This window comes from Callospermophilus lateralis, chromosome 17 (genome assembly GCF_048772815.1).
Source record: "Callospermophilus lateralis isolate mCalLat2 chromosome 17, mCalLat2.hap1, whole genome shotgun sequence".
NCBI lineage: Eukaryota > Metazoa > Chordata > Mammalia > Rodentia > Sciuridae > Callospermophilus > Callospermophilus lateralis.
In genome coordinates, this window is record NC_135321.1 from 48,782,402 (window position 1) to 48,926,580 (window position 144,179).

The 144,179-nt window shown below is 38.4% G+C and overlaps 4 protein-coding genes and 1 pseudogene across 9 annotated transcripts in view; 3 read left to right on the forward strand and 2 right to left on the reverse strand.

The window, feature by feature from the left end:
• The first annotated feature begins 827 nt into the window (after positions 1-827).
• Positions 828-29,192, forward strand: Clul1 (clusterin like 1). Its single transcript, XM_076837251.2, has 8 exons — positions 828-856; positions 5,351-5,469; positions 6,532-6,680; positions 11,958-12,125; positions 14,399-14,831; positions 18,715-18,852; positions 24,970-25,184; positions 29,004-29,192. Exons 2-8 carry the CDS (start codon positions 5,364-5,366, stop codon positions 29,190-29,192), a joined length of 1,398 nt encoding a protein of 465 aa, XP_076693366.2. The 5' UTR covers positions 828-856; positions 5,351-5,363.
• Positions 29,193-35,338: 6,146 nt separating this feature from the next.
• Tyms (thymidylate synthetase) lies at positions 35,339-48,090 on the forward strand. Its single transcript, XM_076836971.2, has 8 exons — positions 35,339-35,426; positions 37,972-38,555; positions 40,580-40,653; positions 41,924-42,098; positions 44,700-44,801; positions 45,539-45,714; positions 46,093-46,164; positions 47,536-48,090. Exons 2-8 carry the CDS (start codon positions 38,351-38,353, stop codon positions 47,671-47,673), a joined length of 942 nt encoding a protein of 313 aa, XP_076693086.2. The 5' UTR covers positions 35,339-35,426; positions 37,972-38,350; the 3' UTR covers positions 47,674-48,090.
• Positions 47,306-81,749, reverse strand: Enosf1 (enolase superfamily member 1). 3 transcript variants are annotated; one of them, XM_076836968.2, is made up of 16 exons: positions 81,631-81,749; positions 77,628-77,736; positions 69,342-69,457; positions 66,865-66,951; positions 66,448-66,474; positions 64,580-64,652; positions 64,423-64,461; positions 63,838-63,920; positions 61,864-61,898; positions 59,340-59,427; positions 57,552-57,686; positions 53,552-53,593; positions 52,655-52,784; positions 52,264-52,363; positions 49,597-49,678; positions 47,306-49,075 (listed from the first exon to the last, which is right to left on the reverse strand). In XM_076836968.2, exons 1-16 carry the CDS (start codon positions 81,712-81,714, stop codon positions 48,974-48,976), a joined length of 1,332 nt encoding a protein of 443 aa, XP_076693083.1. In that variant the 5' UTR covers positions 81,715-81,749; the 3' UTR covers positions 47,306-48,973. The 3 variants fall into 3 exon arrangements, with proteins under 3 accessions (XP_076693083.1, XP_076693084.1, XP_076693085.1); XM_076836969.2 differs by lacking the exon at positions 53,552-53,593; XM_076836970.2 differs by lacking the exons at positions 64,423-64,461; positions 64,580-64,652; positions 69,342-69,457.
• A 3,892-nt stretch (positions 81,750-85,641) lies between these two features.
• Positions 85,642-85,845, forward strand: LOC143383049 (small nucleolar RNA U3; annotated as a pseudogene).
• Positions 85,846-93,568: 7,723 nt separating this feature from the next.
• Positions 93,569-144,179, reverse strand: part of Yes1 (YES proto-oncogene 1, Src family tyrosine kinase) — a 73,040-nt gene continuing 22,429 nt past the window's right edge. For all 4 annotated transcript variants that reach the window (XM_076836545.2, XM_076836546.2, XM_076836544.2 and 1 more), the window contains exons 2-12: positions 119,166-119,438; positions 115,118-115,217; positions 112,089-112,187; positions 110,719-110,822; positions 110,484-110,633; positions 108,581-108,736; positions 108,224-108,403; positions 105,357-105,433; positions 103,247-103,400; positions 101,780-101,911; positions 93,569-97,077 (exon numbers count right to left, since the gene is read on the reverse strand). In XM_076836545.2, the coding sequence (XP_076692660.1) occupies positions 96,869-97,077; positions 101,780-101,911; positions 103,247-103,400; positions 105,357-105,433; positions 108,224-108,403; positions 108,581-108,736; positions 110,484-110,633; positions 110,719-110,822; positions 112,089-112,187; positions 115,118-115,217; positions 119,166-119,430 (1,626 nt within the window). In that variant the 5' untranslated portion in view covers positions 119,431-119,438 and the 3' untranslated portion in view covers positions 93,569-96,868. The remainder of the gene's footprint in view (positions 97,078-101,779; positions 101,912-103,246; positions 103,401-105,356; positions 105,434-108,223; positions 108,404-108,580; positions 108,737-110,483; positions 110,634-110,718; positions 110,823-112,088; positions 112,188-115,117; positions 115,218-119,165; positions 119,439-144,179) is intronic.

Sequence of the window (144,179 nt, forward strand, 5' to 3'; positions counted from 1 at the left end):
TGGCCACCCATCCTAACGTAGCCCCTCCCCTTGTAAGTTACCTGCTACCACATTATTCCCATTTTATTTGCTTTATAACAGAGTTCATCTTCTAATACTTCCTTGCTGTGGGCTTCTTTGTTACAATGCAACACAAGCACTTACAAAGCAGAGGCCGCCTTATCCTCAGCATGTGGGACATAATAGATGCCCAGTGCACATTTGCTGAATAAATTATTCCAAGAACCTATTCTTGCTGAAAGCAAGAGAAGCACTATGCTGGGTGTCACAAAAATTTAAGACATTTGATATTTATAGTCATGCTAATCAATAATTAGATTTGTGTAGTGCTGGTCTAAACATAAATTCTGGTTTCATGATGATGCTAAATGGGATACAATTTCCTCATATTGTATTCAAACTTGAATTTAGAAGTTTGTTGTTGGTGTTATTGTTGTTTTGTTTTGTTTTGTTTTGTTTTAGTCTTTGCAGTACTGGGGATTGTCTAGCATGCACTCTACCACTGAACTACATCCCTGGACACTTTTTTCCTGAATTTTATTTTGAGAAAAGGTGTGGCTAAATTGCTGAGGCTGCCCTTGAATTTGTGATCTTCCTGCTTCGGCCTCACAAGTAGCTAGGATTACAGGTGTGTGGCACAGCAACTGGTTTTTATGAAGGCGTTTTGTTTTGTTTTGTACTGGAGATTGAATCCAGGGGTGCTTTACTGGCTGCATCCATCCCCAACCCTTTTTTTTTTTTTTTTTTTTTTTGAGACAGGGACTTGCTAAGTTGCTTAGGATCTAGCTAAATTGCTGAGGCTGGGCTAAAACTTGTGGTCCTCCTGCCTCAGCCTCCCAAGTCAATGGGATAACAGGCATGAACCACCATACCCTACTTCATGAAAGATTTTGAAGTCTGAATTCAATGTTTACTTTTGCTACTTGATTACTATGAGCTTAAAATAACATTTTTAGTTTAGTGTGAATTTTTAAAAGAGGTTATTGTTATACTTTCCACTTACGTTGTACTCTATGGCTCAATGAAACATTTATGCTTGTTTTGACCTACTCAGCAACTCTATATACTGTGCAACTCTAGCTGTAATTTTTCATTTCGCAGATTGCTTCGAATCACTTATTTCTTATTACTCTGCAACCACACTGCTACTTGGGGAGAATACATGAATAATAATCACAGAACTTGAAAGCTGGGAAAAACAGTAGAAAATATTTCTACCAACACTCTCCTTTTTATTTTTTAATTTAATTTAATTCAATTTTTTTGGCATCAGGGATTGGACCCAGAGGCATTTAACTACTGAGCCACATCCCCAGCCCTTTTTAAAATATTTTATATAGAGACAAGGTCTTGCTGAGTTGCTTAGGGCCTTACTAAATTGCTGAGGCTGGCTTTTGAACTTGTGATCCTCCTACCTCAGCCTCCTGAGCCACTGGGATCACAGGTATGCACCACTGCGCCCTACCTAACACTCTCATTTTTAGATGAAGACTCCAAAATTCAAAAGCACAGGGTCATGAGACAATTGAGTGGCAGAGATTTTGATAGAATTTGATCTCTTAAAGCACTAATCTTTGTACTATCCCAGTGGTCCTTTCTATCAAGAGTAAGGGGAGGAATCAATCTTTTAATCTTCCAGAAGTCTCTACCTCCTGGATGTTCACCATCTTAACATTGCCATACTGAAGACCAACCTTCCAACACATGGATCCTTGGATGAATAAACCACATCAAAACCTCAGCAGGTATAAATCAGAGATGACATTGACAAATTCATTATGGCCACAATTCTGCCCAAGCCTGAACTCAAGATAATAAACTAACATGTTGAAGTCCATCCCTGAGATTCCTCTATCAATTTCTCCGCTGATACCACATGCATCCTCTTGCTATCTTTCTCTTTTAAAATATTTTTTTAGTTGTAGATGGAAACAATACCTTTATTTTATTTATTTATGTTTATGTGCTGCTGAGGACAGAACCCAGTGCCTCACACATGCTAGGTGAGAGCTCTACTGCTGAGCCACAACCCCAGCGCCCCCTCTTCCTATCCTTCTTAATTAAGATGACCTTGCTTTAGGTCTCCTCAATTGCCAACCATCTGTAATATTTTATAAGCCACTTAAATCTTGAGCATACTAAGGTCATAATTATTAAAGCAACCAATTCACATGAAGTATTCCTTAATCTTAAGGACAAAATGGCAGCTGTGAAAACAGATGATGTAATTTGAGGAAGAACCTTCATGGAAGTTTAAAGATATTTCAAAAGTAATTAGTATTAGTAATGAAGTTTTCTCAGAAATTACACATAAAGAGGAAACATGAATTAAAGAAAAAATCTGCTACTCAATTTCTTAAACATCCGGTTCCATTTTCAACAAAATCTGGACTCCTTGAAAAGGCATGTGCAGATGCCAGCCATGACTTCAAATGGCCCCAAAAGCAGAGAGCAGCAAATTAATGAGCGAAGGGTGTGTAGAATCAGAGCAGAGCCGCACAGTTTCCTAGGACTGATTCTTCCAGAACTGTGCTTCTTTTTTTCCTGAGAAAAATACCCAACATGGGGCTGGGGATATTACTGCATACAAGGTAAGCTCATTTGGTAGAGTGCTTACCTTGTATGCACTAAGGCCCTGGGTTCAATCCCCAGTACCATTAAGAAAAAAAAAGAATATATAACATGTTACCTCCTCTACTGGCCAACCAGTCATCACCCAGGATGTGACATGTCTTTTTGTAAGTGTGGATTGTAGTTGCTCAAAAGTGAAATTGTGCTGTTAAAAATAATAATAGGGGGCTGGGGTTGTGGCTCAGCCGTAGAGCACTCGCCTAGTGCATGCAGGGCCCTGGGTTTAATCCTCAGCACCCCATGAAAATAAATAAATAAAACAAAGGTATTGTGTCCAACTATACCTAAAAAGTATATATTTAAAATAATAATAATAATAATAATCCCAGGCAGCTTGGGAGACGAGGCAGGAGGATCGTGAGTTCAAAGCCAGCCTCAGCAAAAGTGAGGCACTAAGCAACTCAGTGAGACCCTGTCTCTAAACAAAATACAAAATAGGGCTGGGGATGTAGCTCAGTGGTTGAGTGCCCCTGAGTTCAATCCCTAGTACCCAAAATAATAACTCAAGTTTTGCTTTGAGTTGATGTTTTCTAACAGAGAGGTGAGATTTCCTACTAAAACATAATTAGTAGTTAATCAAGAGCTAAAATGGGGTGTGGGTCCTCTAATTGCTCAGTCCCTGTGCCCAAGCAAAACTCCAGGTTACATGTTGCCCAGAGACAAGGACCAAACTCTGAGGGCCTTCGTAGACCAAGCAGGTAGACCAATTCAGAATGGTCTATCTCTTTAGAAAAGTACTGAGCACATAGTAACTACTGACTGGCTGAGATGAGTTCTCAAACTTTCATGGGGGGTGGGGGCGGTAGCCGGGAGGTAGAGGGTGGGGTGGGCAAGACCATCTTGCAATTTCATCAGCCAGAGACACCATGGCTCTAGGTTCTAGAGCTGGCCCTGGTAGCTACCAGATCTCCAAACTGTTTTCAAATGAATTACTAGGAGCCACATTTTCAATTCAGCTAATCAATTAGCAAATTGTAGTGAACCTGAAATACTCATCTATTGAATTATTTGTGAATTAGGTTTTTATCACATTATATAGTTAGAAGTGATACCATCATTTGTTTTTATCACTTCTTATAGCAGGGGGAAAAAAGAATACTTACATAATTGTTTGGATTTCTTTATTTTTATTTTTTGGGTGCTGGAGATGGAACCAAGGGCTTCTTGCATGCTAGGCAAGCACAATACGAAGCCATACCAAGTATTCTCATCAAAATAGTTTATCTTAGAGTTTACTTATTTTCATCTTGTTGCTTCTATTTCCAATCTAAGATATTTGTTTTACCTATGTTTATATGAAATTTATACATGTCATGAATTTCAAATTAAAAAGATATTTTTAAGGCTTTAGAGAGTCCTATCCAACTAGAATGTATTTGTGTAAAACTAGGCAGGCCAAGGTCATTGTTCTGACTGTGGGCCCAGTCTGCCCTCTGGTGTTTCTTTTTTAAACCATGCCAAATTTTAAACCAGAGTCTTAATCTCAAAATATTGTTTTAATAGGATTAAGAACTGTGTCATCAAATTAACAGAAGAGAGCCAAATCCCTGACACAGATGAGAATTAAATCAGAGGAAAGTACGGATCCTTCTAGAAACTGGTGGCAACTTCTCTGGGAAAACATTGCAAAGTTCGTGGTAAATATATTTTATTAAGTTTCATCTGGTAAATAGGATATTAATAGAAAAAAAATTAGCTCAAATGACATGTAAAATGTGATAACTGTGTAACTACTACTATACAGCTGTTATTTTATTATAGTACTAAAATGATATTTCAAGTGTTGATTAAATAATGTAAGTTTTTGTTATTGTTTTTAATACAGCAAATACATAGAAAGCAGATCAATACCTCCTTTGGAGGAAGTCAAGATAATCTGTGTTAATTTATAGATTTAACTTTATTAAAGCACACAGTTATTTTAATTTAACTTTTCTTAGTAAAGTTTTAAGTATTTGAATTTGGAATATCTATAACTAATGTACGTCAAGTCAAATCTATTTATTTATTTATTTAGGTACTGGGGATTGAACCCAGGGGCGCTTAACATCTGAACTGCATCCATCCCAGCCCTTTTATTTGGGGTTGGATCTTGCTAATTTGCCCAGAGCCTTGCTACATTGCTGAGGCTGACCTCAAACTTGTGGGCCTCTGTCTTTAACCTCCTGGGTTGCTGGGATCATAGGCATGTGCCACCATGCCCAGAGTCCACTTATATTTAAAAGGAAATTATCTGAGACAAAATCTAAATGTGCACTATTCATATAGCATCACAAGTCTTATAAGAAGCAGGAGAAAAATATGTGAGACTGTTTTTCCTTCATAAAAGAGTAAAGCCTAGTAGTGCTGAGGCAGAAGGATCATAGGACTTAGAATTTCAGTGACATATTATAATTAACTCTGTTTTAAGAGATGTTTACTGATGACAAGAAAATAAAATGGGGCTGTGATACACAGTATCCATTGCCTCAATGTTCAAATACATAATTTATTTATTTAACTGTCACAAAAAGTGTAAACTAAACAGGGACCGCAGGTGGTTGTTTTTTTAACTAATATCTTAACTTTCCCTATGTCCCAGGCATATTAACCTAAGATGTCTAAATTCATAAAGAAAAATTGACAGAAAAAATGCTTTGGAGCCCATGTGTTTTCAATTGATGCCAACAGAAACTAACCTCATAGAAGACACGTGATGCAGTTTATTTTTCCTTTGCAGTAACAGCAGGAACATGAAGCCGCCACTTTTGGTGTTTATTCTGTATCTGTTATGGCTGAAGGATTGTCACTGTGCACCTACTTGGAACGACAAAACTGCCATCGGTGAAAACCTGAAGAGTATGTTTGGTTTCTTATCTGTGCAGTGTCCTGTTTGCATGTTTTCCTATCCTTATGGCATTTATAGAGACTTATAGTGGTTTATAGAGAGACAACGGTATTCACTACATCTCACTGTGAGAAGTTCTCTGGGCACTTAAACCACGACGTCATGATACCAAACATCTGGATAAAAATAGAAAATTCCAATCAAGTCTCTGCAAGCGAGTGTTCCCATATCCAGATGTTTGCTATCCTGTAGATAAAACGTGCCTGCTTTTTGAATGCCTTTTTTTGGTACCATCCAGATGTTCAGTGTCATCTCAGCACTGCTTTAATGAACAGTGAAATACTTTTCTAGCATTTAAAGAATTTAAACCATTAGAGTAATCTGTGTAATTGTTCTTAAACGAGCAAAAGAATGGGTTATAATTACACTCAATCTGGTTGTTTCTGTGCATTGACTTGTGACCTTTCTTAGTGACACAGGTTTGGGGTACTTAACCACTTAGACGAATAAATTAGCTAAAATGGGGCTGATTTGGAGTCTATAATTAAATTCAGAGGCAAGAACAAGCTTCTCAGGAGGCCTCACTGGCTACTGAGAAGAAAGAAAGACAATGAAATTCATACCCACTTAGGGCTTATGAAAGGTGGGAAAGAGATATCCACTAGGTTATGAAGGAATCTTGTTGTATGAGATTCTTTCTGGGTTTGATGACTTCTTGGAAGGTAATTAAAATTGAAAAAGGGAAATCGTTCATTGTGTTTGAAGTCCCCACTTGAGACCTAAATGGAAGGGAAAAAATGGATAAATGAAAATAAGGCCTGCAAAAAATGACAAGAACAAGGTTAAATGAGCTCTGACTTGTTCAGGAGCTTTCAAGTAAGAGACAGAAGGTATTATCCATGTGACAGCTGACAGCTAATTCATTACAATCTGCTTTCAAAATACGAGTCTATAAGAACAATGAAACCTCTATGAAGGAGACATGAAATATTGGTGAACTCATTGTTCAATAATCTAATCAGATCTTTAAAAACAAACAAACAAACGAAAAACTCCTGCAATGCATCTTTCAGGTTCTTCTGAGGCTGGGGAGATAGATGAAGATGGAGAGGTGAAAAAGGCTTTGATCGGTATTAAGCAGATGAAACTCATGATGGAAAGAAGAGAGGAAGAACATACCAAACTAATGACAACCTTGAAGAAATGTAAAGAAGAAAAGCAGGTACCATAATTAAAGAAAAAAACAATCTGTTCTTTTTTTATTTTTTATTGTTTTGGTGCCTTATAATTATACATAATAATGGAATTCATTATGCATTATTTGTACATGAATATAACACTTTTTTTGGTATCAGGGATTGAACCCAAGGATACTTAACTACTGAGTCACATCCCCAGCCCTTTTCATATTTTTATTTAGAGACATGACTCACTAAGTTGCTGAGACTGGCTTTGAACTTGAGATTCTCCTGCCTCAGCCTCCCAGGCTGCTGGGATTACAAGCGTGCGCCACCACACCTGGCTTATTCTTAGACCTTTTTGATTTAGGATATCGAGTCAAAAGTGTTCAAAAATTGGGGGACTAGATCAGTCATCTCCAACATTTTTCATCTGCCATCCCTATAACTAAAAATGTGTTAGCACTCACTACTAAATACGTGCATATTATTTTATTTGTAAACTAGATACATGAATTGCTACCATTAGTATCTCGAGGTACAACATGTATTTTGGGTGAGGTTCATCATCAGATCCAAATTTCAAAATAATCTAGATATTTTGAAAGTCTTAGCTGACTTGCCAAATCTGATTAGCTCATTATAGTTTTACTCTGTCATGTGGCCAACACAGAGCTCACGATGAAGAGCGGTCAGCTCTATCATGCGCTTTTTATGCACTTACACTTACATTATTCATATTCATGTTTTAATAGTCCAGGTCTCCCTCATCCCAAGAATCTTTCCCTCCATTTTGTGAGGGTTAGTTTAGTTACAACTAGATAATAAAATTCATTCGTCCCCACTTGAATCCTCTCAAACAGGGACTCATTACAATTTGTTTCAAAGGAACAGAGAGAGAGCCCTGGCCAGTGTTCCAGAATGTGGAAGAATCCTTTTCCCTGGAAGACCTCACAGTTGACTACGTGCAATGTCTGACATGCGCACTCAAGAGAGCACCAGTGTACATTAAATATTGCATCAGCCAAATCCGTTTTATTTATTTATCTTTTGTGGTGCTGGGGATTGAACCCATGTAAGTCTAGCATTCTACCATTGAGCTTCACCCCCAGTCCCTCATCCATTTTTAAAAATTCAAGTACAGCTTTACTAAATAGCTGTAGTTCACACTCTGTCTTTTACCAATACAGAAAACACATTATATCCAAATGTCTTGAAAGGTATTGAAAATTGTTCATAAGCTACTGTAAAAACTCCATAAATTTCCAAACTATAGGACTGGGGTTGTGGCTCAGGGTAGAGGCCCTGGGTTCGATCCTCAGCACCACATAAAAATAAATAAATTAAACTATGTTAAATAACAATTAACATAACACTCAAAATAATTACATTTTTTTTAAAAAGATTACCTTCCAACATTATCCTTAATCCGAGATGAAATAAAAACTGTAACAAAAATAATGTCAAATTGTGGCAAAATACAAATAATATAAAATTTAAATTTACCATCATAATTTTTTTGGAGGGGTGCAGGGAGTTGAATCCAGGGCCTCATATGTGCTAAGCACATGTTTACCACTAAGCAACCCCATCTTGGTCATTTTTAAGTGTACTGTTCAGCAGTATTTAGTTAAATACATTTAGAATGTTGCTCAATCAACCTCCAGAATTCTTTTCACTTTGCAAAAACCCCAAATCCATGCCTATTAAACAACTACCCAATTCCTTTCCCCATATATGTGTTTGTATACATCTAATACATATACACATACATACACAAACATTTCAGTGTTGGAGATCAAACTTCCTCCATCCATTTTCAAATTAAAAAATACAAGCAGAGTTCTAACATTTCCTGCCTCTACCTCTACACATACACCTATAAAGTTGGGGGCCAATGAATTCCAGCTAAGTGCTCACATCTCTCCCCTCCCGAGCATCCTGGCCTCTGAGAGTCCATTAAGCAACTAGAGCAGAGTCTGACAGGCTGACCCCAAAGCGGTGTGTCAGCCTGTCACCAGGCCAGTTAATGCTCCAGCCACACCTACCGCCTGGAGTCAGGCTGGGTTCCTGGCAGGGAAAGGAGATTGCCTGACCAGCAGCTGCAAACCCTCCTCCCTTTGGCAACAATTAAAAGATTTTGAGGAAATCTAAAATAGCACAACATGGAAGTCCCTCAAGCTGGGTTCTACCCTGGTGGGCTTGTGAGTCTGGCCATCTGGGAATAGTGACGTTCAATGTCATTAACAGAGCTTTTACAAAACACATTATCGCATGGAATGCTTCAAACATCTGGGTAAACCATACTTTCATTTTACAGCTAAGAAAACTGAGGTTGGAGATGTTAATTAACATGTTACTCCAACATTGAAAGGCATGAACGGGGAGAAAGCCAGCAGATGTGTGCAGAGGGGACTTGGTGGCTTTGTGTTTTTCTCACTTGCTGGAGCCTCCTGGCAAGCGAAAGCTGTAGAACTAGGAAGAGAATATTCCAGTGAGGGGTGGATCAAGTAAGCAAAGGTTGGTTTCAATTCTGGCCAGCAACTGGGAGAATTTCTATTTATTCTTAAAAACCTACTTAGGACCCCAAGGCTTATTACATTTGGGCACTCAATTAAAAAGTTAATGGAGCAGAAGGTTTTTAACCCTGAGTCTTTCTCCCTGAACTTATGGTAAACCTAGAAGAAGGATCAATTTAGCCAAATTATGACTTGGTAAATATGGGGTTGGCACACCTAGTCTCCTGGTACTGAGTACCACCCGTCGGGTGACACGACATCATCACAGTCCCATGCCACTCCCTCCCCCATTCATATTGATTGAGAGCTTCTGGAACTTACTAAAATGAGAAAGCCACAAGTGGCCCATACTGATTTGTCCCCTATGTCAGGTTCCTGGGTATTTTGATGAGCTGTGAACTATAAAAATAGAGTTCTAGCAATTGGGGAGGCTGAGGCATAAGGATTGCAAGTTCAAAGCCAGCTTCAGCAACTTAGTGAGGCCCTAAGAAACTCAGCAAGACCCTGTCTCTAAATAAAATACAAGAAAAAAGGACTGGGAATGTGGCTCAGTTGTAGTGCCCTGGGGTTCAATCTCCCGTACAAAAAAAAAAAAAGAAGAAGAAGAAGAAGAATATAGTTCTAAACGTGGACTCTGTCCATGGGTGGAACATTTAGGAGAAATAGAAGGTATAGTAAGACATTCCTAAACCAGAGATCTACTTCATCCAGGGCAACATTTCCTTTTTAAAACTTGGGATGAGTAATTTGGTCAATGGTCTTTGTTATGCTTTTAAATGGGTGAGTGAAAATAAGTCTGAATATAATGAATTGTAAAAATGTGCTGATTGACTTGCTTCTTTATATAATTTAATACAAAAACCTTAAAAAGGAGCACGTACTATTATCCCAATTTGCTAATGAAGAGATTAAAGTTTAGATATATTAAGTAATTTGCCCAGGGATACACGGTAAGTATAGTTCAGAACTGGGAATACTGGGATTTTGGTTTAAGGGGATAATGTGCAGAATATTTAAAATTGGGACTAACTGAGAAAACTCACGAGATATTGTTGCCTGCCGGAGTGAAATAACCATTCTTAAGAAGATGTAGGTTTCCAACATTGTTCTGCAAAGCCCAGGGGCACACACACACAGATTCTGTTTGGGTCACCATGTACATTTGGCAGCCTGGACCCTGCTGGTTTTCCAATGTGGGTGGTAACGAATGCTACCTGGCTGAGCACCAGAACTCTGCAATGAGGCCAACTGAAAAATCCAAGCCAGACAGAGGAAACGTGGAAGACTGTCAGAGCCTGGGTGATTCTTTGGGCTCAATATGCCAGGATAGAGTGTTCCTATTGTGTTAAAATAATGTACAATAATTTTTGTACTGATATTGAACCAGGGGTGCTTAACCACTGAGCCACATCCTTAGCCTTTTTTTTTTTTTTTTTTTTTTTTTTTTTTGAGGCAAGGTCTCACTAAGTTGCTTAGGGCCTCGCTAATTTTTTTTTTTTTTTTTTTTTAAAGAGAGAGAGAGAGAGAGAGAGAGAGAATTTTTCTTAATATTTATTTTTTAGTTCTTGGCGGACACAACATCTTTGTATGTGGTGCTGAGGATCGAACCCGGGCCGCACACATGCCAGGCGAGCGCGCTACCGCTTGAGCCACATCCCCAGCCCCGGGCCTCGCTAATTTACTGAGGCTGGCCTTGAGCTTGTGATCCTCCTGCCTCAGTCTCCTGAGTCACTGGAAATACAGATGTGTACCACTGTGCCTGGCAATAATTTGGTTTTTAAAAATGCAGATGTGTACCACTGTGCCCAGCAATGATTTGGTTTTAAGCACTTTTTTCCTCGTATAGGCATTTTTCACTTAAGGGAAAGGCCTTTAGTTCTATCTTTGTATGGACCGGCCCATTATGCTCTTCATCCCCTTAACTTCATCTAAGGCAAACAGGGGGTCAGTCTTAAAAGCCCACACTCAGAGGGAGGCCAGGGATCTAGGCAGGGGCACAAGAAGAAAGGCCTGATGTGCCATGAAGGCAGCCTTTGGGGACCTCCAGAGACCAGGCTGAGGCTTTCAGGGACAGGTGCCCACTGCACTGGGCTCCTTCCCACTGGATGCAGGACCTGGCCCAAATACAGCCAGCACCACAAGGGGGAGTGCTTGGAATATACAAGAGGAGAATGAACATTCTCAAGAGACAGCTTCTCTGCAATCCGAATGTTAACTCAATGGGAAGATACAAGAACTATACTTTCTTGTAGTGTATGAGAACATGCAACAGTTAAAGGCAATATCAATGAAATAAATAGATATCTCATCATTATGAGCCTTCCACATCCCCCGTAGACTAGACATGCAGGGGACAGGTAAGAGGGTAAGTCACAGTGGCCCCCCCAGATAGGCTCACTTAATCACTGAGTGAGCCTCATTTAGTGTAATGTCCATCCACATAGCAAACACTCGGTAAATCCTGATCGAACACATGAATAACATTCACACAATCTCCAATAAAAACCAATCAGTGCTCTTCTCTTAAACAGAAAGCGCTGCAACAGATCTGTCAGCTGCTAGGGGCCTGAACGAGGAAGGAGTAGTTTAGAATATACACTTTTTTTTTTATCTTTGTTTTATTTATTTATTTTATGTGGTACTGAGGACCAAAGCCAGTGTCTCATGCCTGAGAGGCAAGCACTCAACCACTAAGCTACAACCCCAGCCCCATAACACACATTTCTTAAAGAGTGGAATCAACTGAGGCACACAGAGAATCATGAAATGGAAATAGGACTCATTTCTCGATTTTTTAATTAGGGGGCTGTGAAACTCATGAATGAAGTTCAGGAACATCTGGAGGAAGAAGAAAGGTTATGCCAGGCATCTCTGGCTGATTCCTGGGAGGAATGCAGGACTTGCCTGGACAGTAACTGCATGCGATTCTATTCAACCTGTCAGCCTGGTTGGTCCTCTGTGAAAAATACGGTAAGAGGAAAGGAGAGCTCAAAATGTCAGAGCTCTAAAGGCATCTAGATCCGCTTTTTAAAATACATGTATATTAATATTTAGAATAGAGATGCCCAACTGGTATCAGCCTTTTGTCATCTAGAATCTAACACGAATGCTATGAGCCACCATCTGTGTGTACAGCTTATAAGTTAGAACAACCATTCAGTATTTATCCTTCCTTTTAATGATACCAGAAATACCCTCTTTCAGCCTTGTATTTATTATTCACCAAGTTCCCACTAGACTGTGAGCTCTTTGAGGGCAAGGATCACATATACTGCCTTCATTTGAGCATTGCAGTCATCCAATAAATGTTTGTTGAATCGCGTTCTTAATTATATGACTTCAGTCTCTGATTCAATCTGCTTTCATTTTTCTCCACGAGAGGCCACATATATGAAGACATTCTCTGCCTCCTGAATCTTTTTGAATGCACACATCCTCTTATGTGTAACACATACACACATGTGTATGCATACATACACACACACTTTCATGTCCCCTTTTATCCATATATGTCCTAGGGAACTGGCATGTTTGTGTTTTGCCCCTTTGGCTATCTTTGGGGCAGAGGGAATCATAGAGGGTGGTGACCTGAATAGAATGAGCTTTGTCCTATAAAAGGCTCCAACTGGCCTGAATTTTCCTCCTTCCTCATGAAGTGAGCAGATTGACTAGAATTTCACTCTTCTAGTAGAGCACTCACTAATTAGAGGATGCTCCTGGCTTGGCAGTGCCATACTCAATTACAAAGGAGAACCCCTAGGATAAGGAGTGTGCCAAGCTAATTTGCTTCCACTGTGGATTGCATTTGCTTTATTTTAAAAGCCACTGTCATTGAATAATACACCAGAATATGGTGGGATGAGCCCTGGCTGGAAGCCAGGAGATTTGGGGACCATTTCCACCTGAGCCAGTTGTGTGACCTTATGAATATTTCTCAGGGCTCTCAAGTATTTGTTGTCTTTGTCTTTTTTTTTTTTTTTTTTTTTTTTTTTTTTGCATGGTCCCTCCATGCTGCCCAGGCTGGTCTTAAACTCCTGGGCTCAAGTGATCCTCCTCCCCAGCTTCTTGAGTAGCTGGGATTACAGACATGCACCACCATAACCCAGAATTAAAGTCTTGTTTTTGTGGATGGAGCCAAGTAAACAAAAGCTGGCAGCGTGAAAGGCAGACAGCCCACCCAGATGACTTTCTGGGAAAGTCACAAGTTCTCTAAATATTCCTGGAGAATACTTTGAACAGTAGTGGGTGGTGCTATGGCAGTAATGTTCAATAGCCGATAAAAAAGGAACTTTTTCACTAGCATATAAAGGCAACTCTGGTCTGCCCCGGATTCAGTGTCAGAGATGAAGAAAAGTGTATGGTGGATGCTGGGAAAATCTTCTCCCACTGAATGGTACCCAAAATTCTACAATTAGGGCTTCATTCCTTTGACTATAACCAGGAGGGCTTCCATCATTGCTGATAAGCAACCATCCCTAAATAACCTATTAAGCTGTATCTGGTATCTATAATTCATTGTGGATGTATTGATCTTTTCCTTTCCATTTATGAGGTGAGAAAAAGGAGAGTATAAAGACATTAATAATATTTCATTAAATAATTTTATGTTTTTATTTTTTTGGTACCAGGGATTATACCCAGGGACATTTAATCACTGAGTGAGCCACATCCCCAGCCCTTTTTATATTTTATTTTGAGACAGGATCTTACTATGTTGCTTAAGGCCTTACTAAATTGCTGAGGCCGGCTTTGAACTCATGGTCCTTCTGCCTCAGCCTCCCAAACCGCTGGGATAACAGGCATGTGCCACTGTGCCCAGCTCACTAAAGAATTTAAAAAAAAAAAAAAAAAAAGAATGAAGACAGGTGAAGGACAAGAGCCTTCTTCACCGTTTTCTGACAATTTTGATGGTGCCCTTGAGGCAACAGCAAACCAACTACTGCCAGTGCCTCAAGTTACAACTGCTCTACTGTATTGTGAACTTGACCTTTCTAGACCATCAGTGGGCAAACCTACATCAGACGGAATTTCAGGTCCTATTCTATAGCCAAAGTCAAAGCCAAGGGATAAGAGTGTTGTTAATACATTATTTTAAAGTTGATCGCCTTTTCCTACCTTGCCCAGAATGGTTCTTGATTGGGAATGACTAATTACTATAAACTGACATTCACTTTTGCAATAAGAAACAGTCCAGAAAGAAAATCCATTTTTATGGCCTGTCTGTTCCCCACCCCACCCCACAGGTTGAGCAGTTTTTCAGGAAGATCTATCAGTTTCTGTTCCCTCTCCACGTCGAGGAGCACAGCCACCTCCCCAGCAGTGAACAGCTCACTCAGGAAGACGCCCAAGTGACCCAGATGGAGAAGGCGTTCTTCCAGTTGACTGCGACTGCGGAATCCCTCTTTAACAGGAGTCTTTACGTCTTCAAACAGATGCAGCAAGAGTTTGACCAGGCTTTCCAATCCGATTTCATGTCAGAAACCAACTTAATGGAACCTCACCTTTTTCCAGCTTTATCCAAAGAGCCAACACAAAAAGCAGATCTTGAGCAAAGCTGGGATATTCCCAACTTCTTCCAGCTGTTTTGTAATTTCAGCCGCTCTATTTATGAAAGTCTCCGTGAAACAATTACCCATACTCTGCTGGCAATAGAAGATTCGCCAAAACATGTCGAAGGCAAGTATTAAACCATCACTTTTACTTAGATGTCTATGCTGCAGGCAAATTTTGTTTAGCTTAGAAAATGGTAGACAGTTTTGAGTCACTCTTTAGCATTTCTTAAACTGACAATCTGTAGATAACCAAAGTTTTAGAGCCTCTTAAAAGGAATTTTCAAGTCAAACACTATCTTTCTCCCATCATTATTGAGAACTCTAGTGCTATTTTTCCGTCTTTAGAGCAAATTTTCAAAGCTAAAAGAAGAAAATGCTATTAGGGTGAGAACTTGAAAAACACAGATCCCTCTTTTCTTTGTTTGTTGTTTTCTTGGTACTGGGGATTGAACCCAGGGTGCTCTACCACTGAGCTACATCCTCAGCCTTTTTTATTTTTTTATTTTGAAAAAGTCTTGCTAAGTTGCCCAGGCTGTCCTTGAACTTGCAATCCTCCTGCCTCAGCTTCCCCAGTCGCTGGGGTTATAGATGTGTGCCACTGAGCCTGTCTCCTTCCTTTTTAAACTCTCACTTAAATAGAGACTCATCTCTATTCTATTTGAACATCGTGGATTTTCTTTAAAGTTCCTTTAGGATCTTCACCTCCCATTTTGTAAAGAAGCCTAGTCTCACATGTAACCGGGTCAAATTTAGTGTTTTGTCTTTCCTGAGTCACTACTATAATTCCCGAGATCATAAAATACTTGCCCCAAACTGGAGAAGATGCTCATAGGCAAATCCCAAAATACAGAAATAGAAATTAGATACGAATTGCCTTCTGCGAATACTAACCATGCCCCCATAATATTCCATGTTGGGAAAAAAAATGCTGCTTTATGTTTCAAGGCAGGGGATATCTCCTCCAAGCTTCTATAGAGTAACTTAGACACAGCATTTCAGAAATGAGCATTGCTGTGTGGGCAATCTCCATTTCTCTGGACTTATTTCTTTGAAACCACAGACCTCTCGACTCTGAAATGAAAAATAAAATGGGCTCCTTCTGGCTGACTATTTTTTCATTTGTATCAGTAGTAGCTGGCATCATGTGGATCAGATTCTCAAAGTTGCTATGCATAACATAACAGGCTTCAATAGAGGAGGGGTTTACCCCACACATTTCAGAAACTCAAGCCAGGAAACAAATCATTCAGATTCCATTGTTCCATGAGCAGAAAACAGCTATCATCACTAGAATTGTTGTGGTCTATTTCAGGGTCTGGTGGAGTTTTCTCCTAAGTCAAATGTTTTGTCTGGTGTCCCATTCTGAGTTTCCAAATTCATCCAATATTTAGGAGAAGCATCTGGGCAGTAGATTAAATCTTTCAATGCTGGGGTGCTATCACATATATTTGTCTGATCTTTTAAATAGACATCAATTATCCTGGAATAACCTTCAGAATGTGTTTATTGGAACAAAATGGCAATCCTCCCTTCATATGTGGTATAGCGACCTTACATATGTGCCAGGATTAGGACTGATTCAGACATATCCAGATCTAAGTAATCTCCCCACTACTGCAGCTCCCTCTGACCCCATTGACTTAATAAATGTGGGTCGCCACTATTTGCCTGAGGTTCCTTCTCCTTCACACATCTGGGGACCAGTCCCCACTCTCAGCAACGCCCTCTATGCTGGGCCCTCGGTACCACCTTCACCTCTATGATATACTGGATATCCAGGATCCTCTGTAAATGCAAATGTTAAAAATAAAGTGGCAAACAAAAAAAGCCCATGTTTCACTAGTATACTCTTCTTTCTCCAGTATCCTTTCCCTTGCCAGACAGTATACAGAAAGCTCAGCAGAGGAAGTGTTTTGGTCTCAGATGAGCAAATGTGGATTATCTGTCAAGAAGAGCCAGGCTGTAAGGCATTTGTATGTAGTTTCCATCACTCTATTATACAGGTGGTTGAGAAGGAATAAGTCTGTTGTCTCTAGAAAATCTACCTAATGAGAAGACATTTTGAGCTTTGCTCCTTGGTGATGAGCTAAAAGATGGCTGCCTAAAGAGATCTACTCCTTCATCCCCAGAACCTGTGACTCTGTTGTGTTATAAGGCAAGGTTACAGATGAGGTTAAAATATATACATATATTGCTAATCTGGTTGGGTGCAGTGGCACACAACTGTAATCCCAGTGGCTCTGGAGGATCTCAACATCAAAGCCAGCCTTAGCAAAAGCAAAGTGCTAAGCAACTCAGTGAGACCCTGACTCTAAATGAGATAAAATACAAAATAGGACTAGGGATGTGGCTCAGTGGTTGAGGGCCCTGAGTTCAATACCCAGCACTGCCTGACCACCCCCACCCCCCAAAAAAAGATTGCTAATCTGTTGACTTTTAAATTTTAAATTTGGAGATTATTTTTAATTATGGGTGGATTCAATGTAATCACAAAGCTCCTTAAATGTTGAAGGGGGAGTCAGAAAAGACTTGTAGAGAAAGCAACAGGGGAAATACTTTGTCCTTCTTTGTTGGCTTTGAAAATGGAAGAAGGGGGCCTCAGCAAGGGAATGTAGGTGTCTCTAGAACTGAACATGGTATAAAAATAGATTCTTGCCTAGCGTGGCCACAACAAACTAGCCTTGCTGACACCTTGATGTTAGCCCAGTGAGACCCAGTTCAGCCTTCTGACATAGAGAACTTAAGATAATAAATTTGTGGTAATCTGTTATAGCAGCAAGGAGAAATGAATACATACCTCTTGTCAATTACAATAGTCAAGTCTGACTACTGTGTGTCTGTCAACCATCATGGATGGGCCTTATTGGTCATAATCATCCTAAGAGCCAAAATTAGAAAAATAGCTAAAATTAATTAATAAACAATCATTAAAAGGAGAGAGGAAATAATGTTTAAAACCTGAAATATTTTGATATTTCATGTTATTTTTTAATTGTATTGACTTTATATACATGGTTAATTCTCCTAGGGAAAAAAAACCTTGTTTCTTAAAATTTTAATTATCTGCTTTAGGTATTTTCCTAAATCATAAGCCCACTACTTATAACTATATATTGCAAAAAAAAAAAAAAAAAAGAATAGTAGTAGAATAAAAAACAATGCATACCATCCAGTTTAAGACATTGCCAATATCTTTTGGAATTCCCGTGTACTTCTCAATTATAGCTTCAAATTCTTAAAATAATTATTAAAGGTTTTGTTTGGGTTTGATTTTGATGGTGCTGGAGCTGGAATCCAGGGCTTCAAATATATTAGGCAAGCACTTTACCACTGAATTACATTTCCAGCCTTACAGGATTTTCTTTCTTCCTTTCTTTCTTTTTAACAGAAGTCTAAAGAGACAAGTGGTTTACAAGCACCTAGTTATTTAACCGTATTGATATTAGAAATAAAAATGATAAAAATAAGACACACTGGGGCTGGGGTTGTGGCTCAGTGGTAGAGCGCTCGCATACTAGGCGCTGGGTTCGATCCTTAGCACCACATAAAAATAAATAAATTAAAAAAAAAAAATATATATATATATATAGAGAGAGAGAGAGAGAGAGATAATAATTTTAAATTAATTCAAATGTACAAAGGAGTGAAAATAAAGGCAAGCCACGGTATCCAATCCCATCAAGTCCTTCTTCTAAGAGATATTTATTAACAATCCCTCATGCTGCTTTCTAGAAAATGAAATCACATGCATTCATATGTGTGTGGGTGGGTGTGTGCATGTGCTAATAATAAATTCCTAGTAATCATATTCCTGGATTTGAGGGTGTGTGCAATCTTTAATAGATGTCAAATGGTCCTAGCACATGATTGCAACAATATGTGCCCTTATGTTTGAATATAGAAAAAAGATTTTGAAGCACTGGTAAGAAAAAGCAAGGATATCATCTCCTGTTGTTTAAAGTGCAAACTCTAATGACACCAATGTGTAAATGTTGTGTTCTCTGCAGACTCTGACCAGGGAGGACTGATTTCAAAGATGTTACCTGAGCAGGACAAAGGACCATGTGGAGAACTTGGACAAAATTTTTCTGGATGTTTCAGATTACAAGAAAGATGCCAAAAATGTCAGGATTACTTATCAGAAGGTAAATAATTATTTTTTCCAGAGTTTCAACAGTATTTGGTTAAAATCTCCGTTTCACAAGTTTTCTGGATTGATTTGCTTTCTTTCAGGTTCTTTTCTGCACTCTCATTTCCACCTGGCAGCATTCATTATATGTAGATTTATAAATTGTTATTATTCAAAGTATGTTGATTCACATTTTTACTTTCTTTAATTCTTAACTGTTCCTGTGAGATGATGATGATGATGATGATGATGATGATGATGATTTAGTTGTAGATGGACACAGTAACTTTACTTAGTTTTTTTTTTTTTTTTTTTAATGTGGTGCTTGGGATCAAACTCAGTGCCTCAAATGTGCCAGGCAAGCGCTCTACCGCTGAGCCACAACCCCAGCCCTCCTATGAGACTTTTTATGATTGAAGACCAAGCAAACACTAATATAAGCAAAAGAGAAAAACAATGAGCAAATTAGGTCAACTCTTACCACAAAGAAAAAGAAAATCCACCAATGAAGGAAAACTTCCCATTAAATAAATCAATTTTTAGCCAAGTGAGTTATTATTTATTATTATTTTTTTGAAAGTAGCATTAGCTCTTTCCATTTGGTGGGTTAATTGACCAATTAGTGTTTGTTTATGAATTTTCAGTACTGTTTTACTATTGAACTATATCCTCAGTCTTTCTTTTTTTTCTTTTTGTTTTTTGAGACCACATCTCACTAAGTTGCTAGAACTTGTGATCCTCCCACCTCAGTCTCCCAGGTAGCCAGGATTACTGTGTGCCAGGACTTCTGCCTTTCCTGATGGCCTGACTAATTAGTATTTAAATTGGAAAAGTGGCTCTTTTTTTTTACAGCTCCCAGTAAGCCTTTCCCTCCCAGATTTGGTCAAGAGTGACCTTCCCCAGGCAGGAGATCCTTCCTCCTCCCTTCCTCCCTTCCTCCCTTCCTCCCTCTGTCCTCCTCCTAATGAAGTTACTCCTCTCATCCCAACAGAGCCAGGTCAAAATGTTTCTTACTGAAAAACAAGAAAAGCTTTTGGTTCCTATGCTTTTGCATTTTATCTTGCTAAAGGCCTAAGGAAAAACATTTTAAAAGTGTGGATAATGACTTGTAGAAGGAGGTTGGAAAATATAGTAAGAGCAACACAAATCAGTATCTTCATAAATTATCCTACCCGACTAGCTGGCGACTTTGGATGAGTCAGTTTTGCTATCTAGGACTCAACTGAGTTGTCTTTAAAGAAAAATTACTCTCCAAAGCAATTTCAGAGAAGACGGAATCATAAGTTGCTAAGTGCAAAATAATAGCTCTTGCACCCATCATTTCCACCCAGTCCAGGAGTAATATTTACACCTGTAACAAGAGCAGCTCCTTCCAACCAGCAAAAATTCCTTTATCTCCCATTTGCTTTCTCTCCACAGCCCTCTAACAGTAGTAATGCACCTAATTTAACTGTTTAGAAAAAAGGGAGAATACAATTGTTCTGATCTTGAAAAAGCTAACATAAACTGGGTATGGCAGTGTGTACCTGTAATCCCAGCAGTTCAGGAGGCTGAGGCAGGAGAACTATAAATTCAAAGCCAGCCTAGGCAATTAGCAAGGCCCTAAGCAACTTAGCAAGACCCTGTCTCTAAATAAAATATAAAAAGGGCTGGAGATGTGGCTCAATAGTTAAGCACCCTTGGCTTCAATGCCTGGTACCAAACACAAACACACACACACACACACACACACACACACACACACAACACATAAACCATATTTTGTCAGATACACCATAAGACTATTTTTAGGTTTTAAGATTAAGGATGAGGGCTTTGGTTGTGGCTCAGTGTTAGAATGCTTGCTAGCATGTTTGAGGCACTGAGTTCAATCCTCAGCACCACATAAAAATAAATAAATAAAATAAAGGGACTGTGTCCATCTATAACTAAAAAAAATTTTTTTAAAGATTAAGAATGATTTTTATACTCCTGTCTATATTTTCCAAACTTTATGATAAACATACATGTGTTTTATATTCTATAATATTAAAAATCATTAGACATATCTAAATTTTGTTTGATTTTTTTAACATACTACTACTTTATTTTATTTTTGTGGCACTGGGGATTGAGATCAAGGTCTCACACGTGCTAGGCAAGTGCTCTTACCACTGAGCTACATCCCCAGCCCATTGGTGCTTCTTTTACTTAAACACCCTGCTTTGGCTGGGGGTGTAACTCAGTGGTAGAGCATATGCCTAGCGTGTGAGATGTTTCAATGCCTGGTACCAAACACACACACACACACACACACACACACACACACACACACAAATTCTTATCACCACAAACAAAACAAACCCCACAAAACCAAAATCCAACCCAACTCTCTCAATCACGCTGTCCAAGGTATCTTGTGCTTTATCGATTAATATTCTTTACTAAAGAAACCCGTCTTCAATCTCATCGTGCAAGTTAATTCACTGCGGAACTTCTATACATTTTCATACTGTGCAACTCAAAAGGAGGGAGGTTCCCATTCTAATTTTTGTGTTCAACTAAATAACTAAAAGATGAAAGTAATAGTCTATCAAATATTTGGGTGATTATAATACCCAAATATAGTCAACAACATTCCCTTTCACCCTCTATTTGACTATCACCAGCCTGGATTCTTGTTTCTGAATTCTCTGGTTGGATGGGCTTATGGGAGTTGGAGGGTTGGTTCCCTGGGCTATAGGACGGAGCCAGGATTGTTTTCTCTTCTTCCACTTTGCTCCCTCTCCTCTCCTTCCCACCTCTGCCCTTCTTTTGAAAGCAGCATCCATCTCATCAAGGTATTTGTCTGTTTTTCTATATCCCTCTCAGGCCAAATGTTCTTTCCATGAACACATCTATCCCATCTTAGAATGTATATCAGAAAAATTAACATCTAAAAATCTTTCTTGGTAGAAAAAGTTTGGAAAGCACTGCTTTTCGATGGTTTGACTATCAACTGGATCTTATTCCTCCTAAATTATAGACTGGATGACTCTTTGGGCTGCTGTTTTGTCATTTGGAAAAGGAGAGTAAAACATGTACTTCATTCAGATCTTTTGAGAATTAAATGAGATTTCTGAAGTATCAATAGTTTTTATTATTTAAGTATTTGGGTTTTTCAGTTGCAGGGTTGCATATAAGATGTATACAGAAGAAACAGAAAATGTTATATGTTTTTATAACAGAAAAATATATGTGAATAAATGGATCACTGACAAAAATCATCCCACTCAGGCAGCCCATCTATGTATCATTAACATCTATTTATTTCCTTCTATTCAGCTAAAGGATTTGAGGAATAATCTCTCCCTGCTTGTCACAAGATAATAATAGGAAAAAAATCAGATAATATAAATGTATCTGAGAATCAAAACATACCAATGTTATCCATCTTCCCATTACTATAAAAATGCCTGAGATAAATCTTATAAGGAAAAACAATGTTCATTTTGGCTAGTAGTCCATAATTGATTAGCCCCATTGCTTTGGACCTGTGACAAGATTCCACATCATGATGAAAGTGTATAGAGTGAAATCTATATGTGGCAGGAAGAAGCAAAAGAGAAGAGACCAGGCAGACTCCCAATGATCTAAAGCTCTCTCACAAGACCCCGCCTCTTAAAGTGTCCACCGCCTCTGGGCTGGGAACCAAGCCTTTAACACAAGGGCTTTGTTAATTAGCAATTAGCTAATGGATACTGTATACATCCGGTACTATAGCATAAATGCAATGTAAGTTGATTGTTACAAAGGTAAAATATAAAGAAAGGATAAACTAACATGCTCCCATAGTGTTGAAAACTTATAAAATGCAATGTTATATAAAGAACAATTAAACAAAAACTCACGTGCCTACCACCTAGATTAAAAAATACTTCACTAAAACAGATGAAACCCCACGGTGTCTTCCTCCATATCACATTCTCTTTGAGTATCCTCTCAAAAGAAAGTAGCTATTTTAAATTTGGTATTTATTATTTCTTTGTATGTATGCTCTTATCATGTATTTATTTATATAATTCACATATATGTGTATGCATACACCATACTTAGCCATATTTTTTTTAATTTTTATATTGTCAGCCGGGAGTGGTGGTGCATGCCTGTAATCCCAACAGCTCCAGAGGCTAAGGCAGGAGGATCACAAATTCAAAGCCAGACCCAGCAACTTAGCAAAGTCCTAAGCAACTCAGCAAGACCCTGTCTCTAAATAACACACAAAAAGGGCTGGGGGTGTGGCTCAGTGGTTAAGTGCCCCTGGGTTCAATTCCTGGTATAATATATATATATTATGTTGTCAATATATATATTATGTTGTCAAAGTGTGTGTGTGTGTGTGTGTATTGTGTGTGTGTGTATCTATCTCTCTCTCTCTCTCTCTCTCTCTCTCTCTCTCTATATATATATATATATATATATATATATATATATATACCAGGAATTGAATCCAGTGTTGCTTAACCACTGAGCCACATCTCCAACCCATTTGTTGTGATTTTATTTTGAGATAGAGTCTCACTAAGTCCTTAGGGTTTCACTAAGTTGCTGAGGTTGATCTTGAACTTGCAATCCTCCTGCCTCAGCTCCTTAGCCTCTGGGATTGCAGGCATGTATCACCATGCCCAACTTCAAAACATAATTTTTAAACTTAAAAATATGATTCATATATATATATATATATATATATATATATATATATATATATATATATATATATATATAAAATCTCCCATGTCAAAATTAATGTAATTTCTTATTGAGGGGAACTGCAGAGTGTTAAAGCTAGTTCAAATGAGTATAAGACACTGAAGTATTATAGTCAAGAATAGACAGAATGCTGAAATAAGAATACAAAGTTAGATATAAAACTAGCTAGTACACTAGAGAGCAACCATAGCAATAACTTTTGTAGTTATCTTTTCTATCAGACTGGACATATGTGCTATACAAAAATCATTTGCAACTTTTCAATCCATAATTTACATCTAACTTCATAGAGTCTGGCTCTAATCAACAGTGTATAATAAATCCAATGAAGGATCATTTCCCTTGAGAAATGAGGGATCTGCCGGTGGGCCTCTGAGATAATGCCTCAGTATGACCCTAGAGGGACATGCAGCTGTTCTTGAGCCTTATTCCCAAGTTCTGAATAACTTTCCTTAACAATATAAATGTTATTCTTACTTATTCTCTTACAACTTTTTCACTTGATGTAGTTTGTGAATTTAGCCATGTGAATACACATGGCTCTAGTTCATTAATTCACTGTTATATGTTGGTCTATGTAGTAACATCACAATTTATTTATTCATTCACTAGTTGAAGTACCTTTAAGTTGTTTCAAAGTTTTGTTATTACAAACAACTCTCCTGGGCTAGGGATGTGGCTCAAGCGGTAGCGCGCTCGCCTGGCATGCGAGCGGCCCGGGTTCGATCCTCAGCACCACATACAGACAAAGATGTTGTGTCCGCCAAATACTTTAAAAAAATAAATAAATATTTTAAAAAATTCTAAAAAAAAAACCAAACGACTCTCCTATATTTGATCAAACAGTAATTTTGCCTCTTTAATTGATACTTGATACTTTCTTCTAAGACTAAGTACATAGCTCTAGTTATAATCTCATGTCTGATAAATACAAGATAAGTAAAATATTTTTCCAAACATCACTAGTCATGTTTTCATCATTTACTATACATTTTTGGCCCTAATTTTAAGTGTTTACCATTAGGGGTTCCTTTTTCCTATGCCAATTACTGGTACTGGACTTTCACATCTAAATTTAATACAGTAGTTTCCTTTTAAGGAGATTAAGAGGATGTGCTATGAAGGAGCACAGCAGGATCTTCTTCTGCTTTAATAATATTTCTTTTTCCTTAACATGGGTAGTTAGGAATGTTATATTTACAATATGAAGTTCTGTTTCCAGCCCTGTTTCTATTACATAAAACCATATCATTAACTGGATCCCCTTGGAAACCAACACGGACAATATGAATGGCCACTCATCAGAACTGCAGGCACAAACTAGGAACTCTCTGAGATTTAAGCCCATGTCACTCACCGCCAGGCTCCAGGGACTTTCTCTTTGACCATGTGTCTTCTTTGCTAGACTGTCCCGATGTGGCTGACCTACACATAGAATTGGATAAGGCCCTTAGACTGGTCAATGTGTCCAGTGAGCAATACGACCAGGTTGTCCAGATGATCCAGCATCACTTGGAGGACACCATGTATCTGGTTGAGAAGATGAGCGAGCAGTTTGGTTGGGTGTCTGAACTGGCAAACCAGAGCCTAGGAGCTGAGAACATCTTTAATTCAATAAAGGTAATGGCGAGATCCAGAGCAGGAGAGCAGGTATGGAGATTATGTGTGTGTACTTTGATTCTTCTGTTAGTTTATTTAATAATTATATCTGAATATGAAAACAAGTGGGGGAGAATATTCCTATTTCCATTGTGATTATATTCAGGCTGACTTGATTTAATGAGCTACATTAGAGAACAAGAAATCCTGTACAGAAAATCAATTTAAAACACAAAATACTTTAAATCAATTTAAAATGAAAAATGCTTTCGAATCCAGTGATGGCTAATTCTGCTCATGGTTTTAGGACTAGAACTGATGGAGGTAAACTTGAAGGAAAACTAGACAATGTCATTTTTTTGGAATTTTTTGGCTTTTTTTTTTTTTTTTGACAATGTCATTTTTTAAGGGAGAAGACTTACAGGTAAAGCAATTGAAGTTCAAAATTTGACTTTGAAACAGCATAGGAAAGCATGGGAAAGTTCCTTAACTTTTCTGGCCTCAGTTTTCCCCTTGAAAAATATAAATAATAACAGCCACCTTAAAATGTTTGTCTGAAAATCTAGTAGCACAGTTTCCTTATGCAAATTAAGAATTCTGTAAATTATAGTTCTTATTTGTGTGTGTGTGTGTGTGTGTGTGTGTGTGTGTGTATTTTGGTACAAAGGATTGAATCCAGGAGTATATTACCACTGAATTACATCCCCAGCCCTTTTTATTTTTATTTTTAATTTTGAGACAAGGTCTCACTAAGTTGCTAAGGACCTCGATACATTGCTGAGGCTGACCTGAAACTTTCATCCTTCTACCTCAGCCTCTTGAGTCGCCAGACTTTCAGACATTCACCACCACACCCAGCTAGCCTTATTAGTTTTTGACATAATAATAAACTGCTGAGTTATGAGCTACCTTGAGAATTATGTCTATTTAGTTTAATTTTAGTTTATTTATTGCTGTGCTTGGGAACAGACCTAAGGCCTCTCATATGCCAGACAAGCCCTCTATCACAGAGCAAAACCCCCTGGCCGATAATGACACACACTTTATAAATTTATTTTCACATAGGAAGATACTGTCATCTTAAGTTGCAGCTATACTGACTCCCACATTCAATCAGGAACTCTTTTGTTGCATAAAACAGTGACCTACTTTCTTTCCTCAGACAGGTACCCCCACAACCACACGTTACACGTTAATTACATAAATGCACCATGGTGATTCCTGATGAGGTTTGTATTCAGGGGTTCCTAAAAACACCTGAACAATCAAAGATGCAATATTCTGAGCAGCATGTGATGTTGGCACCCTATCCAGATCCCTGGGCATCTTTTTTACCAGTTTCCACTCTGCTGACTACTTCTCCAAGGGATTTCTTCCCTCTGGGCTACTGAGCTCCATCCATCTCTGCAGGATGGAGTCGGGGGCTAGAGGTCACCTGAAGCCATTTCCTTGCTTAGCTGCCCTCTCTTTTAGTTTGCTCTTCCTCACCCCCTTAACAGTGGTTCCTGAGAGCGTCCCTTTCAATCACTCATGTTAAGATCTCCAGCTCTGCTTCTTGGGAATTTGACCTGCTGCTCTGTCATCCAGCTCTATTTCAACCCACAAAGTTTGGCCCATGCACAGCTTGAAAAATAAGCAAAACAAGCACATTTTTTAAAAATAAATAAATAAATACCCCAAAATATAGGACAGAAAAGAGTAGCATGCAGTGCATTGAATAAGTCATATGCATGTCATAGAACTTTCATTTCCAACGTGTGTGTGAGTGTGCAGATATATGAATATTTACACACAAATGTAGACAGGTGTGTTTTGAGTCATAATGTCAAATGCATTTGTTATTGCAGACCATAGCCAAAGGGTGCTGAAAGCCACTGTTCCTGTTGTTACTGATTCAAATTCTGTGACGCTATTAGGTCACACTCTAGGAGGGCAAAAGAATTCAGTGTGTTTAATTATCCTCACACATATGGACTTTTGGGTCAATGAGAAAAAGCTTGTCATAAAGGATGAAATTTTAAGAAAATCTTTATCAGTGCTTTCAACCTTTAGAAAGCTACAGTTGATGTGTAATTTTTTTCCAGGCATTATTTTCCTTTCTGTACTTTAATTTGCTCCCATTCTAGGGTCTCTTAGTAACAATAGCAGATTTATCTGAAGTTCTTTAGATTGATAACAAAAGTACCTATGTATAAAAACCTCCATATAAAATAAAATTATGGTTTTCAATATATATATCTTTATGATAACCATCACCACTAAAGAGCATTGACTATGTTTGGGGCAATGTTCTAACAATTTTTCCTATATAGTCTGACCATTTTATTCCCCTCAGTGATCATATAAGGTAGTGTCTTAGTACTTTTTTTGTTGCTGTTACAGAATACAGAAACTGGGGTACAGTATGTGCTTAACATGCATGAAGCCCTCAGTTCAATAATTCCCAGCACCATGGGGGACCCAAGCATGAGTGATTTATAAAAATAAAGAGGTTTATTTAGCTCAGTGTTCTGGAGACTGGAAAGTTCAAGATCATGGTGTGAGTCTGCTTAGCTTCTAGCGAGGGCCATGTGCTCCTCCACATGGGAAGGGGACAGGGAAGCAGGTGTGCATGTAAGGAGAGCACATGGATGAGAGACGCCAAGAGGAAGTATGAGGGAGGGGTGCCAGGCTTGCTTTATAACTTCTGCTCTGGTGGTAATCGATCCAGTCCCTCTGGAAATAACTTACTTCCATATGACCTAATCACTTCCACCACTTCTCAATAAAGCTCTGCTGGGAACCAAATTTTAACATCAGTTTGGGTGGGGACAAGCCACATGAAAACCATAGCAGGTAAGTAGTATTATATTCCCAGTGTTTCAGATGAGGCACAAGAGACGAGAAGCAACTGGTACAAGGGTAGCTAGTAAGTGGAAGAACTGGAATGCAAACTCAAGCAGGTCTATCTGGACCCAGTTCTTATTTAATCATGTAAGGGAAAGTGCAAACCCATAAAATAGCAAGCATTGAAGTGAAAAACATTCGGGCCCTGGTTGTAGATACAGGTGTATTTACTTTAAGGTTATTTATTAAACTAGACATAAAGGCTTTATACAGTTTTATGAATATTATATTCACTAAAAAAGAAGGGGAAAATCTTATGCAAGCCATTTCTTTATAAACTTAAAAACTTATAGTCACTGACTTCAACCTAGCCTCAATTTTTTTTTTGCTTTAATTCTTCTGATAAAGAGTATTTATTGAAAAACATTTTCAAAATAGTTCTCTTCAGATGACAACAAGTTGCATGTCAGTTCAGTGCCATGTAAATGATTAAAATTGAAGCATACACACTTAAGAATTCAATAAGAGTAACTGATGGGCATTTCACACATACATCCATAAATTGTGAATTTCCTAGGAAAACTCAGAGCAATACTTTGTACTTCACATTAATACCAGTGGCACAAACAAAAGTCATTAAACATTTTATCTGCTCACTTCAGTTTTCTGGTTCCTATTGTGGTTAAGTCATGCCATGTGGTAAGGCGGGACCGATGAAATATGAGTAAAAACGATAAGGATTATTTCTAGGATACAACAGTGAGAAGCTATGTATATTCTTCCTCTGCTGAGAAAAAAAAGACAGGTGTTCAGGTGCCTTAGCCATGAGATGATGTGCTTCTATCATCCAGGTGTCTATATTGTGTAGTGCCCTTATAAGGGACATGTAACAAGAACAAGAGATAAATTTTTGTTGTATGAAGTCACTAGAATGTTGGGGCTAATTTGTTCCCTCAGCACAACTTAGCCTATCTTGACCAATGTATTAATTTTACTGTACAATCCTTCTTCTAGGTAGTTCCAAGAGCTCATGAAGGAAATTCTTCCAAACAAGATGACCCAGTGGTAGAATCAAGCATTCTGCCTTCCCCTAAGTCTGCATTGGGGATTCCTCTTGAAGAAAGTGCTGAGAGTTCCAACTTCATTGACTACGTAGTATCGAAAGTTCTTCAGCATTTTAAGGAACATTTTCAAACTTGGTAAGCAGAGTGCCTGATTAAGAATGCTTTGACAGGAATAGATGATTCATAAAAGGAAAAAATAAAACTAGTTTTAAAAATCTCTGGGAAATATGTTCAACTTCACAATAATCAAAGACATGAAAACAAACATCATTTTCTGTCTATCAAATGTGCAAATTTTAAAAAGTCCCATGAAATCTAGATACCAGTGAGATAAATTGGAAATTCTCTTATGCTATTGGCAGAAAAATAATCTGAATTTGCCTATTTCATTTCCTTTTTTTTTTTAATTTTTATTTTTCTTCTTTCTATTGTACTAGGGACTAAACCCAGGGCCTTGTACATGGTGGGCATGTACCCTACCTGTCAACTACAATCCCAACCCCCACCCTATTATTAGGGGTGGGGGGCTGGGGAGGTACTGGGGATTGAACCCAGAGGGGCTTTACCACTTTACCACACCCCCAGCCCTTTTTAAAAATTTTTCAGACAGGGTATCACTAAGTTGCTTAGGGCCTGGTTTAGGGCTGGCCTCAAGTTTGTGATCCTTCTGCCTCAGCTTCCCAAGTGGTTGGATTATAGATGTGGACCACCATGCCCAGCTTAGTCCCAGCCCTTTTTATTTTAAGACAGGGGCTCACTAAATTGGCCCAGCCAGCCTTGAACTTGCAGTTCTCCTTCCTCAACCTCCGAGTAGCTGGGATTACAGGTATGTGCCATCATTCCTGGCTGCCAACCAAGATCTTTATAACATCTATTAGATTAAAGCATAGGACTCAGGCGCAGTGGAGGAGAAAATGAGGAATTTGAAAAGATCCTGTCCCAAAGAAGTTCTATCCATCAGAATAGAATACAGACACATATTATCAGTGCCAGGCAGGATTTTGTGAATCCAATGAGCAGGTTCTGGGTGTTCTAGAGAGGGTCATTTGCTTTCTGGTAGGGGAGAAACAACTCAGCTGGATGTATTTCCTTTCTTCCTTTTCTACCCCCTTTCTATCTTATCCTAGCCTTTCTTTCTCTCTTTTACTTTACCCTTTCCTTCCTTCTATACTCCCTTCTCCCTTCCTTAAGAAAAAATAATCAGTTAAAATATATATGTAGGTGAATAATCAAATAATGGAGGTAGCCCCCAAAAATTACCAAGAAAAAAAAAATGGAAAACGTGAGCCAACAGATCAAGAAAAGTGGAGTGTCAAGGGATCAGGGATGTGGAATATCCCTTGAGCTTCCCTCTCCAGGGACCCTCTGACTCTAGGGGACTCTAGAGGTGTCTGGTTTCTTTCTTTAGTTATAGTCAGGACTAACTCAGCAAAAAATGGGAGGATACTGTCTGACTCACAAAATCAAAGGAGAACTGGAGGACCATGCCTGGGCCAGGGCTGGAATCAGGTAGCTCAGAAACCTGGAAGGTGGGCCCAGTGGTCAGGGTGAAGCAGCTGCAGTGGTTTTATGTGCTCAGGTGACTCTGTTCAGGATTTGACTTGCAGGGGGGAGTCAGACCCAGTTGGGTTGTGTGTCTACTTCTAGACCAGGGACAGAAGGGCCTCCCAACAGTCGCAACACCTTTAACCCCTTTGTCTAGGTAACTCTGAGGCATCAACAGATCTCAGTTCAAATTGTCACTTCTTCAGGGACAATACACCTGACCTCTAGACTGGATCCCCTTAACACTATGCAGAATTTTACTTTTAGCCATGTGCTTCTTTCCATGAGAGTAGGTACCATTTTAGGGTTTTTGCTTTCCCCCTGATTCCAGGGGCCTAGGATTGTGTCTAGCGTATATCAGACCCATTAATTAACACATGTATCAATGAACAGAACACAACAAGAAGAGCAGGAGGTGAAGGTGGATAAGCAACATTGGGAAGAGGTCAGGAGGATTCTGAACAGCAAGCTATGGAGTGTGAATTATAGATAGCATTCTTTTTTCTTGGAGTGAAAGTTCAGAATAGGTAATAGCATAAATGCTCTTGGGTTTTGGAAAAAAAATATATATATATAGCAAAACTAATGGAAAACCCACATGGATGGATATTCTTATTATTGCTTGAAGAAATCATAGTTCCCCTGGTGTGTTGAACCTGTAGGGATTGGTCCCTGTGATGATAGCTACCAGTGCAGCACTATTAAAGGCACAGCACAAAAAAAGAGATTTATTGGAGAAATCCTGTGTGCACATAGAGTGCTATGTGCACACAGGATTTTCTCAATAAATTTTTTTTTGTGTGTTCCTTTCATAGTGATGATGGTAAGTATCCATCACAGGGACCATCCTACAGGTTCAACACACCAGGGGAACTATGATGTCTTCAAGCAATAATAAGAATATCCATCCATGTGGGTTTTCCATTGTTTTGCTATATATTTCTTCCAAAACCCAACAGCATTTATGCTATTACCTGTTCTGAACTTTCACCCCAAGGAAGGAAAAAAAAATGCTATCTATAAATAAGTAAGCAATATTTTGATCATTGTTACTTTTATTTTTTTTAAGGTAAGAAGATGTAATACAAGAAGAATTACCTCATCAGCTGAGACCTGAAAATCCTGAAATACGATTCAGGGTAGTGCATCAATCATAGTTGCAGGAAAGCAAGTTAATTATTTATTATGAAGTACTATTAATTTGCTTGTCTTGAATGACAATTTAATAGCTAGTTAAACTGAGTTCAAATGAAAATTTCTTAAAAATCAAATGTACTTCTAGGTGCAGTGGTATATTCCTATAATCCCAGAAACTAAGGAGGCTGAGACAGAAGGATCACAAGTTTGAGGCCAGCCTCAGCAACTTAGCAAGGCCCTAAGCAACCTAGTGAGGCCCTGTCTCAAAATAAAAATAAAATAAAAAGGGCTGGGGAACATCCCTGGATTCAATCTCCAGTACCACCAAAAAAAAAAAAAAAAAATCAAACATACATATGCACTGTATTCTATGATAAATTAGTCATTCTTTGAAAATTAAATAAATATTAAATTAAATAAATATTAAAAATAAATAAATATTAAATCATTTGTGTTCTATCATTTCTACAAATGTGCCATTTTCTAGTTAAGAAAGTGTCTTTTCTTTAATTTGGCTTTTAGTAAAGTGTATTATAATTGACTATTTGAAAAAGAAACTAATTTATTCCTTTATTTGGTAAAAGCCACAGCTTCTGCATAATTTTTTTTATTGTGGTGAAATACACATGGCATAAATCCATGATTTAAACCATTTTAAAGCATGCAGTTTCGTGGCATCAGTACAAACATTCCTACTATGTAACCAGCACCGCAATCCATCTCCAAAATTTTTTTCATCTTCCGAGCCTGAAACTCTGCACCCATTAAACACTAAGTCCCCACTCCTCCCATCTGCCAGCCCCACAACCACCACTCTACTTTCTATGAGTCTGACTGCTCTACATTCCTTACATATATGGAATACTATAGTGTTTGTCCTTTTGTGAATGACACATCCCCTTAATTTTGTAATGTCTTCAAGGTTCATCAAAGTTGTTTATGGGGCCAGGTGTGGTGGCACACACCTGTAATCCCAGAGGCTCTTGGGAGGCTGAAGCAAGAGGATCTTGAGTTCAAAACCAACCTCAGCAATGGCAAGGTGTTAAGCAACTCAGTGAGACCCTGTCTCCAAATAAAATACAAAAAAGGGCTGGGGATGTGGCTCAGTGGTTGGGTGCCCCTAAGTTCAATCCCTAGATCCCTCTCCCCCCCAAGAAAAAGGTCATACAAGGATCAGAACTGCCCTCCTTTTCTAAGGTTGAGTAATATTCCACTGTATGTTCATGATTTTGTTTATCCATTCATCTATGGATGGATAATGAGTTGTTTCTACTTTTTCACTATAGTGAATAATGCTGCTTTGAACATGGGTGTACAGCAGTTTCATTTTCATATTAAAACAACATTTTTTCACAAAACTGCATATATTTTATGGCTGACACTTACCTAACCTCAAAATATGGACCCTGGTACAACACAATAATATGGCATCTATTATTACTGGTATTTATGACTAAGGATAGCACTGGGAATATATAGAGAGCAGTCTTTCAAATTATTATTATTTTTTTACTATTCTTTTTAGTTGTAGGTGGACACAATACCTTTATTTTATTTGTTTTTATTTTTATGTGGTGCTGGGGATTGAGCCCAGTGCCTCACATATGCTAGGCAAGCTCTCTACCACTGAGCCACAACCCCAGTCCCTCAATTTATTCATTTATTTTAACGATTAAAGAAAAGACTCCTAAACTTCACAATCTTGATGCAGAAAGGCCTGTCAGAGAGAGTTCAGAGGCAGCCAATGGAATATAACCAACTGAAGAAGATAAAGCTTTTCTTAAATTGCAACCAAAGGCCATAAAAAGACATAAACAAATGACAAAATCCTGGATTCCGTGGTGAACAGTAAATCTAAAAAATAAATAAATAGAGCCTATCCAACTACACATTTCATGTATTTGTTAGAGATGTTGCCAAAAAAGAAATTGTAAAGGGAAACGGTTTTCTCTTGGGTGAGCTCGCCAAAGCTCGTAGGGTGGAAAGAGAAGGGGGAGGTCAGGCTCAGGCAGCCAAGGGATAGAGAGACTGCAGGCAGGCTGACCTGGATTCCCATCCTGGCTGCTCTAGTGCGAGCCCTGGGACTTGGGGCACTAGCCTTAACCTTGGGGTTCATGATAAGCATCAATAAGTGGTAGCCATAACCGAAAGTATTATCAGGAGCCTGATTTTATTGTTGAGACTCAAACGTGTGAGTTTCCTGCTGTCCTTTACCCAATTTTACCAACATTTTTGAGGATTTGTTGTGTAAAAAAAAAAAAGTGGGGAGGCTTATTCTAGATTAATAATCTTCAAGTATATTTGCTCTCTCCTATTCCCTTACAAGAAACTGAAAAATAAAGATACAGATCCTGTGATACAAATGCTAGGTATCAAATGTTCATTCTGGATTGAGTTATCATTGTGATCATCATTTGTACATAACTGATCAAAATAACATACACTTCACATCGCTATGACTATTAAACACATTAGTAAAAAGTAAAAAATTTGCCAGCTACAGTGGTAGAGGCCTGTAATTTCAGCAGCTCAGGAGGCTGAGGCTGGAGGATTGCAAGTTCAAAGCCAGGCTCAGCAACTTAGCGAAGCCCTAAGCACTTGGCAAGACCCTGTCTCAAAATGAAAAATTAAAAGGTCTGGGGCTGGACTGAGATTGTGGCTCAGAGTGCTTGCCTAGCATGTGTGAGGCCCTGGGTTTGAGTCTCAGCACCACATATAAATAAGTAAAATAAAGGTCCATTTACAACTAAATATATATATATATATATATATGTGACTGCATGACCAATGTGATTCTGCAACCTGTACACTCAGAATAATGAGAAATTATACACTATTTGATTCAAATGTATGCTATGTCAAGATCATTGTACTGTCATGTGTAACTAATTAAAACAAATTTTTTTAAAAAAAGGGCTGGGGAGGTGGCTCAATGGTACAGTGCCCCTAGGTTCAATCCTGGGTATGTCCCCCCAAATTAAAATTTTAACAGAAAATCTCCCTTTCTTTTTTTGGTATTGAGGAATGAATCCAGGCATGCTTAATCACTGAGCCACATCCCCATCTCTTTAAAATTTTTTTTTTTTTTTAATTTTGACACAGGGTCTCCCTAAGTTGCTTAGGGCCTGGCTAAATTGCTGAAACTGGCTTTGAACTCTGAATCCTCCTGCTTCAGCCTCCCAAATCACTGGGATTATGGGCGTGGGCCACTACACCCAGCTAACAGAAAATCTCTTAATGAAAAGGAAGAACTTTTTTTTTAATCCTTTTTTTTTTAATCCTCCAACAAGTTTCTGTATCCATTAATAATTATAATTTCTTCCTAAGATGACAGGATTCAATATGGAAAAAAAGAGACAAGGCTCAGCATCAATATGAACTCTATTTTTGGCTTTAGATGCAAGCACTGCAGCTGCCAAGGTTCAGTTAATCTCCTCCGTGAGGTCTTGCCTGGTGACCAGCTTTCCCCACCTGATCACCCTCTGACCTTTTATCTGGACATCACCTTAACCCTTGTTACTAATTACAGGGTTGGGGATGGAACTCTGGGCCTCATATATGCTAGGCAAGCACTCTACCTCTGGGCACTCCCAGTCCATCTCTGGGTCCTTTGGGATTGTTTGTCTCCCCTAGAATATCAGTTCTATGAAGAGGGACCTTGCTTGTCTTGCTCCTTATCGAAACGTGGAAGGTACTGTGATAGAAATGTCTGCTGAATGTATGAATGCTGTTAGTCTGAGGATCGTTCTAGCCAACATTTATAGAGCAGCCAGTTCAAAAGGACCCTTTCCCCTATTATTATCAGACCTAGGTTCTCCAAGGAGGCCCTGACAGAGAAATCTCCATGTGGGCAGGGGAGCCCACTCTTGTGTCTTGAGATTCACATTGTATTTCAGCTGCTATTTGGCTAGAACAATTAGACCAGGTTCATAATAACATAAGGAAAATAAACACATAGGTAACATGCAACTGGATACCCTCAGATCTTTTCAGCCTGGGTGCTGCCAGTAGTTGGAAATATGCAAAGATTTTTTTTTCAAAGAGTTTTGATATTTTTTTAGTTGTCAATGGACCTTTATTTTATTTATTGATATGTGGTGCTGAGAATTGAACCCAGTGCCTCACACATGCAAGGTAAGTACTCTGCCACTGAGTCACAACCCCCAATTAATTGGGGGAAACATTTGCATTTGGGTGGTTTTTTGCAGGCATGCTAGCACACTGCAATGTGCAGGACAGTTCCATCCAAGACACAGACATGGTCCTTTTGAGAAATTATGCAGTTCTAAGCTCACCCAGCACTTGCTTCTACTCAGCAAATTGGCTCCGTATACCCTGACTAAACCCTTTTTTTTTTTTTTTTTTTTTTTTTTTTTGGTACCAGGGATTGAACCACGGAGCCACATCCCCAGTCTTTTTAAAAAATATTTTATTAAAAACAGGGTCTCGCTGAGTTGCTTAGGGCCTTGCTAAATTGCTGAGGCTGGGTTTAAACTCATGATCCTCCTGCGTCGGCCTCCCGAGTCACTGGGATTACAGGTGTGCACCACTGTGCCCAGCTTCTGAACTACTTTTAAGCTTGGGTTTTCTAACCACCTATCTCTTTCTAAACAATCATCAGAAAGAATGTCCACCCTGCCTCAGTCTACCCCACCCCGGACCCTACTCAATAGTACAACATGGCAGGACTTAATGCCAATATCCCCAAATATGGCCCCTTGGCATACTGTATATCTTAAGCTGCAGGAAATCTGAGAAAACTGCACAAGATCACTCACTGTCCTCCCACCTTTCTTCCCTAAGGCAATCTGTAAAGAATTCTGTGACCTAACTTCCTGAAAAATAGGTCATAAGGCCCTCATTTCAGTGGGGTCCTGCCTTGTAATCAGAAGCAAAAAGATTTTCGTCCTCTGATTATACTCTGTACAACTATACATTAAAATCAATTTTTCCTGGGCATTTGGGTCTTCATTTCTGAAGTCTCCTGTATCATACAAACTTGTAGTCAATAAATTTTTTTTTCTTATTAATCTGTCTTTGCTATAAGAGTGTCAGCCATGATGTTGAGATAAGTTAGTAAAATATATTACTTTTTCTCTTCTATATACAGGTGGTCTATCTTCCCAAAGGAGATACAGATTGCTTTTTAAAAAGATGGGTTGAAGCAGTAGGGAGAAGGGAAGAATCTAGGTTGATCCAGGATAGGCCAATGTAGTATGATGATATATTAAGTAGATTTAAAGTATCTGCTATCCTATAACCAAATGTATATTAGTTATTGTGACCCCTGGGAGCATTCATTCATCCTATACTTTCGCAAAAAGCTACCAGAATCTTGCTGTGTGAGTCATCTTTTCCTATCTGTGGCAAAATGTTTGTTTTCAGAGGTTGGTCAATAGTTAGTTGATCCAGTTGCCTTGGGGGGGCCCATACCTGTAGCATGGTATGGTCATCATGGGTTGGACCTCTTAGATTCCTATTGGAGGAGCTATTCATCTCACAGCAGCCAGGAAGCAGAGAGAGAGAGAGAGAGAGAGAGAGAGAGAGAGAGAGAGAGAGGGAGGGAGAGGAGAAATATGCAGCTGATGCCACACTATCCTCGTTTAAGAGAACTGCCCCAAATAACCTAACTTCTTTTCATTAGACCTCCACTTCCTAAAGCCTTCACAACCTCCCATTATGGGCTGGCAACCGAACGAACTATTTAGCTATTTTCATACATGAGCCTTTGGGGGCTACTTATCCAAAGCATGGTATTTGCAAAAACTATGAACATGAGATAACCAGAATAAAACCATGGACTTGGGCTGGGAGTGTAGTTCAGTGGAAGTGCCCAGGTAATGCCACCTCCGAGCCCACATTCTCTTTCTTCTGACAATAACCCACTTTATTGAGCACTCACTATGTATTCAATAAATGATACATAAGACTTATGTACAACATATGTATTCGGACATTTTAAACTTATCAAATAGTTCCTACTCACTAGCGTTTACATCATTAAACTTTCACTAAAATTGAAAAATGTGTTAAGTTGAAAAGCCCCTGGCCATCATTAATCAAGTAAAAAAAAAAAGCTGCATTATTCAACTTGCTCCAGCTGCTAACCTTCAGTGAGGATGGGGAGAAAATAGAAACACGTATCACTTGTTAGCATGACCCCTTAGTTGTAGGAAACATCTCAACAATTTTTTCTTGTTGTTGTTTGTTTTTCCTTTTCTTTCTTTTCCTTTAAGAGTGTATGAACAAGCGGGGATTGTCCCAGGATCTCCCGGCTTCATAGAATGGCAGAGGATTGGAAAACTTTCCAAGAGGCTCTCGCCAATGCACCAAGATGCAGGATTTGGGAGTGCTCTTGGGTTTTAACCGTCGAGATGGAATAAATTCGAGCAGACTGGCGTACTGTTTATCTTAAACTGCAACGTTTCCCCTGGGCGGGGCCCCCCCGCGGCCCGAGGGCTGCTCGGCGGGGACCGGTTGGCTCTGGCGGACCCACCGCTTTCTAGCAGGAAGAGGCGGAGCGCGAGGGCGGCGTTGGGGGGAAAAGTGCGCGCAGAAAGGGCTCTGTTTTGGCGCCCACGTTTCCCGCCGCAGTCCGCGTCTCCAGCCTTCACCATGCCTGCCGCCGGCTCTGAGTTGCAATGTACGCTGTCGCCGCCAGCCACACAGGAGCAGGGCGCGGAGCAGCCGCCGCAGCACGGGGAGCTGCAGTACCTGGGGCAGATCAAGCACATCCTGCGCTGCGGCTTCAGGAAGGAGGACCGCACCGGCACCGGCACCCTGTCGGTTTTTGGCATGCAGGCACGCTACAGCCTGAGAGGTGACCGCGGCTGGGTCCACTCTGGGAGGGAGGAAGGGCCCCCGCAGGCTCCGCGCTGCGGCTGCTGGGAGCGCTCGGGAGACGCCGAGAGCGCAGGCTACAGCGAGGCAGGGGAAGCCTCGGTGTCCCGGCTTTGCAGACCCTGAAACAGGCTCTGATTAGAGAAATGATGCACATAGGGTCACACAGATGGGATTGGCAGAGCCGAAAGGTGAACCAGATCCTAATGGCTCCGCGGCTTTGCCTGCCTCGCCTCCTGCTGGCATGGTGCAGCCGTGCTCGCCCCGTGCTGCGCAGTGAGAGATCTGCCTGGGCACGTCCTGGCTTTGCCCCTCCTCTTTTCTCCCCGGTTGGTTGTTCTGCTTTGCAAAAGTTGAAAAGAGGAGGGAAAATGATAGGGGCGGAGCGGCGAAGGCGGAAGAGAACCGTGGAGCTGGCGGGAACTTGTTCCTGACCGTTTCGCACCCATCCGCTTTCCTCTTAAACCTGCCAAGAAACGGAGAGTCCGTAGAGGTCTTACTCCACCCTCCCAGGATGGCTCCAGGGAAGAAGTGCGCTTACGGGTTGTTTGCATCAGGCTTACTGGAGACTAAGGACTGGCTGGGGGAGGGCACAGAACGTTAGGCAGCAGATGCGGCTCCTTAACGTCCGACAGCAGGTGATCCTGGATTGAGCATCCGTTGTGCGGGGTAGGGGACTCTTCCAAGGTGTTTAAGCCAGACGGTAACATTGATTCCCACAATAAAGGAAGAGCATCCTTGACTCAGGCTTGCTGGAGTTTGGAGTTTGGAGTTTGCTGTAGTTTGTAGTTTGGAGGAAAAACCTCGCACCCTACATCCATTCAGACACTGCACACTACCAACTGCCAAGGCAGATGTGCCCAGGACGGCTTAGGGGTTTCCTCTGAGCAGAGCAATTCACCTTATGTTGCTCAGAGAACAGTAAACTCTGATGAACCACAGACCTGGACCTCTCCCCCCACACCCCAGGCCCCATTGAGGATTGAACCCAGGGACTCTCCACAACCACTGAGCTATATCTCCAAGTCCTTTTCATTTTTTTATTTTAAGACAGGATCTTATTAGGTTGCCAAAGCTGATGGTTTCCCACCAACCAGCTTTCTTTTTGCAAGAACTTTCAATCCTCCTCCCTCAGCTTTCCCAGTCTCAGGAATTTCAAGGCCAGCACCACTACATCCAGCCATAGACTTGTTTTTAAATTCACTTCCTCTGCTTAGACCTTGGACAAGTGACTTTGCCTCTCTGGTCTTCAGTCTCAAAAATGTTGAAAGATTGAGGAAATAATGCTCAGTAGGGAATACTGATAAAAAAGCAGGTGCTTGGAAAAAAAAAATCCCTGTTGCACGAATATCAACTATGCAAACAGTAATGTGACCTCGTTTAGTGCTGCATTTGGGGATAAACGTTTACACTTTATTTCTCTTGCTTGTTGCCTCCCTCCCATTGGTGCCTGTAAAATGAAGATCATAAAGATTCCTCAAGGAGGTTTGATCTAAGGATCAACTAAGATCATGAATAAAAGTGAACAGTTGCTGGCTTTGTTACACTAAAATAATTGATGTTGATTTGCTTTACAAATATTGAAAAACTATTTGGAAGTTTTCACCAGTGTGACATCTGTTCCCTGCACTGAGTTAAGTTTACTCTTGACAGTGGTGGAATTGCTTGTGTCCTGGGAAACATTTTGAGTGTTGCCTTCACACCTGTGTGACAGGATTTACAAGGTCTGGGTAGTGGGTGATAGCTCTTTCCCTTTTCCACAGGGGCATCCTCCATGTCTTTGTGTGGAACTGCTATGTCCAGTAGTCCCCAGGGCTCAGGAGGGGCTGTGCCTGTGTGCCTTGCAGCCTGGAGCTCCTCCCTGATCCCAGGAGTTGCAGTTTTCTGGATGTTCCTAAGGTCACTCTAGGGATTTATGTCCTGGGACAGTTTTCCTCCACAGGGAAAGTTAGAAGATATGTTCTCTGTTCCCGTGTTCAAACTGTATGGCAAACTGTTTTTCAGATGAATTTCCTCTGCTGACAACCAAACGTGTATTCTGGAAGGGTGTTTTGGAGGAGTTGCTGTGGTTTATCAAGGTAAAGAAGCTGCTTCTGTTGAAAGGTGACAAAGTTGATGGTCTATTTTCAACATAGAGAGGGCTTTTAAGAGTCGGGTCATGTAACTCCTCGGCCCACAGCCCTTAGACGTTACCCCTAGTAGTTCTCATTTCACTCGGTAAAAAGCAAGTCCTTATCAGAGCGCCTTCCAGCTCTGGGAAATCTGCATCTCTGTACCATCCATCCTACTCCTCTTGCTTATCTTTGAGCACACTAGGACATTCCCACAGAGGCCTCTGGCACTTGCCTTCCCACTCTCTAGAACCTTCTCCTCCACCCCCATGGAGTGTGACCCCCTCACCTCCTTGAAGTCTTTGCTCAGTGAGTCTCAGCCTCCCAGTCAAAGACTAATTCTCCCCTGACTCCTGTATTTTTCTCGAGAGGGAAATACCTGATGTATAATGCCACATTCTTACCTCTCCACCCTGCCCCCAGTGTGGGTAGGGGGATGACAGACAAATAAATAAGCTCCACAAGAGCAAAGAGTTAGTCTCTTTTTTGCTGTTGTCCCCCCAGGGCCTGGAGCATAGACTGCCATGTGCTAGTCACTCAACATGTTTTGAATGCTGAAGAGAGCAAAAGGTAGTAGGTAGTTTGGGCAACAGCTGGAAAGCCATGTGATGGGTGGCAGTGACACCAGGCTCCTCCTTGTATAGTGTCCTGGTCCAGAACCAGTGATGTTCTGTCTAGTACTGGCTAGAACCCTCTGAAGAGATGGGCTTGGTTCTAGGACAAGCTAGACATTGGGATCCTATCTATAAAGCTCTTGATGTGGCTTATATGATCTTGGGCCATCCATGCAGACCTAGAAAGGATTGACATTTGGCTTCAGTTCAGTCTTTCTCAGTTCTGTGTTTGGGGTGGGTTCTGTGTTGGCCTTTTAAATGACAGTGAACCTCTACCTCAAAATGCATCTTCAGAAATCTCAGAAGAGGTCTTTTTTTTTTTTTTTTAACAGTACCAGGAATTGAACTCAGGGGCACTCTACCACTGAATAACACCCCCAGCCCTATAGGAAAAGATTAGAGAGATGAATCCAAAGAAGGGGTCAGACCACCCTATCACCCTCCAAAAGTTAGGACTGGGTCCAGTCTGCTTACAGATAGTTCAGGCTCCACATGGACAGGGTCAAGTGCCCGCCCTCCAGCGTGTCAGCATGGGCTAGAGGCTGAGCAGTGGGTGCCTTTGGGGGCCTCAACCCAGATGGCTCAGAATTCACTTGTGTGCATGTTTACTCTCATCTCTTTAGGGATCCACAAATGCTAAAGAACTATCTTCCAAGGGAGTGAAAATCTGGGATGCCAATGGATCTCGAGGCTTTTTGGATGGCCTGGGATTCTCCACCAGACAAGAAGGGGACCTGGGCCCAGTCTATGGCTTCCAGTGGAGACATTTTGGGGCAGAATACAAAGATATGGATTCAGGTGAGGAGACAGCAATTCCTCAGATTTCCCAAATGTTCTTCCTACCGTGAGTTTGCTCCATTGTTTTGGATAAAGTCTGGGGCATAATGAATCAGCGATGGGGCCGGGGTGTATTTCTGTGGTAGAGTGCTTGCCTAGCATGTGTGAGGTCCTGGGTTCTGTCCCAGGAGCTGATGTATAACTTTGACATTTTGAGAGACAGTGCCCCATGGAGGTCAGATCACACTCTTGGTGATTTGCATTTATGGGGTTCTTATGAATTCTTGGAATTTTCCTTTCCTGTGCCATCCTGTGTTGTTTGTTGGCAGATAGCTGCAGGATTGTTGTCCATGTTGGGGAGTAGGGTAGGAAGAAAGTTCATCTGTGGGAGGAGATGCCCAGCGTCCATGTGGCAGCTTATGTTTCTTCAGCTAGAGACTAAACCTCTAGAGTGCAGTAGGTGGTGTTGGTGTGATCCAGCATAGCATTAGGGTCCCCCTCCCCCACCCTCTGCTGGAATAGAGGAAGGATGAAACATTTCACTCCAGGATTTCCTGTCCTGTTAGTGGCACCATTTGCTTGAGTCATAGAGCCCAACCCCCTCCCACTCTCGCCTTTGGCTCTTTCTTCCTAGCTCACCTGTTCTTAGGATGGGGGTTGCCAAAGCAAACACCACCTCGGGGTGTGTTTGTATGTGTGTGCACACATGCAGGAAGTAACAGTTTCCTGGCTGGAGGGATTTGGGCCTGGTGTTAATTCCTCAGTGAAAGACTAAGTCTGCATTTATGTGCAGTCATAAGGCCTTTTTTGATGTTGGCGGTTTCAAGGATTTAAAAAACGCTGTGAGGACTAGGAATGGGTGAATTTGAAGAGGGAGAAGGTAGAATGGTGGCTTGGACTGTGGGGAAAATGGGAAGTTAGTGTTTGGGTACACAATTTTAGTTTGGAAAGATGAAAATGTTCTAGAAGTGGATACTGTGTGGTTGTACAACAATAGGAATTACTTAATGCTGATGAATTGCATACTTAAAAATGGTTACAACAAGGGCTTGTCTAGCATGTGCAAAGCCAGACTTTCTGCAGGTGAATGGTCAGTGGCTTCTTGGTATGTGATTGCTGACCTAGGGCTCCTTCCTGAAGATGTCAGGCTTCTCTCCTGGCTACGGGGCTTTACATCCTGCCTAGTGTTATTGTTGCTTAAGGGGCCAAGTCATAAAAGTATTGACTTAGTTGGATGAGTACAGGCTGCTAGATGTCAGCAGAAGAGTTTGTCATCTTTGATTTTGAGTTTTCATTTTGAAATAATTAGATTCACAGGAAATTGGGGGAAAAAAGGTAGAGAGAATTCCTCTGTACCCTTCATCCTGTCCCCGCCCATAGTGATAGCTCCTGTTAATAGTCTTACTTAAATTAACATTGGTACAATCCAGAGTTGATCAGTTAGAGGCCTTTATCCCACAAGATGTGAGAACTATTGGTCTGGAACATTTTCCATCAGTTGGAATTTTAACCAGAGGACAGTCTGAAGCTTTGTGTTTCCATTAACAAATCACTTCTCAGCTTCCAGTTCCATCTCAGAAGGAAAGCAGGGAATCAAACTCCAGAAAACAGGATTGGGAGAAAAGAAAAATGATGTAATCATTATAGGGTTTCCTATATTTATAGGAAATACCTGTTTAGCTGCTCAATCTCTAGTATAGTTTGGGGTAGAAATGTGGGTAGGTTAGTGTCAAGGTCGTGGAAAGGAATCCACAGTCCCTTTTTAGTTGGAATGTGTATGCAATGCTGTATTCTACTTTAGACTCAATATGTTCTGTGGGACAAGGATAAACGAGGTTGTGTCATTTGAAGTGTGACAGGAAGGGTTGGTGGGTTAGAAGCTGAGTCCATGGGAAACACTGGAAAAATCTAAGATTACTGAGATAAGTGTATAAGTCTGTGGGGTTTTTGTTTGTTTTTGTTGTAATTATTAACAACACACCCAAAAATGGATAATATTATAAAGGTTTATGTAGCTCCTGGTCCTGGAGGCTCAAGGACCCACATCTGGTGATGGCCTTCTTACTGCCCAAGTTCTGAGGCAGCTGGGAATTGCATGGCAAGAGATGAGAAGAGCACATATGTGTCCCTTTTGGTTTCTCTCCCTCTTATAAAATAAGCCACAAGATTTAATCGTGGGAACTGTGCCCTGTGACATTTTAGTTTTCGGTGGACACATCTTTATTTTTTATGTGGTGCTGAGGATCGAGCCCAGTTCCCTGTGAATGCCAGGCGAGCTCGCCACCACTTGAGCCACATCCCCAGCCCAACATATGAACCTTTGAGTGACACACTCAAACCATGTCCAAACCATAGCACTTAGCAGTGGGGGAAGGGAGGAGGAGGAGGTGACACTGTGATAGGACAAATCTTTAAGGAATTCATGTATAGAAAATAGACTTTGCTATGACTCCAGAGGACTAGGAGCTTAGGACCTCAAACTCAACCCAGAGAGAGATGAGAAATTTGCACAGAGTTCTGTCACCATGGGTCAAGAAGGGACATTGAATGAAGGGTGTAATGATGGCAGGGCCATCCCATGAGAGGCTGTGATTAACTTATGTATGTGTCTTAATTCTGTAGATTATTCTGGTCAAGGAGTAGACCAACTGCAAAAAGTGATTGACACCATCAAAACCAACCCTGATGACAGAAGGATTATCATGTGTGCCTGGAACCCAAAAGGTGAAATATCCTGGTCATCCTCTTTTCTGTTAAGTGTATGGTCAGCACGAAGCAAAGCCATGTGACACTGCTGAGGCACCATGGGGAGCTGGGACCCTGGGAGCTCGCCCCAGCCATGGGATTTGTTGTTAATCTCAGCAAATCACAATTCATTTTCATTCTCAGATCATCAGGTTGAAAGCAGAGCATCTTAATTTGTGCATTTATACTTGTTCCTTTTTCAAAAAGAGTTTTAAATTGCCTATGAAAATACACATAAAATCTTAACGTTTTATTTGGAGCAGATGACATTTCAGGTCACCACTACTCCACTCTCACTAATAATTTTACAACACGATTGTTAAAAATAAAGTCTACCCAGAGTGGGATTTTGGATCTATAATGAAGACAGTAGGGTCTGCTGAAGGCACCAATATCCTGTGGTCCCTGCAAATGAAGTAACTCATTCCTCCTGTATTTGCAGTCTGGTGCCTCAAAAATAGCATAGATCCTTAATTTCAGCTCAAATGGGAGAACATTGCTTTAGCATAGACAAATCTGCACAAATCTTCAGCTTCAGGCCACTGCTCCAGGGGGTGGGACAATGGTCTGATTTTCGTATGTTGAAAAGGTCTGGGTTGCAGACTTCCCTGGGGCCTGATGGCTTTTTTCATGATCTCCAATGGTTTACCTTGCTCGCAGCTGTGCTCTTTAAAACCATCCACCCCTCCTTGTTCTCCTCTGTGCTGGTTCCTCAGATCTTCCTCTGATGGCACTGCCTCCATGCCATGCCCTCTGCCAGTTCTATGTGGTAAATGGGGAGCTGTCCTGCCAGCTGTACCAGAGGTCAGGTGACATGGGCCTGGGTGTGCCCTTCAACATCGCCAGCTATGCCCTGCTTACCTACATGATTGCACACATCACGGGCCTACAGGTGAGCTGCTCTAGGAAAGCGCTCTTATAGCCAGCCTATTGCACTGAACTCTTTGATTCTTTAATTTGGAAAAACTAGCAGGAGAATTCAGTCTCTGATTAGTATTAAAATCTGATATACGTAAGACAGACATAAACTGGCTTGCCTCGTAAGCCTTCATCGGGCTTTCCTGCCTTTGTTGTCTATGTAAACTTAAGTTCATGCAGGTTGTCTATAATGTAACTTTCCTAAATTAACTTTTCTCAAAAGCTATATTGGTTAAATTCTTTATTTTTCTCAAAAGCCTTGGGATAGCTGCATATTCTATAATGTGTTTTTAAGTGATGTGTTTAAAGGGATTGAAACGAAAACATTGATTGTTCTGTGGGATTTATTTAGCCAGGTGACTTTGTACATACTTTGGGAGATGCACACATTTACCTGAATCACATTGAGCCACTGAAAATTCAGGTAAGAATGATATCTAGTATCCTTTTCAAAGCTTGGTACTCAAAGGTTGATTTGTGGAGCATTCCTATATGACAGGCCCTCTGTGTGATGTCATGCTGAAGTAGAGAAGACATGCTCCAGTGTTTAGGGAAGGGTGTTGGGCAGGTGGGCAGGGATGATGTGATATTTGATGTGATAGGTGCTCTAAGGCACTAAGCACCTGTACCAGAAAGGAAGAGCCACACTCTGGGCACGGAATTTGCAGCCTTCCTAATTCATTTTTTTAGTTGTCGATGGACCTTTATTTTATTTATTTATATGCAGTGCTGAGACTCGAACCCAGTGCCTCACACATGCTAGGCAAGTGTTGTACACTGAGCCACAATCCTAGCCTCCCCAATTCATTTTTACTTGAAGGGGAATTGAATTGCATGTTTTCTCTTTATTTTATGCTAAATATAATGCTTAGGTCTGAACTTTCAAAAGCCTAGTCTGTTCAAATCCCTAAGGTTTACTTACCAACAGATGACTTGAAATGGAATAAAAATATGACTGTGCCTTCATGAGCCCCAAGAAAAAAATAATTTTAGAACCAAAAACTTTTACTCTTATCCTATTCTAGATTAGATTGTAAGTTACTCCTTTTTCAGATCTTGGCCTAAATAGAGGGTGACCACAGGTTTATTCAGCTGCTTCTCTCTGCTGTCTGCACTTGTGTTGGACACAGATACAAAAGGTCATGACCTCTACATCCTCACTGCCACAAGTACTCATACTGGAGTCCGGGCTTGCCTTTTTCTGTAACTTGCCAAGAGATGCCATCTTTTGTTCCCCTTTCTGCCAGGGACATTTGGGTTAGGGACAGTGGAACTCAAGAAACTATACTGCATGTTACTATGAGGTATAGATGGAAAAGTAAAATAAAAGACTGTGTCATAGTGTTAATAATTACCATGAATTACCATAACTCACACCTGATGGGCTACCAGGCACCTGGTGCTTTGTATTGTTACAAGATACCCTTTACACTTGATCTGTGCAACAGAAACAATTGGGTATGTTGCAGTAATAGTGTATAACCAGGGTTAGGGCACCCACAGTACTAGACATTTGTAAAATAACACTTTGTTGATTAAAAAAAAAAAAAAAAAAAAACACAGTATTTAAAGTATTTATTTATTTTTTTAGTTGTAGTTGGACACAATATCTTTATTTTATTTATTTATTTTATGTGGTGCTGAGGATCGAACCCAGGGCCTCACACGTGCTAGACAAGCGCTCTACTGCTGAGCCACAATCCCAGCCCAAATACTGTGTTCTTGTTCCATGGGAAGCAGAATTAAAAGCAGGTTGCACAAATATGGCAAAATAATGATCTGATTTTGTTTTTAGCTTCAGCGAGAACCAAGACCTTTCCCAAAGCTCAAAATCCTTCGAAAGGTTGAGAAAATCGATGACTTCAAAGTTGAAGACTTTCAGATTGAGGGGTACAATCCACATCCAACTATTAAAATGGAAATGGCTGTTTAGAGTGCTTTCAAAAGAGTTGGAAAGGTTTTGTCACTTGTAGGGTTAGGCTGAATGCTCAGGTGAAAATTGTTTTTTTCTAAAGAAAAAGAAACTAGGTCAAAAAAATCAGTTACTATTCATTAGCTTTCAAGTATGTTTCCATTGGCAGATATAACTGTGCTGTTTGTTTTAGCAGTCACATTTTGTTAACTGAGGGAGCACAAAATGCTGAGCAAAGAAAGTGGGAGTTTATATACTTTTAGCAAAAATACATAGCATTTCAGTCTCTTGGCTTCATTAAGATTTGTGAATTTCATTGTTTGTATAAGCTATTTATTCCCTTCAATTTTGAAGTAACCCATCCATCATAATATATGTGCATTATGAATGCTTATTTGTTGTATATGTTTCTATAATAAAGAACTGTTTGCATTTGTCCATTTTTTTTTCATTCTGTATTGCCATTTATCTGCTCAGTGCCCACCTAAAAGACATTCACTCAAACCCACCTAAGCCAAGCAAGCATGTGCTGGATTCTGGTTTAGATGCTGCTTAGAGGGTGAGAATATATATTAGAAATTCTGACTAAACTATATTTTGCCTTTTTTTTTTTTCATGATTCATCTCATCCTAGACGCACTTTACATTAAAAGATAATTACCACTCAGGGGGCTGGGGCTGTAACTCAGTGGCAGAGTGTTTGACATCACATAACAAATAAAGGCATGCTGTCCAAAATAAATAAATAAAAAGATAAACACCACTTAGGACAGAGGGTTTTTTTTTTTTTTTTTAAGGATTACAAAAATAATTCATGAAATACCATTTGGCCCCCATTTATTTTAGTGTGGTATGGATTCTCTGTTTACTGATCAGGAAAAGGCTAGATCATGTCAGGGCTAATAGTTTTTCCTTTGGTGCACTAACAGATCCCCTGGAGTCCTGGAGAACTATTTTTATTCTGCTAGTTTATGACAAGTGTTAGAACAAATAAGGGATTGTTCCAACAAATTATGCAATGTGTTGCTTATTTTCAAAGTATGATTTAATGTCTGCAGACTGGTGCTTGATGGAAATTTTGTTAAGAATATCTTCCTGGGTTTTGGGTTAGGTAAATCTAAATCTACTTAAGGATTAAATAGAATATATATATTGGCTTGTTAAAAGAATCAAATTGAAATGATGACTGGGCTAATTCTTGAGTGGAACTTGTCTTGATTAGTAGGATAAGATTTTTTTTCTTCTCTATTTTTATAAAACTACCCAGGAAATTTTAAGTCTTTTCACTTAAGAAAAAATGGTGTTAGGGCTAAATGAACACTTAGTTTTCTTGAGCAGCGAGGAGCTTCTTCCAGACATCGCCATCTGGATATTGGTGTTTCCTTACAGAGTCCTCCTTCATTTCTGTTGAGTAGCCAGCGTCCTAGCAAAGACGACATAGTCACTTGTGTGGATAACCACCAGGAACAAAAATATGTATGTTACTTATTCCTACTGTTCCTAATAATGCCAGTAAGTCAGAAGCATATCAATATTTTAAAAAGTTTTCAGACAGGGGGTTGGGGGGCATACTTTATTGGGTACTCAGTAGGATTAGTTACAGAAACTAATCAAATTTCCTTTGATAGCACAACCCCTATTGGTGAAAATAAGCCACAATCTGAACCTGACCAGGACAAATGGCCCAGGTAATACCGTCATAGTCAGAAACTTTTAGGTCACTAACTTGTAGATGGTACCAATTTTTGTTTTTTCAAAGAATCCTTGTCAAGCTATTTAACCTCCATGCTGACCTTCCAGTCTTAGGAATTTGATTCTGACCTCTTAAAGAGCCATTTGTTTCTAGATATGAAAATAAACTCTAGGGAGTTAGAGCTTTGTGCCCTATGTTCATGGGCACATTAGTGGCTAGCAGCATCTGAGGTGTCCCAAGTCCCAGCTTACCTTAGGAGGCATATAGGAAGCCTGCTTGATTACCACAGGATACTTGAAATGTTCATGCAGATGGTCCACATATTCACACATCCTAGAAAAGGGAATCAAATTGGGACAATAATGCCCGAAGTCAGATAATGCTTTTCTTAAGGCAGAGGGGGGTCTGCCCTTAAGAAATGGACTCCATCACAGCTTAGCTGATTTCAAAGGCTTCTATGCAAAGCCCTTCTGTGCCCCAGATGCTTTTTATCTGTGAAACAGCAATGTAGGGGCTGAGGTGAATCACAAAGTCCCTGATAACTAAAAGTTCTGTGATGCCCTAAAAGCATCAGTTTAGATTCCATGAAGTATCTGGAATCACCTGGGTGCCTATATCCCAAAGTTAGATGAATAGATTAAATCACCAAGTGAGTCTCTTTCCAGCTATGTGACTAGTTTAGAAGAGTATAGGTTCTGGGTCAGTCTGTCAGCCACTTTCTAGTTTTGTGGTGGGAGGGTGGGATGTGTTTATGTTTGGGGTGGAGGGGGACAGGTAACCTAAGCTGCTTATGTCTCCTGATCATTAATAGCTGTGGCAGGCAGGCGGTGCGCAGCCTGGTGCTGGGACTGCATAAAGAAATTAGCAAATGAGTCTCGTGGTTTTGGTGGACACAGGCACTAAGCCACTGACTGTGCTGTGTCATGTGTTAAGAACAGGTTGTGGAGGAAGACAGCCACATGAGACGGCACAGTTGGGCCTTGAAAGATAAGCAGGGAATAGTTGTTCCCCTGCAAAGAAGGACAAAGCATGTGGGGTTGGCGTGCACTGTCGGTGTGGTGGTGTACAGGGGCATTCCCTCCAGCACTGCCAGTATTGCACCAGGAACTTCCTGCACTGAGGCACTGGTGGCACTCATTCTTATCCCTCAAGACCCGTGGGACTTCTCTAGGTTGGTCTGGACCGCCCTTGTTCCCAAGGGCAGGAACTGAAATGAGAGCAGCAAAAGCAACATAACCTAGGAAGGTGGTTTTTCTGCATTCTAGAATCAGCCTATTCATTGGAGTGGGGATGACTTGGTGTTAGCCTCCATCTTCCAGATGAACAGATGGGTTTAGTATAAAATTGTTTAGGCATATTAATAGGAAGTACCTGTGTACTCATTACTTTATTACTTATTACTTTGGGAAATGCACTGAGGGAAACTGAGGTGTCCCAAGTCAGCTACCAAGGGCTTACCTGAATCACATTGAGCCACTGAAAATTCAGGTAAGAATGATATCTAGTATCCCTTTTTAAGCTTGGTACTCTCTTGATAAAGGTTGATGTGTGGAGCATTCCTATATGACAGGCCCTCTGTGTGATGCCATGTTGGAGTATAGAGGACATGCTCCAGTGTTTAGGGAAGGGTTCTGGGCAGGTGGGCGGGGATGAGTATATAAGTATATAAATTCCCACTTTCTTTGCTCAGCATTTTGTGCTCCCTCAGTCAACAAAATGTGACCACTAAAACAAACAGCACAGTTATATCTGCCAATGGAAACATACTTACAAGCTAATGAATAGTAACTATTTTTTTTTTTTTACCTAGTTCCTTTTTCTTAAGAAAAAAACAATTTTCACCTGGATATTCGGCCTAACTCTACAAGTGACAAAACCTTTGGAAATCACTCTAAATATTAAAGAAAGAAACCATTACAATTATAAAGGACCCCTGCTATGTGCCCAGATAGATCCCTTTATTTGGCTGGGAGGATTACTGAGGATTGGGTGCCACTGAGCCACATCCCCAGTCCTATTTTGTATTTTATTTAAATGAGTCAGGGTCTCACTGAGTTGCTTAGTGCCTCACCATTGCTGAGGGTGGCTTTGAAACTCTCAACCTCCTGCCTCAGCCTCCTGAGCTGCTGGGATTACAGGCGTGCACTACTGTGCTGGCTCCATTTTGGTGTTTACCTTTCCAATGCCTGTTTTCATGCCCTCTCTGTGCATCATGTTAATTGAGCTTTCTTAGACACCTTTAACTCTAGGAAACCAAAAAGCACAGTAAGCAAAGCTTTATGGATGCAGCGACTGGAAGGATCCCATCCCAGTTTCACCTGGGGGCTGAGGTTACAGTGGACCACTTGTCTGGCATGTGCAAAGCTTGGGGTTTGATACTCAGCATGGCAAGATGATAAAGTTCCCCTGGGCATGCCGAGAAGATGAACTAACTACACAAAGCTGCAGCCAGGTGGTACAGGACTCCAGGGTCAGAAGAGGAGACTGGATGGAAGTGGACAGTGCATATGTGCTGAGAGCTGGCTTCAGAAAAAGGAGCTGGTTTTGAGAGAGGAGGCCTGGATTCAAACTCCACCCCCAACATACTTACCAAAGTGAGTCAGCTACCAAGAGCTTACCTTTCAAGAAGGAACAATGACTCTGCTCCGGTGGGTCTCCATTGTTATTGTCCCATGTGGAAAGTCAAGCAAGACTAAAAGCCTTTGTGTTATAGTTTGTGTTCAGTTTATGAACACAAAAAGTAAATGCTACTATGTTTGTTCACTGTGGAAGCTGGCTTTCTTAAAGCCATATTAGGCCCTTGTAACACTGCACCAGGTTCTGAGTATTTCTGGTCTTGAGAGCAGAATCATAGAAGATGTGGCTTGAACCAAGGGGCACTACTCAGGGGCAAAGTGAGTTAATGGCACAGTACTGACCTGTTTTTAAGGCTTGCAGAGACTGATATGTAGTCAAATATAATCAGGTGCTGCACCAGTTCACAGAGGCCAACTCCACCCGCATGGGGGCAAACAGGAACTAGAAGAAATTTCTATTTAATGCCAAAGGTAGCACAGAGAGAGGAAGGAATGAAAGAGAACCCTGTGGTTTTTATTAATACCCAAAGATGATTAAACCATTCATTAATACTGAATGAAATTCCAGGATGAAAATCATCAAAGATTCCTTGATTAGGGCTAAATGAAGAGTTAGAAAGAAACCAACAAGGCAAACTACAGGCTTATGTGAATTGCAAAGACCCCCAAGGGAACCATGGGGTCTGATGGCAGGAGAAACAGGTCTGGCCTGCAGCCTCTGCAGGGCCCTTACTTCCAAACTTCTTGGCCATCAGTAATACTGAGAGGTTTTCATTGACACTTCCCAGTCTGCAGCTATCAATCTGGAGAAACTGCAGGGCATTCGCTTGTAGGAGTTGCTTAAATATCACTCTATTGTGGCACTGGAAATAGAATTAAAAATAACACAAAGAGTCGGTCTTAGCCCTCAGGATCCCTAAGCCTGGCAATGTGGTGATTCCATGCCAGCTGTGACTCATCAGAAGTCTTCAGCAAGCCTGGACTGTATTATTCTCACTTGGCATGTGGCGGTCCTGACAGTGCAGGCAGGGACTTTGGGCTCACTTCTCTACAAATATGCGAATGTGACAGTGTGAGTCAGGTACAGATCGCATCAGCCCGCCATTTATTAAGGAATAACCGCTGTGTCAATTGGCAAGTGGGAGTGAAGTGGAGCATCAGGATGAAGTACAGTAATAGCGATGAGCAGGTGGCACAATGACAAAACGGAACCATGGCAGAGCAGTATTGCTCCTTTGCTGGGAAAACTGAGAATCTGTTCCTCACACTGCTTGGCTCGTGGGCTGGCTGCAGCAGGTGTTGGCAGGCACTTGAGCTTAGTTTATAAGCACAGAAAGCAAATACCATCATGTTTCTTCAATTTGGAAGCTGGCTTTCTTGAAGCCATTGTATGCCCTTGTGATTATAACTTTAAATTGCTGCCTTGTCAATTCTGATGTGAAAAAAAATCAATGACCTGAGTCCAATGAATTATAGAAAAAGCTGCAACCTTTTGACTACATCTGACTGCTGATTTCTAAGGAACTGCTGATTTCTAAGATAACAAAAATTCCCAGCTCACAATGCAACAGGTATGAGAGCCTAATGTACAATGGGGTCCTCAGTCCGTGGTCAAGGACATGTCACTCACCTGCTCTCCAGTGGCGACGCCTATTCCTAATGGAACCAGTGCCTACAAGAGAAGCCAGTCTTGTGTCATTTTCATAAGATTTGAAACAACTCCTTGTGTTTAAAATGTTTATAGCTGAAGAAGGAGACATCCTTGGGGTTGGACCATGGGAAGTTTAAAGACTGGCAGGAAGATATCCAGGGGAATGTGTCTGGAGGGACCAACGCATGTCCAGAGAGCAAAGGCAAGCGCTGCTCCCAGTTGCTATCGGTTCCCTTCCTGGCCCTCCTGCTCCAAGGCCTGTGCTGTGGTGTGGAACTGGGAGAAGACCCGGTCACTTGGCAGTGGCTCTTCATGGACACACAGGGTCCAACCTCTGCTTCCTGCAGGTTACCTCTTCCTTTCTTCTTTTTTCTCAGTGGTTATTCTAGAACCCTCATGTGCTGCTGTCAATTCCAAAATCCTCTCCCTTCCAGGTATGTGGATGACTGAGATCCTACTTCACAGATAAGGCTGAGACCATTGCTCACCTGTGAACTCTTCACCTGGTGAGTTGCTGGAATCTTCCAAGACATGATGCTGCTACTCTATCCTCTTGCTTGGCCCTGGAAAGCTACCTCACTCACCAGCCCCCGGGCCCTAAGCTGCTCCTCTGCAGCCTCCACTGAACTATGATTCTACAGTTGCCCACCTCAGACATCTTTGGCTCCTGCCCGGTTCCATCTCTTGATCACTGACACCCAGAACCCACACTTTCTGAGCTCTTACTGCCTGTCAGGCACCATGTAAAATACTGACGTCAATCACTCCTAGTCACAACCCAGCAGAAGAGGAGCCATCAGTAGCCCCATTTTACATGTGAAGAAAAAGAGGTGCAATGTAAGAACTGTGCCCCCATTACAAAACTAGAAGGATACAGCTGGTTTGAACTTTAGGCCAATTGCAGAGCCAGAGGAGGCTCTTTCTACTGCATTTGGCCTGAGATCTCACCCAACTTTACTTTATGTGTGAATCACTAGATTAAGCCAACTTCTCAGAAGAAATAGCCCTTATTTTAGAAGGCAGGTGTCCCTTACTCTAGCACTTGTCCTGCCTTAAGCAGGATATGTAAACTTGGCCAAGTTATGCACAAGTCACCTGAAGCCTTGGCTTCCTAATTGCAGCAGGTCTCAGTTTCAACAGATGGATTCTCAAGCGCCTTTTCACACAATATTTTATGCTTCCTGAAGTTTCTAATTTAAGATTGCTTGGTTCTTTTATCTTAGAAGAGAGGGAGAAAAGGAAAGGTAAGGAGAGAAAACCATTTGAGTTACTCATTCTACCACTCTAAGGCCGTCTATGTGTGGCACTGACTATGTATCAAGTTTTTGTACTTCCTTGTCACTAATTCCTGAGTCTGCTCTCTTCAACCTGCCCTCCCCTTCATCTCCCCTAGATGAAGCAAGAGCCTCCCAGTTCCCATCCTATTTCCTTCTGCCTATTCTTCGCCTTCCACAAACCCACCCCCAATTCACTCCTGTTGCCATACCAGTCCACTCGCCCTTTCCTCCAGCCATCACCGTGCCATCACTGAGATCTTCCAGTGGCTCCCTCTGGCTGCATTCTCTGAGCAATGGACCCCATTGTCTGGCCCCAGCTACTGCCTTCCCAGCACCCCCTCAGCATGCACCCTGCATTCCCTTAGGTATCTCCATACCACCCACCCCTCCCTTGTAGCTAGCTCATTTGCCCCCTTCCTCTGATGCCTACTGAGGAAATGACATCCCCACACCTGTGTAGGCAAAACCTGGGAGGATCAAATTCCAGAAGAGCTTCTAAGGAGACCCTCCAAGTGGGCAGAGGTCAGGTGGGTGCTGGGGAGTACAGCATACTTTAGGGTGCAGCAACCCTTAAAGAACTCTAAGAAGCAAAGGCAAGTGGGACTCAGGTGAAAAGTCTTGTTGTCCCATGACCTCTCATCCAGAGCTGCCCATTTCAGAACTATTCCTTGGAAGGTTCGGGTTTTCTTTAAATAAAGAGGCCTCAGTTGCTCCATGACTCCTGCTCTCATTCCCTCACCTGTAGTATGGTGTTCCCTACATTATCACTTCTGTTCTCCTCCCATCAAGGTCCCGTCACATAAGACCACACCCATCATCCTTCTCCCCCTTCTTTCTACTGCACTCGGCCCAGGATCCCATCCAACTTTTTTTCATGTCTCAGGTTTTTCTCTTTCATGAGGCTATAAGTAAGGAAAGGAGAGAATTCCTGAAACAGGTTTCTGATGAGTGTCCCACCTAAAGTAGATCATATGCAGATTTAGTGAGAAAACTGGAAGAACAGGTCTCTGAGCCTCTGACTTCATACCCTTGTAAGACCTGTGAGTTTAGGTAGGATGCATTGAGGTGTTCCTCCCAGAACCTGGAACTAAGACTACTCCATCACAGTTAACTTTTTTGCAGGGGGCAGAGGTTACTGGGGATTGAACACAGGGGCACTCGATTACTGAGCCACATCCCCAGCCCTATTTTTGTATTTTATTTAGAGAGAGGGTCTCACTAAGTTGCTTAGGACCTTGCTTTTGCTGAGGCTGGCTTTGAATCTGTGATCCTCCTGCCTCAGCCTCCCGAACCACTGAGATTACATGTGTGCGCCACTGCACCCGGCTCAGAGTTAACTTTTAATGATCAAATCCTAATAAGGGAGAGCAGAGTTATGCAAAGTCACTTCAGGGAGAAAATGTTTCCTAAGGGGGCAAGACTTGGCTAGAAATCAAATGAATGTTATAACTCAATAGCACAGGGTGCAGGGGAAAAGGGTTATCCGATGAAAACACAAGTCAGAGGCAAATGTTCCCAGAGGGAGAGACAAGGCTTGGGACTCAATGTCTCTGCTGCCAGAAGCAAGTATTATCAACGTGGCGATGGCCGTGCTGGGCCATTGTGGTCTGAAGCCATCACATCTTCAAATTCCACAGACAGTCCTAGCCAGTATTCCATACTCATCCTGCAGCTCCGGCTTAATACAGCTTCTGACAGAGCTTGTGCTGGTTTGAGGATGAAAAACCTAGAAGTTCTAGTTCTCTTTATGAATTAACCAACTGGCATTCTTGCTTTGTAGGTCAATGCTATAAATCTGAGCAAGCCCTCCAAAACAGACAAAACTTCTCAGATATCCTGACATACGAGTTGTTGTTTCTTTCTTTTCTTTTAATATATGAGGTTCTTTCAGAACCTGAAAGGGAGAGGGGCTGGCTCCCAATTAGAGTGGATTTCTCTCAGGGGCTCTTGGAAAACACAGGAAACCTTCTCAGGGAGGCTTGACATTGACATTAACAAAACACACCTTTCCTTCTGAGACATCCAGAGAAGTCTACACTTTTTGTTTCATTCTGGGTGAATGAGTGTGGATGCTCCTCACTTACAATAAGGATAATGATAAACCCATTGTAAGTAGAGAGGATACTAAGTAGAAAACTCATCAAACACATCACCCATGGAACATACTAGCTTGGCAGCTCGGCACACTGCAGAGCACTGGTTATTTCCCCTAGTGATCGTGTGGATGAGCAGGAGCTGCTACTTGATTCTGCTTGGTCCTGCTCAGCATCACAAGAGTACTGTACTGCATATTGCTAGCCTGGGAAAGGATGCAAATTCAAAACTTGAAGTCTAGTTTCTGCTAAATGCCTATCACTTTTGCACCATCATAAAGTGGGGAAATCATATGTTGAGCCATTTTAAATCAGTGACCATCTATATCTAAATATCAGTCATATTTCTATATTTATAAAGTATGAGAACCATATCTATTAATCTTCAGATGGCTGGTAGCTTTTCAACTTTCAGCAACTTTCTTTCTCAAACAAATGGAAGTACAGTCTGCAGCTCCCATACTTGTCACATGTTACAATTATTTCAAATATTCCATGAGGAAATGTAAAAGGGAAAACTCAAAGAAATTTTGGCATCTTCCATGACCCTTCTGGAAAACTAAACAAAAAAATAAATGGCCAATGCAGCAGAAGCATCAGTTTACCCACCTTGGAAATGGCTGCGTGCCCCAGGATGTCATCAGGGGACGTTGGCTCTTCAATCCACAATGGCTTGAACTCAGCCAGCTTCGACATCCACTCCACTGCCTCGGGCACATCCCAGCGCTGGTTGGCATCCATCATCTGTAAGAAAGGGCCTTCACTCTGCTGCAGGGGTGACTCCCAACAAGGAGACATTGTCACTCAGTACCACCAACTGCTGAGGAAGATTCACCTGACATTTCCTTTTTTGAGGACAAGCACATGCAGCCCAAACAAAAAGAACCAAAGAGTAGCCACTGAAATTAGAACTCTGGCTCTAGATACTGTCTTTTTTGAGGAGATGCAAATTGTTCATGAAGACTCTGGAATGTCTGAAAGTGCCCATGGGCTGGGTCTCAAGAAGTACTTGCTAGACCCTGAAGCTCAGGCCCAGTTTACATTGAGATGCCCCCACACCCCCACAAATAGGTGTGTTTTGCAGTGTTGGTTAGATTGTTGGAACCATTTTATCATTCTGAATCATATGCACAGTCAATGTTGAGTTTGCTCAAGAGTTATTTATTGACTACTACCTACCATGTGTCTGGCACATTAATAAATAACTACTTAATGAAATACCTGCTTCCCTGGGCACTTCATGGATTTTGTTTCATTTAATCCTTATAAAAACCCTACAAGGCAGTTCATATTAACCTATTATAAACAGAAAACTGAAATGCAGAGAAGTAACTTACTCAAGAACAGTAAGGTAAGTGAAGGGTGAATTCAGGTCGAGGCCTCACTTGCCCAGCCCTGGATCTCTGTAGTGTGTGCTGCCACCCTGCCTGGAAGCCAGGGGCTGGGTGTGCAGCACTTGAGCAAGACCCTTTCACCCCGACTACCACCAGCCTTCCCATGCTTGGAGAAGACAGAAAAGGAAATCGATCTATAGAACGTGCTAAGTGTGTGAGCTCCCTCACAAGACGGTGAGAAGCAGAAGAGAAGACAGTACACTCAGGATCAATTTTCATCATGAATTATTTGGATGAGGATGACCTCATGAAACAAAAGCAGCTAAATTAACTCATGTATAAATAATGGGACTTCTGATTCTGCTGCCACTTCAAGGAATCCAAACTTCAATTTTAATGTATGAAACAAGCCTTTTAACTTTATAAAAAAAAGATTCGAGGTGGCTGGGGAGTGGCTCAGCGGAAGAGGGCTTGCCTCCCATGTGTGAGGCACGGGGTTCAATCCTCAGCACCATATAAAGTAAATAAACAAAATAAAGATACTGTGTCCATGTATAACTAAAAAAAAATATTTTAAAAAGAGATTCAATGGTGACCTCCTTTCATGACAATGTTTTACACATAATAACTGTTTCATAACAATATGCAGTCAGGAATGACCAATCCTCACATTTATTTCTGCCAGAGTTTCAATTCTTCTTCACATTAGTTCCCTGAAAGCTGCCTAGCTGATGAGCTAGGTAGGGAATTAATGACTGACACATCAGGGCGCCAATGGGAGACCCATTTGCTTGAGTTTATTCATATTAGCAAGATGACCAATCTATCACCCTGGTATTATTTAGCTTGTTCTGCAGAATTCAAAAACTAAAAAGTATCAGCCCCCATTTTTTAAAGAGTTCACCTACTACAAGGCCACAGAATCATAATTCCTCTGACAGTAAGTTTTAAAATTCCCACTGTTTTTAATTCTTGCTTGAAACGAGTTCTTGCTTGAAATGAGTTTTGGCCCTGAACAAAGTGGCAAGGTGGCCACTCCTTAGTGGTGTAAGAGAATATTTACCAAAGTCTTCTCTGGTCCAATCATGTCTCTGATGAGGCGGCATCGACGCATGTCATCCTGGAGATCAGCCCCAACCTTTACTTTAAACCTATAAATACATTTGGTTGGGTAGTTTGGATCTGTCTTCTGACTTGGCAAAAGCTCCTGGATTTTCTACAGAAGTGACTCTCTATGTCAATAATCCACAGACCACATTTTCCAGTAACCTCTTGGTATGTTCCAGTCAATCTTTAGACAAGCGGCTTGAAAATAAACCTGCAAACTGCATCTCTCAGTACCCAGGATCAGGGCAATGATTTTCAGTTACCTGCAGTTAAGGAACTGGAGAGAGAAGTTAAATCTCTAATATAATTCACTGAGTTTTTACTGTGTCATGAAAAGAAATTAAGAGCAAAAAGGAACAAAACTGGGTATGTGTATGTGCTAAAGGCCCAGCCCCAGCCCCACTCTCTCATTCCACTCCCTAACTTTACCACCACTACTACCTCCCTCCTCCCCGCTACCTTGTTGATCCAACACCACACCTCCTGACCTACCCAGCCTCACTTCCACTCTCAACCCTTCCCCTAGAACTACAAAATGTCACAGTTGGAATTGAAGAGGACAGTGGGGCTGATGCAGTTTGCTAAGACAGCCACCCTGAGAAATCACAAATCAAGAGTCTGATTTATAAAGCACCTATATTTGCTTAGCCCTTCCCATATGGGCCTTATCTTAAATGAGCCCATAGGGGCCTAAGCCCCAGAGAGGGAAAAGGACTAGGCCACAGCACTGAGGAGCAGCAGAGTGTGGCCTCAGGCTCCCTGCAGAGATCTCCTTCACACCACATCTGACATTTGCAGGAAGCTCCCTCATCTGTCTTGATGTTCAATTATGCTCTTGAAATAAAAGCCTCTACATTTGTTCCCTGTGACTTTGCTGTCAGGAGAGTGTCACTGACCGGAATGTGGGCACTGTCATGTGGAGGAGGGGACACATTGCCAGGCCACTGGCAAGCGCTCTCGCTTATCAGCCTCTGCTTCCTGTGCAATCCTGGCGTCAAGGCTGCACTTAGGGCCAGCAATGGCTGCTGGATGTTGCTCCAGACCGAGCCTGGACTGCCCAAGCTCCTTCCTCTGCTTCCCTAAGTGCCTACAAAAATCCCCAGCTCACACATACCCAGGCACGTATTGCCCTTTTCTTCCTGAGCGCAATACTGTACCCTCTGAAGACATTTCTACACACACTGGAGCTTGACTACATGATCTGTGGTGCTTGAGAGAGGGCGGCTGGCCACAGCCTCTACATGTCAGGCTTCTTGTGTTGGGAGGCCCATGAAATTTTCCTGGAGCCTGGCCAACTCACCAGATTCACTGCTCTAGACTCCTGAGTCTGGAGGAGGGCAGGAAGTCTGCACTGAGCACCTGCTCTGAATCTACCTTATGCTGGTCCTTGTCACATATGGCAACTTTGAGGAGAACCATCAATATTATTTCCATTTTATACAGAGAGAAAATGCAGTGGAGGAAGAGTAAGCAATTTGCTCAGAATCACACAGGTTTGTAGGGAATGAGGGGAAAAGGCAAGATTTGATTCCAGTTCTATCATATGCCAAAGTCTCTTTCTATTGCTTTATGCTGACTCCTTTATATCTTTAGCTGAGGAGTTAAAAAGAATCCACATTAGTGTGCACATCAATCACTTAGGGATCTTGTTATAATGCAGATTTCAATGTAGCAGGACTGGGGAGAGGCCGGGACTCTGCATTTCTGACAAGCTCCCAGGTGCTGATGCTCCATGAACCACACTTTGAGAATCTGCAGAGTTGGTAGCCAGATCAATCACAAGCCAGTAAAAGGTGCCACCTTGATCTACACTCATGGGCTTATAGTGGCTGGATCAAGAGGGAAGACAGTCTCTGCTTCCTACTCTATGTAAGGGTTTGGGGTTATTGACAACCACGATTCATTCAGAGGAAGATCGTAGGAGTCTCAGGGGTCCATAGTCATATGTGAAGGAGGGAGAAGTGCAGGTGTTCCATCTGATCAGGAGGCAGTCTGGGGAAGGGAGGGTTGTCACTCAGTAGAAGAGGAGAAGCCTGGCTCCTGGAAACTCCATGAAGAACCAGGACCAGTGGCAGAAAGTTAGTTGGAAGTGAAAGGCTGCCAATATTCAAGACCTTTCTAACACTTAATGGCCTCAAGCAATGGAAAAGTGCTTTGTAAAGTTAAGCTGGCTGCCTTGGGGGCTGTCCAGAAATGCTGAATCAAGTCTTGTGATTCATCTAATAGAATGGATTTCTATTCTGAATAGCTGCTTGAAGTGGACAGTCTCCAAGTTCTATTTTATTCATGTGATGTTCTAACATTCTAACTGGGACTTATCTTATCTTTGGAGAATGAGCCTGGTCTACATTGGAGCTTTGGTGTGCCTATGTGCCATATTGCTTTTGGCCTTGTTGGTGCTGTTTAGTCCCTGGCTCTTCTCCAATGAGTCTCTTCCTGCTGCTGAGAAGGTCAAGTCCACTACCACACAAATAACTTACCTGGTCCAGCCGTCCTTCAGCGCTGCTGCACAGAGCTATGGGGAAAGAGGAGTACCTGTTGGTACTGGCTCCTGGAAATGCCATGAAGAACCAGGACCTGGACTGGGGTTGTGGCTCAGCGGTAGAGCGCTCGCCTCACAGGGGCGAGACCCTGGGTTCGATCCCCAGCACCACATACAAAAATAAACAAGTGAAATAAAGGTGTTGTGTCCAACTACAACTAAACAAATAAATATTAAAAAAAAAAAAAAAAAAAAAGAACCAGGACCAGTGGCAGAAAGTTAGTTGGGATGGAATAAGGTACTGAGCTCCCCTGGCCTGACATTAGGCACCTCAGTCATTTCTGATCTGAGTTTCATAAACATAACAGTTATAGCATAAATCAGAAAAACAATTATGTATTGTTAAAATTAAAAGGAGATGCAGTTTGGCCAACAGAGCATCATTCTTTCTAGTGGTAGTGATCCTTGTCTCTACGCGAACTATTTCTCAAACTGTCACAGCAATCCTGGGAGGGGAATATAGTATGAATGACCCTTTTTACCCAGGATTTTCTGTGACAGCCATCGAACCAATGGATAAAAAGAGCAACAAACAAAAGCCAGGCTCTGTCTCTTTCTCTTTCTCTCTCTCTTGACTCTAGGTGAGTACAATGTAATAAGAAAGAGTAGGGGCTGGGTTATAGCTCAGCAGTGGAGCGCTTGACGTGCACTTGTGAGGTACTGGGTTCCATCCTCAGCACTACATAAATAAATAAATAAATAAATAAATAAATAAATAAAATATATTGTATCCATCTTTTAAAAAACAAAAGAGTAATAAATGAATAATGTGCTATATGTATACCACACGTCAGCCACCGGATGCTAACCTACAGCTGTCCTCAAAACTGCCCCACTGAAACACAGGCTGTTATTTCCCTGTTTCACAGTGAGAAAACTGAGGCTCAGCAATGGGAAAGTCACCTGCACAATGGTACATGGTTCTATTAGTCTCTATTATCAATATTAGTCTCTCACCTTCTAGAATTTGAGCTGGGACCATTATGTCAGAGTACCAGGGTCTGCAAGGTGAATGGCTTGACTTTCATTCATATATAAGTACTTTCTGAAGGAAGCCTTGGATTGAGGATTTGGAAAACTAATAATAAAATTGTAAATCTCTCCCAGGGAAGCCTGTGTGATTTGGTATCTGCCTCTTCCACTTCCCTGCCCCATTTTTCTAGCATACAGCTCCCCCAAACCCTGGGGATCTCTTGAGTGGTGTCTTTTATATGCTAATGACATGAACCTAAAGAGGGACCCATCAGAGCTGATCACCAGAAAGATCAGGCCCCTAATAAGGTGTTAGAACTTTCAACCCCACCCTAGACCTCTAGAGAGGGGAAGGGATGAAGGTGAGTTTACTGCCAATAGCCAATGATGTAATCAACATGCCTACTAAGGGAAGCCTCTAGAAGAACCCAAAAGGAAAGGGTCCAGAGAGCTTCAGGGTTGGTCTGGGTGCCCCGACACATATTCTGCTCTGTATATCTCCTCTGCCTGGCTGTTCCTGCATTATGTCCTTTATAATAAACCAGTATATGTACGCAAATGTTTCCCTAAGTTCTGTGAGCTATTCTAGCAAATAATAAAATTCAAAGGCAGTGGGGGTAGGAGGTGGATTGGTTGGGTTGTATAGAAACCTCCATTTTCTAGAGGTGACAACCTAGACTTGCATGACTGGCATCTGAAGTGGGGAGGTCCTGTGAGCCTGAGCCAATAACCTGTGGAGTCTGATGCTAACTCCAGAGTTAGAATTAAGTTGTAGGCCACCCATGGTGCCCACGAGATTAGAGAATTGGTTGGTGTGGGAGAAAACTGTACACATCTGGTGTCAGAGGTGATGTATGACTGCAGAGGTGCAAGTGCAGACGGAAAACCAGTTTACTTTTCCCCCTTCAGCTTGCCTGCAAAACCAGGTTAAAAAGCCCACCTGCTTTAGTGTGTCATCTGAGTACCCCAGCCAGGCACATGATGTGGTGTAGGCAGGGTAGCCATGCATCAGCATTTGCTCTTCTGGAAAACACAACACTTGTCAATATCTTGCACCTTGCAGGGAACTTTTGGTTCAAATTGTCTGCAGCTAAACTGTTGCCCAGAGAATTCAGCTATTCTGGGTGCCCTTCACATGCACCCTGCCTCAAGTTCAGCCAATTGGGATGTCAAGTCCAGGTGATCAGGATACCCTCTCTGAATGCCCCACTCCCCAAGGGTCCCCCTAACCTACAGTACAACCCTAAAGTCAAACTTTCTGTGAGCAGTGGCTGAAGTGAACCCTGCAGCCAGAGGTCATACTTATGTGGCTTCTTTACCTAGACCCACAATTCTGATTGGGGCCTTAGTTGCTAGGCACAATGCATCTGGCTGGCCTAGAATTTGTGATCCTCATGCTTCAATCCCCCGATTCACCCAGGTTGGCCCAGTGCATCTGAGGATAATGTGCACTCATAGAAGACAGGGACAATCAAAAGTGAACAATGATAGAACAAGCAAGGAAGGAAATTTTCTTACAACCCACCTCTTTCTTTTTTACCAACTTGACCTTTCTTCAGTATTTCTGCAAAAAATAAAAAGCATCACTCACTCCTTCATCCATCCAACAGGGCCTATGGCTGCTGCGTACACATTTCAGTAAACCAGGAAGCTTCCAGGCCCACTCCTCGCACATGACTCACCATAGGCATCCTCCTCAGTCAGGACATCAGTGATATACCTAAAATCAATGCAGGATAACAACGTCCTGGGATCCTGGCAGCGGGACAGGAAGAGGAAGGCCTCAATCAATTCATAGGCAGATTATGTTTCTAAGATGCTGCTTATTCTGATCTATTGGGCTCATTCTTTCCAGGAAGGGACCTTTGGGATTTGAGTAACGTTGGTCCTGTCACTCCTTATGTGGAGTCCTTCACAGGCTCACTGCTGGCCCTGGCAAGCCCTCAGTCCCTCATGCCCTGATCCTTCCTTCCCTGCTTCTGCCTCGTTCTTTCCAAAAAACATGGTTTCCCAGCAAGAGACCCTGGCACAAAACAAACACTTGGCACAACATAAACAAACAGACGGTACCTGGCATCCCTCTATATACCTGCTCAACCCTTAGGCTGACTTTGCAATGAACTGTGGGGATGAAGGTGGTCTTGGAGCATCTTGGTATGGAGGAAAGAAAGCTGCTCTGAGAGCTGGGTCACCCTGGGTCATCCGAGGCCCACTGCTCCTGCAGCCTTGGCAATCTCCTCTCCTGCCAAGTGGAGATAATTTCCTTCCCTGACAGCAAGAGAGTGTGGAATGGGAATGCGTTGACCTTCCTGGACAATGGCCAACTGTGCTCCAGATCAGCTTTTCTTCCTCTGCCCGATCAGCGCTCTGGCCACATGTCAACTTAGGCCTCACACTGGGTCTTCTCCCGACCCCACCGAACAGTCAGGGGAAAAGGAACTAGCAGCTCTGTTCCCACTAATGTCATAATGATCATAATACTCCTCCAGAGCTGCTAAAAATCTAAAGCTCTTTCAACCCTGAGATTCTGCTTTTTAAAGAGAAGTAGCATTGAAACAGAGAACAGGATCCAAAAAATGCAAAGTCCTCAAGTGGGATCTCGGGCACCTTTCTGGTATTCCTCAGATCCTTCTGTTGTGGTGGTCACTAAATACACCCTGGATGAAAGGCTGACCCTTTCGTATCTTTTCCCTTGAGAGGGCCCCCATGCCACCCTTGGCCTTATCAGACTGATGTGACAGCCGCCTCTCTTCACCTGCCTCCAGAGGGGAACAGGTCTCCTGGCCCAAATGTCTTCAAGGCCATTGTGTTCTTTGCTTAATTTTCCTGCTAAATAATAATTTGTGGACCACCAGACGTCACACTAAGGCAGCTGCAGCTCACAGTGGCTAATTAATACACTCAGGGTCACTCAGCTAGTTACTAGTGAAAACCACACTCAGAGCTAGGTCTGCCTGGGTCAGAGGTTCACTCCCCTTTAACCTGCATGGAGTTTTCCTTCTCAGCAGCCAGGTGTTCACCCTGCTATAAATAGGTCAACAAGAAAGAAAACACCAAGAGTACAACTTGAGAATCAGTGTGAAGGTCCTTCCCTGCTGGAAACGCACAGCACAGGTTGCCATGATCTTGCCTTTGGAGTCAAAGTGACCAGATGAGGTCTTAACAGTAGTACCTGGCTTTCAGGAGTTTAGGAGGTGCTCTTCTCATTTGGTCTTTAACTCAGGGACGTTTGCAGAGGCTCTATGATCTTCTTCTCATAGTCCTCACAGGCAGTGGAGGTGGAGAGGATTTGCATCCCGTGTTATATGTTCCCAGCAGGGGAATACCTTAACTCCCTGCCTCCTGACGTACCACCCCATCTACATAAGCAGAACTGCTACTTCACATATCAGAAAGGGAATATTATATTTTACTGGTTTTTGCTTTATCATCAGTAATCTATAGACTATAGATCCATAGTTTTGAACATACTTACTGATTATCAAAAGGCAAATAACCCATAAAATCTATTTCATTTAGAAACGATTACAACATTAAAGAATCTACTTACCATATCCACAAGTAACTTCCACAGAGGCTTGAAGAAAAAAAAGAAAAGATATGTAAAGCACATTCGTAAAGCACTCATTTTTGTCCTGACAGTGAATGTGTTTGTGGCAAACTCCCACTATCAGACCTTTGGTCCCCCCAGCCACCCACTCACCTCTAATGCTGCCCGTGTCTCCTGCTGCCTCTTAACCTGCCCCCTTTGCTGTCCCTTTCCATTTTTCTTGGCCCTTTATAACCTAATTCTATCATTTCCTAACTACTGCCAATATTACTCAGGGAAGAAAATAATCAAGTATCTCAGTATTTCCTTTTGGACACCTGTGTTGCACTTGACTTTGGTCTTCTGAGGCTGCTTATAGAGAAAGTCACATGTCCTCCTGTGCCACAGAGCTACACGTGTGCTTCTGAGATGAGTTACCTTTCCTTCCTGCTTCGCCCACAGGTCCCACACCGCATTCAGAATGGCTGCTGTTGCCAGGTGCACCACCCCTTTCTCTGGACCAATCTGGGAAGGAAAACATAGCAACATTTCCTAGACATGAAAAAGACACTTAGGTCCTTTGGCCAGGGACATATTTCAAGAATGAAAAGACAGCAATGGAAATTCATTTAAAGGTTATGCTTTATAGAAAACAATTTTTTTTAGTATTGATTTTTTAGTTGTAGTTGGACACAATACCTTTATTATTTATTTTTATGTGGTGCTGAGGATCGAACCCAGGTCCTCACATGTGCTAGGCGAGTGCTCTACTGCTGAACAAAAACCCCAGCCCCAGAAAACAATTTTTAACCAACAGAAAATTCGTGAAAGTATAAAAACTTGTCTTTTCATCTCTCTCTTTACTAAACCATTTGAGAGTATAAAGTTTCAGATAGCATGTTCTTTTACTCCTAAATACTTTGGTGTATAGTTCCAAAAAAACAAGGACATTCTTCTTCATAACCACAGCATAAGGGTCATATTCAGGAAATAAAATATTGATGGGCTATTGGTATTTAAAAGATAGTCCATAATCATAATTCATAATCCATAATCAAATATCACCAATTTTCCCAATAGTACCTTACTTTACCTTGATCCATATCCAATCCTGGACCACGTGTTGTATTCAGTTGTCATGGCTCTTTAATGTCTTTTTGTCTGGAACAAATTTTTTTTTTCTTTTGATGATATTGACATTTTAGAGTAGAGGCCATTTGATATTATCAAGTATCCCACAATATGTGTCAGTCTGTAGTAACTTCATGATTAGATTCAGTTTATTCTTTTTTTTGGCATAAATGCTGCATAAGTAATTATGTCATTTTGTTTTATTATTAGGGTTATTAACTTTCACCCCTTGAGTAAGATAGTGTTCATTTGGTTTCTCTACTCTGAAGATACCAGCTTCCTTTTCTAAATAAGAAGATTACTATTGACCCCAAATTTAAGCATACACTTGTGACTCTTGCTTCAATTAACTGTGGCTATGATGGTTGAAATATGGTGATTTTCTGATGTTATAATTCATCTCACACTCATTAGTTTATACTCTAATGATAAGTTTTCCTTTGCTTATTATCTGAATAGATTCATAGATTCTTATTTCACTCAGTGAGTTTATATGACATTGCTATCGTATTTATTCTAATGTTATAGTTGTCCCACATTTGGCCAGTGGGAGCTTCTTCAAGATGACACCTTTCAAGGCAAGATACACTTGCTTTGCAGAAAGTAAAACATAAAACCCAAGGCAATATGGAAAGCGCATTCTCTTGTGCCCTTCTCAGTGCATGGATGGGAGACTAGCAGAGTTTGGACAAGCAAACCAGTCATCAGGAGACAAGGGCAAAGTCTAGATTACTGGCTTTATCTTACTGTGTTAAAAATCTTTACTCTAAAGCCAGACTCAGAAGGCAAAGAGTTGTATGTTTTCTCTTCTATGTGGAAGTTAGAGAGGAAAAAGGAAGAGAAAGGTGTGGGGGAGAGGTGGGATCTCATAAAAATCGAAGGGAGAGGAGTAGAAGAAAGGGAAAGTAGTAGAAGAGTGGGAGAAAGAGAAAGAGGTGGGAATTGCTGGGGAATGCTATTGGCCAAATTATAGTTATATCGGATGTTTGAATGAATATGAAACAACAAATTCCATCACAACTATAATGTACCAATAAGAAGTGTCGAAAGAGGAAAAAAAAAAACAAAACCTTCCTCTAGAAACTTAGTTTTTCATGCTTCAACAGTATGCTAGATACTGCCTATAAGCAGGCTAGGTACTATGGTCTTCTTTATTTCTCTCTCTCTCTCTTTTTTTTTTTTTTTTTTTTTTTTGTACTGGGGATTGAACTTAGAAGCACTCAGCCACTGAGCCACATCCCTGGCCCTATTTTGTATTTTATTTACAGACAGGGTCTCACTGAGTTGCTTAGTGCCTTGCCATTGCTGAGGCCCAGCCCATTTTTATTTTTTATTTTGAGATAGGGTTTCATTAAATTGCTTAGTGCCTTGCTAAATTGCTGAGGCTTGGATTACAGGCATGCACCACCACACCCTATTTTTTTTTTTTTAACTTTGCTCTTATTTTACTTCTTAATAACCTCTGCCACAGTACCAGAACTGTTCACATTCTCTCTTCCAAAAAAAGGCTGCCCATTCAGCTCTTTATCCTCTAGACCACTGTTTCCAATCTAGGGAGTGAGAAATGAGGTAGATAAGAGTCAAAAAGCTTTAAGCCTTACAGAAAGGAACTGATTGCCTCAAAATACTGATTATCTAAATGACTCAAGCCCTAATTTATTTGAATGAAATGCTTTACTTAAAAATTGTACAGCCATTACTATTTTCACATTTGCTGCAATCAAAGGACATCTTAGACCATAGTAACTTATTTATAAAAGATTTTTACAAAATAGGTCTCTTACCCATCTGAGCTGCCCGTCACTGGTGAGCTGCCTGTAGAAGCCTCTGAAGTCACTGACAATGTCCTTGAGATCCTTGTGAAGCACATGGTGGGCAAGGGCATTCACGGCACAGACAACTATTTTGAAAGAATTCCATTTTTATTAATGTTTATTAAAACATTTTAGTGTATCCAATAAATTGAGAGGAAAATACCACAAACTAATGTAGACATTTTATGAAAAAAATTTAAAGTACCAAAGGTAAATGTTTTGTAAAATTGTTCCAAAAATGTGCATGTCTTATTCTGTGCTTGTCATAATATTCCCCCAAAGCAAAACAGCTGAATCTACATATTGAGTTAAATTTCCTGAATACAGTCAATATGTTTGATTGATTGACATGGGCAAAACAAAACCACAGATCTGTAAGATTAAATGACGTTCTAAAAATTATTTTCCTATTCACTTTGTAAGGTGTTCAATCAGATTCAAAGCCAAACCCTAGTACTTTATTGTTCCTAAAGAATAAGAACAACCTAACTTACAGAAATAAAAGAGAAAAAAAAAAAAAAAAGAAAATGCCTCTTCATTATTGACAAGTTTTGAAAATATCTTCAATTTATAAAATCATAATACACTATTAAAAATTAAGTGAGGGTTGGGGTTTTGGCTCAGTGGTAGAGTACTTGCCTGGCATGTGTGAGGCACTGGGTTCGATCCCCAGCACCACAAAATAAACAAAATAAAGGTATTGTGTCCATCTACAACTAAACATATTTTTAAAAAATTAAATGAATTTTCAACTAGTATAATATTTATACATACATAAACACTGAACTTCTTATATTGGCTTACTTAGGATATACTATATTTTTCATACACAGTTTGAAGGTTAAACTTAATTTGGGTCAACAGTACCATCAATTATTTACTCTTGGTGCTTTAAAAAGCTTTGTTGTGGGGCTGGGGTTGTGGCTCAATGGTAGAGTGTTTGCCTAGCACGCGAGGCACTGGGTTTGATCCTCAGCACCACATAAAAATAAAATAGAGAGCTGGGGATGTGGCTCAAGCGGTAGTGCGCTCGCCTGGCATGCATGCGGCCCAGGTTCAATCCTCAGCACCACATACAAAGATGTTGTGTCCGCCGAAAACTAAAAGATAAATATTAAAATTCTCTCTCTCTCTCTCTCTCTCTTTAAAAAAAAATAAAATAAAAATAGAGATATTGTGCCTATTTTTTAAAAAACTAAAAATAAATATTAAAAAAAAAGCCTTGTTATGTTATTTAAGCTGAAGAGGGGTTGCATACAAAGTAGATCAGTGGTATAGGGCCTGTCTAGCATGTGTGAGGCCCTGTATTTGATTATTAGCATCACCAAAAAAAGAAAACATGAATAAATAACAAATTGTAAGAGAAAGGCCTTTCTTATCCTCTACTTATTCTAGAAAACATAGTTTATATGTACATCACCAAGATAATCAACTCATATCAACTTAGCCCCAAAGCTATTAATTTATTACAGAACATTTTGACCAGTTAGTTTGGTACTGCTCTGCTTCCAATGGAAAAAAAATTAGGTCATTTAATAGGATAGTTGAAGGGATGTGGGTTTACTATCAATCAGACCTTATGAGGAAGACATTCTGAAAGTAGTACCACATGCTCTTAGGATGTGCCTGGCCTGTGTGAGACAGCTCTCAGATGACTGCACCCTGCTAATGGATGTAGCATTTAGGGCTGAACTAGCCGTTCTGGGTTCTCTAGGGCTTTTGTTAATGGGATCCACAATCATTCCAGTTCAGATATTCCTTCCCTAGAATTGTAAGAAGACAGAATCTTCCTCATTCCTTGATGGATGAGGTTCTTGGATTTTAAAAAAATCTGAAGAGTAAGACAGTGACTCATAGTGAGGTATATTATTATCTACCTCAAACCTTGGCCTCATGTTTTTTATTGTTGCTATAATTCACTGACTAAAGGAGCCTGTGGTTTGCATCACAACAGAAAATGCATATAACAAAAGCTAAGGATGAGCTCATCCTTTATGGTTCTAAAAGATGAGGCCACACTGAAATATTCAGCTATCTATGTGGATTTTTCTTGTCTGACATAAAGGCACTGTAAGAAGTTAACTCAAACTTGCTGCATTCAGTAGAAATTTGGGTTGTGATGTTGCTGCTGGCTCCCTGGCAGTGCAATATCGCAGGAGATGGCAAACTTTGGAGAGGAGTGCTGCTAGAAGCAGCCTGCAAGAGCCAACAGCAGCCTAGCTGCCACCTGCCCTCTCCACACACCTCAAGAAAGGGCCTAAACACCAGGAGAGGGATTCCTTCTGGCCAAAGCAACCAGCTCAAAGTGAATCAAGTCTATACTAGCTGAAGGGAAAAATCTGTCTACACTAGGTCAAGAGGAGCCAGTCCCCATTTACACTGGCTTGAGGCAAGTATCTCAACTGAACAGGAGAGGGGAGGCACAGTGGTCCAGGCCTTGCAGAGGATAGCTGCTGGGCTCCTGCCTTTGCCCTGAATCTTCTCTCCTTTTTTCCTCTCTTTAATCTGCCTTAAAAAAATCTCTGAAATGTCAATTTTATTATACAATTTGTAAGAAAGTGTCCTAGGGAAAGTTTCTGATGGGGCTGGAGCTGTAGCTCAGTGGTAGAGCACTGACTACATGTAAGAGGCACTAGGTTCAATCTTCAGCACCACATATAAATAAATAAAGATACTGTGTCCATCTACAACTAAAAAAAAAAAGTCTCTGATGCCTCTCCCAGGTGGGGGCAGAGGAGACTCCTAGCGGATCCAGATGTGCTCCTGTCTAGAACCTGTGCAGAGAAGCCTGAGCCAGTTTGCACACCACACTCCTGCAGCTGTTTAGTCCACACAGATGCCCATGCCATGATGTCAGGATCACAGAGCACAGGGTCTTCTGGCTGTCTGTTGGTTTTATCTATCTCAGCTCTCCATTTTCACTGGAGCCCATTTCTGCCCTTCTTGCATTGGAACCACTTTTTTTTTTTTTTTTTTTCTGAATGCTGGCCCACAAGGCAGTTGCTGAGTGCAGGTGCAGTTCTTGTTGTTATAAGATTGCCCTATGACCCACCTACTGAGGATCATCCAGAGGTTAGGCATGTGGCGCAGAGGGTCCTCGGGGGGAGGCTGTGCTGGGAGTGGAGGTTTTTGCATATAGGAAGCAGGCATGCTGGCTTTCCCATTGCCCTTCTGCCCTGCCTTCTTGGCCTCCTTAGGCAGCTGCTGCTCACAGGTAAGGTGAAGGTGGAAGGGCAGGCTGACTGGCATTCTTCTTTGTGAAGACACTGGAAGGAAAGATCCCTAGGGCCCAGGCAAGGCCCAATCCTGTTGATGCACAGGCTTCACCAGGAACATGCAGCCTGCCCCCTGGGTTATCTGGTGCTGAGTATCAGGTATGAAGCTATCACCTCATCATATTTTCAATTTGCCAGGGACACTCAGGTATTTTATGGGTCATAATCCATGTCAAAACTGATTATTAAAATTGCAGAGTCTGGGTGTTAGGGGATTGGCTCACTAGAACGACTGGGTGAATATTCTTCACCCTGGCTAGGTCATGGGTGCCCATTATTTGCTCTACGATGGGCCTCTGCATGGAGTCCACTGTCAGTATTTGTTGACAAGGCTCCATGCTCCTGTGGAAATATGCTGGGGAATGGTGCACCTTACACGCATGATTACCTCCTTCAGCTGCTTAGTAGCTCCATACATAAATGGGCACATTGCTGGCACCATCAAGTACAAAAGACACCCAGGCTCCAGATGTCCACTAGGGGACCCTCATATTTTTTTCCTCTAGATGACTTCAGCGGCAAGGTATTAGAGAGTGACCCAGAACTTGTTCAGCTTCTGCCCCGTCATGAATCTGGTGCTCAGGCTGAAGTTCAAGAGTTTGCTGTTGCCTCTGGCACTCACCAGCATGTTCTCTGCATTCAGATCTAGGTGCTCAATGCCCTTCTCAATCTCACTCACAATCTGCCTGAATGGTCTCTTGGCCTCCTCCTGCATGCCATCAACATCTAGGATGAGGTGTATGCCACAGCTGTATGTCACAGCTGGATATTTTCAATGGTCTCAATGATCTGAAAGAGGTGGATCACACTTCGGCGTTCCATGGCCATCAGTATATATAGTTTGGATGGGATGTTTTGCTCTAACTTTGGCAGAGCTTTCACCGTCACCTCTGTCCTGGTGAGGAGGTGGTGGACTAGTTTCATTTGGGCAAAGCCACCCTGCCCGATGTCCATCAGGACCTGATAATGGTCCATGAAGATGGTCTTATAGCAGGAGCTGGACCCCGGTAGTACTACACTACTCTGACTGCTCTCACTACACATCCCAAACAGGAACACCAACTAATGATACTAGCTGAAACAAAACAAAACCAACCAAAAAAATAAACAAAAAACTACCAAAAAAAAAAATAATATATATATATATATATATATATATATATATATATATATATATATCTCAAAAGACCACAACCACCCGTCACAAACCACCAAAGGTACTATCTGTGAGTCCAACAGATTACCACCAAAAACTTTCTGTACTTGTGGACAAAAACCCACCACAGTCAGCTTCTTATATAACTGATGCTTGAAATTCCCTTAAAATGGCTCCTTGGATAGTCAGGACAAGAAATGGTGCAGTCACAATTGAACATAACTGCCAGTGAGCATCTCACTTTTTGACCTCCAGGACATTTTTGACTTTCATAAGAAGTATAAGAAAAGAGTCTGGAAGCTTTTTGTGTCAGTGGGTTATTAAGATGGATATTTACTTACTTAGAAATTAAAATCTGTGGGCTGGGGTTGTAGCTCAGTGGTAGAGCACTTGCCTAGTATGTGTGAGGCCCTGGGTTTGATCCTCAGCACCACATAAAAATAAATAAATAAAATAAAGGTATTATGTTCAACTACAACTAAAAAATAAATATTAAAAAATAAATAAATAAAATAGAGGTCCATCAACAACTAAATTTTTTTTAAAAGTGTATGTATCTAATAACCGAAAAAAAGAAAATGAACAAAAAAGAAATTAAAATTTGTAGGATTAAAAAAAACTAGTTTTATGAAGCATCAGTAGTGACTGATACTGATGTACTCAGGCAAAAACACTATTAAAAGGCAAGAAGAGGAAAAAAAGAAACTTGGATTGTAGTGGTCTGACTCCAGCATGGAGAAATTCAAGTTTGTGTGTCTAATGGGATGGGTGGAAATTCATCTGGAAAAATTGGCCTTTGAAAGGCAGCTTCTTGCTGAATAAACCCAAGGGTTTTCTCCTAGACCTTGATTCTGTGGCAACCTCCAGCACTGGAAGTTCACTCAGCAAAGCTTGTGGGTGACCATGGATGTCTGAGCCCAAGTGGTAGCATGACTGTATTTTTGTTTATTTACACTTTCCTGCTTTGGGCTGGGGCTGGGGCTGGGGCTCGGTGGTAGAGCGCTTGCCTGGCACGCGTGAGGCGCTGGTTCAATCCTCAGCACCACATAAAAATAAAATAAAGGTATTGTGTCCACCTACAACTAAAAAATACATATTAAAAAAATTTCCTCCTTTTTAACCTCTCTTTCCTTTCCTATTTTTTAATAGCTTGGTATTACATTATACACATCATTACACATTTATCTAAACCCACAGAATATGCAATACCCAGTGTGAACCCCAATGTAAACTATATTCTTTTGGAGATCATGTCAATGTGGGTTCACTGATCATAACAAAGATACCAATCACTCCAGCAGCACACAATGATAAGAGGGAGGCTGTGGGTGTGTGGGGTGGATACACACAGCTTCATTTTGCTGTGAACTTAAGACCACTCTAAAAAAAAATTGTCATGAAAAAAATATATATATACATACATAAATCAGGAGAAATTAATAATAATTAAGTAAATTTGATAAAAATATGAATTAAAAACCACCCAAGAAAAACAACACTGATCTATTCTATACATTAAAATACAACCTTTCTTCCCTATCTCTCACACACATGAGTACTCTTTATGGGAACAAGGAAAATACTTATTTTTTTTTCTTTTTATTCAATTCTAAAATGATTAGGCTGACTGACACAGGCTGTGGAGAACGGAGATGAGCTAATGGAATTTTTCATCTTTAGTGCAAGTGCCATGTAACTTTTTGAATGAGACTGCAGTCAGTCATGTGAAATATGTAGCAAGGTCAAAGTTAAAATGGGTTCTGTCCGGCTGTGGTCTGAAAAAGGGGGAAGCCAACAACATTAGCACATAAGAGCCATGCCATAAAGATAGGAGAGTTGACTCACCGCTGCCCAAGATGTCCCTCAGGACAGCGGGTGGGGCTGAGAGTATGGGGGATGTCAGGGAACAAACACTGAGCTCAGCGACACCCGAAAAGAGCTTCTTATTATCCCTGTGATCATGGTCCTTCCATTGTGCAAAGTCTTAGCTGTTAACAGAGAACGGTTCCAGGGGCCTGTCCCTATTTTGTAAGTTTACTGTGCATTTTACAAAACCTTCAGGGGCCATGCTGTGTAGTTTGTAGTATGAAGAATGACAGTAGCTTCATAAAGCACTCAATGTACAGATAGGGATGATTAAAGTTTCAGAGAAGTTAAAATACAGCTTATAAATCTACCCTGGAGCTGGATTTGGTGGCACACACCTGTGATTCTAACAACTCAGGAGGCTGAGGCAGGAGGACTGCAAGTTCAAAGCCATCCTCAGCAACTTATCAAGGCCCTACACAACTTAGTGAGACCTGTCTCAAAATAAAATACAAAAAGGGTTAGAGATGTGGCTCAGTGGTTAAGCACCCCTGGGTTCAATCCCTGGTACCAAAAACCAACCAAGCAATCAAAAAACCACCCTGGTCGGTGGTCATTGTCTTGGGGAAAACTTTTACACTAAATTGTTAATCGTGTGTGTGGAGGGGGGCAGATCATTGCCTGGTCTCTTCCATCTGCCTAGTAAGTGCCTATTTATTCTCAGAGCCTTGCCTCAAAGCATTACCTCTGCTCTGAAGCCTGCCCAAAGCCACCTGAGCAGAACAAAGTAACCCCTTCACTTTGTAACAATCCTCACTCTGTACTATGATCCTATCTTTTTTTTTTTTTTTTTTTTTTTTGTAGCACTGGGGAATAAAACCGGAGCACTCTTACCAGTAAGCTACATCCCCAGCTCTTTTTATTTTGAGACAGGGTCTCACTAAGTTGCCTGAGCTGCCCTTGAATTTATGATCTTTTGTCTCAGTCTCCTGAGTAGCTGGGATCACAGGTCTGTACCACTGCACCCAGCTGGATTTTGTCTTTTGTGTCTGTTTCCTCAATAAATCTGTATGCTTCTTGTCATTCACACACACGCACACACATTTCCTTCATCTGCTTGACAATATTAAAATCTTTCCATAGGGCAAGATTTTTATCCTACAGCTACCTAGAATGCTGATGTTGCAAATAACCATGAGGGAAGTGTCATATTGCCACAAAAGTTAGATAACCTGTTTTACCACTTTCCCTGATAGTTACTCTTCACCCTATCACGATTTGGCTTCAGCTTCTAATGATCCACTGAAAATGATCTGGCAAAGGTCACCTTTTTGTACTTCTTGAATTTTATAGCATGTGCATGTATGCATACAAAAAAGTTACATTTAAATGTTTTAGAGAACAAGTGCTTTAGGAAGTAGCTGAGTAGCTCTCTGGGCTCCAGTTTCCTCTAAAAAAACGAGGGGGCTCAACATTGTCACTAAAATCTTGGCCAGCAGAGAAAGGTTACATTATGTTCAGTGCCTTCAATTTAGGAAAATGGGGGAGGGGAGAAGACTCACTTAAACATGGCTCAGTATGCTCCACAAAGAATTGGCCCCTCAAAGTAACTTTGTGTGAAATATTTTGAAAACTAGATAGACGCACAGTGCACACCACAATAAACCTTGCTGTGTGAGCTTACATCTGCTTCCTCCATACCCTTGGTCACTTTCCTAGTATAGGTCCTCAAAGATCTACAGAAGCTGAATAGCATTAAGAGTAGCTGAATAGCATTCTGGTAGTCACCATTCAACACAGAGAAACAGATCCAGAGTCAAGGGTTTTCCCACAGTCTACAGGTGATTGTAAGAGGAGAGGCCAAATGCTGCCTAGTAAGTGCATTTTAATTTCTCCCAGCAAAATAAATATTGTTTTTAATCCCTTTGAGAAGTGTAAATACAGAAAAAAAATAGGTCAGAACTGGAATCTAAGTGAAAAATGAAGCATTCTAGAACCTCAAGAGAATCATCAACTCACCAACTTCAGTGCCTTTTCCCAGAGTGAAGGTAATTCCATATCCCTTGAGTCCATCTCCTGCATCAGTCTCCAGGACAACGTAGGCAGCCGAGTAGTCAGGGTCTGTATGCTGCAGGAAAGGTGACCCATACCCACCAAATGCAAATGTAAGAAACCTAGAAATAACCATAACAATGACACCTGAAACAGAAAATGCAATAAGGGACATGCCAAGAAGAGATCCAATCTGATGGAAGAGTGGATGCACCCCAAAGAAAATGCAGGAGATCTGAATGGACCAAAGGAAAGTCCTGAATGGTTCACATCCGTTCAACAAATACAATGTATATTTTTTTCCTTTGGTACTGGGGATAGAATTCAGGTCCTGGAGCATGCTAAAGCATACCCTGTACCACTGAGCTACACCTCCAGCCCCAGATGTACACATTTTTTATGGCCAATTTGCAATGATATCAAAAAATTGGTGTTCAGCTGGGTGTGGTGATACATGCCTGTAATCCCAGTGGCTCGGGAGGCTGAGGAAGAAAGATCGTAGGTCACCCTCAGCAACTTGGCAAGGCTCTGAGTAACTTAGTGAGACTCTGTCTCAAAATTAAAAAAAAAAAAAGGTAAAATAAAGGGCTGGAGACATGGCTCAGTGGTTGTGTGCCCTTGGGTTCAATGTCTGGCACAAGGGGAAAAAAAAAAAAAAGGTCATCTGCTCAATTTCATATTATTATCATTGTCATTACCGTTATTGTCATTTGTGGTGCTGGTGATCAAAACCAGGGCTTCATACATGCTACAAAAGTGCTCTACCACTGTGCAATGTCTCCAGGTCTCAGCTCAATTTTAAACCCAGGAATTTCCAATCACAGCTCACTGAACAGAGTTATGTTGGCAAGTAGCTTAAAATTGAACAAGCCAAGGTTTCAGAAAGCTCTTACATAAAATTAAACTGATCTTCACTGCAATAGTTTATAGCAAGGATGATAATATAACAGTGCAAGTTCAGAGACCACTGGTGGAAAAAGAAGTAAAGCTTCAAAACAAATTAACCCATTTTGTTGTTGTTTTCTATTGTTTTTATTATTTTTTTATGGTACTGGGGATTGAACCAGGGGTGTTTTATCTCTGAACTACATACCCAGCCCTTTTATTCTTTTATTTTGAGACAAAGTGTCACTAAGTCACTAAAGCTGGTCTTGAATTTGCAATTGATCCTCCTGCCTCAGCCTCCCAAGTCACTGGAATTACAAGTGGGTGCCATCAAGCCCAGCTGGAGAGGAGTCTTAATGGGAGTGTGTAGTGAGATGGGAAAGCCTTGGAGAGGAAAGAAGGAGTAGTCAGAAAGGCTGAGGCTGGGAGCTAGACAGATTCACAAGGAAGAGGCAGCAGATGGTATGAAATGCAAAGAGCGTAAAGGCCACTGGAAGGAGAAAAAAATGAAGGCAATTCCAAGAGAAGGAAGGAAAGAGTAGTCAATTTCAGATTAAGAAGGAAGGAGATGTAAAGGATAAGGCAACAGACCCAGAGCAGGAAGTTTGGGGATGAGAGGAAGAAACCAAAGGGAGCTAGAAAGGTGTGAGGATCAAATTCAGACTCTTCTAAAAGGAAAGCTCTGTCCATGTGGGATGGAAGAGAACCAAAGGAAATAAGGAAGTACTGAAGGACAAAGGGATATAAGTGGGAGCCTTGAGAATAAATAAGGGAAGGAGAATGGATTAGCTTTGGAGCAGGACATGTTAAAGAATAAAGGGAAAGAGAAGAAGGGGTTGGTTTGGAGACAGGTGTGCAGAGATGGGGCCAAGCGTATGACTGTCTTCAGTCTTCTCAGTGATGCAGTAGGCAATATCTTCTAACTGCTGGGAGGACAGGACTAGGGATTAAGGGAGCTCACAGACAAGGAGCAAATAAGAGGGAAAATACTGCAAGGAGGTGGCCAGTGGGCAGCTGAGCTGAGATGCGAGCTCACAGCTGTGGGGCTCTCTGGGTGCTTGATGAGTGTTGGGAAACAAGAAATTAGTAAATACATACAGGTTGAGTGCTCCATGTTTCCAACAGGGGCAGAAAGAAATGATCAGGAACTTCTGCTTTAACAGATTTTGAAGACAGTTTCAGGACTCCTTTATAAAAATATCAGACTTCTCATCAGGAAGTTTTGCTCTGCTAAATGCTGAAAAGTAGCTGAAGTGCTGAGTTCAGCATGGCCAGAGGGCAAATGAAGCAATCACCGTGTGTTCTGCTAAACACTTGAGAGTCAGCACATAACATATACTCTATCTCCTGAGGAGAAATGCTTATGTGTTTATGAAATTGCAATACAGGTATCAGATAATTTTTCCTCACTTAGGGGTCATACACCACTCAGTCCCAGAAACAAATGCTATTTCTTAAACTCTCCTATAATAAAATAGTTTATTTTAACACTTCACAAATTCAAAGCTCAGGGGGAGGTCAGAGTTCTTTCTGCTTTCAGTTTCCTCTTATGTAAATAGTAACTATAGCCAATTCTTATTGAGGACCTTCTCTCTGTCAGCTCTTTTCAGGTATCTCATTTTACATGCATGAAGCATACACCTCTGTACCCATTTTATAGATGAGAAAGCCTAGGCTTAGAATGTGTGGTTTACCCACAGCTGTCAAGCTTCAGAGGGGCAAATGCAGTAGCACTCAATTAAGTGTTTGCACTTTTACAAATCAGTAAAATTTCAAATATTTATTTGGAGGTCCACAAAGGATCATCAACTGGATTTACAAAAAGTCATTTATCATAATATCATTTGTGAAAGGACTTGTAGGAATTTTGAAAAGCAGTAAGATGCTAATACCAGAATAAGGGATACTTTTTTTTTGCATTTAATAACATTATTTAGCATGATTTGAGAGAACTATTAGAAAATTCTTTTACAAAGAATTTCAGGTTCATAAAGAGCAGAGAAAAATGTAAAGAACACCAATCTACCATCTACCCATCTTGGAAAGTAAAACATCACAGCGTGAATAACGAGTCCTTGGGTACCTTTCCTCACCCCATTTCCTCTTCATCCCTACAAGGAAACATTTTCCTAATTTTGGTTATTTCTCACTTTGGGGCAAGTTTCTTTACATTCCCTACATATGGAGTCAACTTTTTCTAGTATGGCCATCTCACCAGAGGAGCAAAGTGGATCCAGTGGGGCCCAGTCCCTGTGAAGACCCTTCTCAGACGCTGAGGATGTACTCAGAGGTAGAGTGCTTGCCTAGTATGCCACAAGTCCCAGGGATGGATCCCCAGCACTGCAGAAAGAGGAAAAAATCCCCCAAACAAAATCCTGCTCAGAACCTTTATATTTAGGAACACCACTAGAGACAGCTGGGAGGTGGGGGCGCTGGGATAGGGAGAGGGTCCCTCTGACATTCTCATTAAGGGGAAAAAGCCCTTCAATATTTTGCATAACTCCTTACAGTGACAAATCCTTCCTAACCAAGTTTCTAAGTACAGTAATTTCACGAGTGTTCTTTTATGTGACTCGAGTTTTTTCAGTGCTTAGTTTCTCATTCCAACTGTGACCCAAAAGGCACAGAGAAGTTTGGGTCTTCTCCAAGGCACACAGCAAGTAGTAGCAGGGGCAGGATCACCACTCCAGACTCCCAGCACCAGACTTCCTGGTCTCTGTCACTTCAAATCCTATCAAGTTCTCCGCGGGGAAGCTGTCAGCATAGTTTTCTCGGGTTTCCTTGGTGGGGACCCTACAAATCTCTTTTGCACTTATTGCATAATAAGCACTCTCCCCTTTCCAGGAAAACGTGAATCAAAAAAAGTAAAACCAAGACATTTCAAACGCGGGCAAATAAAATACGATAAATAAGGGGAAACAATAAACCAGAAAGGTGGAGAGTTTCTGGCTGCTTCCTCAGAGATACGAAAAGCGTCCACCTTCCCCGCTCATAAAGTTCCCACTGTAGTGAGGCCATGTAAAGCCCGCGACTCGCAGGCCTGGGTGTGGTCCCGGCGGCGCCTGGGGCGGTCGGTCACGCTTACCATGGCGTCTGAGCCGTGGCCCCCGAGCGACGTGGGGAAGCGCACGTCCCGGACCGAGAGGCGGGAGATCCTGCCGCGCGCCATGTTGCCGGCGCCAGGGAGCCGTCAGCTGCGGTCCCGACGCCGAGAGCCGCAGAGAGCGGCGGGGCGGGGCAGCCTCGCGGAGGGGCGAGCGCTGATTGGTCGCCCGAGGGGGGGGGCGCGGCCGCGCACGTGGACTTGGCCTCGCGGGCGCTGCAAGCTCAGCTCCCCCGGATTCGCCCGCCTTTCTCGGAGTTTGCGGTTCACGCTGGCCCGCGCGGCCTACGCGGGGGTTCCCTCCCAGTCTAGATGGCCCCGGGGAGAGAAGGAGGTGTGTGTGCCACGGGCGGCCCGGCGCAAACCTGCCCCGCCTGGACTGCAAGGGAAGGGACTTGCCAGGAGCGGCGCCCCAGAGAAAGCAAGTTCGACCTGGAAGCAGGTGCGGGCCAGTGGCTCGGCCCCGCTCCAGATCCCGAGTCCGCTGGTGGACCGCACGTCCTCAGGAGGGTCGTGGACTAGAAAATTCTATTTATTTATATGTGGTGCTGAGGATGGAACCCAGGGCCTTGAACGTGCGAGGCGAGCGCTCTAGGGCTGAGCCAGATAACCCCAGTCCCCCTAGATCTCTTTTTGCCACGGGACAAATTAGAAGTTAGCAGGGATTACCTACTCCATTTACAGCTAGTGAAAGACAGGCAACGGGTATTGGTTGTAAATATATATTGCCAACTCCAGGGCAGCTACTTTAAAAAGTGGGAAAGAAAAGTATAACTGGTATGTTAAGAGAGAGAATACCATCACGTAAAATCCTCAGTCCACAAAGGGCGGAAAAAGAATGGAAAGCAAATATAGGAACAAAGAACAAAGAAATGAATAAAAATAGTGACAAATGTAGTAGATATTCATAACAACTGAATATAAGTGGTCTACATGCACCAATTAAAAGACAGAGATGGCTATGTTAAGACAAATATAGATGACAAGTAGATGGTCTGTGTCCCCCCACCATGTTGAAATTTACTGATATGATAGTATTAAGACATGGGATTAGGGGGTTGTTAAAATCATGAGGGCTCTGCCTTCATGAGTAGAATTAGTAACCTTGTGAAAGGATGGGAGGGAATAGCATTCACCGCTTCTTCCTTGTGAGGGCACAGTGTTCAAGAAGCCATCTTGGAAATAGAAACCATCGTCCTCTCCAGATACCAAACTGACTAGTGCTTTTGTCTTGGATTTCCTAGCTCCCAGAACTGTGAGGAGATAAATTGTGTTCTTTGTAAATTATCCAATGTATGATATTTTGTAATGGCAACATACACAGACTGAGACAGGTAGACAAAAATACACCATATTGGGCTAGGGCTGTGGCTCAGTGGTAGCACCACTTGCCTGGCATGTGTGAGGCACTGGGTTCCATTCTCCGCACCACATATAAATAAATAAAGGTCTATCAAAAAGTTTTAAAAAATCATTAAAAAATTTTTAAAAATACACCATAGTAACTCTAATCAAAAGAAAGCAAGTATGGCTATATTAACTTCAGTTGGAGTAGACTTCAAAGCAAAGAAAGATAGTCAAGGATAAAGCTTGAGGCCAGCCTCTGCAATTTAGGGACACCCTGACTCAAAATAATAAAAAGGGATGGGGATATAGCACAGTGGTAAAATGGTCCTGGATTTAATCCCTAATCTCTAAAAATAAAATTAAACACTCCAACAATGTATAAAAAGAATTACAGACCCCAGCCAAGTAGGCTTTATTCCAGGTGTGCAAGGCTAGTTCAACACTGGAAATCAATTAATGTAATCCATCATTCAACAGGCTAAAGAAAAAAAATCATGTGATAATAAATGTAGAATAAGCATTTGACAAATCTAATTTGACACTCATTCATAACAAAAACTCAGTAAACTAGGATTAGAGGTGAACTTCCATAACTTGATACGGATTATCTACAAAAGCTCCTATAGCTAAAATCATATTTAGTGTTGAGAAGTTTTACCACCAAGATTAGGAAGGAGCAAGGCAAAAATGTCCCCTCTCACCACTGCTTTCCAGCACAGTACTGGAAGACCTAGATAATCTAATAAGACATAAAAAGGAAATAGAAAGTACACTGTTGGGAAGGAAGAAATAGACCACTGATGATATGATCATCTGGAGAAAAATTTGAGTCAACAAAAAACTACTGGAACTAATAAATGATTATAACAAGTTTGCTCATATAAAGTTCACCTATAAAAGTCACTTTCTGGGCTGGGGATATGGCTCAAGCGATAGCGCGCTCGCCTGGGCCCGGGTTCCATCCTCAGCACCACATACAAACAAAGATGTTGCATCCGCCGAAAACTAAAAAATAAATATTAAAAAAAAAAAATTCTCTCTCTCTCCCCCTATCTCTCTTTTAAAAAAAGAAGGAAAAAAAAAGTCACTTTCTTATACACTTGTTCCAATTAACAAATGGAATGTGAAATTAAATACAACACAATTTACATTAGCACCTGAAAATTGAAATATCGAATGTTTTCATTTCCCTTAAAAATCCTCTGTATTCTGCATATTTATCCCTCCCTCTCTGCTAACCCCTGGCAACCACTGAACTTTGTCTTTTGTTATGTCTTTTCCAGGTCATATGGTGGAACATCCAGTACCTAGTCTCTTTCAGATTGGCTTCTTTCCTTAGTAATACACAACTGCATTCACTCTGTATTTGTTCTTGGCTTAATATTTCTCTTATTTGATTTTTAATTTTTTTGGTGGTTGGGATTCAACAAAGGCCCTTATGCAGGCTAAATGTGCATTCTGCCACTGAGCTATATTCCTGGTCCACTCATTTTTTTAACACTGATTAATAATTATCTGGATGTACAATGGTTTATCCATTCACCTACTGAAGGACATTGTGGTTGCTTCCAAGATTTGGTAATTATGAATAATGATACTGCTTAAATCTGAACATGTACCTTCCAAAATTCAGATGTTGAAACTTAATGGCCAATGTGATGACCCGCAAGAGGTGAAGCCTCTAAGAGGTGATGAAGATAATGAGGGCTCCTCTCTCATGAATGCAATTAAGGCTCTTAGCAAAGAGGTTTCATGCAGCATTTGGCTGTCTTACCTTTCTGCCTTTCACCATGTGGGGACACAGCCCTCCTCCCCTCTGGAGCATGCAGCAACAAAGCACCATCAGGGAAGCAGCGAGCAGCCCTCCTCAATGCTTTGGTCTTGGACTCTCAGCTTTTAAAACTGTGAGGAAGTACATTTTTCTTCTTTATAAATTACCCAGTCTGTGGTATTTTGTTATAGCCCCACAAATGGACTAGTACAACTGCTGTAAACATTCATGTGTCTGTGTTTGTGTGGATGGATATACATTTTCAACTCATTTGGGCTTCTCAGTATTCACCAAGAAGCAGGATTTTTAGAGTACATGGAAAAAGTATGTTTCATTTGCAAGAAACCACCAAACTGTCAACTTGATTCTACCATTTTATATCCCATAAGCAATGAATGAAAATTCCTGTTGCTTTACATCTTCACCATCATTTGGTTGTATCAGTGTTTGGGGTTTTGGCCATTCCAATAGATACGTAGTGGTAACTTGTTTTATATTTCTCTGATCAGATATGTAGTGAAGCATTTTTTGCTATGCTTACCTATCATCTGTATATCTTCTTTAGTGAGCTATCTATTAAGGTCTTAGGCCATTTCTTAATATGGTTGATTGTTTTCTTATTGTTGAATTTTAAGAGTTCTTTGTATATTTTGAATAACAAGCCTTTTATTAGATATGTCTTTTGCAAATATTTTCTCCAAGTCAATGGCTTGTCTTTTTGTTCTCTTGGCAGTGTTTTTTGAAGAATAGAGATTTTACATTTTAATGTCATATATGGTTACAAATCCATAGAAAGTACAACACTAAAACTGAATCCTAACATAAACTGTGGAAAATACAAGAAGGACATCTCCTCATTTTAAAAAAGAGGTTAGAAGACAATACTTTCAGGGATCATTTCTATAGTTTGTTTCTAGAGAAATTTGGATGTGTAGAGTACGGGAAATGACAAGAAAGAGATGAAGTGTCCTTTCCTGAGTGTGAAGCTGGCCCTTGCTTTATTCCAGCTGCTATTTGCCACTGCTGACCATTGTTCTCCCTTTGGGGGAATAACAGGAAGAGGACACCATCTGAGTGGTTTCTGTTATGATTTTGGTAAAAAGAAAAAAACAAAGTAAAAAGAAGTTAGTATATTACCCTGATACTAAAACAAAGGTTACCAAAAAAGCTACTAGAACTAATATTACGTTTAACAAGTTCACAAGATACAGGGTCTATTTATTTAGGGTTAGGGATTGAACTTAGGGCTTTTCCAATTTATATTTGATTCACTAGTTATCAAGAATTAGAAATTAAAATAAGAACTCAATACATCAAGTCAGGTGTGGTGGGGTGTGCCTGCTGTTCTAGCTACTTGAGGGGCGGAGATAGAAGGATCACTTGAGTTCAAGGAGTTCAAGGCTAGCCTGGGCAACATATTGAGACCCTGTCTTAAAAACAAAATCAAAACAAACAAAAACCAATACCTCTTACAAGTGCATAAAAAGCATGAAATACTTGGGACAAATTTAACAAAAAAATATGCAAGATCTGTATACTGAAAACTTAAAAAATTGCTGAGCAAAAAGAATACCTAAACATGTGGAGAAATTTCATATTATTGGATTGGAAAATTCAATATAGATTTGATGATTTGATGCAATGTAATTGAATCTCGAGAAGGATTTTTGTTTGTTTTGGTGGTACTGGGGATTGAACTCTGGGGGTCAGGCATGCTGGGCAGGCCCTCTACCACTGATCTATATCCTCATCCCCTACCCAGGAGAGGTTTTAAACAAAGGTTGACATTTTAGTTAATTCTAAATGTATATGGACAAAAATATGTGTGGAAATTTAAATAGCCAGTTTTCAAGAGGAACAAAGCTGAAGAACTTAAGCTATCTGATTTCAAGACTTACATGAAAAAATTTCTAAAAATGAATATAAATTAAATCTAAGAGTTAAAATGATAAGACTTATAGAGAAAGCATAAGAGAAAATCTGTGAATTTTTGTAATCCACGTTTTTTTGTTTGTTTGTTTGTTTGTTTTGGTACCAGGGATTGATCCCAGGTGCACTCAACCACTGAGCCACATCCCCAGCCCTATTTTGTATTTTATTTAGAGACAGGGTCTCACTGAGTTGCTTAGCACCTCACTTTTGCTGAGACTGGCTTTGAACTCTTTTTTTTTTAAAGGAGTTTCTTTTTTTTTTATTATTGGTTGTTCAAAACATTACATAGCTCTTGACATATCATATTTCATACATTAGATTAAAGTGGGTTATGAACTCCCATTTTTACCCCAAATACAGATTGCAGAATCACATCGGTTACACATCCACATTTTTACATAATACCCTATTAGTGACTGTTGTATTCTACTACCTTTCCTATCCTCTACTATCCCCCCTCCCCTCCCCTCCCATCTACTCTCTCTACCCCATCTACTGTAATTCATTTCTCTCCTTGTTTATTTTCCCATTCCCCTCACAACCTCTTATATGTAATTTTGTATAACAGTGAGGGTCTCCCTCCATTTCCATGCAATTTCCCTTTTCTCTCCCTTTCCCTCCTACCTCATGTCTCTGTTTAATGTTAATCTTTTCTTCCTGCTTTTCCTCCCTGCTCTGTTCTTAGTTGCTCTCATTATATCAAAGAAGACATTTGGCATTTGTTTTTTAAGGATTGGCTAGCTTCACTAAGCATAATCTGCTCTAGTGCCATCCATTTCCCTGCAAATTCCATGATTTTGTCATTTTTTAGTGCTGCATAATACTCCATGGTGTATAAATGCCACATTTTTTTTTTTTTTATCCATTCATCTATTGAAGGGCATCTGGGTTGGTTCCACAGTCTAGCTATTGTGAATTGTGCTGCTATGAACATCGATGTGGCAGTATCCCTGTAGTACGCTCTTTTAAGGTCTTCAGGGAATAGACTGAGAAGGGCAATGGCTGGGTCAAATGGTGGTTCCATTCCCAGCTTTCCCAGGAATCTCCATACTGCTTTCCATATTGGCCGCAAAATTTGCAGTCCCACCAGCAATGTACAAGAGTACCCTTTTCCCCACATCCTCGCCAGCACTTGTTGTTGTTTGACTTCATAATGGCTGCCAATCTTACTGGAGTGAGATGGTATCTTAGGGTGGTTTTGATTTGCATTTCTCTGACTGCTAGAGATGGTGAGCATTTTTTCATGTACATGTTGATTGATTGTATGTCCTCCTCTGAGAAGTGTCTGTTCAGGTCCTTGGCCTATTTGTTGATTGGGTTATTTGTTATCTTATTGTCTAATTTTTTGAGTTCTTTGTATACTCTGGATATTAGGGCTCTATCTGAAGTATGGGGAGTAAAAATTTGTTCCCATGATGTAGGCTCCCTATTTACCTCTCTTGTTTCTCTTGCTGAGAAAAAAATTTTCTTGTTTCTCTTGCTGAGAAAAAAATTTTCAGTTTAAGTAAGTCCCATTTGTTGATTCTTGTTATTAACTCTTGTGCTATGGGTGTCCTATTAAGGAATTTGGAGCCCAACCCCACAATATGTAGATCGGAGCCAACTTTTTCTTCTATCAGATGCAGAGTCTCTGATTTGATATCAAGCTCCTTGATCCACTTTGAGTTAACTTTTGTGCATGGGGAGAGGAGGGGATTCAGTTTCATTTTGTTGCATATGGATTTCCAGTTTTCCCAACACCATTTGTTGAAGATGCTATCCTTCCTCCATTGCATGCTTTTAGCCCCTTTATCAAATATAAGATAGTTGTAACTTTGTGGATTAGTCTGTGTGTCCTCTATTCTGTACCATTGATCCACCCACCTGTTTTAGTACCAGTACCATGCTGTTTTTGTTACTATTGCTCTGTAATATAGTTTGAAATCTGGTATCACTATACCGCCTGATTCACACTTCCTGCTTAGAATTGCTTTTGCTATTCTGGGTCTTTTATTTTTCCATATGAATTTCATGATTGCTTTCTCTATTTCTACAAGAAATGCCGTTGGGATTTTGATTGGCATTGCATTAAACCTATAGAGAACTTTTGGTAATATCGCCATTTTGATGATGTTAGTTCTGCCTATCCATGAACAGGGTATATTTTTCCATCTTCTAAGATCTTCTTCTACTTCTCTTTTTAGGGTTCTGTAGTTTTCATTGTATAAATCTTTCACCTCTTTTGTTAGGTTGAGTCCCAAGTATTTTATTTTTTTTAGGATATTGTGAATGGAGTGTTTTTCCTCATTTCCGTTTCAGAAGTTTTGTCACTGATGTACAGAAATGCCTTTGACTTATGCGTGTTGATTTTATATCCTGCCACTTTGCTAAACTCATTTATTAGTTCTAGTAGTGGCTTTGAACTCTTGATCCTCCTGCATCAGCCTCCTGAGTGGCTGGGATTACAGGACGCACCACAGCGCCCCATTAAGCCACATTTTCTTTTCTTTTTTTTTTTTCTTTTTAATTATATATATATATATATATATATATATATATATATATATATATATATATATATATATATTTGTAGTGCAAGGTGAGCACTCTACCGCTGAGCCATAATCCCAGCCCCAAGCCATATTTTCTTATGATACAAAAAGCATAAAAGGAAAAATATGATAAATTAGACTTCATCAAAATTGTTTTCTTGTGTAAAAGGGTAAAATCAAGCTGCAGATTGGGATAAAAAGATTTGTAAAACATAATGTGATGAAGGACTTGTATCCAGAATGCTGAAATGACAACTCACTACCAAAAAATGGGTAAAATGTTTTAGAGACACTCCATCAAAAAAGATACATGAATTTGGGCTGGGGTTGTGGCTCAGTGGTAGAGCACTTGCCTAGCACCTGTGAGGCACTGGGTTCAATCCTCAGCACTGCATGTAAATGAATAAATAAAATAAAGGTCCATCCAACAACTAATAGGAATATTTTTTTAAAAGATACATGAATTCAAAATATGCTTAAGACTCTTAATGTTAATCATTAGGGAAATTCACACTAAAACCACCATCACAATACTATATCTACCAGAATGGTAACAATTAAAATGGCTAGCAAAAGCGGGTATTTACAAGCATGGGCTCTCATGCATTGCTGATAGGAGTACAAAATGGCAGACTCTTCAGAACACAGGTTGGCAGTTTTTTAGAAAAGTTAAAGTTACTTGCACCATACAACTTGGCAATCTTACTCCGAAGTATTCAAGAGAATTTAAAGCCTAGATTTACAGTAAAACTTACACTTGAATATCCATAGCAGCTTTATTCATGATAGCCTTAAACTAGTGATACATCGATACATGGATGAACCTCAAAAGTATTATGCTAAGTGAAAGACATCAGACACAGTGATTACATATTATTCCATTTGTATCCATAGTGACAAAGTACTCAGTGGTTGCCAGGGTTCAGAGGTGAATGGAGAAGACTCTAAAGTAACATGATGGAATTTTCTGGTATGACAGAAATGTTTTATATCACAATTGAATGGTAGTGGTTTTGCGACTGAAATATTTATCAACTTATCTAAATGTGCACTTAGAATTATAAGTTTGGGGCTGGGGTTATGGCTCAGCGGTAGAGCGCTTGCCTCCCACATGCAAGGTCCTGGGTTCAATCCTCAGCACCATATAAAAATAAAGTTATAAAAATGGTAAATTTTATCATATATAAATCATAATAAAAAATTAAAAAGTTCTCTTAAGGATCCCTCAACCTCTTTGAATTTGCTGATTCTAAGTTTGAAATCTCTGGAATTGCACTTGAAGAATTTCCTCTTGTATTTTCTTTCTACCTTTTATTTTTTTACGTTCTGGGGATTGAACCCAGGGTTACTTTACCACTGAGGCACATCCTCAGCCCTTTTTGAGACAGTGTGTAACTAAGTTGCTGAGGCTGGCTTTTTGATCTTTCTGCCTCAGCCTCCTGGCAAGCCATTCCAGGCAAGCATCACTGCACCTGGCTTGTGTTTTCTCTGGACTGGGTTTCTTTAGGCTCTAAGAGTTTCTCAAAATTTCTACCAGGCTGATTCTACCCTTTTCTAATTTTCTAGCAAGGTTAAGGACTACAGAAATAACCAATTATTACAGTTCAGATATGAAATGTCCTCCAGAGGCTTGTGTGTTGAAAGTTTGGTTCCCACTCTACTACAGTGGTGGGACTTTTCAGAAGTGATTGGATCACAAGAGCTCTAATCTCATCAATAGATTAATCCATAGCTGAATGGACTACTGGGAGGTGGTGGAACCTGTAGGAGTGGGACATAGTTGAACAGAATGGATCCTTGGGAGTGTGCCCTTGTGTTCTACATCTTTGCACCAGTCCTTCCTCCCTCTGTCTGTCATTGAGGTGAGCAGCTTTGCTCCAGCATACTCTCTTTACCATGATGTTCTGCTTCACCATATGCCCATAGAGATGGGGCTAACAACTGTGGACTGAATCTCTGAAACCATGTGCTAAAATACATCTTTCCTCCTTAAAATTGTTTTTCTTAGGTATTTTGTCACAGCAATGGAAAGCTAATATATTAACCAAATCTACAAACTAGAATTTTGGTCATTTCCAGGAACTTAGGAGATATAAAGGCATATAGTCACTTGCCATCTAGTTCCATAGTATATTCCCTAGTTTTAGAATAAAGCTTCCTTGAAAATAGTACAATTATTAGTAAATGGAATTTGATAATCTTCAAGGAACACATCACTTTAAATATTAATTTTTATTAGGATCACTGTCAATCATTTTGGCTGCCAACTTTTACCTCTTATTTCTGCCATCCATATTATCAAAAATTGTCTAGAGGCACTTTTTTCCTTTGCATTTTCTAAGTCCTCCAGCTTCCTCAAATTAACTTGACCTTTAAGGTTTAAGTGAAGCTCTTCCTGTATGTGTGTTATCCAGTGTCCCATCAAGGATCTGAAAAGTACTTAATGAATTTCTTTTTCTCAATCAGCTTTTCTCTTTGCTGAATTGTTTATTTCTTCACTGCTTTTAAACTAGGGCATGAAATCTACCCTTTCTTGTACTTAGTAATTCCGTTCCTGACCCATAGCTTGTGTACCCAATTTGAAGGAAGGTTTGGAGTGAGGAAGACCCAGCATGCACCTTAAAATTGAATATTCAGCATCTCTTTCTTAGAGATCTGGAGCCCATTTTTTTGACCAATTTTAAGGGGCCCATTCTTGCAAATAATTTTCACACACTGAGATATCTTTTTTTTCTTTTCATACCATTTCCTTTTCTTATCACCTCTACTTCCTATTCCTATTGTTTTCATCCATGAATTGAATAATTCATTCATTCTTTAATTGGAGTGGTACAGCTAATCAAATACTCTAATGGAGTTTAAGCAGTTTAAAAAATACATAAACATAATTGAAAAATACTTTGTTGCTATTGTACTGAAAAGTTTGCTGTTTTGTTTAAATTGCCACTTTTATAAAAATTGAGTTTTCTATTTTCTACTGATACCTGTGACAAATACCAGTCACGGTTTGACTGGAATAGATGGCACACTCAAACTAAGGTAAATCAAAGATATTTATAAAGAGGTGGGCAGAATAGGGGAACAAGTACTCATGCAGTAAGTGTAGTTAGTAGCAAAAACACTGTCAGATACAGAATGTAGCTACCAGTCTCCAAAAGGAGACTGTATGGGGGAGGATGTATTGAGAGGAATCTTCGGCATCAGCCCAAATTTACAGGAAGGGAGCCAGAGGAATAAATACTTTGACCTTTCTTTCTAGCTTCCTCTTACCTTCCTCTTGTTGACTTGGCACAACAGGAATCCAGAGAGCAAGGAAATAGCCTAATAAGTACTGATCAGCCTTCCAGGAGTAGGGCAGTCCAAATGGTGAGGAAAATGGATGAATTTGACACACGTTGCAAATTTTTTTCCCTTGCTTTTGGTACAGGGGATTGAACCCTGGGGCACTTTTTACCACTGAGCTACATCCCATCTTTTCTTAATTTGAGATAAAGTTGCTGAAAGTCTCACTAAACTGCTGAGGTTGGCTTTGAACTTGTCATCCTTCTACCTGAGCCTCTGGTTGCTTATTTTAATCATGAGTATACCTTTCTCTACTAATAATTTGAATCAGGACTATGGTTGCCAGTGACAAAAACTCAACTTGATGTAAACAAAACAAAACAAAACAAAAAAAGAGGAGAGTATATACTCTGGAGGAAGGGCAGAGAGGAGCTGATTTTGAGGAAAAAAATACTATTGGGCCTTATGCACTGTCTCTGCATGTTGGTTTCTTTTGTAACAAGATAGGGATCTGGCTTTAGAGCAATGTGGTCAGTCACTGGATGAGATTCTTCTTCTAATTCCTGAAAGAAAACTTGTAGGACTTAACTATAAGTGAAGATTCACATAAATGGGTTAGAAAGACTGAGCTGGAAGAGGCCAATTCTTATTAAACTAGTTTATAAACAATGCAATCCCAACCAATATCTCACCTGAATTTTTTTGGAATGTGAATAAATGAAGTCTATGCTTTATCAAGAATTTATCAGGATACCAAGATTAGAAAAAAAAAATGAATACAAAAGGGAAGCTGCCTTACTGATTATTCAAATGTACTATCCAGTGAAAGTAATTAGAGGTTATGTGAATGGCAGAAATATTAAGTTAATTTGATAAAACAGATGTTGTAAATATGTATATATTCAAGGAAGGAACTCAAATGAGGTGTGAATAGATGAACCAATAGATTGGTGCTGGAAAAATTAATTATATGGGAAAAAGTTGTTAGATCATAAAGACACATTTTATACTTAAATAACTTCCACAAGAATTGAAAATTAAAAAACAAAATCATAAATTATAATATAAATGACATGAACATTTAATTTGGGGTGAATTAAGTGCTTTCTAGCATAATAAATAGCTTGACAACATACAAATGTACAACTTAAATGTCAGAAAGTACATGTAAAATTAAAAGGCAAACAGCAAACTAGAAAACATCCTTAAGCTGAGGAACTATTACATATTACAAAAATAATGAATGTTTACTGAAGGAAGCATGTGTGCTGATTTAATGTTATTTTTTGAAAATCAGGAAAAAGGCCAATAACAATTTTAGATGACATGATAGTAATGGTAATTAACACAATTACAATACTGAAAAAACATAAATGCATTTGATTGGCCATTTACAATTATATAATTTTATTTTTGTTAAAGCTGTAATAAAATAATTGCAAAACACACATGGATATACAGATTTTACATTTTTAGAAAATTAAGACCTTTACTGGTCAAAAGTGGTCATTCTGTATCCTTCACATAGGTTGTGAATAGCTTCACTCAAATTACTTAAGATTTTACTATGGAATACACTAACTGGGAATTGAACCCAGAGGTGCTTTACCACTGAGTTACATTCCCCAGCCCTTTTTATTTTTTATTTTGAGAAGGGATTTTGCTCTAAGTTGCTGAGGCTGGTCTTGAACATGCAATCCTCCTGCCTCAGCCCCTTAGGGTTGGTGGGATTTACATGGGTTCCCCATGCTGGTACAATTTTAAAACAAGAAAATATTTGTAAAAATGTCACTCACCTGACATGGAAAACTAACCACATAGAATAGGTTCAGTAGTATTCTAAACTTAACAAAGAATTGATTTAACTCTGTTCAGGAATTACAAGTAATTGAACATTTTTTTCCCCAATGGAAGAATAAATTCAGAACATATCAATTTTTAAAAAATTAATGAGAAATATGAACAGCAATCGAAAAGATATGTAGGTGCATTCAACAAGAATTTTTATTTCATTTATCCACAAAACAATATTACAATACTTTATAAAAATATTAAGTTTTAGGCTACTATTCATTAAAAAAAGTGTTTGTGCTAGAAGGCTGTTTTGCCAACTCTTTTTTTTTTTTTTTTGGGTAAGGGTTATATTAAGACATTGAAGATGAAAGCTGTTGGAAAAAAAATTTTCAAATGTATAAAACTGTTTTTCTTGGCAATTTAAAAATACATAACAATTTAAACTGAATACACATTAAGTTAGTGTTTTATCCTTACTATATAATTGTTATCATTAGGAACTATTTCATTTAGTTAAAATCTAATGAATACCATCAACTTCCTGGCTTATTTTTCTGATCAGAATTAGTACATGATTTTTGTTACCCTTTTTAAAATGCTTAGAAAAATTACATCATAGTTCACATAAAGCCCTTTAAAAAACAAGTCACAGGTTGTAGATGTTAAGGATAATAATGAGGGCACTCTTCGAAGGAATGCCCTCTAGACACAGGGATTAATACTAAATAGGTTATGTAAACAGAAAACACAACCATAATTTTTAGTACCAGAACTATTGCCAACTTGCGTGAAATTCATTTGTCACATTTTAAAATGATTTGAATTTGAACATATAAACCATGGCACAGAATTTTAAATTTAATGATTAAATCAGGTTAAGTGATGATAGTTAAAACTGAAAATATGGGAACCTGATACAGTGTTTTAAAGTGTAACTATAATACAGTATTTCAAAATATAGATACTAGACTTCTACTTATCAGATTCAGTTTTTCCTTTGTTAGACTCTTTAGCCAGTAATGCTGCTACTGAAATTCATTCTTGGGAATTTTTTTACAAGTTTAAAAAAAAAAAAAAAAAATCAGCTTTATTTTGTATTTTCACTTCTGCACTTTAAATGGGCAAAAACTGTCCCCTTTTAATGATTGTTATTGTGCAGAATAAATTTTCCTCCCCAAATCAACTATATTCTAAAAGGAAAAATTGATAATCATTAAGTATAATTAAAAAGTGGAGATTTAAACATGGATTTGAAAACTCTAAAATTGTTCTTCATAAAAACTATGTCACTAGAATTAGTGTGAAGCCTTAACTTCACTATTTTGAGGATGTAACTAACACTCACTTAGTGTGTGTGTTAAGAAAATTAGTTTTACAGTCATACCTTATAACTCTTGAAGTCTCAGAAACAGCTAAGTGAGGAGCTTTGAGTGCCAGCAAAGCCATTTTGCCACTCCATGACAACAGCATTAAATATCACATTCTACCCCCTTCCTGTATGTAAAACTTTCACATTTTCTTTTCTCATATTTCTTTTAAATACATTTTCCTCTCTTAGTCTATATTCAATACAAGCAAAAGTGCGTTCAAGTCCCTGATCTAGTGATATTTTCTATTTGTGGCACCCATCACCTTAAGAACATATTAGCAAATCTTACAGTACACCAAGTCTATTTTTAAAAATGGTCTGCTTAAATTCTGGGTCTCACTTTTCATGCTAAAGATTAAAAGATTTCCCCTTCGATTGGATAATAAAATTTCAATTATATATTGCCTTTGGGGGGAAAAAAACAATGTAACTTTACAAAAGAAGAGTTTACAGTTACTTTCATTTTCCTAAATGTGAATTATTTCAAAAATGAAGTGAGAAATTTCTTTTTCTACTTTCCAGTTCTATGAATCTGAGTATGAACATAGTGCATTAATACTTTCAAATTCCACTGCTGAGGTCTAACATTTAATCAAGTTTTAGGTGTTAATCTTTTTGCTTTTGAAAATTATGGCCTATTTCCAAGCAAAAGGAGGCATATGTTAAGACTTATATCGACTGTTTCACATAGGAAAAAAAAAAAAAAACCTTTGAGAATAATAAACACAAGAAAGTCTTAAAAACTGGAATGGAATCATTTGGTCCCATGACGTTCCTTAATTTTAGATTTTACTATGGTATAAGATTTTACCTCTCAATTTTTGTCTATAACAATAAACAATTTTCTCTTTTAACAATCTGAGTTTGGCGAAGAAAAGAGTAGCCTTGTTGTGCTTCCTTCCATGCTATTACCCATACTGTTCAGTATATTATCTCTAGATTTTCTTTGGACCCTGAAATAAGTTGGAAAATTCATCATTGGTACTTTAGAGTTTAACACTCAGGGGAAAAAAAAGTGGTTTTGTGCAACCATATCTGGAATTCCAGTTTACCATTAAAACATGCAGAGTGAAGATTTTCTTCTTTTGATTCCTGTACATAAAGTGAGGAATTCTACACAAGTCTTTACATTTTGGCAGACTTATGCATATAAAATAGGCTACTAGGATTATAATCCCAAGATTACAATCCAGATTATAAATTTTCTCCTGGCTGGTACTGTGGCTCTGTAGCAGTGAAGTAGTCTTCCAGGAAGGACTGGATATATTCAAATGTTGGTCTTTCATCAGGGTCCTTCTTCCAGCAAAGATTCATCAATTCATGCAGAGATTCTGGACAGCCCTGAGGGCAGGGCATCCTATATCCTCGTTCCACCTGTTCCAGCACTTCACGATTTACCATACCTAACACACAATATTCAAACGTTAAAGAAAAAAAAAATCCTAAAAAAATGATCCTAACCATCACTAGCAAAACAGAACAAATCCCCTAACCACTAGCTGTATATCAAGGTATGTTAAGTTTATTTAGTAAAAGATTCTTTTAATAAAAAATACAATTTAGACATCAGAGTATATCCAGAGAAACTTAGAAAATGCTAATCTATATTTAAACATGTTCAATTTTTAATTCTGCCTAAAATTTTACTTTCAACACTAATTTCTTCAAAAGCCAATCCCATTTGGTTAATGAGAATTCAGGGTACCATTTTGAAGTAAGATAATTTTTGATATTAATGTTTAACAATGCCTAACTTGGGCACACTTGAAGAATGGAGGCCAGATGGTGCGGAGGGAAAGAACTTTCAAATAGGAATTCCAAGAATTTGAGTCCTGGTTTTGCTAAATATACTAACTACATAATTATATTGAGTCACCTCCCTGAAACAGTTTCCCTTATCTCATATATTTGTTTGACTTTCTTCTTGTTATTACACACAGTTCCTTTCTTCTACTCCTTTGTAAACTTCCCTCTTCCACCACTGGCAACTCACCCCGCATTGGCAGAGGCTTGGCTGTCTGACCACGTCAGCAAACCCATCATTCCTCCTATCTCCCATATCACCCCCTCTTTCCTGCCTGTCCACAAGGCAAGCTATTCCTCATATCTTCTGCAATCTTAAACTGACTGTCAACAATGAGATTTTTCATAGACTATGATTCCCTTAAAACAATGTAATGAGATTAAATTATTATCTCTATTTCTATTTTTAGTTATAATATGAGGAACAAGTGATTCTTTAAAAAAAATATTAAAAGAAACTGCATAACTATTACTTTGGGGTCCAACACTTGAAAAGAAGTTTTCTGTGATTTTCATCTAGGTAAGAAGATTTTAATAACTGAAATCCACTATATTTTACCCAACACAGAAATATAAGCAGAAGTTCTTTGGAAGGAAGAGAAAAGGAGCAGGTACTTAACATTCAATGAGGGCTTACTTATAATTGGTGAACTTTCCCCCCACTTCTATGCCTTTTTAAAAATTTTATGCTTAACAGATTGTTAAGATTAATCAATCTAAATAAGCCTGAACCTATACAAAAGTAACCTTCCATTACCAATAATTCTTTTTTTGTCAGGTGCTAAAGAGCAAACCCTGGGCCCTGCTCCTGCTAAGCATGTACTCTTACCATTAAGTTATATCCCCAGCCCTAATTATCAATAAACTCTTTCATTCAAAACTTTACCCTTCAGAATTTTCTGACAATCACAACTAATGAATTATTTTATGACAACAGTTACATAAGTACAATATGGCAGAAATGGCCTCTGGTAGAAATACTATCATCTTCAGGGGCCTGGAATTGTGGCTCAGAGGTAGAGCACTCACCTAGCATGAATGGGGCACTGGGTTCGATCCTCAGCACCACATAAATATAAAATAAAGACATTGTGTCCACCTATAACTAAAAAGTAAATATTAAAAAAAAGAAATACTATCTTCAGGAAGAGAATTATTTCCTGTAAAGGAATTTCTGAATTTCATAATGAAATACAACTCCCTGAACATAGCACAAAATTCCTTCTCCCTGATATCTCAGTAAAAAAAGGAGATAGGAAGATTCTAAGATTGTTAATACTTAAAAGGAAATATTTAGCACTCTGTCAATAAATTTAAATATTTCATACTTGTTTGCCTTTGCCATGGTTTATTACTATCCTACAACAAGACTAGCAAACAGCTGTCACTTTACAATGAACAGTCTGCTTTGAGAAGAGGCTGCAGTGGATCAGTCTGTGCTACACATGAATCCCCTTCAAATCATCCAAGACAATGATGCTTATATAGTGTCTTTTGCTTCTTTTTAAAGGCTGGCAGGCTGAGAATTGGGGTGTAGCTCAGTGGTAGAGAAAGTCCTCAGCATGCACAAGACCCTAGGCTGATCTGAAGCACCATCCAAAAAAAAAAAAAAAAAAAAAGACAATCTACAAATTGTATTTGGATTTTTGTCTGAACTTTTAATTTAACCAGGATATCCCAACCATATTAATTTTTTATTATGTATATTGTAGCTATGTAGTCAGCTGCAAACTCATTTTGGATTTTTATTCTTCCCTGTTGACCCTTTTCTCATCATGAATGCCCCTTTCTATCTCTACTAATATTTCTTGCCTTAAAGTCTACTGCTACACAGGCTTTCTTTTACTTAGCATTTATTTGCACAGTGTATCTTTTTCCTGTCCTTTAAAATCCAGTCTTATCTGTCATTTAATTAAAATGTTTAGTGTACTTACAAGTTATGTAATTATGGACATAGGTATTTTTAATTTTACCATTCTGTTATTTATTTACTTTTTTTCCCATCTATTTTTTCCTCTCTTGCTTTATATTTTGAGCAAGCAAGCAGTTTTCATATTTCCTTTTTACCCTCCTCTTCTAGCTTTTGTTTGGAGCTAGGAATTGAACCCAAGGCCTGGTGCATGCTAAATAGCACTCCATTACACCCTAGTCCTTGTCCTAGCTTTTTCCTTTACCTTTTCTCATTATATTAGTGGTCACTGTCAAGATAACATTTCTTTGGTTTATTGTTCTTCATTCTAAATAAATACTCTGATGCTTTTCAAACAATGAAAGAAACTTAGAAGAGTCACCTGTTATTCCTTTACCTCTGCTCTGCCCACTGTCCTCTGTGTGGTCATAGAATGTATTTCTTCATGCATTATAAAATCAGAAAGATACTTTTATTGTTGGTGTTTTAGATCAGCAGTTTTCAAGTACTTTGAAGCCATCATTTCATTCTTTCCTGGTTTCCATATCCTGACAGAGTTAGCTACTGTGTAGATAATATACCACACATCTCTATGACTGTTTGGCTTTGATTTTAAAATTTGATCATGATATAATTATTTGAAGTTCACTGAATTTATTTTAATTTATCCTGCTTAAGAATGACTAAGTTTATTAAATTTGTGGGTTGTGTCACCCCCCTGCACTATCAGATTTATAAAGTTTTTGGCTATTATTTTTTCAAAAATTGTTCTTCCACTTTTTCTCTCATCTCCTTCTGGGACTCCAATTACATATAAATTAGACCTGAAATTTCACTATGCCCCACTTTATTTCATTCACTTTATTCTATTTTTTCCAAGCAGTTTATCTATGCATTACTTTGGATATTTTATATTAATGTACCTTCAAATCTACTAATCTTGTCTTCTATGTCCATCTAATGTGTTTTTAATTTCATAGATACAATACTGAAATTTCCATTTGAATCTATATGAATTCCAAATGAAACTACTTAACATGCTGTATTTTCTCCTCCAACCATATTGCATGTAGAGAAAGCAGAGCTAGATTTTATCTAGTGTTATGATTTTACCAACAATACTGAGAAAAGGCAAAGGAAAAAAATTGTAAATGTAAGGCAGAGATTATAATGCTTGACCATGAAATTTAAGGGGTATAAGGGATAGCTACCAGTGGTAGACTCAATGGATTGAATATCCTGGTAGTATGAAGAAATTTCTATGGTTGAGGTAGAGACAGCTGGCAAGATGTAAGTTGACAGTAGACATATTAAACTGCAATTGAGAGGTGAGCAGTTACTGGTTATGTTAAACCTTTAAGGTATGAATAGTGAGAAGATTACAGAGGAGGAGGAGGAGGAGGAGGAGGAGGAGAGTTTAAGCTGCAAGAGACTAGGGTAACTGACATATGTATTAAGATGGCCATGAATTAAAGTATGAATGGAGTTTTAATAGAAAGAGTGATGGGGAGTCAGTATTAAGTAAGAACTTGAATGGTATCAGCAAATAATAGCAAAACGGGAAAAGTGGGAGATAAAATTTGATGGCATTAGCTCTAAAGTTGAAGATATTAGAAAGGAAGGATATATACGTAAAACCCATAGGAATAGCATAGCTATTTTTCCTGAAGATTGGATTTTATATACTTTCACTCTCAACTATTAGAATATTTCAGTAGAAAAGTTTAAGAGGCAACAGAATAAACAAACATTCAATTGTCACTGAATTTCAAATAAGCTAAAATTTCCTCTTACCCCAAAAGCTTATTTTTAAGAGATAGCCATTTTAATTTTTTCTCCTTTAGTAATGACAGATACATTTATTGTCAAAAAAGTCTATTGAAGAAAATAGGGCAAATATATACAAAAATACATCAATCACACTAATAGAAAAGAACAATTACCTGGGGTACAGCAGAATATTTGTGATATGCTTCTGATCGGAGATAATGGTATGGATAAAAGGCACTTGTGGAAAACATTCTAAGGAGAAAGCTAAGATGGACCTCAGGCACACCTCCCCTGCACTATCTCAGGATTGTGACTCTTGCTGTCCATCCAATGCCATCAATAAACAGATGGGGATTTGGAAAAGGAGAAATAAAGATCCTCCCTTTATGTTTCAGCTCCTAACATACTCCTATTAAAGTCGTGATGGGCTGGGTGTGGTGGTGCATACCTATAATCCAAGAGGCTTGGGAGGCTGAGGCACTAAGCAACTTAGCAAGATCCTATCTCAAAAAATAAAAAGGGCTGGGGATGTGGTTCAGTGGTTAAGCACTTCCAGGTTCAATCTCCAGTTTAAAAAAAAGTCACTGATGGGATAACCAAGAGCAAATGAGATGCAAACTTACCTGGATATGGCACTCTCCCCTTTGTTACCAGTTCTGTCTGTAGAATTCCAAATGACCACACGTCAGACTTTATTGTAAATCGACCATACAGTGCAGCTTCAGGAGCCGTCCATTTGATTGGAAATTTTGCACCTAAAAACATATTGGCAATCTTGTTTAACGGTTTATTAAAAGTTTATCTTTGTGTCTTTGTGGGCTGGGGATACAGCTCAGTTAGCAGAGTGCTTGCCTTGCATGCACAAAGCCTTGAGTTCAATCCCTAGCACAAAAACAAACAAACAAATAAATAAATAAATAATTTTTAGAAAATCTACTTTTGTAACTATAGTAAAAGTGGTGTTAATCCTTTGTCAATATCCTTACTATATACATCATCAGTGTCAAATTCTAACGATAGAAGAGACATGAGGAAAACTCTTTAATTTTTGAAATTTATATTAAAATGAATCACATTTCTTCCTTATAGTACTGATTATAAAAAGAAACTTGGTGGAAGGAACAGAACATCATTCAAGAAAATACAGGTAGAGGCTCTAATAAGTAAAAAAAATATGGATCATAAAATCTGTAACTTTTAAGTTCAGTCTGGCACCCAGCAGTTCTTCTAATTATGTGCTGATAAAGCAATATTTTATCAGATTCTAATGGCTACTGATTTTCAACCATAGTTTCTTTTCAATTTTATAATATATTTCTGGGAAATTTTATTGTGCCATCACTTTTAAAAGCTCACATTAATTTACTTCAATATTTAGTGCATACTTTTATGCACAGGCATTATACTAATCATTATGGGTACATAAAAACATGAATTTATACACTTATAATGTTAATAAGTTTATGGGTATCTTGAAGTTACTTATACATGTATGCATAGCAGTATAAAATAAGTTCTTTAGATTGTATGGCAAACAGAAGATCAGTTTTCACTAGTACAATCACAAAGGTCTTATTAAAAGATGCTATTGGGGGTCCTGTACAGTACAAGATGTTTAGAGGCCTGGCCTCTACTCACTAGATGCCAATAGCAGCCTCCACATTGTAATAGCCAAAAATGTCTATAGACATTGTTGGATGTCTCTTGGGGCTGGAGAGTGACTGTCCCTTTATTGAGAGCCTCTAAGCTAAGGTAAGAGTTCCAAAATTCATGAAGTTTGTTAAAGAAAAGAAAGAAATTTAAAAAAAAATTTATTTGTTGATATGCTAAAATAAATGTAAAGAAGCTATTATTAATTATACTTAAAATGCAAAGAACACCTAACCAAATCCTTGCAGGAAATAACTATCAAAAAATCACAGTAGTATTCATTATATATAATTTTATGAATAAAATCAATGTTTTTGTGACTCTTCTGATAGGACCTATAATTATTCTTACTCTATAAAACTGCATATTGAAAAGAGTTTTAAGTGAGAAAAAAAACAAAGGACAATAGATTACAAGCATTTAAATAAAAGTACTCTTACCCTGTCTTGCCGTGTATTCATTGTCTTCAATTAATCTTGCTAAACCAAAATCTGCTATTTTGCACACAAGATTTTCTCCTACAAGAATATTAGCAGCTCGAAGATCTCGGTGAATATAGTTCATTCTTTCAATATATGCCATACCATCAGCAATCTTGGAAAGGGAAAAACAGATACATACAAAACATGATGCAGAAAAAACCAGGGAGAAGATAATTTTGGTTAATGTTTAATAGATCACTGGGAAATCATACACCTTAAAAGGAGATGATAGTAACAGACATATTACTTAGGAGCTAGTAGGTAAAATAGAAAACACTATAATAAAAAAGCAGGCTAAATTCAGCTTTTAAAAATTGGACACATCCCCAGCACAACCACCAAAAATCTAAACCTTTTTTGAGGGCACCACTCAGTGTATCCAGTAACCATTAGCAGCTCAATGTCCTAATGTCTTCCTGTGTCAGTGGTTGGGAGACAAGATAAGTCATCGGGTTATTTAGAAATTCTGGATAAAAGTCTATCAAAGTTTGCATCAGGCACAGCCTAAGATGTCCTGTAAGCACAGGTGGAAAACAGTAAACTTGAGCTTGCAGCCTAACGTGGCCTGCAATCTGTTTTTATATTGCCCGAGAACTAAAAATGGTTTTTCTATTTTTAAAGAGTTGTAAGGAGGAGGAGGATGGGGTCTGACAGAGATTGTATATGGCTCCTAAAACCTAAAACATGTACCTGACTTTAAAAAAAAAAAAAAAAAGGTTCAGATACCCTAACACAGAGTATCTAGAAGTTTTGACCTCATGGCCTGGCATATGCCAGTGTTATATGTGTAGTTCCTCTATATGAAGTTCCTCTAAACTGCCAGATTCTGTGGCCATGTGGAAGCTCACTGGGAAGTAAAAGCTGCATTACCAGTTATGTCAACTGAGTTCAATAAAAGGCCCTTCGAACACCTATAACATATCTGAATAGAAACATTATATTTTAAAACAAAAAATTCAGAAGAGTTAAAAAAGATTTTTTTTTTTGTACCAGGGACTGAATCCAGGAGTGCATATTAGCCATTGAGCTACAATCCCTAGACCCTTTTATTTTGAGATTGGGTCTCCCTAAGCTTTTGAGGTTGGCTTTAAACTTGTGATCTTCCTGCCTTGGCCTCCTGATTCAATGGGTGTGTATTACTCTGTCTAGCCTAAAGAGACTCATTCTTTTTTTTTTTTTTTTTTTTTTTTTTAAATATATATATTTTTTTTTGGTAAGGAGCATAATATTTAGATGTTTTTTACTTTTTTTTTTTAAGTTGTAGATGGACACAGTACCTTTATTTATTTATTTATTTTTATGTGGTGCTGAGGATTGAACCCAGGGCCTTGCACGTGCTAGGCGAGCGCTCTACCGCTGAGCCATAACCCCAGCTCAAAAGACTCATTCTTAACAGCATATTGCCATTTTAATTCTTGTTTAGGACCATAGTAAATAAAAAATTCAGCATACACTTTAGATGTCTAATATTTTCTTTGGAAGAGTACTCATCCATTTTAATTTTCTTGCTTTTTTTTTTTTTTTTTTTGTACTGGAGATTTAACCCAGGGCAATTTACCACTGAGCTTCATTCCCTGAATCCTTTTAATTTTTTCATTTCGAGACAGGGTCTCACTAAGTTGCTGAGAGGTTCACTAAATTGCTAAGGCTGGCCTGGATCTTGTAATCTTCCTGCCTCAGCCTTGGGAGTTACTGGGATTACAGATATGAGCTACCATGCCCAGCCATTTTAATTTTCTCAGATTTATCTGTTGAAATATATATAGATTTTGTATCTGTGAAAACACTTTCTAAAAGGTCATGATATATGGGATAGCACTGAACTGGGAGTTCCATAGCTAGTTTTAATATGTTCTGCTATGAACAAGTTTTGTAAATTTTAAATCCCTCTGGTCTTTAGATACTATATTATTTGTAATACTAGGAGCTCACGCTGGATTATCTCCAACGTTCCTTTCTGTTCTAAAATTCCTTTACTTTTCTACATAAACCATATTATTTAGGTAAGATTATTCTACATTTTAAATGTTAACTTTCAATTCAAGTTGATATATCTATATGCAAATACCTGAGCAGCCATATCGACCAGCTGTGGAAGCTTCAAATATTTTCCATCTCCTTCCTTAAGGAAATCTAATAAACTTCCTGTAAGAGACAGTGAAATATCCATGGAAAATAAGTAGATTTTACATTAAGATTGACATAAATATTCCTCTACCCCCAAATAACCAAACTCTAACAAAGTTTCTCAATTTTTTATTTTAAAAAAAGTTTCTTTCGTAGTTTTGAAATTTCTGAATAATTACCTCAAAGATTCTAGAAAAGACCCCTAAACTGAAATTTATTATCTCTTTATAACACATGAAAAAAAGGAAAAATGTACCATTTCCCTTTCCCTACAGAAAATGTCATCAAATTGTTGTCATTCTTTCCTGCTTTGATCAAGATTCTACGTTTTATACCCCAAAATATATTTTTTAAAAAATATTTTTTCAGTTGTTGATGGACTTTATTTATTTTTATGTGGTTCTGAGGATCGAACCCAAAGCCTCACATGTACCAGGGGAACACTCTATCACTGAGCCACAGCCACAGCCCTCAAAAAATATAACATTTTAAATCAATATGATTCAAGAATTCAGATATGGTTATAACTAAATAAAGGCAGCTAAATGAGCTACTGTGGAAGTGCTAGCTTGACCAGTGTCTCTTAATTTTAGCAGAAATTATAATGGAACAGCAAAATACTATGAATACAGCAAAGTGAAAAGCCAGGAAGAAATGTCTCTATCACTAGTTAAAAACATACACATGCTTCAATTTAGTAAAGAGAAACCATCAGACAAATCCAAACTAAGATTTATTTTATAAAACATAAAATTGGATTGTTTTATTAAATAACAATGCTGTGAAACAGAAAGTCAGAGGAATGGCTCCAAGCTCAAGGAGACAAAGAGAAATTACAACTGAATGTAAAAAATGGTCATGGATTGGCTACCTATTGGTAAGTGCAGTTAGTGAAATGGTCAGGAGATAGGAAAAAGAAATTCCAAGTAAATAAAATAGAACGAACAAAAGCCATGGTTAGGGCTGGGGGTGTAGCACAGTAGTAAAGCATATGCTAGAATGTGTGAGGTGCTTGGTGGAATTTATAGCACGAAATAAAAAATGGAAACAAGGAATGAAAAAAATCTATCTGTCCAAAACAGTGGGTTTACGCTGGAGCACATAAGGCAATGAGTCTGGATGTATTATAGGGGCCAACTGCTAAGCTAAAAACCAAACTGGGGAATTTCTGAGTTTTAAAACTAGAAAGGACTTTTGTTATCTTGTATTCTTAACCTCTTACCTAGAAATAATCCTAAACTAGTGATCTGACAACACAGGATTCTACCATGTTCTCAAAGTTAAATAATTTGTAAAGTAATACAGAGATAAATGAACCATTAGCTTTACTTCCATTATATTTCTTTTGTTAGCAATGTCTTGATTTAAATTTCCTCCTTGACCCTTTCTCCTTTGTCTTCAAGTTCAACCAGAGTACTCTTTGAAAAGGTATACTTGGAAGCTGTTTACAGTAGAAACTCTTCCCAAAGAGAGCCATGAATTATTGGGTTTAGGTATGTTTTCGCTATCAATTAACAGGCTATGTCAGTTTGTTTCAGTCCCTTTTGAGAAAAAAAAAATTCCTATAGCAAATATGTACCTTGTTGTTGCCCTTGTTACCACTAGAGGGAACTATATCATTACAAGGTAGACTATGGAGAGGGTAACATAACCGGTGCAGTTATTTAGTTTGATTTGAGAGTAAAAAAATAAAATAACTTAAAAAATAGATCAAGGGTTGGGGTTATGGCTTAGTGGTAGAGTGCTTGCTAGCACGTGTGCGGCACTGGGTTCGATCCTCAGCACCACATGAAAATACATAAATAAAATAAAAATATTGTGTCCGTTTACAACTTAAAAGAAAAAAAAAGATCAAATTCAAAATGGGTAAAAATTGAGCCAGTAAGCATACTTGCAGATTTACTGGTCCTTCTTCTAAAGCATCAGTAGCCTAGGGATGAAGAGGAAAGAACATCAACTTTCTTTTCTCTTTTTCTTGGCCATAACTAGCTCTGTTACAGAAGATCTCACCTTGTGGTCTGTGTTTGAAAGATGGAGAAACTGCAGTTGACAGTAATGGAGAAAAGAAGTTTCTAGGAGTCCTGAGTATACAGACTGTGTTTACATTAAAACAAATTTCCTTTAATTTTACCTTTTTTCTTTGCTTCAGTACTACCTGAATATCATTCTTATTTTATCATTTTAACTCAGTTTGTATATTTTGTTTTTTCCTTTAGTCAAATCTACTTTCATTTATTTTTATGTGGTGCTAAGTGTCCATCTACAACTAAAAAACATATTAAAAAAAAAAAAACCTACTTTCAAAATAAATTCAAACTACCTAATCATCCTTTAAAACTTTGTAAATCCTCCGGAATAACTGGAACTAACCACTATTTCATTAACAAAGTGTCACATTTTGGGGGGCATGGTGGCACATGACTGTAATCCTAGCAACTTGGGAGGCTGAGACAGGAGGATGGCAAGTTCAAGGCCAGCCTGGACAACTTAGTGAAACCCTGTCTCAATTAAAAAAAAAAAAGAGAGAGAGAGAGAGAGAGAGAGAAAGAAAATAAAGGAAAAAGGGGGGGGGGGCTGGTAATATAACCCTAGTGGTAGAGCATTCCCGAGTTCAATCCCCAGACTAGTAAACAACAACAACAAGAAAACCAAAATGTCCCATTTCTCTTTTCAAATGCTTCCAAAAATAATCATAAATTAGATAGTACTATGCAATAAGACTCCATTTGTATAAAAACTGAAATGAATGATTCTTTTGTAAAGAAGTTACCAACATGAATATTCCAAGAGATACTAATATACACTTACCTTTTGACATAAATTCAGTGACAATGTAAATTGGTTCTTCAGAAACAACAGCATAGAGTGGAACAAGTTTATCGTGTCTTAATTTTTTCATTATCTGAGCTTCTTGAAGAAAAGCTTCTGGCATCATTGTACCTGGTTTTAGTGTTTTGATTGCTACTTTTGTGGTTCCATTCCATGTTCCTAGAGAAACAATACCTCTTACTATTTTAATCAATATTTCAAGGGATTTTAGAACAAATTTCAATGAATAGCAATTATATTACATATTTAATATTATATATATATATTTGTAATAAAATTGTGGCACTTTAATCTGTGGCTAAAAATTGACAAAAACCAAAAATTCAGGCTTCTTACCCATCCACACTTCACCAAAACATCCTTGTCCTAGTTTAACCTCTAGTCGCAAAGATTCTCGAGGGATTTCCCAAGCATCCTTTGCTAGACCTTGAGTCTGGGGTTTCACAGTTGGACACACGGTTGTTAACTTGTGGCATAAACCATCAGCATGTTCTAGATAAACGAATAAAACTACAATGTAAAATGAATTATGTATAAAAATTAAGCTACAGTGTATATAAATGCTTAAAAAGGGCTCATAAATTATAGAAAAACTGGCATCAGTTTTTCTCTAAAAACAAAAAGGAAGTTGTCTACAAGAAAAAAAAAAACAACCCACATATAAGAAGTGAAACATTTTGTTAAATATATTTTTATGTTATTGTTTACTGAATACTTATGCTCTAGCTATTGTGTTAATTTGGCTCTTTATAAATCGCTCATAAAAATGAGGCTTGGGAAATTTAGGAAATTTTCTCAAGGTCCCACAGTTAGTAAGTGATGGGATTCAAAGCCAGGTCTGTCTACCTCCAAATTTCTAATTTAATAAATGGGATTTATTTGATCCCTAAGAGAATGCTTTTATTAATTGTTATTTCTTTTTGTTTTGTTTTTTCCTGGAGATTGAACCCAGCACTTTACCACTGAGTCACATCCCTAGCCCTTTTTGATTCTGAAACAAGATCTTGCTAAATTGCTTAAGGCCATAATAAATTGCTGAGGGTGGCTTTAAACTGGCAATCCTCCTGCCTCAGCCTCCCAAGCCATGGGGATTACAGCTATGCACACCACTGTTCCCAGCAGGAAAAAATTCACTTAGTGAACTGAATTTTGAATAAGAGAGCCACAAATGTAAGGAACTCCAGATTTATAATGGCTTGATCTGTGCATCTTTCTCATACAGTCTTTCTTATTGTAAATGAGACATGTTTCCTCCCATTCTCATCAAGAATGGTTACCAACCACACAAATTTTCTATTCTAGCAAGGGCAATTATGTGTTGGCACTGCTTGGTAACATATTTGATTGATGTCAAGACTGCTGATTGACTTGGTAGATTCAGTTTATAGCTACCTGTCATTGAAGAAGATATTACCATGGAAACTTTCCCTCCTCCAGTACTAATCATTTAAAGATTTAGATGCATTTACATAATGAATTGATAATGAAAAATTCTGAGATAAGACTCCACAATTGAATATTTCCAAAATCTTTGAAAGACAAGAATGTCTATAGTTGCCACAGGTTAATCTTCTAAGAAAAATATACCTTCAGACCATATTTTATTGGGTTTATATTCTAGGAAATCTTAGGAGATCAGCTGCTGAAGGGGAAGGTAATCCATGTGATATGTGATACAGCTTTTTGTGTCAAGTGTTTAGCTTTAGCTACTTACCTGTGTTTATAAATAAAATATTTGCTTTTATGTTTTTCATTTATTTTCATAATATATTTTGGGGGAGGGGGTACTGGGCATTGAACTCAGGGACACTCAACCACTGAGACACACCCTATTTTGTATTTTATTTACAGACAGGGTCTCACCGAGTTGTTTAATGCCTCGCTGTTGGCTGAGGCTGGCTTTGAACCCACTATCCTCCTGGTCTGTCTCTGGAGCTGCTGAGATTTAAGGCATGTGCCACTGCACCCAGCCTCAAAATGTATTTGTACATTATGAAATGGAACGCCACTGTGAAAACTATGCTTGTAAGATATAAAAATTTCAACGACAGTCTGATTTTAGCACACTATCCAATAACTCAATTCAGACACTAAGAACTACCTGTTCTCATTTTAAAACTAGAATACTAACATACACTGGGCACGTACTGTGTATAAAGTAGTAGTATGCTAACCCTTAAGAGAGATGAGGACATGAATTTCGTTCTCATACAACAGAGCATGAGGAAATAATTTTTACCTGTGTAGTGTTTCACCAATTTCTGCAGTGTGTCAAATTGTGCTCTGGTTGTTATATAGTAGCCACCATTGTCAAGTTTCCTAATTTTGTAGTGTTTCACATTGTCACCCCTTACTTCATCCCAATCACGAATAGAGAGGGAATAAGCACCTGGGAGGAAGAAAATAAATGCTTATTATATCTTTCTTAAAATACTGGACAAAAAATTTTTATATTAATATAATAGTAATCATACCTTTAGTGGTTTCACTTTCTCTTACTAAGAATATACCTCGTTGATTGCCAGGATTCAAAAGTAATCTTTCAGCATCTTTTCTCCCCATTTTGCCAAAATACCATCTAGAAAAAAATTAATGATGTTTTGAGTTGGGAAGGTTTGAAGGTCAGAAAAATTATATTCACAAATAAATAAGAGTGAAATGGGATAGGAGAGATGACAAAGAATAGCTACAGAACATGCTTAGGATATAGTAAAACATAAATTCTTTAATAAATAAGAATTTACAAATATCACTGTTAAAATATCTGATAGTATTTCCATGTACTGACTACTCAACATATCACTGGAACTCTATCTGGCAGTCACGGAAACAACAAATGGAGAAAGACAGCAAATAACAGATCTTTTCTGTCAGTGACACATACAGGTAGGAAGAACAGAAGTTGTTCTCTGATAACATGTGATCACCTGTATTGATAAGATCTAAGTATATAATACTCAAATTATGAGGAACTCTAATTTCATATGAGTTTGATTTAATAAAGTTTAATGAATAAAAATGACAATCTTTGCTATGAAAAGACTCACAGAACAGTGAAGAAGGCAAAAGAACAAAAGTAACAAATGTTATAGTAAAAACAGTTATTGAGGCATATGTTAATAAAACAAACAAGTATTGATAACCCCCTAGCTATATGCAAGACACTGTGTTAACTGTTGTAATATGAAAAAGAGGTTATTATTTATGGATCCCAGAAAAACTAGTTGGACCAAAAAAGTAATATGTCATTGAAACTGACTTCTAACATTGTAAGTTGTAAGAATAGTACACAGAACTCCCAAGTTCCCCAGCTGTCAATATTTTACTTTGTTATATTCTTTATTTCCCACCTTCCTTTATATGTTGGGTGCATGTGTTTACATCTTTTTTCCCTTTGAACTGACTGAATGTTGCCAAAATGCTGAATCATTACCCTAAATACTTCAGTGTATGCTTTGTAAAAGACAAGGATACTGTCCTACATAACCACAATGCAAATACCTAAATCAAGAAGTTAAACACTGAAACAATCTCCTTTCTGAGGTAAATTTTGAAGAAAGTCTGCAGAATATGAAAAGGGCTAGATAATTTTAAAAACTAAGTGGAAAACTAAAGGAAAAAGACAAGGCATAAAAATATTATTAATTAAGATTTACTCAGGATACCAATCTAAGCAGATATTACAGCATTAATTATGAATTCTCAAGTAACATCTATTAATGATACATTAGCTGTATTAAGACTGGTATGTAATTGTGTGTGTGTAAAATTGTGGCTAAGTAGAATGTGCATTAAAACATTTTAAAAATCAAAATAATCAATAAAATATGAAGTACTGCCATACTCCTCTGCCTGAATGGAATCTGCAGGCGCTACATAATTGCTAGGGATGTAACCATTCTTTCCTGTAGCAATTGATCTTGCTTCCCACCAGTCTCCTTCCCTGAAACACACAAAACAACAATTACCACAATGTATAATATATTGCACTTTCTTATTTCAAGTAAATGAGAGACATAACTTCCATTTTTCTACTTATACATTCACTTGATCAAGAATTAAACTCAACATTGTAAAAGAACAACATTTTAAAAATAAGTTAAATGAATTAAGGAAATTAAGACTAAGCAAAAGTATAATTACATACTTCTACAATAAATCAACAACAAAAGCCCTAAACACCATACACTAAAAATTCAATTATAGTATCTTTTTTTCCTCTTCATAATTCTTTCAACCTAAGACAATAAACTATACTGAACTAAGTAGTTTTGAATAAACTTTCAAATTATTCATCTTTGGCTGAATTTCTTAAGAGCTTGAGATAATTTGCTTACCATAATACTCCCCAATTTAAGGTACAAACTTAGTGGTTTTTAATATATTCATAGAGCTGTATAGCCATTACATAATAAATTTTAGAATATTTTTTACCACCACAAAAAGAACCCCAATACTTATGAGTAATCACCTCCAACCCCTCCCACTATTGGCAACCACTTAACTGCTGTCCATCTCTATGGATATGAATATTGTGGGCATTTCATATAAATGGAATGATTTATGTGGTCTTTTGTGACTGGCTTTTTTCACTCAGCATATTTTTTTTTCAAGGTTAATCTATGTTTTAGCACATATCAATAGTTCTTTTTTGTTGTTGAATGCTTTTCTTTTTAACAGTACACAAAATTGTAATGTTCTTGTTTTAGTCATTTTAGAAAAAAAATTATGAGGCATGAGCACTCCTTGTAGAAAAGCAATTAATAATAAACAGTAATAAAAAGCTCAATTTCTAGAAAAATGTTATCTAAAAATAATTCAATATACTCAAATTAAGTCAAAATTCAGAATATGAGAACTATATGGGGGCTGAGGATGTGGCTCAAGCGGTAACGCGCTCGCCTCGCATGCGTGTGGCCCGGGTTCGATCCTCAGCACCACATACAAACAAAGATGTTGTGTCCGCCGAAAGCTTAAAAAAATAAAAATTCTCTCTCTCTCTTAAAAAAAAAAAAAAAAAAAAGAACTATATGGTTTGTGGTATATAAACCTTGACTGTTACAAAAGTAATATGAAAAGAACAAATATTAGTCTCTAATAAGGATGATGTACATGGCATTCACTACTTAAAATTAAATGTAGGGATAGGGTTGTGACTCAGTGGCAGAGCGCTTGCCTAGCATGTGTGAGGCACCACTGACCAAAAAAAAAAAAAAAAAAAAAAAAAAAAAAAAATTTAAGAAAAAGAAAAAAGATTAAATGTATTTTTTAGATCAAAAATTTTAAAAATATTCATTGATTTTGCTCTCAAAAACTGAAATGGAAAGCCCTTTGGTAATTCAAACATTTACAAACTCCTACATTTGGTTTTTGGTTTTCTAGTATGTTAATTATTTTGAAACCTACAAACAGAATTGTATTTGATCCTGATAAGCAATCATGATTCATATGAACTGAATACCTACTGAGTGATAGATGTCACTCAGGATATGTGGAAAAAAGGTAAAAAGACAGTCCTTAAATTTAAATAACTCAGTCTAGAGTGGGTTTTGCAGCCTCAATAATACATTTTGGATTTGATAAATCTTTGCTGCATGCATAGAAGGATGTTTACCAATATCACTGGCCTCTACTTCGTAGAAGACAGTAGCAACACCCTGATGACAACCAAAACTATTTCCAGCCATTGCCAAATATCTCCCAGGTAATTTTGCCCCAGGTTGAGAACTACTGACCTAAAAGAATGACAAGCAAAGTGACAAATTAAAAGTTCCCTGGGAGCTGGGACTGAAGTCTGCATAGGGTGCTATGTGAATACCTAATAGAAACAATATTGCAGGGCATGGGTTGTAGAGCATAAATGTTAGAACACTTGCCTAATATACACGAGGCCCTGGGTTCAATCTCCAGCACAAAGGAAGGGACAGAAGAAGGGAGAGAAGGAGGAGAATGGAGAAACAGTCACTCCAGAAAAAAGTATTATGTGTGAAGGCACGGAAAGGGCAAGAAACTCTAGTGTACTTAGAAAATTCCACCTACTACAGTATGGCTGATTGGTAGAGTTAAAAAGGATTTGAAGAAACACATAATAAATCCTCAGGGAACGATGGCTACTTATGTTTTTTTTTTATTATTATTATTTTGATGACTACAGGTAGCTACTTAAGGATTTTAAAGCAAGACAGTCATGATCATATTTTACATTCTGGAACAATAACTGGTAACAGATGGAAACAAGGATAGAGGGAAACATGACTGGAAGCAAAGGGACCATAAGTATATATTTCAAGAAGTTATAAGTGATTGTTACGCTTGTTAATGAAATTATGGGATTGGTTTTCCAAAACAAGTATCAAATTTTCTATGTGGATCACTAAATGACAGAAAGTCTTGAGAGTTACATAAGGAAAAAGCAACTTAATTTGGTCCATTTGGGAGTACAAAAGTTCCTTATTCAACTTTTTGACTTTGTTTTTTAGAAAAAAGAAAAGATCTTTAAATCATCTGGATATTTAAATAGGAACAAAGAATTTTCTTTATAAAAGATTTTTTAAAGTAATATACTTGCATATGCCCCCTCAGTAACTCTTAATTCTTTTTTTTAATTTTTTTTTTTTTTTATTAGCTACAACTCTTCATTCTTAAATCTCTACTCTTTATGGCTGAACCACAGCAGCACAATTTGTAGAAGTAGTAACTTCTATAGGCAGTATTATGTCATGTGTCTCAAGGAACTAAATATACCCAGCACAGAGGTCAGAGACCCATACCCTGTCATGCTTATCTCCAGATCATAAACTAGCTTATAAGTTTCAATGTAAAGAACAAGTGTCTGTCTGTATTTCTCCCTCTCAGAATACTCACAACACTTACGTATTATTAATTATTTGAAATCTTTCACCCTTCTTAAATGAAAGATCTTCTGTAGTTCTAGCTTCATAATCATATAAGGCCACAAATATAGTAACACCACCTAGCAAAGGAAAAAAATACCAAGGTAAATTATATAGATAAACTGAAACAAAAGAGAAATAAAAAACTATTGCCAGCAAAAATCTTATTTTTTTCTCTCCAGTTTTCAGAATCTATTTTTAGACAATTGGGGCTTCTAAAAGTTGGGGCTCTGAGCAGCTGGAGTTTAAATAATGAGATGTTCTCTTAAGACCTTCCATAAAATCACTGTAGTTTACATATTCTAAAATTCTACAGACTCAGAAATAAATTTAATTTCAACTCTGAACTAATGCCTCTGGCTTGAAAAGATAGTCAAATTTCGAACCAATTCTTTGGAAGGAAGAACACTACTGGAGCACTATAGACTACTGACATTAATCTTCTCAACTTCTTATAAACAACAGGTGAACATTTTCATCTATAATCATTAATACTAAACATTAGGGTTTTAGTAAGATTAACTTACTATATACTTACCTTAAAAATAAAACTGTTGGGTTTGTCGTGGAAATTTAATGGCATGGCTGATATGAATTATAAAGTATAAATTCCAAAAATAACTCATATTTAGCAACATGTGCAGATGCTTAAGAGAGGAGTGCACTGAACAGCTAAACTATTATATGTAAGCAAAACAAATAACAATAGAACAAATGTATACAATATACATGACTTGTCAGTGCTTAAAATTATTTCAGACAGGTATTCCGGCTAAACTTCCCATAAAATATAATTCGTTTCTATTGTATATATTTATCACATATGACACAATGTTTTGAAACATGTATACATTGTAAAATGGTTAAATCAGGTTAATTCACATATGCATTGCTTCACATTTTTGTGTGTGTGTGTGTGGTGAGAAAACTTAAAATTTCTCAGCAACTTTGAAGGCTACAATACATTATTATTAGCTATGGTCACTAGGTTGTACTATAGACTTGAACTTATTCTTTTTTAATTTTTTTTTTTTTCAGTGCTAGAGATCAAACCCAGGGCATCACACAAGCAAGGCAAGTGCTCTATCATTGAGCTCTGTTCCAACATATTCTTAATTTTAATATGTATATATTTTATTCAATGTAATTCCGCTGACTTGGCAAATATCAATGATTAGTTTACATCCATCCATCAATAGATTTTTTTTTTAATGGTAGCAAGAAAGGCAGTTAGTAAAATTACAGACTAAGCAAAAATATGAAATGTAGAAAGCAGTATAAAACCTACTGTCTCTAAATACAAAATGTAGAAAGCAGTATAAAATCTATTGTCTCTAAATACAAAATAATAGCAAACCAAAGTTCATTCATCTGGCTTCTATCCCAAGTTTTAGTCATGTATCAACTGCTTTCTGACATCACTACTGAATGTGTAATAACCATTTAAAACATGTACAAAATGAAGCTCTTGATTTTTCTTCTCTAATCTGTATTTACCCAAATCCTCTCTATCTAAGCAAATAGCACTAGAATCAAGTCAGGTAATAACTTGAGCCAATTCTACTACTAATACTACCAGTTCTACATCTGTAATATTTTATTTATCTATTTTCCATTTCCACTGCTGCCCCCTAAATCCCAATCCATGTCATTTCTTACTGGGACTGCTGGGGCTGAGTACTGGCTACTTAATTTACTTCTCCACAGAGCAGCAAGAATGAGTTTTTTTTTTTAAATATTTATTTATTTATTTATTTTTAGTTTCCAGCGGACACAATATCTTTGTTTGTATGTGGTGCTGAGGATCGAACCCGGGCCGCACGCATGCCAGGCAAGCGCGCTACCGCTTGAGCCACATCCCCAGCCCAAGAATGAGTTTTTTAAAAAGGGAATTCGATCATGCAAAATCCTTTACATATAATCTCTCGAGGAGCTTCTTTCCAGCTTCAGAAAAAATCCAAACTCCTTACTAGAGTCTATGTAGTACTAAGTAATAGTGATATCCTAATATCAATATCACATCATACAACTCTCCTCTCTGCCTACATTGTTCTTCCCACCAGTTCTTAAAAACTTTCCAGTCCATTTGTTTCTCTTGAACTTTGTGTTTGTTATTCCCTCTTCCTAGAAATTCTGTTCTTTCCTCAGGTCTGCAGATAGTTCATTCTCATCAATCAAATATCAGTTAAAATGATTTCTTCTCAAGGAGGCTTTTCCTGATCAACTACAGAATCTTTACCAATTATTCTTGCTAGTTCCTTTATAGAATTAAGAAATACTGATATCAACTTGTTTAGCTGTTTGTTCACTAATTATTGTTCAATCAACATTATTAGGTAAACTCCATCAGGAGAGAAGCCTTGTTTGTCTTGCCCATCTCTCTATACCTATATGCAAAGACACTCTGTTTTTTACAGAGTTAATAAGTGAACATCTTTGAATGGGGTATTTCACATGAATAAATACTTTTTCTTTTTCTCCAGTACTGGAGATTGCACCCAGATTGTAGTTCTACCACTAAGCTACATCCCCAGCCATAGCCCTTTTTATTTTGAAAAAAGGTCTCTGTAAATTGCCATAGTTGCCCTCAAACTTGTGATCTTCCTGCCTCAGCCTACACAGTTGTTTGGATTACAGGTGTGCACTACCATGTCCACTATGCACATCAATAAAAATTTAAAGTAACTAAAGTATGTCTTTTAAGTATCAAAATTTATTTTAATCATTTTGAATTAGTAACTTTAAAAAACATATAATCCTGAAAATAATTTAAACTTTTTACTAATGACAGAGAAATATCATCATAGCCATAGATTATTGAAATATTTGCATTCAGAAGGCTGGAATTAGGGCTGTGATTGTGGTGATGTCCATTATTCTCCAAATGTTGTCTAACAGAATCAGTGTATGGCAGTCCTCACTATTATTGGTTCAGAGGTGAACAAACTGAGGAGACAAATTTATAATCCATGCTTGTGACAGAGATTTCTCCTTTGCCCCCACAGGCTGTTAATAAGGACATATGTTAGGGCTAGGGTTGTGGCTCAGTGGCAGAGTGCTCACCTAGCATGCATAAGGCACAGGTTTGATCCTAAGCACCACATAAAAACAAAATAATGTGTCCACCTAAAACTAAAAGATACATAAATAAATAAATATTTTTAAAAAATAAGGACATATGTTACTCCATTTGATGCTGGCAGCTGTTTATGCCTAAGGATAAACAGGAGACAGATGAAATAAACCCAAATCCTATTGATATCATGGAACTGCACACAAATGAATCTTGAAGCTCATCTTCTTTGCTTTAGCTACCTGTGCTTTGTTATTTCAAGGGAAAAGCATCCTGATGCGGGAGCCCTCATGTAACGTAAGAGCTCATTTTCTCTTTTTCAAGTTTTTAAAATCTACTTTTTTAGGGCATTCTGTATCCATGGAAGATTGTCAACTATCTCTTCTTGCTGTTCTCTGAAAAGATATAATAATGTAAAAATGGGAGTCCTGCAGTATGACACTGAATCCAAGCTCTTGTGCTTATAATCTCTGGGGGGGAAAAGTTTTCTGAGCCTCAGAATTTTTCTTTTATAAATCATAGTATCTGATAGAAATACTGCATTATCATGACTGTAATGCCAAATAATTAACACTTATTAAGTAACTACTGGATTACTTTAATACTTTCTAATCCTGAGAAGTTATAAGATTCTTGGAAGAGGAATGTATGTTTTTAATCTTCATTTTCCCAGTGCCTGCCACATATTAATTGCTTAATAATTACTGGTAAGTTAATGAAATAATTAAAAGTATAACCCAAATACACATAAACACTATCAAACTGTCACCAAATTTCCCAGAACCATTTCCACATATATATATTGACTTTAATTTTTATGTTAGATATTGAATTTTCACATACAATTTTTTAAAGTCCTCCAGTAAGATATTTTGCTTAGCAAATAGACCATAAGTATGTACTGCCCAAGGTTATGTTCTCAAACAGGCAACATAATTATCCATTTAAATCTCACCTGTTAAACCAGTAGGATATGAACTTGGCACCACTGAGAATGAGGAAGATGCTCCTCCAAAAGGAGTCACCCCTGAGGATCCTCCAAATGGTGTTATGGAAAGATTGCTAAAATTAGCCGAAGTTCCTTTTGCTGAAGATGATGGTGCCACTGCAGTGTGCTCTGCTCCATAATGGCTGACGCTTGTATTGACAGGCTCTGGAGTGTTTTCAGTTCTATATTTAATAGCTGGACTTTTGTTTTCTTTACTTTTAATGCAGCCCATTATCAAATCTACAGAGGAAATAGGCAAATATTTTGAGAAATAGTTAATATACATCATACTTTAAAAAAATACAATGGAAAATATGACTTTAAATAAAGCATCCTTCCAGCCTTGCTACCCAGAAAAAAAGCACTATTAAATTATGTCCCATTATCCTATATATGACAACTATAAAAACTTAAATTGAGCAGCAAATAAACTACACATAGTAACTTTAAAGGTAATTCTTTTTTAAAAACAGTAATTCTTAGTTGTAGTTTTTCCCATCCTATAACATTCAGAAGAAAGCAGGTGAATGATGACTGCCTGATAAATTCTGAAAGAGTGAACATTCATAACTTCAGTTATGTAATATTAATTCAAAATATAGCTATAAATATTAAAATAGAAGCAGTCTCAGAAACTCACAGTTGAAGGGTTTTCAGATCACTACTTTAAGTGGACACATTCTAAAGAATGTGACAATTGAATACAAACATCAAAACAAGATGGGTCTGGAAATTTAAGTATATACTGAATTTAAATATATACTGAAAACTATGAAGGAATTATAAACTAAATAATAAAAGGCAATTGCTGGGGCTGGCATTGTAGCTCAGTCGTAGAGTGTGCGCCTATCACACGTGAGGCACTTCTTCCAATCCTCAGCACCACATAAAAATGAAATAAAGATATTGTGTCCACCTACAACTTAAAAAAAAAAAAAAAGGCAATTGCTGCCGAGCAAGTGGTGCACTGCAATCCCAGTGGCTTACAAGGGTGGGGTAAGAAGATCATGAGTTCAAAGCCAGCCTCAGCAATAGGCGCTAAGTAACTCAGTGAGACCCTGTCTCTAAATTCTAAATAAAACATAAAAACACAGGGCTGGGGATGTGGCTCAGTGGTTGAGTGCCCCCGAGTATCAAAAAAAAAAAGGCAACTGCTACTAAAAGTATTAGGAAAAATCGTCATTTAATGACCCATATGAGAAAAAAGCAAAAGAAGAAACATGGAGCAGTCAATTATGAAAGGAAAAATGAGTTAGTTGATATGCAGAATAAATAAGTGTGTAGATGATAAGCTGAATATGGGGAGAGAAAACACAAAGAAAAAGTGGTCATTTATTCATCTTAGTATTTATTGAACACTTAGTTTTTATACATGTATAATGAATGACTTCAAAGTTTGTAGTTTCAATCAAGTGGAAAGAAAAACCATAGCTGAAAGGAAACAAGTAGAGAGGGATAAGTTTTTTTTGTTTGTTTGTTTTGACCAATGAGTTTAATTCCAGGTGTATATTGTAGGTGCCTGTGAAGCTTAATGAAGGATATTAAGTTTAAAGCTCAGAAAAAGTTGGGGAACTAGAGAAAAAAAATAAACAAAATATTTTCACAGTTTAACTCTTTTAGAGATAATAAAACTCACCCAAGGTACAGATTTAAAGGAAAATGAAAAATTAACACAATGCTGGAGGATACCTACATGTAAGAGATAAGCAGCAATTACAGCTATTAATACTTCCATATTGAAAAAGATAATCATAAGCTTAAGACAATGCCATGAGTTGGGGGTGGGAAAGAGCTTCAACTATAACATTTTTATCCTAAAATAAACATAAACAAATAGTGAAAAATGTTAATGTATTAAATGTAGGTAATTATGTAACTATTTTCATGTGAAGTACTTTGTAATTTTTTAACAAAGTGCTAATAAGTAGAATAGTATAGAGGGAATAAAGACACAGACTCTTCAAATAAAAATGACAGTGTTTAAAGACCAAAATGAAGTGACATTTAAACTGATTTTTAAAGGTTAGCTGATTAGAAATTAGAAGCCTGATAGGGGCTTTAGTGTTTCTTTTCAAAGAGCTGAGAATCAAATTCAGGACCCTCCAGTTTAGCTGGCCAGGTAAGTATTCTACCATTGAGCCATACTCCCAGTCTCAGGAATATCCCCCCATCCCTCCCCACCAACGGAGATAGAACCTGGTGTCAGAAAGTTGACGACTGACTTATATCTCCAGGACTTTCTTATTTTGAGACAGTCTCACTAAGTTGCCTAGGTTGGTCTTGAACTTATGATACTCTTGCTTTAGCATCCTCTTGCCTTGGCTGAGATTACCAAGCCTGTGGCACTGTACCCAGCTGGAACTTTTCTTAATGTCACGAAGACATAGAATAGATTACAGTATACTGAAGAATACAGTAATTTTTATGACTAGGTCATAAAAATACGGATAATTTTTGGACTACAGCTTCATCAGCTGAGAACATACATTTACTATCAAGATGGCTTCTATAATTTCTTTGTATAATTTACTGAGCCTCTTCTTCACAGTCTTAATGTAATCTGATACAACAGACATTTGGTTACTGAACAATCATTCTCCCAGTTTTCTGATAGAAGAACCCTGACTTTATTTACCCTCCTTTCATTTGCCAAGTCGTTCAGAGGAGGCTCGACACCTTTCTAGCCCTAATGATTGACTTAAGCCACTCAGGGAGTCTCGTTCCCTTGACAGTTTGCTTGTTGAGCCATGAACACAGGTTTCTAGAAAGTTTTCCTTACTTTCCATTTTTCTTGCACAGATGTTACATTCACAAATATGAATGCCCATATCTGGGGATGCCATCCAGAGACCTCAAGTACCTACCAGAGGTAACACACCAATATATTGAGAATGGAAGGGCAGGAAGACATAAGGAACTTGGGTCCTAGATAGTGTTACTCAAATATTGTATAAACGTAAAACACGCTTAAGATCCATTTATGGGCTGGGGATGTGGCTCAAGCGGTAGCGTGCTCGCCTGGCATGCGTGCGGCCCGGGTTCGATCCTCAGCACCACATACAAAGAAAGATGTTGTGTCTGCCGAGAACTAAAAAATAAATATTAAAAATAAATTTAAAAAAAAAAAGATCCATTTATTATCCAGTAAACACCCACTGCAGAAGCCAGTTTTAGTTTGGCTTTCTGTTACTTGCAGCTTAAAAGATCTTAAAAAATTAAGTCTCTTTTCAACATATCATAAGGACATATCAGCTCTTCTCTTGCCTTCCTTGTGCTTGAGGTCAAATCCAGAATAATCCTGTGTGTACTAGGCAAGCACACTATCTTTTAGCTACATTCCCAGGCTCCAGATATCAGGATTCAATAGCGTTACAACAAAGATTTCAAACTTCCCTCAAAGTGTTTATATAATCATAAAATATTCTTCTTTTTAAACTTTTTTAGTTGTTGATGGACCTTTACTGTATTTGCTTATTTATATGTGGTGCTGGGAATCGAACCCAGTGCCTCACACATACAAGGCAATTGCTCTACTACTGCGCTACAACTCCAGCCCTCCATAAAATATTAAGTTGTAAAATTTAAACCTTAAAATCATAGGCAAACTATTTTATTCTGATATGTGTATGAATATTTGCTGGAAAACAATGTTTTAACTCTCAATCTGATTTATTTCTGCTATTCTGAAGATTTTTTTAAACATGAACTTATTTAAAAATCATGGAAATCTTTCCTGACACTGTCATAAAGTTTTTACCTAAAATTCTTTAAAAAATAAAAAAAAAAATCAACTTTGAAGATATAATTTACATATAATAACAGGCAACTATTTTAAGCATAAGGTTCAATGAGTTTTGGCAAATGTGTAAAATTATATACTATATTCACAATACAGAATATTCTGATCATCCCAAAAGGTTCAGTTGTACCTTTCTCCAGGCAAATCCTAACTTCAATCCATAATCTCAGCCCTAGGCAATCATGATCTGTTTTTTCTAACTGAAGATTTATCTTTTCTAGGGTCTTACCTAAATAAAATCATATGCATTTAGCTTTTTCATTAAATCCTGTCTGAGATACTTCCATATCATTGCAATGTATCAGTAGTTTGTTAATTTTTATTGCTATGTAGAATCCCATCACTTGCCTATAACCACATTCACTTGTTGATAGGTTTTTCGAGATGTTCCAGTCTGAGGCTATTACAAATGAAGCTACTATAAACATTCCAGTAAGTCTTCAGGGGTGGGGTGAACATGAGTCATTCTCTTCACCATCACCCCCAGCAATATCTAGGAATAGAACTGTTTGATCATGTAATATAAAATTATGCCTACTTTTACCACAAAAAGCTATTAAACTATTTTCCATATTGTCTATACCATTTTGCATCCCACCAGTAATAAATGTGAATTTCAGTTGCTTTACGTCCTCAACAATACTTCTTTTTTCTGTCAAAAACTTGTCATATACCTACATGGATTTGGATAGGATCCAAATATTCTGTATAGCTATGTGTTACATTTCCAAGCTTTGGCGATGGAAATCTTTTGACATCGAAAGGTATATGACATCATAAAATGCATCTGGCTGAACTGATGTTATATTATAAAAATCATATGAACTACATATTAACTGCTAACCAATTCACTGATACAAATTACAGTCAGGTACTGAATAATGGCACATCATCTTTAATCTCTCTTTATTTGCCAAAGTCAACAAAAAGCAGTTAAACAACATCCTTTCTTCTAAACTATATTATTTCTACACTTAGGTTAGTTTCAATGGTAAACTAAGTAAGCATTCACATTCATTACTAAGATATGATGAGGAATCTCTTACATTTGCAATGCTTCAAGGATCAGTTTCTCACTTTCTAAAAATCCTATTTAAAAACCAGGATTTAACTTACATAATTTAAAGTCACCCTTATTAATATACAGGTTATTCAGGTATGCACTTTTTTTTTTTTTTTTTTGGTGGTCCTGAAGACTAAACCCAGGGCCTAGCACATGCTTGACAAGTGTTTTCCCATTGTTACATTCCCATTCCCAGCCATTTTAAAAAATTTGAGTTAGATTCTCATTAAGTTGCCCAGGTTGGCCTCGAACTTGCAATCCTCGTGCCTCAGCCTCTCAAATAGTTGGGATTACAGATGTGTGCCACCATGTCTGGCTCAGGTCTGCAAGTTTTGACAGATGCATACAATCGTACATTGGCCACATCAATGTCAATAAAGAGCAATTGCATCACCTCCCAGGATTCTCCTATTCCCCTCTGTACTCTCCTTACAAGCCCAGAGAACCACTGATCTATTTCCTGTTCTTATAGTTGTATCTTTTCCAGATCCCATACAAATAGAATCATATGATATTCAGCTTTTTGATTCTGGTTTCCTTCACCTAGCATAATGTATCTGAGATCCAGGCATGTTTCTGCGAATGTCAACAGTTCATTCCTTTACCACTGAGTACTATGCCACTGTATGCACATACTACTGTATGCACATACTACTGTTTATTCGTTCCCCAATGGAGAGACATTTGAGTTGTTTCCAATTTCTGAAAATCACACACAGAGCCATTATCAGCATATACCTGCAGGGTTTTCTGTGAACATAATAAGCTTTCATTTCATCTGAGTAATTACCAAGGTGTGAAACTGCTGGCCTGTATGGAAGTACAATCTTAGGAGAAATGACAAAATGTTTCCAAAGTGGCCTTAACATTTTGCATTCTCACCAACAAAATGAGAATTCCAGTTGTTCCACATTTTTGTTTTAAAGAGAGAGAGAGAGAGAGAGAGAGAGAGAGAGAGACAATATTTTAATATTTATTTTTTAGTTTTTCAGCAGACACAACATCTTTGTTTGTATGTGGTGCTGAGGATTGAACCCGGGCCGCATGCATGCCAGGAGAGCGCACTACCGCTTGAGCCACATTCCCAGCCCCTGTTCCACATTCTTAACACTTGTTTATGTCAAAAATTTTAAATTATTCTAATAAGTGTGAATCGAGATCTCTTGATCTCTTTACGGTTTTAATTCACTTTCCCCTAATGACTAAGCACCTGATATTGAGCATGTTTTCATGCTTATTTTCTACTTTGCTAACCATATCTACTTTGGTGACATATATATTTAAACTGGTCCTTTAATTGGGTTGTGTACTGGAAACAAAAATATTTGCTATTATAACACTCTATAGTCTTTATATATTCTGGAATCATGTTCTTTGTCAGATATACATATATTATTATATTTCCTCTCAGAATATATGTTGCCTTTGCATTATTCTAATGGTATCCTTGTACGGGTTTTGGGTTTTTTTTAATTTTTTTTTTTTTTTTTTGGTAGTTGTTGATGGACAGAATGTCTTTATTTTGTTTACTTTTATGTGGTGCTGAGGATCAAACTCAGTGTCTCACACATGCTAGGCAAGCGTTCTACCACTGAGCTATATCCATAGGCCCTTGTATGTGTTTTTTAAATTTTGATAAAATCCAATTAAGAATTTTTAATTTTATGGTTTGTGGTTTATACGTCCTGAGAATTCTTCAGTAGAAGATTTTCTCTTATATTTTCACTAGAATTCTAGCCTCTTACATCAAGACTATCAGGCTATTTTAAGTTAACTTTTGATTATGCTGTAAAGTCAAGTGTGAGTTTCAATTTCTCCAAATTTGACATCTAGTGTTCCTAACTACTATTTGTGAAAAAAATTAACTATATCCCACTGAATTACATTGGTACCTTTGTCAAAATCAATTTACCACATTTGTTTAAGCCTATTTCTATGGTCTGTTTCCCTGTTCTATGCCTATGGTCAATTATTTCACTCTTTTCATTACTGTAGCTTTAGAGTAAGTCTTGAAATTAAATAAGCCCTCCATTTTTTTTTTTTTTCAAATTTGCTTTGGATACTCTGGGGTTGGGGTCTGCAAATTTTCGCTGTAAAAGGCCAGACAGTGTTTTAAGTTTTGTAGACCATGTTGGTCTCTGTAACAACTACTTGACTCTGCCATGTTATTGCAAAAACATCTATGCACAATACACAAATACATTAAGTGTGGCAGTGTTGCAATGACACAACTTCCAAAAACAGACAGTGAGCCAGTTTGGCTTGCAAGTAGTAGTCTGCCAAACCATGCAGTAGAGTCTTTGTATTACCATACAAATTTTACAATCAGAGTGTCAATTTCTTTTTCTTTTTCTTTTTTTTTTTTTTTTTTTTTTAAAAAAAAGGCTGCTGGGACTAACTCTACAGATCAATTTGATATCTTGCCGATCATGGTGGTGCACAAATACAATTCCAGTGATTTGGGAGGTTAAAGCAGAAGGATCACAAGTTTGAGACCAGCCTTAGCAATTCAGTGAGACCCTCAGCAACTTAGTGAGACCCTATCTCAAAATTTAAAAATAAATAATGAGGACTGAGGATGTAGCTCAGTGGTAAAGCATCTCTGGGTTCAATCCCCAGTGCCAAGAGACGGGGGGGAGGGGGGGTTGACTTTTTAAATTTGTTTTAATTAGTTATACATCACAGTAGAATACACTTTGATCTATCATACACAGATGGGATATAATTTCTCGTTTTTCTGAGTGTATGTGATAGAATCACATTGGTCATGCAGTCTGTTTCATTCTACTATTTGTCTTATCCCCACATCCTCTCCCCTTCCCTCTACCTAATCTGAGGTAACTCTATCCTCTTCTCTGTTTCACCCCCCACACACACATACCCCTGTGAATTAGGATCCGCATATTAGAGAAAACATTCGCCCTTTTTTGGGATTGACTTATTTTATTTAATGTGATATTCCCCAACTCCATCCATTAACCCACAAATGCCATAATTTCATTCTTCTTTAAAACTGAGTAATATTCCATTGAATATATACACCACATTATTTTTATCCATTCATCTACTGAAAGACACCTAGGTGTAGTACTGTATTTATTTAGGATCTTCAAGTTTTTTCTCAAAAATATTTTGTAGTTTTTAATGTTATAGGTCTTGTCCAATTTTTGTTAAGTAAACCTCTAAGCATTTCTTGGTTTTCTAAATACTATTATAAATGATATTGCTTTATTTCTATTTCCAATTGTTCATTAGACAGATACTTCCTGGGCACACACCTAGAATCCCAATGACTCAGGAGAGGGAGGGAAAAGCACCTCAAGTTTGGGATCCTCAGCAAGACTTTGTCTCAAATTTTAAAATAAAGGATTGGGGATGTCACTCAGTGGTAAAGAAACTCTGGGTCTAATTCCCAACCTAATAATAATGATAATAAAATAATTTTTAAAAAAGATACTTCTATACTGATGTGTGTATTAACTTGTTATGTTCCTGCTAACCTCTCTGTTACCAGTTCTACTAGTTTTTTTTAAAATAGGTTCCATAGAATTATCACATGAACACAAACCAGTTTTATTTTCCTTTCCAATGTATGCCTTTGTCTGCCTGGCTTACTGCACTGGCTTGCTCCATTACAGTACAATGTTGATAGAAGTGAAGAGAGAAAACATCTTTGCCATGGCTCCTGATATTAAGTGAAAAACATTCAATCTATACCTCTAAGTTGCCTGAAGGATTTTTTGGTAGTTGACTGTCCTCAGGCTGAGGAAATTTCCCTTGAAATTCTTTGTTTGCCTGAGAGTTTTAAATCATTAATGGGGATGTTGAATTTCTTCCAGTTTCTCTATTTGTACTTATATAATCATATAGGTCTTTTTTATTCAACTTATAAGGTGAATTACATTGATTTTTCAATGTTAAATCAAACTTGGAACCTTTGAATTCTTGGGATGAAGAACATTTGGTCACAGTATATCACCCTTTTAATATATTCCTGAAAGTTAATATTTTGTAAACTATTTTTGGGTCTGTGGTCAAGAGACATTATTTTTTAATTTTCTTGTGAATTTTGTGTTGCTTCTGGTATTAGACTAATCATGTTGGCCTCATGGAATGAGTTGGGAAGAATTCCCCATACATGTGTGTATTTGTGTGTGTGTGTATTTTTAAAGAATTTAAGACAGGTATTATTTGTTCCTTAAATGTTGAAAAGAATTCACCAGTGAAGCTATTAGGGCCTGGAGTTTTCGATTATAAATTAAGTATCTTTAATATATAGCACTATTTATATTCTTGATTTTGTTTCTTGTATTAACTTCCAAGGATTTCTTAAACTCATCCCAGTTGTCAAATTAATATCAGCATAAAGTCATTTACAACATTCCATTATTACTCTAGTTTAGCACCCTCCCCCAGCAAGGCCCAAGGCTCTTTGGGAGTTTTCACTAAATGCCCTGAGTGATCAACAAGGACTTTTCCCCTCTAGTTAGTAAAAGCTCAAATGCCTACCACTCATCTATGACCCGACCCCGCCCAATGTACGTCAGGTCACATTAATTTGGCCACTCTTTGTGCGGTTTTATAGTCTCACTCTATGCCTACATTAAGAAAAAGTAAAAAAACTTCTATGCACACACACACTTTTAACATTATTTATCTACATTGTGTCGGCTGGAACTTTTCTTTTCCTCTGCAAACTCTAGCTACCTCCATTTCCATGAATTCTGAAGTCTGTCTCTTCAACTTGTTCAGCCTCTACCTTTGCTGAGGGGGTTAGGTAACTGAAAACTGCACCTGATTTCTAGTCTTTCAGGGACCACTGTGTGTAGTGCTGTTGTCCACTGTCTAAAAAAAAAATCACTGTTTCAATTTATTTTGTCCAGGTTTCATGCTTTTGGGGAAGGAGGCTGGGGATGGATTAAATTCATCATGACCACTTAATTTGTTCTTAAAAGTTTAAATCCAGAAAAATATTTCATTCCTTGATTTTAATATCATCAAACTGCAGAGGGTATTACTTTCTAAATAAATCTGTACTTCAGGGCTAGGGTTTTGGCTCAGTGGCAGAGCGTTTGCCTTGTATATGTGAGGCACTGGGTTCGATCCTCAGCACCACATAAAAATAAAGAGATTGTGTCCATGTGTAACTAAAAATATTAATAAATCTGTACTTCAGTTCGTATAACAGAATTTATTCCTTAATAATAAATCACCTTCAAATAAATTTTAGGTGTTTCACTATAATCCGTTAAAAGTACTCTGTGGCATTTTTCTTTTGTACAAGTCGAAGAAAGAAAACATTTTAAAGTACTCATTTATGTATCTGCTTAGTTTAAACTTTATACTCAGCTTCAGATAGGCTCTTTTAGATGGGAAGAGGGGTTCTTATAAAGATTAACATAATAAAAGAAAGAATATATAAAAATCAGAAACTATAGAATAATCTGATTATAATGATTGCAGTCTTACTACTATAATCACTGTTTTATTGTCAGGAGTTTATTGCTTCCCTTCCATTATGTGGACATAGCATCTCTATTTTTGTACTTTTCTTTTTTGCAGTGCTGGGGATCGAAGCCAGCACCTCTTACAAGCTACACAAGTACTCTGCCACCAGACTACACCTCTGGTCCTTGTTCTTCTGATGTTTTAAAACCAACTACTTCACTTTCTACTGACACAGCCATTCCCTATCTATCTCACAATTTCTACATACTTTATTCATTTGTGACCGACTTAAGGGTCTCTCAATATTCTACAATCATGTGATTTGCCTATTTTTGGACTTTGCATTTGAGTGAGCAAAATTAAAAGAATATGAAGTACTATCCAATTGCCTTAACCTTGTAACCAGTTATGAATTGGCTGTTGGTTTATCCCATGGTTTCTTCGTGAGCCTGGAAGGAACCAGGATGACTGATCAGTATTCAGTGTAAACTCTTTAACAAAGTCTCCTGGATTGTTCTTGCTTTAATAGCAAGTGTTGACACATGTTTTAGCAAAATGCACTAAAAGTAAAACCTTCTCAGACTGAAGCAAATCACAACATTACATTATTTTTCTTTAATGGAGATGATTTCAGAGATCTGGAAGATTAATGTTGAATGCTGATCCAGTTCTACCACAAAGTCACTTTTTTTTTTTTACTGGACAGAAGATCAGGATTTACCTTGTTCCCTCATCACACTTGAACTACTTTTTCATCTTTGGTAATGAGTAAGAAAAGGAAGAGTAAAACTAAAAGGGCTTCGCTGATAGGGCAAATTCTCAGGAGCAGAGAAGTAAAACAGTTCCTTTCCCATTTCTTATATAGCCATCTTGTCACCCTTCAAAAGAAAATAAATCACTGAACTAAAATATCTGCCCTATCACCTTTGTCTTTTGTTTCAAAATCCAGTAGGAAATAAAAGATAAGATAGTGACAGCACCAAAAATTGTTACTAGGTATTTAAGATGGTCAGGTATTCTTTTTTTCAAATCTCTGACCTTTTAATCCTGCCCACTATAGTTTTCCGCTTTTCTTTCCACATATCCCATTCTTTCAGCAAACTTCATTCCAACATTCCTGTTTCTCACACTTGCTTAAAATATAATCTGAATTTTCTTTCTGTGTTTGCTGCTTTCACTATATTAAAACTTCCCAACAGGTCCCCAAATAACTCCACACTGCTAAATCCAATGACCAACTTTCAGTTCTCTCATCTTACTTGACCATTAGCCATCAGCCACATTTGACACAGGTTTCCTACTACCAACAAAATAAAATCTGAACTCCCTTGGCCCCAGTACTTCAGGCTAATTTCCCTAATTCCTTTTCCCATTCTGCTTTCCCTATCACCTACTAATCTTCTAAAACACAGCCTCAGGGTTAGGGAAGACAAAAAAAGGACAATCAATATTAATTAAAAAAAACAGGAGGCAGAGACAGTCTTTTAAGCAGAGCCAGCATGCTGTGCAAACCAGAGACATGAAAAATTGTGCTCTATTTATATAATATGAATTAAATTGCATTCTGCTGTCATATGTAATAAATTTAGAATAAATAAACAAAAATAAAGATCCCTACTAAACTTAAAAAAAAAAAAAAAAGCCTACTACAAACCCAAGAATGAAGTGAGTTTTAAGAATGCTAAGTAGTTCAATGCTGAAGTACAACATACAAATAAAAAGGGGAAAGATGAAAACGGAAGAGATAGTAATAGGAAACAGTCTATCTCAGAGAGATTTTGTTCTTTCTACTTAACACAAGCTGCATTTTATACACTGGCATTCATTTAATTTTCACTGAAATAAATTGCTGAATTAAAATTTGATGCTGATGAATTCTATACAACTACCTAATATTTATATCCCCTGCAAAGAGCCAAGCATACCAAAAGTTCTAGAAATACATAAGTTTTCCAGCAAGTTCCTAACACATCAATTCCCTAAGTCAGATTAAAGTTTTTCAGCTTTATCTTAGGTGGTTATATGTCAGAATTACCTACACTATATAAGAATCTATAACACTGTATTCAGTGAATTGGGGACAAATTTGAAATGTTTTTAATGCAATTGGCTTAATCATTAGCAGATAACATTATTATACTACATAGTGTTAAGTATCTTTTAAATAATATTTTCCACTTTGACAATGTTTTCTGTCTCTGAAATATTTATTATTTAATTTGACCCCATAATAATCCTAATGTACTACTAGGAGAAGTAGGCATAATTTCTACATATTATAGAACCTCAAGCCCAGGGAGGCTGTCTTGTTCAGGAGTTGAGGCTAAAAGGAAACACAACCAGGGAACTATATTCTAACTTCCAAGTTGCATTCTTTCCACTACTCAACATAACCTCTAAGAAAATTGTGTATGACATTTTCTGTTCATTGATAAGTCACTAAATACTAACTCTTTAGAAAACATTACAAACATAATAACATTATTGGCAGCCAGCTTCACTGCACAACTAACACCAATCTATTAACTTTGAAAACAGTCTTCCATCCTTCACTCTAACCATGTTGCATTACTGGTAGTAACAGTGACTAAAAATTCTCAAGTAATATAACACATTTTACCTTTTCATTTTTTTCGAGACAGGATCTCACTATGTGGCATAGGCTGGCCTTGAATTTAGGATACTCTTATGTCCACCTCCTAAAGTAGCTAGGATTACAGACACACATCACCCACCTGGCTAATTTAACACATTTTTGAACTTTAAGAAAGACTTAAATGTACTAACTTTAGCAATCTAACCAACTGTGGCATTCATTATATGCTATATTCAGTTTGGGGAAAGGGTCAGAGTCCTGTTTAGGCATTTTGCCCAGATGGTTCCAATTTACAACAGAGTTTTAAGAAATCCTAGATAAATTAACTTATAAATTTAATTTCATAAGGTATGAAATGAACAATCTCATTTGACTGTGAAATCAAGAAGCCTTACAGGTCATAAACATAAGCCAATGAATTTTATCTTTCATTTTTAAATCTTCTCCTTTAATATAAAGCACAAAGGACAGGCAGGACCATAAAAAACAAAACAAACAAACAAACAAACAAAAAAAGACAGAAAACATAAGCAAAGAGAAGGAAGCAGCAGATTGCTTAAAGGGCGTGAACTCTTGTCTTGTAAAAGCAAACAAAGAACTTAATTTTCCAAGAGTGAAAGAAATAGAAAATGTAAGCAATGAAAAACTGAGGCTTGTAGAGCTCACTAATGGTGGCAATTTTCTACCACTGCAATCTTTTTTTTTTTTTTTTTTTTTTACACTTTTAACAATTGACCTTAAAAAATAAGGAACTCATTCCAAATCCCTGGAGCCTCATGGTTTAAGTCTGACAAGGGTCTGAAGTCAAAAAAAGAATCCTTCACTCTTTCTTTCTTTTTTTTTTTTTTTTTTTGCTATGGATTATAGTAATAAAAATAACTTACAAATCAATGTTAAACCACAAGATTTTTTTTTTTTTTAAGAGAGAGTGGGGGGGGGGGAGAGACAGAGAGAGAATTTTTTAATATTTATTTTTTAGTATTTGGCGGTCACAACATCCTTGTATATATGTGGTGCTGAGGATCGAACCCGGGCCGCATGCATGCCAGGCGAGCGCGCTACCGCTTGAGCCACATCCCCAGCCCAAACCACAAGATTTAAAAAGTGAATTAAATTCAACATATAACAGATCCAAGTGTAAGAATGAATTGCTTTTCGCTACTTTCAACAATTGTTAAAAACAATTTGTTGGTAGAAAAGCACCTGTAAAGAACTATTAGGCATCATTCCCTTCTCAAATTCTGCCAACTCTTGAAAAAATAAGCTGATTTTATCCCTTAAGAATGATTCCACCATTATAGATGTAATTTTCAACATCTTTTCAATGTACCTAACCCACCATTGATACCAAAATTAATGAGCAAACTCTTCTCATGCTGATTGTGCATGATGCTATTATATAAAATGAAAACAAGCAAATGTGTCAGAGATGCATTTTACAACATTAGTTGAAAATACAATTGATTGATCAGTATCTCACTGTGTTGTACCCCAGCAAATACCTTCTAAGTGTGCAAGATAAGTGGGTAAAAATTTTAAAAAAAAATCAAGTAAAATTTATGTTAAAGAATAACAACTATTTTTTTCATGAGGAAAATGTTAATGTCTTTTTGAAACAACATGTCAATAAACTGTGCCCTATCACATAAAAAAAAAAAGAAGAATTTTTATCCTCTCAGATTTTCACATCTTTTATCTTTTGTCAATATCCTCCTCCTCCACCACCACCACCAGCACCACCACCCAGCCCCAGGATATGCCAGCCCTATTTTTTTTTTTTTTTTTTTTTGAGACAGGGTCTCCCTAATCTGCTGCAGCTGGCCTTCAATTTGTGATCCTCCTGTTTTTAATGTTCCAAGTAACTGGGATTACAGGTGTGTGCCACCATGCCTGACTTTTGTTAAGATTTTTGAGGAGCAAACTGCTGTATCAGATACTACTTTCACCTTTGTTGGTCAGTTAAATGCTCCTCAGACGCTACATGGACTCTTCTTTAAACAATTATTTGGGTAACAAAATTGTATCTCCCTTCTGGTTTTTTTTCTTTAAGTAAGACTAAACTAAAGAAATTGGATTTAGTTACTGACTGGAACTCTTTACTTTTCCCCAAATTCTTGGGATATTTACTTATTACTATCTTGAATTTCAATGTTATGTTTTAATCAACAGATTTAAAACCAAAAGTTTGATATATAAGTCAAATGTACACAACTATAAGTATGACATTAATACAGCAGACCCAAGAAAAGGGAGTTTTCAGCAATGAAGCAACAAAAGCAAGGAATAGCCAAGTGATTTAAGAAAACAAAATAAATCACATGATGACAAGCATGGGTGGAGATGAGTTGAAGAGGCAAAGCAAGAAACCACAATCAATGTTAACTGTGTTAAGTACTAAGACCATGGAGCTTTTGGTACAGATATTGTATTTTTGTTAAACCACTAATCTTCTCTTAGAAATTAGCAGAAGCCATAACAGTGCCTATCAAACTCAAGGTAATATATCTGGTAATGGAAGTAATTAAAAAATAAGTTGTTAAAAATAAGTTGAGGGGCTGGGGATGTGGCTCAAGCAGTAGAGCGCTCGCCTGGCATGTGTGCAGCCCTGGTTTGATTCTCAGCACCACATACAAACAAAGATGTTGTGTCCGCCGAAAACTAAATATTAAAATTCTCTCTCTCTCTTTTAAAAAAAAAAAAAAAAGTTGAGACCGGTATACCAGAATTTCATTTTAACTTGTACATATAAACTACATTTAAAACCATTGCATTTTTTCCATTGTTAAAAACAAAAAACTCTGAAATAATTTTACATATTTGTAATTGGTTTCTCTTAAACAAGGCATGATGGTGCATGCCTGTGACTTCCTACTTGGGAGGCCAAGGTTGGAGGATCATAGCATGAGCAATTTTGTGAGACTCTACATCAAAATAAAATAAAAAGGGATGAAGATGTAGCTCAGGGGTAGTATACCCCTGGCTTTAATCCTCAGTACCACAAAAAAATAAATAAATAAAATCACTGTCCTTGATAGGTGATTAATAAACCCTTCTTCTCAACCATGATATATTACTTCATGAAGTAAAGAGTTTATTTTGGTTTTGTTAGAAATCAGTAAAATTTTGACATTTGCTTCAAAATTTTAAATTGCCAAACACATTAAAAGATTTTTGATTTTTAAATTCCATTAAGAAAGTTCTGTCTTGTAATTAATATATTAAACAAAAACTATGGTTTGGGCATATAATAGATGTTTAATAAGTGCTTATTATTCAGTTTTCTTAGCTTTTGTCTCATTCAAAATCAAGCTAATATAATTCCATAGATACCCACTAGGTAAAAAGATCTATAAAATATCAATTTTGCCTTTTTTTTTTTTTTTGGTACCATGGATAGAACCTAGGGGCACTTAAGCACTAAGCCACATCCCCGGCCCCTTAGGTATTTTATTTTGAGACAGGGTCTAGCTAAGTTGCTTAGGGCCTTGCTAAATTGCTGAGGCTAACTTTGATCTTTCAATCTTCCTGCCTCAATCTCCCAGGCCACTGGTATTACAGGAGTGCACCACTGCAGTGGCCTCTGTTTTGCTTTTTAAACAGGAATTTTCCCAAAAATATGTCTAAGAAATAATGGCAATTACACAGAAGAATAGTAAAGACAAGCAATGATTTTCTTAGCAATTTTTTGGGGGGAGGGTGTGGGGAAAGAACACGACCTTACTTTTTAAATGAATAGAAAACATCTCTCAGATCATCTAAAATAGCAAAATGTATTAGATGCCTAAAGTCATTCTTTTCCTGAAACTTATAGAATAAAATAAAAGATTAGGTCTCATTTTGTCAAAATACTCTCCATAGAAAGCTCATTTAGTGGATATAGCTGTGTATTATAGGCACCTGTTAGAATATCTTCCAGGAATCTCAAATTTACCTTACCCAAAATGGGACCTGTCATCTTTCCCATCACAATCTATTACTCCTTCCTCTTGTCACTCATGTCTCTGTGAACGGTAAGCACAGTGCTCCCATCCACACTTCACTAGAAGCCTGAGAGTCATGTTTAACTTCTACTTCTCCCATGTTCCATATGGTCAGTAACCAATACCTGATCATAATAGCCCATAATCTATAAAAATTTTTTCACTTCTTCAACTAATTACTACTTCCCTTAATTACCTATTATTTATTGCCTAGATTATTGCAAAAGCTTCCTTGACTAGCCTGTCTCTGTGTTAGTTCTCTTATCTCTCTGATTATAGAGTATGTTTGCATGTTCTCAAAAAATAAAACAAAACAAAACAAACAAAAAACCATATGTGGTGATGGTGCACACCTGTAATCCCAGTGGCTCAGGAGACCAAGGCAGGAGGATCACAAGTTGAAAGCAAGCTTAGCAATTCAGTGAGGCTCTGAGTAACTTAGTGAGACCCTATCTCCAATCAATCAATAAATAAAAATAGTACACTGGTTGGAAATGTGGCTCAGTGGTTAAACATCTCTGGGTTCAATCCCTGGTATGTATGTATGTATGTATGTATGTATCTATCTATCTATAAATAAATGAATTAATGATTCATTTGATTATGAGCCTTGGTTAGCCTGACTCCCACTTCCTTTCTCCCAGTATAAAGTCTGCACTCCTTAACATGCAACAGAAGGCCCTGTATAATTTGCTTTATTTACCTCTCCTGGCTCTTCCCATTCCTCTTCCTATATCCAGTGCTTCTTGGCATACTGAATTTATTTTAGAAATACTGCTTTCATAAATGTTTAATACAACCACCTACCTCTTTCTTTACGCTTGGCTTATGACTACTCAGCCTTCTCAAGTCTTACCTTAAATGTTCAAGGAATCTTCCCTGATTTCTCAAAGCACATTTTATTCCTAAATATGCTAATATTTTATTCCTAAGTAAGGCAAGTCACTTTACTAAATTGCTACTGCCTGTTTGTCACTATGTTCCTCTGAACTGTAAGCTTTGGGGCAATAATTTTTAAATAATTTTTTTAAAAAATCTTTCTAGTGTTTGTTCTATAGCTAATACCCAATAAATATTTTTAGAGTGACTTTGGAGTTAGACCTACATTTCAATTATGGTTTCATTACATATTATTGTGATCCCTGGTTAAATTACTTAATCTCTCCCAAGCCTGAGTTTCCTAATTTTTATTCAGAAGAAAAATACCTATCTTTCAAGGTTCTAAGAATTAACTGATATCATATGTAAAGCAACCAGTACATACCCTAAGAAAAGCAGGTGTTTGCTTTGATTAAGACTTCTGGCTTAAGCAAAAAGGAGATTTTTATAAAGGTTACTGAAAAGTTACAAGGAACTGGAAATTATAAAAGAAAACTAGAAAAAGGAATCTAAGTCCTGGAATTTTAGTTTGTTACCTTCTCTTTCTCCTGGTCCCTCTATCATACCCATTCCTTCCTCATCTCAGCTCCCCTCTTACGAGTTTGTCTCAGTCTCTATCCATCTTGCACTCTGCCACTCTATATATCTGCTTCATTCTGCTCTCCTGTGGCAGAATGGCCTTTTCAGCCCTTTGCTTCACAGGGTAAAACATATTACAAAATCTTAATTTTACAGTTAAGACAGAGATTTTAAGAATCAACTTTGAATTCCTAAAGCACTCTGAACCTCCCTCTGGGTGAGTCTTCTCTAGACAAAGGTGGGATTGCTGCTGGAACACAGCAGGTCCCATTTTAACTTTGAGATGGTGAAAAGGGTCTTAAGAAGTCTGGGCAATCAAAATATTACTGCACGTATTAAGTAAAAGGCAGCAGCATTTCAGGAGAACTAAAAACTTAAGTTAACCAACTACAATTAAAATGTAGTAGTTATCAGTCACAAGTTTAAAGTTACATTTCTATGACCTATGAGTGGAAAATGTATATCAATATAAAACATGTTAAAGGATTAGTTTTTTTCTGTTTTAAATTCTTTTACTGAATTTCTGATCTCAATGGCTAAATGTTGCAAAATAGACTGCAAAGGTAAACATTTCTTCTTAAAAGGATAAGGATTTAAGGATATTCTTTTAAAACTTTTATTAGATAGCAAACGAACAAAAAAATGTACAGCATATTTTAAAGATGCAAAGAGGAGGTTAGGAAAAGACCTCAAAAGCACATTTTAAAATTTAAACTAGTGGGGGGGCTGGGATTGTGGCTCAGCAGTAGAGCACAGCATGGGCGGGACCCAGGTTCAATTCTAAGCACCACATAAAAATAAAGGCATTGTGTTTGTTGTGTCCATCTACCCACCCCCCCCCAAAAAAAAAAGATATTAAAAAAAATTTAAACTAGCATAGTCTTGTTCTAAACTGAAATAAAAACACTTCTTTTTTTTTTTTTTTTTTGGACGGGTTAGCACCTCAATTTTGCTGAGGCTCTCTTTGATCTCTCAATCCTCCTGCCTTAGCCTCCTGAGCCACTGGGATTACAGGCATGATTACACCATGCCTGGCATGAAAACACTTCTTAAAGTAGAAAAACCATGTGGGAAAAACCATCACATAACCTTTTATGGCATTCTAGCAAAAAATGGGTGCAATATTGTACCAAAATTGAACCTGAAAGCTTGACTTAGTTGAATTGGAAAAACCAGGATAAAATGGTGCGCTGTAAGTGAACTCATAACATATCTGCCTCCCACAAGCCAACATAACAGATTTTTCTAAGCTTCTATTGTATCACAGTCTGAGTAATTTTTCACCTGGCATTAAAATTTATAACATACAATTAACATTGTATAAATAAAACTTAGTAAGTAACTTAATAAGAGTTACTTAGTTTTCTTTTTTAAGTATAAGAAGATCCATTTTCATACATTAAACAACAGGACTGATATTAATGGAATCTTTCCAAATTTCATATTGGCAAAAAATGCCCATTTTAAGAAACATTCTTTGTAATTATTAATGTCCAGAGGATATTTACTAAGTGTCTAATTTCTTTTGTATTGAGGTTTTTCTTTTAATTTCATATTTCTGAATACACTCACAATATCACCATTTAAACAACAGATATATGTAAGTGTATGCAATGGAAGCACCAGGGGACTGAAACCAGGGGCACCTTACCACTGAGCTACATCCCCAACTCTTTTTATTTTAAATTTTGAGACAGGGTCTTACCAAAATTTCTTCAGGCCCCACTAAGGTGCTGAGCAGGCCTCAAACTTGCAATCTTCCCAGATTACCAAGATTACAGGCAAGCACTACCACATCCTGCAATATATGTGCTATTGTTATCTGTTTTACAGATGGAGAAACTGAGGCCTGAACAGTGAAGCTGTATGTCACTAAAGTAGTGACAGAATTAAAAGTTGATTGAAGACTCAGTGCCATTTCTATTTCTGCTATAACAAATTTGGTGGCTTAAAACAATGCAAACTTAATACTTTGGAAGTCAGATAGTAGTCTCATTGGGCTAAAACTCAAAGATGTCAGCAGGGCTGTATTTCAAAGAGACTCAAAGCATACTCAAGACAAGATGGGTTTTCTTGACTTTTCCAGCTTCTAGGTGATGCTTGCATTCCTTAGCTCACAGATTTCTTCCTCAAACTTTTAAGGCAGCAACACTTTTATTTTATTTTTTTTTACTCTTCTACCTTCTTCCATTCTTAAAAACCTTTGTTACTGCAGCTGGGGATGTAGCTTAGTGATGGAGCACTTTCCTAGCATGAATGACACCCTGGGTTCAAGCCCCAGCACCATAAAACAAACAAACAAAAATCTTTGTTACTGGATTGGGCCCACCGGATACTCCAGTATGTGCTCCCTTTTTAAAAATCAGTTTATTAGTAACCTTAACTCCATTTGCAACTGTAATTTCCCCTTTATCAAGTACTATGGTTTGAATGTATGCTCCCCAAATTCATGTTGCTGTTTAATTGCCATTGTGAGGCATAAAGAGGTGGGATGGAGCAGGTGGGACCTTTAAAAGGGGAGCAGGTCATGAAGGGTTTGCTCTCTTGAAAGAATTAATCTATTCATGGCTTAATAAATTGTCTTGAGAATGGGTCTGTAATCAAAGCCAGTCTGACTATCTCTTGTATGGACCCCTCTCACCCAGGTCCCACCAGCAGCAAGGTCCACATCAAAGACATCTCCTTAGCCTCGAACATTCCAGCCTCAAGATTGAGCTGAATAAACCTTTATTCTTAAAAATTATGCAGTCTGTTATTCAGTTATAGCAACAGAAAACAGACTAAGCCATCTCATAACTTGATATATTCACAGGCCATGGACATCATAGGGAGCCATGATTTTGTCTCTCACAGGACCCATACTTGGAATCAGCATACAGTCATCCTTTGGTATCTATGGGGGATTGGTTCTAATATCCAATATCCCTCACCTCAACAGGATATAAAAAAAAAATCAGATGCCAATTCATGGTAGCATCAATTTACAACAAAGTTTATCAGTTCATTCTGACAATGACAATCGATAAAAATCTATGCATTACGGATTATTTAGAAATTGCTGCTATTTCAATGTAGAAATAGGTAGAAATCTTAAAGGCACCAGAATAAATGAAAGTAAAAATTTATGAGAAAATAGGATCTGGTATTTATCAAATTATATACAGCTGAGCTCCAAGGGCTATATCTATATTACAAAGGCAAAAACAGATGTATAATATATGCTCTGAAGGACTTCAATCAATTTATATCTCGAATTTCAAATGCATTTACATTTTGAATCTCCAAAGAATATCAATTTGTCTGTTTTGCTTTTTGAAGCAAAATACAGGAGTCAAGAAACGAATGTGGAAACAGCATGGATGGTTTTATTCTAGTCTGATGAAATTGTCACATTAAAAGGAGATAAACAAGTTTTTCATCACGTAAAAGCTGATGCCTCTTTCTATCTTCATATTACATAGGGAGCGTTTTACCATACGCTATATAATTGATCATTTATATTCAGTATCTAGTTTCTTAAAGATGACCAAAGAAAGCCAGAAACAATCTTGGTTTAATATTTCTGAAATATTCTTTACTTCTGTGCTGTACTATTTCAAGCCTGAAATAATTTTTAAAAACATGTACATAATAAGTATGTGTATGAATGTCAACATTTTAAAAGTCTTATTAAAAATGAAAAACATTTTGATTTTCCAAATTATCACATAAAGGTGTGAAAGTTTCCAATTTAGAAATACACAAAGTTCTATGAAAAACTATATTAGAAGTCAACATGTTGACAACATTTGAAATCCTGATACTATTTTATACCCTTACCAGACTGTTATAATACTACTAGCAGTATTTGATGGCTCAGAGCAAGTATATAAAAGTTTGTTGAACTGAATTGTAGCAACATTTGTCATACAATTGTCCATATTTTATATTGTTTGTTTTAGGAATGGGTGTTTAAAATTTCATGTCTAGATGCTGAAATTAATTCTGACTGGAAACAATTTCCTCATAGTGTTGATTAGCATTTTTTTGAGTAATAAAACAGAATATATACCAGAAGTCCTAAAAAAAAATTGTACAGTTGTTTTTTCAAACTTTCCTAAGTGAGATGAAAAATTTTCATGATCCAATGCTCTTATGTCAAACAAGAAACAAAAACTGTAATTATAAAATAACAACTTTTTACATCAATGAGCTATAGCAAAAGCTGTAGTCAGAAAAAATTCAAAGCCATTCGCAACTCTACTAAAGACAAAATAATATAAACAAATGAATTAAATATTTAGAATTTAGAGAAAAATAACGACAAAAAAGGGGGTTTTATTTGTAAACATACTGGAATTTCCCACTTACATTTCTAATTTATTACCTTTTCTTTTAATTTTATTATTATAATAAAAATTCCAATATAATTTGCAAATAAAAATCAGTTAAATAGGTAAATCACTATACCTCATCTTTGTCAAGAAACAAAAGGGGCGGGGCTGGGGATGTGGCTCAAGCGGTAGCGCGCTCGCCTGGCATGCTTGCGGCCCGGGTTCAATCCTCAGCACCACATACAAACAAAGATGTTGTGTTCGCCGAGAACTAAAAAATAAATATTAAAAAATTCTCTTTCTCCCTCCCCGACTCTCTCTCTCTCCCACTCTCTCTTTAAAAAAAAAAAAAAAGAAAGAAAAAGAAACAAAAGGGGGCTGGAGGTAAAGCTCCAGGGTACAATGCATGCTTAATATGTGTGAGGCCATGGGGCCAATTCCCAATACATACACACACACACACACACACACACACACACACTCTCTCTCTCTCTCTCTCTCTCACACACACACACAAAAGGGGAGAAAATACACAATATTAAGTATGAGAAGGGTACTAGAGCCACAGATAATCTGAATAGAAAGTGACGATTTTGTATGAATTTTTAAGAATTGGATGAAATGGATGTCTAGGCAAATAGAAATTAATAGAATTAAAACATAGGCGACCTAAACAACTATGAAAATAGTTTCAACCTTGAAAAAAAGCTATCAAAAAAACCCAAAATATACATTTCATAAGGTAAATTATGTGATGCTTTCTCTAATTTTTTAAAAAATATTTTCTTAGTTGTCAATGAACTTTTTTTAAAGATTTATTTGTACATGTGGTGCTGAGAATCAAACCCAGTTCCTCACACATGCTAGGCAAGTGCTCTCCCACTGAGCACAACCCAGCCCTCTTTTTAAATTTTTAACTTGTTCCCTCAGAACTGGGGATTGACATCAGAGCCTCAGGCTCACTAGGCAAGCACTGAGCTATGTTCCCAGCCCTTTATAAGACTGGGTTTCCTTAAATTGCCCAAGCTGGTCTCAAACCGGGTTATCAAGAGAGCTCCTTTTCAAAGTTACCTCAGTTACTCAGAAATTCTCTATGTTCATTCGTTCAAAAAATACTAATTGAGCAGGTACTAGAGTGGTAAAAGTGATTCCCCAGCATGTGGAAGGACCCTGGGGTTCTAGCCCCAGCATGGGAGGAATAATTTGAAAGCCTAAAAGGCTAAGCTACAATAATAAACAAAACAACTTCCCAGGCCTTATGCAGTTCGTAACCTTAACAGGAATAGTAACTGTATAGGGTACTTTCTCATTGCTAACCACTGCTCTAAGTATTCTATATATTAACCATTTAATCCTTACAATCACCTTATTTTTACTCTCCCATTAAAAAATGATCACAGGGGGCTGGGGATGTGGCTCAAGCGGTAGCGTGCTCGCCTGGCATGCGTGCAGCCTGGTTCGATCCTCAGCACCACATACAAACAAAGATGTTGTGTCCGCGGAAAACTAAAAATAAATAAAAAATTCTCTCTCTCTCTCTCTTTAAAAAAAAAAATGATCACAGGCAGTATGGCTCTAGAGCAGGATTGTCCAACAGAAATACAATGAGAGCCACATAAGTTACACATGTAATTTTAAATTTTCTGGTATCTGGGCTGGGATGTAACTCAGGGGTACAGAACTCAAATATCATGTGCAAGGGCCCAGGGTTCGATCTTCACTACTGCCCCCCCACTCCCTCAAAAAAACAAAACAAAAAACTAGTAGAAACATTTAGGGTAAAAGTTAAAACAGGTTAAGATTAACAAAATATCTAATTTAACCTAATATACACAAAATGTAATCAACATTATAAAACTGAGTTATTTTACATTATTTTTTACTATATTAAGTCTTTAAAATCTCACGTATATTTTACACTTATAGCACATCTTAGTTTGGTCTGGCTACACTTCAAGTGCTCAACTGTTTCTCGTAGCTGGTAGATACTACACTGGAAAATGCTCATAATCCCTGTTCTATCCTTCTCCACTCGGAGAAAAAAAATTATTCTCAGAATGTAAGAATGGTTTACTAATCATTAGTCTGCTCATCAACACGTTAAAAAATAAGAAAAGGCATTTCTTCCTATAAAAGCCAAGAAAAATTATTTAAGTCAACATCTACTGCTACATTTAATAAAATAAAAACTCTCATGAAATAGAAGAATCCTTCTGTATATTATATATCTATATTTAAAGCTCAAACTCTGGCATCATAGTTGGAACAGTAAATACTAGAAATAGTCTAATTAAAATGTGTAACAATTTTTTTATATTGAAATC

Excerpts from the sequence above, each read along its gene's own strand:
- Clul1 (XM_076837251.2), top strand. The coding sequence starts at position 5,364 with ATGAAGCCGCCACTTTTGGTGTTTATTCTGTATCTGTTATGGCTGAAG. Across the intron at positions 14,832-18,714 it reads TTCGCCAAAACATGTCGAAG|ACTCTGACCAGGGAGGACTG; the intron begins GCAAGTATTAAA and ends TGTTCTCTGCAG. Across the intron at positions 25,185-29,003 it reads ACATCTTTAATTCAATAAAG|GTAGTTCCAAGAGCTCATGA; the intron begins GTAATGGCGAGA and ends TCCTTCTTCTAG.
- Tyms (XM_076836971.2), top strand. The coding sequence starts at position 38,351 with ATGCCTGCCGCCGGCTCTGAGTTGCAATGTACGCTGTCGCCGCCAGCC. Across the intron at positions 42,099-44,699 it reads ATACAAAGATATGGATTCAG|ATTATTCTGGTCAAGGAGTA; the intron begins GTGAGGAGACAG and ends TTAATTCTGTAG. Across the intron at positions 46,165-47,535 it reads TTGAGCCACTGAAAATTCAG|CTTCAGCGAGAACCAAGACC; the intron begins GTAAGAATGATA and ends TTTTGTTTTTAG.
- Enosf1 (XM_076836968.2), bottom strand. The coding sequence starts at position 81,714 with ATGGCGCGCGGCAGGATCTCCCGCCTCTCGGTCCGGGACGTGCGCTTC. Across the intron at positions 64,653-66,447 it reads GGAAGTTACTTGTGGATATG|GATCCCAGGACGTTGTTATC; the intron begins GTAAGTAGATTC and ends TCCCGCTGCCAG. Across the intron at positions 49,076-49,596 it reads CTTCCTATATGCCTCCTAAG|GACGCTGGCTACTCAACAGA; the intron begins GTAAGCTGGGAC and ends CGTCTTTGCTAG.